Raw genomic sequence first — 144,179 nt, 5'->3', positions numbered from 1 at the left:
AGGAGTGAGTCACCACAATATATATTAAAAACCCTGAACTTTTATGATTCGCACCAATAAATGTACCTGGACTGCGTAGAGGAGTGGGTCACCACAATATCTTAAAAACCCTGAACTTTTATGATTCGCACCAATAATTGTACCTGGACTGCGTAGAGGAGTGGGTCACCACAATATCTTAAAAACCCTGAACTTTTATGATTCGCACCAATAATTGTACCTGGACTGCCTAGAGGAGTGGGTCACCACAATATATATTAAAAACCCTGAACTTTTATGATTCGCACCAATAAATGTACCTGGACTGCGTAGAGGAGTGGGTCACCACAATATCTTAAAAACCCAGAACTTTTATGAATCGCACCAATAAATGTACCTGGACTGCGTAGAGGAGTGGGTCACCACAATATATATTAAAAACCCTGAACTTTTATGATTCGCACCAATAAATGTACCTGGACTGCGTAGAGGAGTGGGTCACCACAATATCTTAAAAACCCTGAACTTTTATGATTCGCACCAATAATTGTACCTGGACTGCCTAGAGGAGTGAGTCACCACAATATATATTAAAAACCCTGAACTTTTATGATTCGCACCAATAAATGTACCTGGACTGCGTAGAGGAGTGGGTCACCACAATATCTTAAAAACCCAGAACTTTTATGAATCGCACCAATAAATGTACCTGGACTGCGTAGAGGAGTGGGTCACCACAATATCTTAAAAACCCTGAACTTTTATGAATCGCACCAATAAATGTACCTGGACTGCGTAGAGGAGTGGGCACTGGGCACCACAATAAAATATATAAAAAACCTTCAACAGATCTGCATTACACTACACATACGGCTGCTCCTCCATCCTCTCCATCATATACATGTTGGAGTTTTAGCGTGTGACAACCTCTTGTTTTTGATAATGTCAGTGCATTTTGAATATTTTTCAATTTGCCCCACACCACTGAATGTACTTTATCTATGATACGCATCTATCTATCTTGACTGCGTAGTGTGGTGGCCCCGGTACACAATTTGGTACCGAGGCCACAATATATTTAAAAAACCCTCCACGTGTCAGAATTCCACCAAACAAGTATCTGGACTGCATAGTGGGGTGGCCCCGGTACCCAATTTGATACCGGGGCCACAATACCTCCTCCAAACATGGTACAGACAATTCGTCATTGAGATCCCAGACAGACAGGGTCAAAGTGTTATTGTTTGACTTTGTAAACCCAAAAAACTGTCCCTGTTGCACATAGTCGTGCAATGAAGACTGACTTTTTCATTTAAAGGCACGATCTTTCAAGTGTAGTGTTTGTAAGTCTAAGTCATATTATACTTTTGGTAAAATTGGTTTATTTTGTTCCTCTTTATGGTAATTAGTAATAGAATTAAAGTATGAAATAGAATTAAAGTATGAAATAGAATTAAAGTATGAAATAGAATTAAAGTATGAAATAGAGTGGTATAGAGTTGTAGTGTGGTATAGATAGAGTGGTCCACACAATATAATAATAATAAAACCCTCCACGTGTCAGAATTCCACCAAACAAGTATCTGGACTGCATAGTGGGGTGGCCCCGGTACCCAATTTGATACCGGGGCCACAATACCTCCTCCAAACATGGTACAGACAATTCGTCATTGAGATCCCAGACAGACAGGGTCAAAGTGTTATTGTTTGACTTTGTAAACCCAAAAAACTGTCCCTGTTGCACATAGTCGTGCAATGAAGACTGACTTTTTCATTTAAAGGCACGATCTTTCAAGTGTAGTGTTTGTAAGTCTAAGTCATATTATACTTTTGGTAAAATTGGTTTATTTTGTTCCTCTTTATGGTAATTAGTAATAGAATTAAAGTATGAAATAGAATTAAAGTATGAAATAGAATTAAATTATGAAATAGAATTAAAGTATGAAATAGAGTGGTATAGAGTTGTAGTGTGGTATAGATAGAGTGGTCCACACAATATAATAATAATAAAACCCTCCACGTGTCAGAATTCCACCAAACAAGTATCTGGACTGCGTAGTGTGGTGGCCCCGGTACACAATTTGGTACCGAGGCCACAATATAATTAAAAAACCCTCCACGTGTCAGAATTCCACCAAAAAAGGGTATGGACTGCGTAGTGTGGTGGCCCCGGTACACAATTTGGTACCGAGGCCACAATATAATTAAAAAATTGGGCATCAACTGTCACCGTTGTTTAATATCTGATACACCTAAATATGGACTGCACAGTGGAGTGGCCCCGGTAGTAAATTTGGTGCCGGGGCCACAATACCTCCTCCAACTTCCAAGTGTAGTGTTTATAAAGACAGACAGCGTCAAAGTGTTATTAGTTGACTTTCTTAACCCTAAAATTGTCCCTGTTGCAAATATTCGTGCAATGGACAGTTACTTTTTTATTGAAAGACTCAAGCTTTCAAGTGTAGTGTTTATAAAATATAAACAACAATACAGTAGTTTTAGAGCACGTCAATACCTCTTGTTTTAAATTATGACACAGCATTTTACTTTTGGTTTAATTTCTTGTATTTTTTTAAATTTGGTTTTACTTTTTGAACATGGCAAACGACTGTTGATTGGTCATATAATGCAAAAAAAAAAGGTCCAAGATGGAATTGTCCTTGGGCCCTCACACCCACCCTTATGTTGTTTAAATAGGACATGCACACTTTAACAAACCAATCATTTCAGCAACAGGGCCTACCAAACAACTTTGGCTGAAATGATTGGTTTGTTTGGGCCCCCACACCAAAAAAGCTATTCATCTCTCCCTGTACAGACTAAACAGGCTCTACTGAGGCAAGATGTCGTCCTCATCCTCAACCTCTGATTCCTCTCCCCCTACAGTGTGTACTTCCTCCTCATCACACATTATCAATTCGTCCCCGCTGGACTCCACAACCACAGGTCCCTCTGTAGTATCTGGAGGGCAGTGCTGTACTTCATTGAGGAATTGATTATTCATTTTTATAAACATCATTTTTTCAACGTTGTGAGGAAGCAACCTCCTTCGCCGCTCACTGACCAGGTTCCCCGCTGCACTAAAAACTCTTTCCGAGTACACACTGGAGGGGGGACAACTCAGGTAAAATAGAGCCAGTTTGTACAGGGGCTTCCAAACTGCCTTTTTTTCCTGCCAGTAACAATATGGACTGTCTGACATGTCTACTTGGATGGTGTCAGCAAAGTAATCATCCACAATTTTTTCTATTGTGACAGCATCCAATGCAGCGAGAGTAGACATGTCTGCAATGGTTGGCAGGTCCTTCAGTCCGGACCAGATGTTATCAGCATCCCCGCCAGTGCCTCTTTTGGGAAAACTGAGCTTTTTCCTCGCAGCCATAGATGTGGAAGAAAATGAGGGTGGAGCTGTTGGCATGTCACGGTCCTCTTCAGAGGACAATCTCCTGACCAGCAGGTCTTTGCACCGCTGTAGACTTGTGTCCGCCGGAAACAGAGACACAACATACGCTTTAAACCGAGGATCGAGCACGGTGGCCAGAATGTATTCCTCTGACTTTAAAAGAGTGACCACCCTCGGATCCTGGCAAAGCGTACGAAGGGCTACATCCACAAGAGCTACATGCTTGGTGTAATCGCAATGGCTTACCAGCTCCTCCCTCACTTTCTCCAGCTGCTTCTGCAACAGCCTGATCAGGGGAATGACCTGACTCAAGCTGGCAGTGTCGGAACTGACTTCTCGTGTGGCAAGTTCAAATGGCTGCAGAACCTTGCACAACACGGAAATCAGTCTCCACTGCGCTTGACTGAGGCGCATCCCCACTCCTTTGCCTATGTCGTAGGTGGCTGTGTAGGCCTGAATGGCCTTTTGCTGCTCCTCCATCCTATGCAGCATATAGAGGGTGGAGTTCCAGCGCGTCACAACCTCTTGTTTGAGGTGATAGCAGGGCAGGTTCATGCTTTTTTGATGTGCCTCTAGTCTGCGGTAGGCACTGGCTGAATGCCGAAAGTGTCCAGCAATTTTGCGCGCCACCGCAAGCATCTCCTGCACACCCCTGTCACTCTTGAGGTAATGCTGCACCACCAAATTAATGGTGTGGGCAAAACATGGGACGTGCTGGAAATTGCCCATATTTAATGCCCGCACAATGTTACTGGCATTGTCTGACACCACAAATCCCCATGAGAGTCTAAGTGGGGTAAGCCACTGGGAGATAATTTCCCTCATTTTCTCTAATATGTTGTCAGCGTTGTGCCTCTTATTAAAGCCTGTAATGCACAATGTTGCCTGCCTTTGCATGAGCAGCCATTTTGTAGATGCTGCTACTGATGCAGCTGTTGCTGTTGCTGCGGAAGGGGATGCATCTACCCAGTGGGCTGTCACAGTCATATAGTCCTTCGTTTGCCCAGAACCACTTGTCCACATGTCCGTGGTTAAGTGGACAGTGGGTACAACCGCATTTTTAAGAGCACTGAGGACACTTGATCGTACTTCTCTGTACATTTTTGGTATCGCCTGCCTAGTGAAGTGGAATCTCGAGGGGATTTGGTACCGGGGACACAATACCTCCATCAACCCTCTAAATCCCACTCCACTGATGGCGGACACCGGGCGCACGTCTAACACCAACATTGCAGTTACATTGGTTGTCTGGATTTGGATAAAAATAACTCCAGACCGAAGAGGTGCATTTTTTGGTCTTCTGACCAGGTATGACGATGGGCTTTTTCATCCCATGGACATCAGCTGTTTCCCCCCCTGGTGCCTCATTTACAATAACCACATCACCATCCTCATCATCAAGTTCCTCCACAGCGCCAGCTACATCATCAATAGCCTCCTCCCGAGCCACCTCTTCCCGTACAGTGATGGGAAGGTCAGGCTTGACAACCACCAACATCCTTGGACTCGCCTTGTGGATTTGTGATAATTTCTCTTTAGAAGGCAGAGTTGTTTGCTGTTTTGTTGCTGACAGCATAACTCTCTTCAATTTTTTGTAGGGGGGGGGGAGGAGGAGGAGGGCTAAGATCCGTGGGTGAAGCTGAACCACTAGTCATGAACACGGGCCAGGGCCTAAGCCGTTCCTTGCCACTCCGTGTCGTAAATGGCATATTGGCAACTTTACGTTTCTCCTCAGATGATTTAAAGTTTCTCTTTTTGCTACTTTTTCTTAACTTGGGCTTTTTGGATTTTACATGCCCGGTACTACGAGATTGGGCATCGGGCTTGGAAGACGACGTTGATGGCATTTCATCGTCTATGTCATGACTAGTGGCAGCAGCTTCAGCATTAGGAGGAAGTGGGTCTTGATCTTTCCCTACTTTATCCTCCAAATTTTTGGTCTCCATTATATGTAGCACAAGATACTGCAGAATGTGTGAACTTGGTAATATTGCAGTACCAATGGACTTATACTGCTGGATTGGTTTTGCAAATTTGGTTATAATTATTATATATTTTTTTTTTTTTAAATTTTTTATTTTTTTTTACTTTTTTTTTATTTTTAAAAAACTTGGGAATAGTGGGGAAATAACTATGCCCTTAGAAGCACAGAGCACAGGACACAGCACCACTGGACTGAACAGGACACGGCACAGGACCCAGCAGCACTACGGAACTCAGCAGGACAGAGCACAGGACACAGCACCACTGGACTGATACTGCAGAATGTGTGAACTTGGTAATATTGCAGTACCAATGGACTTATACTGCTGGATTGGTTTTGCAAATTTGGTTATAATTATTATATATATTTTTTTTTTTTTTAATTTTTTATTTTTTTTTACTTTTTTTTTATTTTTTAAAAACTTGGGAATAATGGGGAAATAACTATGCCCTTAGAAGCACAGAGCACAGGACACAGCACCACTGGACTGAACAGGACACGGCACAGGACCCAGGGCCGCCGAGAGGGGGGGGGAGCGGGTACTATTTACCCGGGCCCGGGTATTCCAGGGGGCCCGGGGCTGCACTTTTTTTTTTTATTTATAATTATTTTTTATTTTTTTTTCTATACTTTTCTCTTCTTCAAAATTTTTTTTGGATGTTCCGGGGGGGGGGGGCCCAATCCAATCAGCCAATGCGGTGATGTCACGCGAGAGTGCCTAGCTGTGCTCTCGCGTGACTTTGTGGAACTACTTGTTTACAGCCTGTGACCACGCCGGTAGTCATAGGGCTGTCTTCAGTGCAGGCTGCAGGCAGCAGGGAACGTTGTTTGTAAGTACAATACGGTTAACAAACTTATTGTCCAGAGCTGTGGGGTCATCCTTCATACTATGTCCAATCCACATTCCACAGACAGCACCCTTTCACTGCCGGGACAAAGCAACACAAAGAGATAAGTGCTTGAGGGCTTTACCTGCACACACACAAAGAGAGTTGTATAAAGAGAAAGAGTGACACTTATAGAGAGTGAGAAGGCTGGCATCGATATCACCCTCAGGCTAACATCCTTAGATGTTTAAACAATGGCCCGACCGACCTCTCTATTTTTACTGTTACCCTTTGTGTTTATTTCTTTACACGGGTTGCTCTGTTTCTCTGACATTGATTTACTGTCCTTTAAGTGCCCACCCGGCTAATGAGATTCCAACCCCAACACGAGCAGAAGAAGTTCATATTGAATAAACAGTATTATATAGTCCCCTTATTGTCAGTGTCAATTTTCAGAAAGGAAAATTCATTAAACAGATAGAGTGGAGAGGGTCTAAATAACAGAAGCTTACAAACCTCTGCCCCTCTAGTTGTAATAGATCTGCAAGTCCTGGCATCCTGGGACTTGTAGTTCCACAACTGCTGGATCGCCACAGGTTACCTACTTCTAGTAAACTAAAACACTTTCATCATCAGCTGATATTTGTTCAAGGGACGTTAAGAGAAACCTGAAATCCTCTTTATCGCCACAATATTGCTATAAATTGTATATATTAGGACAGGGTGCCTCTTTTTGGCAGCATTGGACTTTTGCTTAATGCCACATGAAATAATGGGCAGTTGGTGTGTCTGTACTGTTAGATAACATATTGTTAACAAAATAACATGATATTATTAGTTGTGGTAGTAATTAGTGTGATGATTATTATTATTTTTGCAAAATATATAAGATGTAGAATAATATTTGCAAAGAGTCACTAGAGATCCCAGTCTCATCCAGTATCGTAAGAGATTTCGCACAAGAAAGGCAGTACACTGATTTAGCACATACTAAAGATTGGCCTGTATTGTAATTCTGTGTTTGTCGGCTGGAGATAGGATGTTTGGGGATCTAATACAACATTTTGCAATGTGGGGGGGTCTGGCGCTATATAAATAAATGATGATGATAAAATGGTTATATGCAGACTGTAGGAGGACATCCACATTATGTTTTCAAAATGCCCCCAATTCATATTCTGATACACAGAAGTGCCCCCAGTTCATATTATGCCACAGTAATGCCCCCAGCTCATTTTATGACACGCAAGTGCCACATTTCCTATTATGCCACAGTAATGTTCCCGGTTCATTTTATGTCACACATAATTGCCCCCATATACTCCGTGGTCTGTGTTATGTACTGTGTTCAGTTATTGCTCTGCTTTTCCATATTTCATGTACCAATACATTTTCCAAACAGACCGCAACATTGCAGTGACCGGACAAGAAACCAGCAGCAGACTGCGGAAGCTGTAATAACAGGTAGGATAGAGCATGCACAGACCTTTATACACACAAGATACAGCACGCAGATGAATAAGGCGCAACTGTGTCTTTGTATATGTATGTGCTTAAATATGCCAAAAATGCAAATTCTTTTGTCCGGGTAGAATTGACATCCACCACTACAAGGAAGAGCACAGCTCGGTGACCTCAGGGGGAAACGGTGAAGCCTGGAGCAACTTGATCTCAACCACAAACAAGGTAAGCTGTTTTCTTATAAACTATAAGGTATTTGCATTGCTTAGAGGTATACTTAGAGATCTAATCCAAACCCGTGACTGCTTCTTCCATTATCATGTGTATACTGCAATTAGTTAAGACGCCATTTAGCTTCCATGTAGCTACCAAGGTACGTCCAAGTCTTGATGTGGCAGACAGAAACTAAGCAGCAATTCCTCCTACATACCCCTAATATATATATTTATATATATTCATTTTAGGGGAAGCTTCGCCATGGATTTGTATCATCATAAATCTGGCGCCCAGAAACGTAAAGAAAAAAAAGCAAAAGACAAAAGGACCAGTGAAGGTCGGAGAACTCTTGAAAGTGTAGGATTTACTGTTTCCTCTCATTTGTCTGAGCATGAAGGTCAGAAGGAGGTGGCTGGATCTTCAACAATAACAAGTGGAATTGATGAAGTTAATGAAAATCTAACTGTTATTGTTCTTGATGATGATGATGATGATGATGATGTTAGTGGTTCAAGTAGTATGCTAACATGTGCTTCTGGCACAGACACTACACTGATTTCAGAACCACATACAAGTTCTGCACACTTAACTTCTGCACGTAAAGGTGATGTTACTGAGGTTTGTTCCACAGCTTACTCAGAGGGGGCATCTGATATCGAATTAGATAGCAACAGGCAGCTATTGAAATGTGATATAGGCCTTCTGCAACCAGGTTTCTCAGTGGCCCAAATAGAAGATGCCGTACGACAGGGACCAGAACCACACCCAACCTTTTTCCCACCTGATAAACATGGCAGCCAATTTCCTTTTTATATATTAAATTTTCACTTACCAAACAAAGAAAAATATCCTCGCGACTGGTTAGTTTGGAGTAAGAGTAAGCAAGCTTTGTTCTGCTTTCCCTGTTTTTTATTCAGCAAGCTCCCAGTAACACATCGTTCAGTTTTGACAACAGAAATCGGTTGGGGACCTTCGAAAGGTTATAAAAAACTGTACAATAAAATACCTGACCATGAAAATAGTAATAACCATCGTACATGTTATGTAGACTGGCGAGATTTGCAAACCAATCTTGAAAAAAACATGACAGTTGATAGTTTATTATGGCACAAAATCCAGAATGAAACCGAGGTTTGGAAAGCCTTATTGCGAAGATTTCTGGATGTAGTTCTGTTTCTTGCAGAACGTGGACTGGCTTTTAGAGGATCAAGCAACCTAATTGGACATCCAAGAAATGGCAATTTTCTAGGAATGTTAGAAGTTGTAAGCCACTACGACCCTTTGCTTGCAGAGCATTTGAAAAAAGTAAAACAGGCACAAATGGAGAAAAAAAGATTACAAGTACATTACTTGTCAGCAGAAATTCAAAATGAATTCATATCATGTTGTGCCGAATATGTGTTTAACTGCATTTTAAAGGAGAGAGAAAATGCAAAGTATTTTTCTATTATTGTAGATGCAACACCAGACTCAGCACACATGGAACAAACTACCTTCATTTTGCGTTATGTTCTTGTCGTAAACAATGAATATCAAGTTTTAGAACGATTTTTGGAATTTGTCAACTGCAATAAAAAAACAGGGGAAGCTATTGCAGATTTAATTCTGGAAACGCTTCAAAAACGTAATATTCCAATAAATGATTGTCGTGGACAAGGCTATGACAATGGTTCTAACATGAGTGGAGCATACAAAGGTGTCCAAGCTCGAATTTTACAAGTAAATTCTCTGGCTATTTTTTCTCCTTGTGCCTGTCACAGTTTAAATCTGTGTGGTGTCCATGCAGCAGAATGTTGTCCTGAGGTTGTGACATTTTTTGGCATTGTACAAAAGCTGTATAATATATTCAGTGGCAGTCCTCAGAGGTGGGAAATTTTGAAAGCAAACATCGGTGCTTCACTCCACTCCATGTCAAATACACGTTGGTCTGCAAGGGTAGAGAGTGTCAAACCCTTTGCTGAAAGACTTCCTGGGATCCAAAAGGCAATTGAGTCAGTGTTGGAACTTAACCTAACATCAGAAATTCGAACAGATCTTGATTCTGTAAGCATATATTTGGATTCTTTTGATTGTGTTTTGATGGCATCTATTTGGCTAAAAGTCCTTACAGCTATAAATTACAGAAGCACAGTTTTGCAAGCACGAAATACCACAATTGATAAAGAAGTTGAAAATCTTTCCAGTCTGGTAGATGAATTAAAAGCAATTAGAAATAATTGGCAAGCTCTCTTAAATGAATCCAGACTGGTTGCTGAAAATTTAAATATACCAACTGAGTTTAGATCTTTTCAGCAAAGACGTCAAAGAAAAAGGAGAAGATTTTTTGATGAATCATCAACTGAAGAATCTTTCTCTAATTCAACCCCAGAAGAGATGTTCAAGTGCAAAGTATTTCACATTCTTTTGGACAGCGTCATAGGCAATATGACAACAAGATTTGATGCAGCAAAAGCCATAAATTCTTTATTCAGTATTTTATGGCTCTTTCCTGAGGTAGAGGATGAAGAAGTTAGAGAAAAGGCAAACCAGCTTCCAAAAAGATACGAAGATGATGTTACCCAAACTATTTGTGATGAGCTAATACACCTTAAATCAATATACAAATCAAATTTAGGAGAAGAATCTCTTTCACCTATCAAACTCCTAAACAAATTGAAGCACCAGAAGCTTGAACGCCTGTTTCCGAATATTGTTGTTGCCTTAAGGTTGTTCTGCACCATACCCGTAACAGTGGCTCAAGCTGAACGCTCTTTCAGTTGTCTCTCAAGAATAAAAGATGTTTTAAGATCAACAATGACTCAGAATCGTTTAAATGATTTAGGTCTGCTATCAATAGAGGCTAGCTTGGCCAGAAATTGCGATTTCTCAAGTATTATCGATTTATTTTCAAGTCGTAAAGCTCGTAAAGCTCTACTGTAATGGATCCAGATATTATAATTCAGTGCTGGAAAAAGTCTGGCCACCTAGATATTAAGAATTAAAAGGGTCTTTTAGGTTTTTTGTTTCAATGAAACACTGATCATAATTTTGTATTGTGACTTATATGTTCCGAACCTACCTCCTAATATATTTTATTTTAATTTACCTGTCAGATGTAATGGCAGTTTTGAAAATGTATATTGTATGTTGGTTTACTTTCATAGTTCATCACGTCAATGTGTAACTGGGGATATGACACTTACACATGGTTGGAGATGTCTCTATGGCCGAGGTATTTACAGTTGCACTGATTTTACTATTTATTTTTTTGCACCTAAATTATTTTGATATTTATGTTTAAAGTTTTAACATGCCAAAGCTAAGTTTCTCTATCTTTCTGTAACAAAAATATATTGTATTTATTTTATACATGTCTGGTGTAAAGAACAAATAAAGTTGTTTTGTTTATATTTGTCTTTTTCATTATAACATCTGCATATCTTACACTGAAACATATATTTTTAGGTCACTGTCCTGAGTAACTCAGGACTGCTTGGACATATGTCATGCTCCGGCAATCGGGCTCTGCACCAATGGTGTACGCAGCAATGCAGGTTTTTTCGGTAGGAGGGTGGACTAGTGCTTTTAACCTGATAGACATGGGGCCGGCCTCAATTATGCATAGCCACGCCCCAATTGTGTGACCACTCCCACCATAGCCACGCCCCAAATTTTCCCGCCGCCGCGCAGCGGCGGCAAATTTTTTACTTCCCTGCTTTAAGGGGCCCCATAAAGTTTCTGTACCGGGGCCCTGAATTCCTCTTGGCAGCCCTGACAGGACCCAGCAGCACTACGGAACTCAGCAGGACAGAGCACAGGACACAGCACCACTGGACTGATACTGCAGAATGTGTAAACTTTGTAATATTGCAGTACCACTGGACTTTTACTGCTGAATGTGTGAACTTGGTAATATTGCAGTACCAATGGGCTTATACTGCAGGATTGGTTGTGCAAATTTTGTGGTAATTAAAAAAAATTAAAGTAGTTTTTGGTATTTTTTAAAAAAACTTTTTTTTATTTTTTTAAATACAGGGGAATATTGGGGAAATAACTATGCCCTTAGAAGCACATAGCACAGGACACAGCACCACTGGACTGAACAGGACACAGCACAGGACCCAGCAGCACCACTGACCTCAGAAGGACAGAGCACAGCACACAGCACCACTGGACTGATACTGCAGAACACAGCACAGCACAGCACAGCACAGAACTAAACAGCACAGAACTAAACAGCACAGAGGACCACCTAACACACCCTCCCTCTACCCTGATCAATGCCCGAGTGAAGATGGCGGCGACTAGCGGGGAATTTATAGGATCCGAGTATCGCGAGATCCGACAACGGGATTATGAGTCAGAGCCTCAGTTTCACTTTTGAATTTGGCGCCAATACCCGGATCTGTCTCGGATCCGACTCGGATCCGCAACGTTCGGGTGGGCTCGGATTTCATAAATCCGAGTGCGCTCATCCCTAGATAAAATAATATGTAATTATGTCTAATCTTCAAAAATATAAGAGCTATTTAAAGACTGGGAAACCACACATTCCCTCTGAATAGGATCATTACAAGAGTTTATAAATAAATAAGTAACACTCTGACCTTCTCCTTTAACTAAAATTGAAACCAATTAAAGATTGATATTGCATTCAGTAAATTAAATGATAGCTGCACACAAAAATAAAAATGTAGTTTTGCATGGTGTATCAAGAGGGAGAGTAAAACCGAGCGTCTACTTACCTGTCATCGTCTATTCATTGAATCAGCTAGGGTTCCAATTGCACCAATGCAATCTACTCGTCTCCTTAAGTGGCCTGATAGAAATTCTGATTCACCTTATTTGAGACTGAGAAGTTCATAGACAACGTGGCATCAATAACCACTAAGCTTATTTCAAACAGGTCGAATGGGAAGAGGAAAGTGGAAAGAGGTGAGGGACAATCCAGTGGTTCCATATACACTGAAGGAGTGGATGCACCAGATATAGAACAAGTTGTTTTCTTGGTGGACCCAGCTTTGCATTGTATATGGAAGGTATGGAGGACACTTTTGCCTTATAAATGATCTCTATGATAACAGATGTTGCACTTGTGTTCACAGAGCAATGAATGCCTATAACTGCACCACAGGTGACATGCTAATGCATTTTATTCACATGGGTGCCTCATGTAGCATTGGAAGCATTCGCATCCAAAACATACAAGTAAAAATGGCACATTTACGTGGTTATGTTGCGTTGCATTTGGATGTCAGGTTATGTCGACGCTTGTATTTCTACAAGCACCATCATACCCAAGTAGTTTATGGCTGCCAGGACAAGCTGTATTGCCACACATAAAAATAACAACTTTTTTTTTTTACTTTAAAAAATGATTACTGTAACACTTAGTGGCCACGGGTGTTGGGCTGAACCCCTGTGTTATCAGCAACAGGTTGTTTTTTCCTAAAGGGTGGGCCTGCATTTTTATTGCAGGCCCAATTCCCCTAGGGAATTTAGCCCCATGCTGAACAGGCTGGGACTGTGTGCCACGATTACAGGGTTAGCCTACACTACAGGCTTCCCCGTTCTAGTATGACCAGCCCAGCCTATCATAACATATTGCTGGTGGCAGCTTTTGTTGGTGGTTCCCACGCTATTGGGTTCCCAGCATTAGCAGTAACCAGCCCAGGTTATAGGAACTAGTGGCTGGTTCACTTTTAGGGATGGGATCGTTGTTGTTTTTTTTATGATTCATTGATTTATTTTATACTGCAAACGTCCATGCCGATCATCATAATCAGCATGAATCTTTGCTCCAGCGGTTGAGCACTCGCAAGAGATATGCCTGAGAGGCACACATGGGAATGTGTCCACCTTTAATTCTGTAGACACACCTTTACTGTACTCATCTGTCCCTTTTCTCCCCCTTCTCGCCTCTCTAAGCGCAAGTGTTGGATGTGGCAAAATATGTATACGGACATATGCATGCGCATATTTTGTATGTATGCACAGTACGGAAATTTTTTAGCCAAAAAAATTATTTATGTCCAACTCGACATAAGCCCACTTGTGTGAAAAACGTTTGTACCCAAGCCTATGTTAGTAACTTGATTTAAGGAATGATGTTTGCCTTATGCGCTATGGCATTAGTTTTTATAAGTGTAAATCACCTACTCATTCCATCTTGGCAAGTTTAAAAGTATAAACTTGCGCGCAAATTGAGTTATAAGAAAGAACAAGTAACTTTAGTGTAGTTCCAACCGTTCACATTCAAGTGTATCTCAGAATGCGTTTCGATTTAATTCTAGGTGTAATGTACAAGTACAGGTGGTTTAGGCACAAGGGGTCCGATTCATTAAGGTATGCAAATGCATACGCATCTGCGTTGCATACTTTGAATGACGCAAACACTTACGGGAGTGAAATGAGCACCTCAAACAGCAAAAACACACCCTCCTGTGGTCCTCTACACTTAAGGCACGGAAATAAGCAGTGCAAACGCTATAAAACACACCCACCTGCGGAGCTTTTAACATGGTACAAGCACAAGCGACGAATCTCAAGCGATTGATGGGAAGCTAAGCAATGTATACATCACGCCCGCTGTGGGAGGGACCAACAGTTTGTTTACACAGAACACAACACAAATGCCTGGGGCTTATTTTTACGAGATAGCTCTTTACTCATTAATTACTGGCAAATAACAATGATGTGGAACACTCTGAACGTTGTTATTCCTTTGCTATTAATTAGCGTAATACACACTTTTAACAAACACATTGCTCAAGATCTTTCTGTGTTTAGGATTTCAAGTCGCGGTATAGTACGCAAAATGCATGGACATGGCTACATTAAAAACACATGAATAACGAATATATCAAAATGTATGTGGTGTAAATACATCTTGCCTTTTCTGCAAAATCTATAGCATACTCTTCCATAAAGGATACACACAAGAGTGTATACAACCTCCATACAAAGTAAGGGTTTCTGTCTGGATTAGAACTCATAAATGACTGTATGTAAAGTGGGACAGCTACCCACTAGCCCAACCTGATATGTGATAAAATCCAGACAACACCAACAATACAGCATGCGTGCTACACAGGCAACTGACACTTAATACTAGAGTGGGGCAGGCTCGGTTCCCCGAGAACCGAACCCGCCCGAACTTTGCTCAGTACTCTCCTGCCCGCTTGGATTCCAAATCAAGGCCGAATGTCATTGTGACGTCGTCGGATCTCGGGGCTCGATTCTCGCGATATTTGAAAATTATAAATACCTTCCTCCACAGCAATCCATCGCCATTTGACAGAGGGAGAGAGCAGGGTATAGTCACAGGCTGATTAGAGCAGGGACAGAGAATACAATTCTGATTACAATTCTGATAACAATTGATAGAGAAGAGAGAAGGATAGAGGAGTCTTTTTTTTTCAATATTTGGCACTACAAGTGCTTTTGGGGTGTCCCCCATTCTTTTGCATTTATTTTTGTGGCTGTCAAAAGTCATATTTGTCAGCAGTATCTAAAAAATTTGTAGCACTACAAGTGCGTTTTGGCTCATAATGGATTCAAAGCAGTCCACATATGATGTGTTCCCAGTACGTCATCTGGGAAAGGCAATGTCAAACTACACAGTCTTTTGAAATCGGTCAAAAAAACACACACCCAAAAAAAATTACTGTGTTGATAAAAAAAAAATTTTGCCAACATTACTGTGCCGATAAAAAAAAAAATTTGCCAACATGCCATTCTACACACGCAGTGGCAAAAAGAGAATGAGGCCTTCGCCTTTCTCTATTAGTGGCAGATCAAAAAATGTTACTGAGCCTTTTTCTTGTACGGACACTAGTGACAAAGCAAAACCAAGTAATTTGGAGTCTAACAGTGGTGCACAAGTACTGTTACGCGTGAAAGCCGAGCTGCAAGAAAACAGTAAGGCATTAGAGGATAATGTATGCTCTGAATCAGAAATGACACCAATCCCTGGGGAGAGTCCATCCACCAGTGGTATGTCTAATCGTGAGCATTCTGTTAGTGACAGTGTACCCATAAAGAAGGTTCCTTTCAGCAGTTCTGCTGATGTGTGCCTTAACAGCCCGAGTGTAGTCGGTGATGCACCAACTGAGGATGCCACTTTTGAATTAGAAGAGGATGAGGGGGAGATTTGTGTAGGCGACGAGGGCACTAATGATGATGTTGATGATTATGAAGCAGACAGATTCCAAATTGCCTTTCTCAATTTCTATTTATATTCTAGACTCTATAACGGCTGAATAGTTTACTATTTTACTCCAAGTGGAGAGGGGGTCTGATGCAGACAGATACCAAACTACCTTGGTCCATTTATTTTTACTTTCTAATTCCACAGTCTATGCAGGCTGCTTTTTTCTATTCAACTACAAGTGGAGGGTGTAATATACACCCAAAGACGATGGCTGCATTGCCAATAGACAAAGATAAAGAGGAAAACAACCAGGTTGGTGTGGAGAATTAAGGAGGGCCTACCAGGGATTAAACTGTTTTATTCCTAATTTATTAGCTGTAGAATTACCTTACTTATCAAAGAAACAGGTGGAGCACTAAATTAGGTTATTTTATGCTCTAAAAACATTGATTTTTAATCAAAATTGCAAAACAAAACCAAAACCAAAACACGCAAGGGCGGTTTGGCAAAACCAAAACAAAAACACAGGGGTCATTGAGCATCTCTACTTAATACTACTCTTCATTATTCACAGAAATTACTCACAAAATACCCACATCTCACAGGTAGCTCACTGGTTAGCACTTTGGACTCACAACACAGCAGCCATGAGTTCAAATACCAAGCATACCCACAACTATTGTGTGGACTGGAATCATTATGCTAACAAGAAACGCAGGAACTTCACACAATGTTCGTATTTTTTTTTATTTGGATTTGTTATACTTGCTCAACGAAATTCTAAAAAAATGCCCTCATTTGTCTCCTGTATTGTAAGAAAATAATTTTTTGGGGTGAATTTTAGAAAAGCCTCAGGGCTCACACTTCACATGAACATTATTAAGTGCATGCTGACATTTATTACTACAAATGGACTAAGAGGGGGGGGAGATGTAGGGGACAGCCTTCTTGGAGTTAAATGCAACATTGCCTGCAAACTGACTTACATCTGGATCCACGGCGTACACGTTATGTGATGTACTCAGCTTTATCCAAACTGAACGCTCACCACACTCCAGTACCAAGGACCTTTGCATCACTTGCACTGCTGCCTTACACCACTGAGATCATGAGTTCAAATCACAAACATGGCCTCATCTGTGTACAGTTTCGATGTTCTCTTCAATGTGTGACTGACTTTGCTTTGACACTTGAAGCTAACCTTGGTCTATCACTACAATGGCACATGATTTGGGGAACTAGTAAATGAGCTATGGCATTTGAATATATCTTTGGGAATGATTCTTGCCCCCAGGGCACATTATTTATGTGTGTACTATTACTACGGATGGCCTACCTCTTGGAGAGGGGTGGATTGTTGGTGGAGAGCACATGGAATTAGCAAATGGAAACCTTTTTTTCTTCAGCTACTGCTTGTGCTTGGATGTCATTTCACCATCTTCTTGTCCTGCAAAATACTATAGCCAGCACCGGTTCAGCATAGTGGCTTATTATTTAGCACCTCTGACTCCCTGTGCTGGTGTCATGAGTTGGGTTCCTGACCATTGCCTTATGTGTATGGAGTTACTGTTCTTCCCATGTTAGTGTGGATTTCATTACAAAATACACTTTGTGTATCTTCATTAGCTGATAGCCACAATTAGTAGGGCTATAGAAATGTTGACATGATGATGGGTTTGAGTCAAAAGTTTGTCGCTTAAATGTTAGTGTTTTTGGAATCCATATCCATTCTTTATTGACCTTAGACCCACATGTTGTGCATTTGTAATAGATTAATAAAGACACACACACCAAGGTTGTTTTTTTGAAAAACTTATATAAATTGAGAAATATAAACATATATACAATAATGTGTAAAACTATTTACATGAAAAACAAAAAAAAAAAACTAGTCATATTATGTAGACCAGTAGTCCATTTTTGCCTCCAGCTCCTCAAAGCATTTTTCCTGCTCTATTTGCAGGTTTTTGATTTTGGCCCAATATCCTGTAATTTCGGCCCTGATCTGAGACAATGTGCTGAAATAAACAAGAAAAAAAACATTAAATACATGTAAACCTATTTAGACAAACAAACAGGAATTAGAGATGTGTACTGTTACATTAATGTAAAATGTTAGGCCTCTGCCTACAAAACCATTTGGACGGACATTACACGTTGATAAGGCTTTGGTGTCGCATTTTTAGAGATGTACTACATTCTGGTGTGCCCTGGGAGAGGGCCGTGGGCAGGGTGGTCTTAACAGCATTATAGTCCCAAGGAAAAAACACTACCTACACAATAACTCACAGCTAATAGTTGAAAATTAGTCTGAAAATTTAACTCATACTTATTGCAAACTCCCACAAATTCAGTGTTTGTCAAATTAAACGTCTGCTGCATAGCAGACATTAATCTATAAACGTTTGGTAAATCTAACATGTCTATTTATTTAGCAAAGCAAATATGTTCAAATCTAAATGTAAAAGCATTTGTTTAATCATACAGACAGAGGTGGTACAGTACTAAGTTAGTTCCAAAATTTAAAGAATAATCCAGTGTTCCATCCAAACGTTAACTCGCTTTATTGCAAGAGATTTTTTAGATAATTTCATGGCAAATCTATACCACTATATACTGAGAAGTTGACAAGTCAATCGGGACCGTCTGTACGTGTTGCCCCTGCCCTGTGTGACCATGTGTTAAGATGGCTGTGGCTGTTCTTTTCTTGTTTACACAAACTCACATTTGGATGTCCATTATCATTGCAACCTGTGTCATAAATGTCACCTTTAAATCAACATGTGTTCCAGTAGGGATTAGTCACAAATTTTATGCACATTGCAGTGGTATCAAAATCCAAAAACCCTGTCTTGTAAAGACTTACTATCTCCTAATGCCTCAACCGCTTGAGGCACTAGCAGCTGTCTTTCAGCCTCCTGGTCCTGGTGGACCTCTGTGTCTGGCTCCGGCTCCTCAGTAGACCACTCAGCCGCTCAGAGGTGGAGGGGGGGGGGGGGATTGGGCGGCAGGCTGGGAGTCCTCCTGCGCTTCATCCTGCCCTTCACCCTGGTCCTCCCCCTCCGTCTCTGGGGAGGCTTCAGCTTCGTTCTCCGCCTGGACTGCCACCTGCTGCAGCTGGTCCTCTTCCGCCTCCTCCTCCGCCTCCCAACGTGCCAGGACTGTTGGAAACAAGGCTATTGTTAACACACTCACCAGCTTAATAAACCAATAGTATTATGACAATCAGCTGATCATATGTTTAATAAACTTAGCATTGCCAACAGACACAAATATTAGCTACTACCAAAGCAAGGAGCTAAACATGATGAAGACAAAGCATTTCACATGACCTGTGACAAATGTTTGTTTTTGGTATAGGGATGTGGAATATCTCAGTGGCCTAATGGTTAGCACTTTGCTCTCACAGCTCTTCTGTGCTGAGTTTGCAGGTTTGCTCAATGCTTGCATGTGTTGAATACACTTGCAAAACATACTACTGGCCTGTTAATATTTAATATTTTAGAAATTGCCAGTAGTCTGTGTGTAAATGTTAGGGTATTTAAAAGTCTGCAAGCTACTATGGGGCAGGTAAAGATGTGAATGAGTTCTCTCTGTACAGCGCCACTTCATTAGTGGAGGTATATCAAATACTGTAGATAATGGCAATACTTTAGAAATCTTCCTTTGTTGGTACACCCTCACAGTGCAAATAGCCAGTTGCACCTTATAGGACCTTCCACATCTTTGAAAATGAGCTAACGTCTGTGGTTTTTCAAAGCTACCTTTCAAATGTGTTGCCAATAATAAAAACACTTCTGGTACTCAATTCTGCAAATGGGTTTTAAGCTTAGGTCAGCAAGTTACAGCACTGGGGTCAAGAGTTTGAATCAAAAACCTGCATTAATGTCCTTAAGTGTCTCAATAAATCATGTGGGAAAGTAAATGTTCAGTAGCCAAATGTAGGAGACAGGAGCCAAAGCAGGTTGGGTACATTGGAAGGGGAATGACTTTTCCAGTGTGGAGAAAGATTGATATGTAGTGTAGTGGTAGGTCATGTCCGGTGCTTTGGGTGAACATATTTGGATACATTTACCCCCCCAAAAAAACTTTGCACACATTTTCGACGATTAATAGAGAACTCACGTCTTACAATCTCCTGGCGTAGCTCCTGGAGCAGCTGTGGCTGACGCCGGCGGAGATCGCTCCTGCGCCACTGGATGATTGAGCAATTTTTGTTGATCCGCAGCCTGAGGTGTCTGCGGACCTTCTAGTACGCCCGCAGCTTGATCTCGTTAGAGACATATCTCCACGAGGGCACGTTATCCATGCCCTCGGTAAGCACTCTAAGTTCTCTGCGCGAGAGTATCGTGGTCCTCATTTTGCTTCTCACTCTTCCAAAATGAAGGACTCCGCGCTCTGATTGGTTCCCTGAGCACGTTTGTGCGCGCTCACGTCTCACGCAGATCTTTCAGACACCTGTGTGTGTAATGGTTGCCTCTTCCACCAAAAACATGGCGCCCATCGTGGATGAGACGAGTACTCTATGCTCTGCAGTGAGGAAACATTAATGTACACCTGGCTTCTCAATTAAATCAGTTATTTAATCCCATTTGTCCCATTTTCTTCTCTCCTGCAAATTTGAAATTTCACTGAGCAGGCTCTGGCATACTGTGGACATGACAGTTTTTTTAGGCCAGAAATTTGCCCAACATGTGTAAACATTGTTATTACCAAATGGGCCTACCTGGAAATGCATGTAATTGATGTGTTTTATTGAGCATACACATACATGACCATTAGGAAGTCTCATACTAACAAAAATAAATAACATACAGTGTATCTGACTAATTGTAAGCATCAAATCCAACCCCAGTGTGGAACTGAGCTCAGAGATGCTATGGGAATAAGTACAAACAGAATTAATTACTAGTGTTAGTGTGTGCTAGGTTAGTCCAGACACTCTAGGGGGACATGGGGATAGTAAGTAAATCTTACACCATATAGTGTCAGTTTTCCCCTGGTGTTAGCTTGGTTTTGATGCTGTCATCAGAAGGTGTTTGAAATGGAGTATACATATGTAGTAGGGTAATGGCTTTTCAAAGTCGAACAGTACAATTGCTTTGGGAGGGCTTTGCCTAACTGTCATTTTAAATATCTGTATTTGATTTGGTGCATGACATTTTTTTACTCTACATCAAGTTGTGTCATGGTTGTGCACAGTTACCATTACGCCTCTTGGTATTGCTTCCCTTTAACAAAAACTACAGTGGCAGTTGGTCACAGCATGGCCATACAGACATGGCATATTCTTAGCCTATTAGCTATGTAGCCACACCAAACTCTACTTATTGATTAGATTTATATCCAAATGCAACTTTGTGTCAACCACTATGTTTGGGGTGGGGGTTTGAATCGCACTACAGATTGTGTGCCAGTGTTCTGTACTTACTGCTTGCCAATCTGGAGTATGGTCACTCTGCTGGGTGAGGAGAATGTAATTGTGGCCTCAGAGTGCTATTATGTGTCACACTTTGAAAGTATTTGTATACACACACACACACACACACCTTTTTGTAAGCCCCTTTAGCAATGTGAGTGCTAGTGCAAATTATTTAACTAATTCTTATACCCCAATATGAACATTAGAGTTCACATCCATAATGCCAGTCAATGCCATCAACATTTAAGAAACACTTTGACAGAGGTGTTTTGCAGATCTCTATATGTGCACAGACCATGTTAAATATCACATTCTAAAATGCACCACAACCATAGAGACTATACTAAATACACAAATATCTGTAATATTAAAGGAAAAAAACACTACATATAGTGTAAATTCAGGGGAGGACCAGTATGTGGCTAAGGGGCCAAAAACCAAACATGCCTTCAATATATTGGACAAGTAGACATGTCCCTAAACATACCCCAAAGGACTATGTATGTATTCTTGGGTATGACAATACAAAGAACAGCAGTATAGTAGTCAGCAGATACTTGATTGGGACTGCTTGATGACACTAATGCATGGTCACATTTATTGTAAACAAACATGAATCTATAGTTTCAGCACAATACATAGCAAATAAGACAGTGGTCTGTGTGCCAAAGTTACTTGCATCAAGAGTAGACAATCTGGGCAAAGTCAAGAAACATAAGCAGCCTAGGAACATTGGAGAAATACTTCAACGTGTAGTGACACACGAACTGCTGAACTCCAAAAGGCACACCAGCTTGGCCTGTTGAATGTAAAACAAAACATTACTTCTGCAAGATTAGCTCACATACAACATTAAAGAATGTACTTAGTATATGCCTTGGAGCACATGAAGGTGAAGGTGTTCCAGGTTACATGAATGTAACCTGGAAAGCTTGATTTAGCTATGTGTTTTGAATCATTTGTGCTTTGAAAGTCAACCCACAAAATATAGTTACAAAATGTGCAAAATGCCTATTGTCCACAAGCCAGAGCACCAAATGAACCTCACAAATGTACTGTTTTTGTGACACTAAAATTTAAACCAGCAACAACAATTTACTCTTACATATTATTCAAAACACTAGAGACTTTCATTCCTCCACTGCATACCCCATGGGCACATCCTGGCAAACATTGGGGACAGCTGGTGTTCATTATTAATCTATATCATTTGTACACAAATTATTTCTTGGCAGACCTCAATAGAGAGTGATATTGGAAGGGAGATTTTGCAACAGGTGCCTATAGTACATGAGCAGTTATCTAGGTAGCAAGTGACCCAGAAGAGACCTGTGTCTAGATGGACAATGTAGTGAATAATGTGTAGGGTGTTAATCGGTGTCCAAAGCAGCAGAGAGTTATAATTGAATGAGTATCTCAAAAACATTGTACATCATAATTTGGGATAACACATTTACAGTAAGCAACTGAAAATAAAATATATAACAACTCCTTTCTAAGCATTGCTTAGAAGTGTTGCAAGGCAGCTCATGCAGGAAGCCATAATGCCTGTCTTCTATGTTTCAAATATCAGATAGAAAGCCAACAAACTTTGGCCAATTTAAAGTAACAAATTCTTCGCCTGTGTTCTTTGTACACACCTGTACTTTCAAGAATTCAAATCTACAATATATTATTGTAACTAACAAGTCCACAAATAACATCTAGGACCATAACTATATACTTACAAGCTGAAAAAAGGCTACACGTCCATGTCAGTTTCCTTCTGGATGCAATGGAGATTTGCAATCCACCTTGATTAATTATTCTTTTCAGGTGAGCCAGGCATGTCCCAGCTAAGGCCTGTTCGTACACAAAGGAAAGCTTTTAGTTTTGCAATAAACACAGCAATCTCTACCAAACAATCAACATTATTGTTCTAACTGATAAGCGCCATAACTCCAGACACAGGCCTTACAGCAGCATTTCTATTTTGCAGAAATCAAAGGTACACTTTTGATTCCCTCCCAAGTATCTGGTTCCAACATTTGTATTTGTTTCTTAAAAAGAAAAAGGAATTTACATTCATCCCAATACAATAGTTTGTGTGGACTGACAGATAGTACCCCAAGTGTGACAAACCATATTTGATTGTTTTTTTACCTTGCAAAAAAATGTTAAAGGTTAGGTGTCCAGGCTCCACATTTTTGTGAGGGCTGGTGATCTGTTGAATAAACATGCACCATGGAAATTTTGATATACCACATAAGAGTTTAAATAATAGGTATAAGATTGAAAAAAGCTACACAACACCACACCCCTAAAAAAAAGGTTACAATTCAATAGTCAAATAACTACACTGTTATTGTGTAACATCAAACATCTTGAAAACATTTAAAGTGCCTATAACACAGTAACTTTAAATAACACTCAATACAAATAAAATGCAATTAAGGAAACCACCAGCAGCAAAACACAGTACAACACAGTACTATCTATTGATTTCTAATAAACTTTTAGTGTGCATGAGGGTGTATTTTATAGGTAATTGTAATGAGCTAAGTATATGCAGGTGTATAGGCCAGGTATCAGATGATGAGATCTGATGCTGAGTCTATGCAACGGTGGTTATGAGTAACTCTCTTTTATTTTATACTGATTAAAACAAGCTTGTGTTTAGTTCTTATAGTAAAATTATCTGATATTCATTAGACTACACATTGCTTTATTGATTTGGAAATCACCAAACATGATCCTTTCTGTCTGTTACTAAGAAGGTGTGCTCAAGTGTTCAATTAATTCTGTTGAAGGACATTTTGGGTGCAAATGGTTCATGTGCAGTTTGGTGGGGGTGTTTGCATCTGAAGAATTACTTAGTGGCTAAAGAAACAAGCTGCCAATGAAAGGTAAAAAATTTGAACCCCGGGGGGCGTGGCCTGGCAGCCAAAATGGACGGTCACACTTCCTAACGTCTCCTGCCACAACAAGAAGGAAAGCGCTTAAATTTTGTCTCTGACAAAGCTAATCTGACCAAAAGCCGCTCATCCGGTCTTGGGACACCAAGGGCTTCTGCCCGACACCTTTATCGGGACACCACACTAGTCCCGCTGCCCGCACTTAACTAACCGCTGCTTTTGGCGCGAACCGCGCAACTCTCATTGACCCTGCAGCTCGCAATGGCAGTGCGGCTGTAACCGCCGACGGAACACACACACAGTGCCAGCAACGTTTCCCCTTTGATACACCAGCTGGGGCTGGAGCACAGTAGTGCCCGCTAAGTGCTCTTATCCCCCACTCACTGACCGAGGGCCCTCCGTGAACGGCATCACCACCCCCCCCTCTCCCGCTCTTACCCCCGCAGCTGAGATGCAACTGAGACCCTCACCAGCAGCCCTGTGCTAGCGCTGACACCAGGGGGACATTCAGGCAGCTCACTGACAGCAGCGCTTAAGACACGGTCATCACCAGCAACAACTCACCTGATTTGTCAGTCGGTGTCCGGCAGAACAGCCCGACGTTTCACTGCTGGCTCCCTTCAGTAGATCCCCGTCTTGACTGGGCTGGGACTCCCTCCTGCGTGAAATTCTGGCTGTTCCGTGCAGTGAACTGTGAGTCAACAACCTGATTGCACAGACTAGATCGAATACAAACTTCCAGTGTGGGAAACTACTGCCACCCTGTGGCCGTTCAAGCAAACTACACCGTCCTTATATCCTAATATATTTTCAACTGTATTATTAATAACAGTTACATGCTGGTGTGCTAAGTATTGCTGCTACATCTCAGCAGTCAGAAATCCGATGTAAACCCTCATCTGGTCTCGGAGCCTGAGGGGTCAACTGCTGCCCCATTGTGTCGTTTCTGTGCCACTACACCTCTAACATAAAATCAACCTCCCCCATTGGAGACTACAGTTTCTACGTGCACCCAAATATATTGACTGTCCTTGTGAGATCTAATCCTGACGGATGTGGTGACCAGTCGTATCCTCAGAGTGCCCTCTTGGAGTCAAACCCCATACGAGCAAAACGCTCTCTACCATTATTATTGCCCGTGACCGGTTGATTATTATTCGAAACCAGCCTTTCAAGTGCCTTGATTCGTCTGTTCATCATTACACCCACGGCTAGTATGTGAACTTTACTATGCTGCCCGATCCCGGGTAGGACCCCTCTCAACTGAACCGAGTTCGGTGTGCACCCTCCTTTCCCTCTCCCTCTCTTTACCTGACCTTGGCCTTGTTATCCCATCCAACGGCCAGATCGGCTCGCCTGAGGGCACCATGGCTTCCAAACCAAAGAAAGTGACAGCAGGAACCTCTGCAAATTTCTTTGGATCAAAAGCGAAGCCCCCCTCTCCACAAGCTGATCGCCAGGGGGCGTCGGGATCTTCATCGTCTGAAGTTGAACTTGACCCTCAGATTCAAGCGGTAATGACCAGTCTCTTGGAGGGGGTGAAAACTACTTTCTATCAGGAAATGACAAAAGTGGTCAGCGAGCTCAGAACAGAGTTGAACGCGCTGGGAAACAGGACAGACGCCCTAGAATCAAAAACTGACGACATTTGCCGATCCAACTCTGCAACTGATAAGGAACTCTCCCGCCTCCGTGACGAAGTTGAAATCTTGAAAGAGAAGCAAGAGGATTCTGAGAACCGATCTCGCCGTAATAATGTCCGCATCAGAAATGTGCCTGAGGAAATCGGTAACGCAGACCTTCAAGCCTTCCTCATGGCCCTCTTTCTTCACCTCCTCCCAGACATCTCTGAGACTGACTGTCTTTTGGATCGGGCTCACCGTGCCCTGAGAGCCAAACCCCCAAACAGCCAACCTCCTCGGGATATCATTGTCCGTCTACATTATTTCCGGACCAGAGATCGTATTCTTTCCGCTACCAGGGACCGACCAGTAATTACATTTCGGGACATGGACATCCAGCTATTCCAGGACTTGGCTCCTTCCACGATACAAAAGCGGAGGGATCTTCAGCCAGTCACTAGGATTCTTCGACAACACAACCTCCGCTACCGCTGGTGCTTCCCTTTCCAGCTTCAAGTATTTGCTGACAACTCCTCCCACTTTGTCAAATCGCTGGAACAGGGTCAGAGCCTCTTGGATAAGCTAAGCATTCTTCCCGAGCCGTCAGCCCCTCAGGCTACTCCCAGACCCAGCGCCCGGCGCTTCCTCAGCCTGATTGGTCCCGGTCTTCGAGACGACGTCCGCGGGATGCAGATCCTCCCTGATTTGTTTATTGTTGCACTAATGGTCCTATCTGTGTCTGTTTTTGTTTTCTTCCTGTTTTAACTCTCCCTTGTTTTTAGGGGGACTTTCATCGTCAGTTGGTAGCGGTTACTACCCTACACTCTCAAGTAGTATACATAATATGTTTTATTGCTTTTTGTTTTGGTGGTTGCTCTTTTTCTTGTTTCTACCAATAGTTCTATTGCTGGCCTCCAGACCCCTCACGCTTCTTCTCATTATGTAATATTATGGCTGTTTGTAATGTGGCCTTTTCCCTGCTGTTGGAAGGGGGAGCAGCTTGCCTTTCCCGTGTCCCTTCCTCCTCCCTCTCCCCTCTTTCCTACCTTCCCTTCCCTCCCCCCTCTACTTCCCTAACCCCCCCCCTTTTTTTTTTTTTTTCTTCCTTAAACTGTTATAAATATTTACTGTACAAGTTTTATTTACCTTGCACACCGTTCCATGGTTTGATTTTGAATTTTTCAATTAATGTACTCTATTTGTGGGTCTCCCGAGGCTCTGGCGGCTGTCGATGCCGTGCGAGCCTAAGGACCACCCCCCCGTGCACCCTTTGACATTGTTAATTTTACTGCGCTCTAGCTTATAATAATGTCTTTGAATCCGCTTAGGATTCCTTTTACTCAGTGTTTTCGCCCAATTGGGCTTCTTCTTTTTCTATCTCTTTTCTCTTCTTCTTGTGACTTTGATCCACTCTCTAATTGGCTCTTCAAACGTCTGTTCCATCCACAAACTAACAGGTTTTGTTCCCTATCTAACTGTTTAGACCTATTTCCAGACTTTGGCTCCTCGCGACTGCAATGGCTTTGAAGATTTTTTCCGTCAACGTGAATGGCCTCAACTCTCCTCATAAATGTACGATTCTCTTGGGTGCCTGTAGGAGAGAAAACGCAGACATTGTTCTTCTTCAGGAGACTCATCTCACAGGTGTCCATACTCGGCTCCAGGGTAAGCAATTTTCCCAGACCTTCTTTGCCTCTGCAGACTGCAAGAAACGGGGCGTTGCTGTTTTAATCCATAGTAAAGTCCTCTTTCTTCACTCCAAGACCCATGCTGACCCAGAAGGCCGCTTTCTTTTGGTGAGCGGCACTCTCCGGTCTACTCCCGTCACTCTGGTCTCAGTTTATGCCCCGAATCAGAGGCAAAAGCCTTTCTTTACAAAGCTCTTTAAGCAAATTGAGCGGTTGGCGCAGGGCCATGTTATCATGGGAGGTGACTTTAACGTTACTCTCGACCCGGCTCTCGATAGGTCTCCCCCCTCCTCTCCTCGGCGGGGTATTTCCTCCTCCTCTGAATCCGCCACCTTGTCCACACTCCTTATACACCATCATTTATATGACTCCTGGAGACTATGTAACTCAGACGCCAAGGATTATACTCACTTCTCAGCCCCACATCAACTATACACGCGCATAGATATGTTACACATCTCACACTCACTCACTCATCATGTGACGCGGGCAGACATTACCCCCCTCTCTTGGACAGACCATTCGGGTGTTTCCCTCGTACTAGATCTCCTCAAACCGCCCCCCCCCCAGCGCAGTAGATGGCGCCTAGACGACGCACTTTTACTTAATAGATCTATCTGCCTAGACATTAAGACCTCCATTACCAATTACTTTCAGGAAAATTCAACCCCTGATGTTGCCCCCGGTATTGTTTGGGAGGCTCACAAGGCTACCATCCGAGGCCAATTAATTAGTCAATCAGCTGCAGCTAGAAAGAAAGCAGCTGAGGAAATCTTATCCATGGAAAGTGGGTTAGCTTCACTCCTTACTCAGCATCAAACTCACCACGACCCGACCCTACTTCCCAAGATTGCGTCAATGAAGGGCCAACTAAATACCATCCTCTCCCGTAGAGCAGCTGTCACGATGCAGAAGCTCCAACAACGGTATTATGATAAGGCGGATAAAGCTGATTCCGTATTAGCTAGAAAGCTCCGGAAAAAAATAGCCTTGCAACATATTGATAAAATTCGACAGTCTCCTTCTGGAGATGTAACTTATGACCCAACAGGGATAGTTAGAGAATTCAGGGACTTCTATTCTTCCCTCTATAACCTCGATGCTCCCTCCCCTCGTCGGGACCCCCAGCCTCCCACCCTGTCCGATTACCTTTTATCGACACCCATCCCTAAAATTACTAACACACAACAATCTGTCTTGAATGAAGACATTACTCTATCGGAGGTATTGACAGCAGTTAAGTCCCTGAAATCCTCCTCAGCTCCCGGCCCGGACGGCCTCACCCCCCAGTACTATAAAAAGTTTGCCTCGGTCCTCGGTCCTCACCTGACAAAATTTTTCAATGAAGTGCTAGGGGGGGCTCCCTTCGACTCCGCCACCACCAGAGCTAATATAATTGTAATTCCCAAACCGGGAAAAGACCCCTCTCTTTGAGCTAGTTACAGGCCCATCTCGTTACTAAATGTTGACCTAAAATTATTTGCAAAAATCTTGGCCTCTAGGTTGAATCCACTCCTTCCAGCCCTCATCCATCCTGACCAGGTGGGCTTTATTCCAGGGCGCCAAGCCCCCGATAATACCAGAAGGATTATTGATCTAATCCACACGATAAACAATGATAATCTATCCTCTCTCTTCATGGCGCTCGACGCCGAAAAGGCGTTCGATCGCATCTCCTGGTCATTTATGGAGGGTGTGCTTCGAGCAGTGGGATTCACAGACAAATTCCTGACAGGTATTTTGGCCCTCTACCGATCTCCGTCAGCTACTGTTTCCGCTAATGGTCTGACCTCGATGCCCTTTTTGATCACGAACGGCACTCGTCAAGGATGCCCCCTCTCCCCACTGATATTTGCTCTAGTCATCGAGCCATTAGCCGCCAGAATTCGTAACAATCATGAGATATCTGGCATACAGGTGGGCCCCTCTACCCATAAGATTGCCCTATATGTAGACGATGTTCTGCTCACTATCACTAATCCCAAAACGTCGGTACCCCCCCTCCTAGAGGAACTAGATCTCTATGGCTATTTCTCGGGCTACAAGATCAATCCAGATAAGACGGAGGTTCTAGACTTTAATATATCAGCTACAGACAAGTTATTATTAGAACGCTCCTTCCCTTTTCACTGGGGTCGCCGCAAAATTAAATACTTGGGTGTTTCCATCACAAAGCACTATCGACATCTATTTCAAGCCAATTTTCCTCACCTACTCGATCAAATCAAAATAGACCTTACATTGTGGTCACAGCTCTATATCTCCTGGCTTGGACGCATTAATGCCGTCAAAATGAATATCCTCCCTAGGCTGCTCTACTTCTTTCAGACTCTCCCCATCCGCATACCGCCATATGTTTTTAAATTCCTACAATTCCATGTCTCCAGATTTGTCTGGTCGGGCAGACGACCCCGGGTCCGACTTAAGGTTCTTCAGAGGTCCCCGCGGGGGGGAGGTCTGGGGATTCCTGATTTTCAAAGATACTACCTCTCCGCTCAACTTGCTCAGTGTGTCCTATGGTCTGGTCGGACGGAAGCCAGAGTTTGGTCTAAAATTGAGGCAGAGGGTCTGGGACTGCTTTCCTTATCCTCTCTCCTATGGGTCCCGAGGCCTCGTCGCCCCAAACGTCTGTTATCTCACCCAATAGTCTCACACACATTATCTATCTGGGACTCATCATCCCAAAAATTTGCCTTATCTCCCCATCCCTCTCCGGTTGTTCCGCTATTCAACTCTCCGGAATTTCCTCCCGGACTACATCATAACTCATTCCAGCTATGGTATTCGCGGGGAGTCATCTACCTCAATCACTTATCCACCTCAGTAACTTTTCCTCAGTTTTCTGAAATTCAATCACAGATCCACATTCCCTCAAAGCACTTTTATCAGTTCTTGCAACTTCGCCATTTCCATAGTGTTGCTAAAGATCGCCTGCTAGCCCGACCTCTCTCCACCTTCGAAGCCCTCTGTCTACGCCAATCTTCAACCAAAGGTCTGATATCAATGCTTTACCACGAACTTGCTTCCCCTTCTTCTTCTCTTAGACCCCCCCATGAACTAGCCTGGGAACGGGACCTTGGAGAAGAGCTACTGGAAGAGGAATGGTCTGAAATTTACGAGAACGCCGCCTCTAGTTCCATCTGCGTAAGAATTAAAGAGAATGTTTATAAGATGCTTTATCGGTGGTACTATGTGCCCTCGCGTCTTTGCAAAATCCATCCTGATTCATCTGATCGGTGCTGGCGAGGGTGCTCCCATGAAGGCACATTTCTCCACATATGGTGGTCGTGCCCAAAATTGACAGGCTTCTGGATCCAGATAAGAGGCCTGATTAATTCAATTCTCCTGGTGGATATTCCCCTGGAGCCAAAAATTTTTCTTCTCCCTATGGGGGCTCCCTCGGCATCCCGACATGAGAACAAATTGATTAGACATATTGTTTCGGCAGCTACCTACCAAATAGCGGCAGACTGGCGTTCGCAATCCCCTCCTTCCATGCAGTCCATAATCAACAGAATTTGGCAGATTGAACGGATGGAATACATGACCAGTATTATCCGAAACTCCTCCGGAGCCTTCTCCAGGGTTTGGGACCCATGGTTATCCTTCTTCCAGGCCTGCCCACCCTTTATTTAACTCCGCTTTAAAACCTCATTCTTCTTCTTGGATCTTTTTCCAACTAACAATGGATCTAGTCACTCACTCCTTCCCTTCTCTCCTCTTCTCTTTCACTTCTCTCTCCTTTCCTCCTCTATGTATTCTCTCTCTTTCTTCCTCTTTCTATAAAACCTTAGGTCATCTGTCATTACTAAAATTGTTAGACTGGTTGACTTAGTATCCTCTTATGTTTCATGCTGATGGCTGATATGGTTTCCTCCTGTATACTTATGCTATCAGTATGCACTTTGTCATTTGTCCTATGCTGTTCTCATGACCTTGCAAAAATAAAACGTTTATAAAAAAAAAAAAAAAATTTGAACCCCGAATGATGCCTGTACGTGGCTTAACTTTGTCTATTTCCATGTTCCAGTGTATGTATTACACTCTGTCATTTATCTAAGAGTGCTTTAGTATATTTTGGTGTGTAATATGGCATGTGGAACAGTGTGGTCAGCTACAACAGAGAAAAGCAGTTGGTCCAAATTACTTGATTGCAAAGACATAGGATATCTCTACTGTCAAAAGTAAAAAAAACCTAAGTGTCCAAAAAATCCTTAGCGAAAAAGGAATAATTGGAAGTGCTAGCAATATTATTATACTTTTGGTTTGTATTAATATACTTGCCTACATTTCAATATGCAGACATTTTCACTCTACATGTACCAAATCTGTATGTGTTTGATATTTCTAAGTGTTGGCCTTTTTAACAAAGTTTTATGAAAAACAACTTATGATTGAAGTAGGTGGTCAGCTTTTAGTTCTATTACATTTCCTTGACATGTTGTTTTCATCACTTGTACATTGGCATAGCAGTTAGCTATTCTACCTTGCAAGCCTGAGATCAAGTCCTCACCAATGCTCTTGTCTCTGAGGGATCATTAATATCTTTGCCATATTTGTGTTGATATTAAAAGTGTTCCTGGGGTCATATTATGCTTTGGTTAAAGTCGCATAAATCATGCGTGTAATTCGCAAAAATGTAATTTATTATTTCGATTCATAGTGGTTTTTAATGCAAAAGCACCATCAACAACTGTCACATTAGCCATTTGACATTAACAGTAATTATAAGGGTGGTTGTTGTAATTCTAAATAGATTTAAAAACAATATTTATGGCAACGTTGATTGTTAGTGCTAGTAAAAATTTTTTTACCATGCACGCTGCACTCCATTCCGGCACCCGGAATGGATAGGGAGTGATAGTACAGAAGATATCTGCCTAGCATACCGAACTGCAGTGTAGACTCCTATAAAAGCCAGGCCTCTTTACTGAAGACCCAGTAAGTAGCAGAGGGCGCTATATGAAGATAGCTAATGCCACCATTCCGTATTCCATCAATTCCGATTTTAACACCAAGGGTCAAAATATCATTAAACATTTTACATTTGGCAGTAGCATTTATTTGAAAGGTGTCTGTAAGGAAAAGAGGCTTCTTTTACACAAACACAGTAATGGAACATTTAATACATATAATATATGTATGTATACAAATAAATGTAATTTAAAAAAAAAAAAAATCTAAAAAATGTCTGTATTAATATGTATGTTTCTCTTGCATACTTGGTTGTGGTTTTTATATGCAAAGTATGCTTCTAAAGGCGTTTAATAGTTGTTTTAGCTACCTGTTTTGGACTTAAACATGACCCTGGTTCCTTAACTTTTGTCAAGGATTTGAGACAGGAGTGACGTCAGTTTCCCTTAACTGCACAGAGGGAACGCCTACTGTTCTCAAGTTAAAAAGCATAACGCCTACTTTACTCAAGTGATCTCTCATCTCCGGCCAGTCCGCACCTACTCTCCTCCCATTTCCACCCCTTTCGACTCAAGTGGTGAAGCACCATCGCAACACCATCTCAAATTTATTTGCGATGGAGTTCGCGTTTAAGTTGCCTTTGAGTGCCATATCTGCTGTGTTTGAGCAGCATATGATGTGCTTTCCGCTGCTCAAGTCCTGTTTTCACGCATGCGCAGAGACGACTAGCAGATTATCCGCATACGTATGCGTTTGCGTACCTTGATGAATCGGGCCCAAGGTCTTCGCTGTTTCTGTCTTTCCCCTCTCCTATGCTGAGGTTAAATGATTTAAGTCTACAAATATCCAATTTTTTTGCCCTTTCAGCACTGTTTTCTTTTGGCTAGCTCCACTGGCGCTACTCTGCTGGCAGCTTGAGAGTCGATTGCCACTATGCCCTATCCCTTCCAGCGGCTGGATTTCTGGCAACTGTTCATAGGAGACAAGACATGGACCTGTTTTGCCTTTTTGTGGACAACAATTTCTCACATCTTGTAGATATGGTTCATGCATCTGAATTTCCCCCTACTTGTAAGGCATGCTGAAAACTGGTGTCTTTGCTGGGCTTTTTCCCATGTTGCAGCAGCAGTAGCATTAGTGTTGACCAGTGAGAGGCAACCTGTTACTTTTCAGGGACCATGTGGTGCCATCCTCTAAACTTTAAAAGGGGTGCACATTACCCTTAATTTCAGTAATAAATAAAAAATACGTTAAAAGTAAAAGTTCTCTTAATCAAAGAAAAGGACACCCATCTGTAATAACATATCTTCAAGCATTTTAAACAAGTGCTTTAAACATGCTACAACAATAAAACAGGAAAGCTCTCACAATAAAACTGGAAAGAGCTGTGTGCCTCAGGTGAAGGCTCGGAGGGCCAAATGCGGCCCTAGGACAGCTGTTGACAATCACTGGTCTAGACTTTGTTCTTGTTTTTTTCTTCAGCTATTTTGATTGGATGGTTGCTATTAAACAGTTTATCTGCTAGTTTCCTAAAATTTCTATTTCTCACTGTCTATTTTTTAGCTTCTTAAGTACTTTTAGGATTAACTACTTTATTGCCTTGACCAATAAGTGCCTGGGAGACCTTCTTGTTAAGTTTGTTGACTTTTCTGGGGAAAACATCAATTTGTGCAAAAACTATTTAAGCACAACCAAACTGTCCCTCTGAAAAATTGTGCTGGTCATCATTTTAAATATGGTTAATGAAGCTTGTCTGTTTGCACGCATGTCTGCCTTCTTCTGCCACAAGAACACCAACAAGTTCCAGTTCACCTATATTTTAGGTAGTGTTTTTTGGTTTAGGCTGAGATTTGATCAGGCATTTATGGCTTGAAATGGTTTCAGATATACCCAGAAGTCATGGAGTTGAACAACAACATTAAGGGTCCATGCGGTGGAATGTGACCCGTGTTCAGTCTGATTGTTAGAACTAATTGGGTTTATTAGGTTTGATTTTTAAAATTTGTTGGCCTTGTTTCATAGAATAGTTTTGGTATCGTTTGAGATTATGACAGATGCAATTAAATGCACTAAGCGATGTAATAAAACATCTAGGACATGGACCCATTGTGCTGATAGGGATTGACACAAGCTACATCACTACCTATCAGAATTTCTGTTTTCACCCACAAGGGAGCGATGGACTTTGTAGCGGGGCCCCTAGAGTTAGCCTTGGCAGAAGTTTACTGTAAAGAGTAAAGAAAACAGAAATTTTGTTAATACAGTCCAAAGTGAGCGCAGGCAGAACAGATTCAGAAATGTTAAACAAGCTGAGTTCAGAGTCACAAGCAAACAACCAGGTCTGGAATAATATGGGTCAGAATCAGAAGGCCAGATGGGCTAATACTGAAACACAAGAAATGCACGCACAACATGTTGCCTAGGCGTCAGAAAATAGTCTGAATGGGTTTAAACAGAGAGCACCTAAAATCAAGGCCACATGTCCAAACACATTCACCAGTCATTGGGATCACCTAAATTGGCACAAGTATATAAAATGCACCTATTTGGTCATAACTATATAAAATATATGTACTTGGCATATCTGTATTTTAGACTTGGTTGGGAATGTGGATAAGCAGGCACACAATGCCCAAGTCAACAAGAATCCAAGGATGTGTTCATTATAGAAGAGTATTAAATACTATAATTTTATAGTTTATAAATTCCAATGGAGGTGTGGCATTCCTGCACTGCATGTGCAGGGTAACAATGGTAGTATTCTTAGGGGTTATGGTGCACCTGAAAGACATAGGCATATATTTTTGAGCAGCCTCCCAAATGGGATTGAACAAGCAAATCCTTTATTAGGCAATGATCCGAGTTTACGTAGGCCTACAAGTCCTCTTTGTGTCACCCATAACCCTTATGCCTTCAGAGTTAATAAACTATGGGATTGGCTTTCACCCAAGCTGGTTGTCTTGTCTTACTTTTTTGCACTTTACAGGAAACAAAGCTTCAGGTTTGTCCTGTAGGCCAATGAAACTTCAGTCACAGGAATACTAAGTTTTTAAAAACATTAGTGTAATCAAAAAATGTTTTAATTGTGTTGCTGTGAAAAATAATGAAACAGCTGACATTTTTTAGCGCATTTGATTGATGGTAATAGAGTATATTTCTGTAGTATATTTCTCCATGCACACGGTCCCAAAACAAACATTATTTAAAAGTGTCATGCATCAAAGGCAATGGCTGGACCCTCCTGTCACAGCGGTGATAGTCATCTTGCCGAACACCATAATTCCGACAAGAGAGATGTAGACAGTACAATGGCGATAGCTGTTATAGCGACATGTAGTAATTGTAGACTTACAGAGAAATTGAAAGTAAACAGGAAGTTAATTTTCCTCAACGTAACTTTCCGACAGTGAGATTCCTGGTCTTAAGGAGGTCCGATACGACCACCACCTCCAAGATAAGGTACAACTGTTATTACAAAAGCTAAAATGAAAAGCGTAGGGGTCTGTCTTATAAACATTATTGCTTGTTAAGTTAATAGTGTTCATAAAAACAACCCCTACAGTTTTTATTTTAGCTTTTCTATAAACTTAAGTTAGGAGAATTAAACTTCCGGCTTTCAGTGAGGTCGCAAATCTTTACTTTCACTTTCTCTGTAAGTCTACATTTACTACATGTCGCTGTAACAGCTATCACCATTGTACTGTCTACATCTCTCTTGTCGGAATTATTGTCATCACTAATTCGTATCCCACCTTGTCACAGAATATCATATAATGATATGAAGTATCTTTTTCTACCACAACACAGACCAGTATAGAATGTTGGTATCTGTATTACAAAGGCACTTAAAGGTTAGAACTGTACACAGTAGCACTGAGATCAACAAATATCCAAGTACAGTGTATGTGCTCACTTCAGTCAATGAAAATATAGGACGGTACCGACAAATAGTCTTAACCTAAGTGAATTTAATTAAATTTAGTGGGTAACTCAAAGTGAAAGTGACAGTAGGGTATGATAAAGATGTGGATTCATTCCCAGATGCATCACATTTCATTGTAGAATGGAAATACAATAAGTAAATTCTTCTCTCCTTGAAATGACTCCACATGCAGTCTATGTCTGATTCTAGTGTCAGTACACATTCAAATGTCACGGAAATAAGCTACAGTAGCCCTTGTAGATCAAAAGAGAGTAGTTTGTTGTACCTGTCCTGAGCTGTGTAGTTATAATGCCGGTCCTTACTGCATGTCTCAGGGATTTGGTGTCCCTGCTGACCTTCACCTCTCCCCAGCCCAATATTAGAGTGCTCTCCCTTCACTTGTTTCACTAAACTACCCCCACTACAACTCCGCATAGTGTAATGTAACCCCTGCAGGAGATGATGGACTAATAATCCTACTATACCAAGCACGAGTCCCTGGGTGATCACCACCCCTCTAGCGCTTGCGACCACACCACACCTAGGGAGAAAACCAGACATGTCACCGGAAGGCAGGAGTACTCACGGAAGAATAACAAAATGTTCAACGGGACGGATGTGATAGATAGACACTTTTCTATACCCCTCTCATCGTTCTGACAAGTTGCTCTGGACCTGGGCATGAATACTTGGGACAAGGAAAAATCCCGCCTGAGTATTCTACTCACCACTACTCACCACTGTACTGGTGAAAGCTCTTGCCAAGAGCAAGACCGACACAGGAAGGTGATACTCACCAGGACTCAGTGTCTTTTCTTAGCACTCATCCATTCAGAGGGGGAACTATCAAGATGTGGGCTCCAGTGCCAGGAGGCAGGGAGGAGGGAACTGGGGCCCTTGACCCTCTGCATCTGCCATGCAGTGGGACCCATTATCTCCATGGGCCCAGGTGCAGGGCACCTGCCGCACCAATGGTAGTTTCACCACTACATCAACGCTCCGTTTATCAGCACCTATTAGAAGAGGGCGAGGAAGACAGTCCAACCAAAACTCTATCTTCCGGCTAGTATGTACGACCCACATCTATAGTAGCTATAACACAACAGTCAGTCCCTGATCCTTTCAACAGTCTATGTGACCAGATACTGCACAACTTACAACTCGCTAGTGTTGTGCACTACCCAAGACTACCTCACACAGTTCCAAAGCACCAATGCAGGATACGTGGATGAGAAAGGGTATACCAGGAGCCTACCTTTAATGGGGCCTGACTCCTCGTACCTGTAGGGGAAAATCCCAGGCTAAGCTTCTAGCATTGCTTTCCCTCTTCTAACAGGACAAAACTTACAAACAATTACAACTCTGTTATTTACATGGGAGACTATTCCTCCATCGATTAGGAAGAGTTCACCTTCCCACACTGCATGGAACACACAGCACAGAAGTGGAACCACTAACCTTGATTGCTGGAATGCAAATCTGTGCACCTCAAATTGAAGCCAACAGCCTTGACTGCTAGGACTCAAGCAAGGGATAGTACTGCACTGCCAACTGGTTGACCCTGTCATCTACTGTGCAGTGAAAAATTCAGGGCAAATTACAGAAGCCCCGGGATCCGATTAAACCTACCTACCACTGCAGAGTGACCAACACACAAATGGTCACTTTCTAAACTCCAGGGGAACAGACCAGTCCCGGTCCTGGATCGGTAGGACACATCTCATTTGCTGCTACCAAATACCTAAGTTCAACAAAACCACAGGCTAATCCTGATCTTACTTTGGGTCCACAGGATTTCAGCCTGTATCTGACTTGGTTGCACCAGCCTTCAGTTGACCAGCTGTGGCAGCAGGCTTCTGAGCCTGTCCAATAGTACCTCAGGCTTCTGAACCTGTATAATGGGGCCTTAGTAGTACCTCAGACCTACTAACCTGCTCAGTGGAGTTCAGTGGTACCTCAGGCCTACTCACCTTCTCAGTGATACCTCAAGCCTCTTCTTTTGGGGGACTCACTTCTCTCTTATGGGGGGACTCAGTGCTCTCCTACCAAACCCTACTTGCTGCTCGAGTTTTGTGCCAGGAATGCTTAGGAAAGAGAAAGGGCACAGGCCCAGATGAGGAGGTGCCCGCAGGGGCCTTACCTGGTTCTGGGCACCATCTTCCCCACTGCTTGCCACACTGCTGTCATTCTCAAGGCTCAGCCACAGTGTCTTCTCCTTTGCCGATGTCTTCAATGTTGACTGGCTGCTCATTCTCTTCTTTAGTAGGGACGCAGTTAGCACTTATAAGGGTTTACTGCTTTAGACGTCATCTTTGACTTCTCTCTTAATTTCTTCCAGGTTGGGATGTCCCACAACCTCCTCTCTGTTGCTGCTCTGCTGACAACTGAACAATTGGTGCAGGGCACCTTGGCTTCAATAGCCACCAGCATGCCAACGTCACACGGCATCATCGCAATTTCAAATGGCTGAGCAGTGATCCCTAATTGGCTCAATGTCCCGGTCATCAGACCACCAGCAGCGAATCCCCCTGGATTCACTGCCGAGGCCCCAGCACCAAGCGGAAGGGACTCACCAGGCTCCGGGCACCCAGGTGAGTCCCCCATATTAACAGTAACTTCCCCGTCAGTTGACGTGCATGCACTCTTCTAGAGTACATACTAGCCAAATTCAAGCTCTATATATATTTTTTTTTTATTCTGCTTGTTTTGTGAAGATATTTATTATTGTTCCTGGGGATTGTTAAATATGATTTTTTGTTAAGGCCTCATAAGGCCTTTGTTCAGCCATTTTATTGTAACTTGTATAGAAATATTATTTGCTAGAAGAGATTATTCATTTTTCTGTTAACTTGCAGTTTTGCAATATGTGAGCCTATGGCCTTGAAGTTGAACTAATAGGGAACACCTGAAGAATGTAACCAGTTATGAAAACAATAATGAGCTTCATATCCAGCTGGTAGTATGGGAACTGTATCCATGGTGTTGCACATAGCATATCTCCAACTCCCCTTGAGATAAGAGATAATAGGCTCATCTGTCCTTAGAAGGGGGAGAAAAGTAAACACCTCAAGAATACGTGAGAAAGTTAATCAGTAGCGCTTCTCATAAACTAGTGGTATAAACTATTGTATGCATATGACGTAGGATTCATTTATTCAGTAGCCTATAAAAACCTGTATCTTTGTATCAATAAACTAGAGAATATTCCTTGTATACAGAACTTGGTCTGTGTCAATTCTCTCCAGCTGATTGAAGCGCTTCCAGATATACTTGACACCACAGGCAGACTTGGGTCAGAATTTTAGATCTAACAACTTGGAGGTCGCCACAGAGATTCGCTGTCCAGCAGGCTACAAGACAGACAACGGAGGTTTCCCAGCACATTGAACCCCAACATCCGCGGTCAGTAGATTTCTACTCGTTGGTCTTCCTAGTCTGGGTCACCTCATGTCTGTCTGAGGCACCTGACACGCGAATTTGTGAGTCTCAAGTATCATCTGATTAATATAATACAGTATTAACCCAATTTGTTTACTGTAATTGTATTGTTGATTAGATTTTTGAAAGATGATTGAATTTTGAGTGCATGTGTTTGTACCTATGTATGATGTATAAAGCATAAAAGTCACATAAGACATTGATCAAAGAAGCATGTAATGGAATAGAGGGATTTAGAGAGTTATTGTTTTGAACATTGAGTGAACATTTTAGACACCATCCCCAGAGGTATATCAAAGAAGGGAGATTCTGTAATCTGCCCAAATTGTGTAAGAGAGATTTCCAAAAGACCTTCGTCCCAGATACTGTCAAAGAAGCTATTTAGCACGGACATCCAGTACAAGGAGTCCACAGAACGGGACGTCCAGTGCAAGGACAACCCACAGAAACTAGATAAGAGTCCCGATTTGGACTCAACAGAATACTGTCAATACGAGTAATATAGATAGTAAACAAATGACAGCAGCTCCCTCATAGATATGATGCACAAAGACTTAAGGAAATGGGGGAGTAGAAGGTCTGCAGGGAATTTTTCAAGAAAGCGGGGATAGCCAAAGATATGTGTGGATGGAGAAACAAAGGTGTTGCAAGTGGTAATGTGACAAGAACAAAGGGGTATTGAGATCAAACCCCAAGAGATTGTTTGAGGTGGCACAGGAAAGTTAAGAGATCTGAAAAGTCGAAATATATGTGGATATGCTAAATGCATCGGAAGCTGAATAATGAATCAAGTAGGTTGTATATTATAAATGTATGTAAAATTGAAAAAATGTGTCCGGAGTGCTGATTGATGATAACATGTTGAAGCTAACTTGTATTTAGTGTAATGCTGGGACTTGTAGTTCCACAGCAGTAGGCTGGAAGATGTCAGTTAAGTTTTCTTTCTCTGTATGTGAGTTTTGTCTCCGTCTTACTGCGTGTGAGAGAGATCCGTGATAATTCACATTGTTTGTTCTCTGTCTTAGTGCTCTATAAGGGAGATGTTTGATTTACTTTAAATCACAATGTTTGTCTGTCTTGTCCGTTTTTTACAAGAGACATGTTTCAAGGTTGAAAAAGTTGTACATTCATTGCTTAATGATAAGCTTTTAAAAAGATACAAAAGAAGTTTTAAAATGTTTGGTCCGATTGCACGGACAAGATTGTAAATAATGTACATTATCACTATAAGTACTAGTGTCAGAACAAAGCTGGCTGGGATCCAACAAGCCGTTTCTGTATTTGAACAAAATAATTTTGTTTCTGAAGTTCAGAAATATAGCTTTCTCTTTAATGAAGTTGAGAATTGTGGGAGTGAGCTTACATGCTGTTTTTATCTGTGTTAAAATGGCGCTGATGAATGTTCTCAGAAATCAGGAGGGTTTTGTTATGCCTTTAAAGAAATGTTACGAGATAAAATGTCGTCTGTGAGCGAGACTTAAGTGAATATATTTTTACTTTGAACACGAAAATCACAGAATCTAGAAATATGTGTGAATATTTGGTCACGGGAGAGAGATTTTGTTGAGAAAATGTTGAATGATTTACAGACACAATGTATTGTGTCTAACGAGAGTACTCTGATTTATGAGACAGTGCTGCTTTTAAAATGGTTGAATACTTGGAACCAAGATTCCAGATTGAATGTTTCTAAACCCGGAAATTTAATTAGTGTCATTTAAAAGGGCTGTACTAAGAGATGATAAGAAAGGAGTGGCTTTGAACACTCGCCCAGGTCTCGTCACTTTGACATTCTCTATTTGTGAAATTAGGGACTGCCCCTTTGAGGAAATCAAGGCATGGAACGCATAGCGTCACAGTTAAGCTTTTAGCAGCTGTTCACTGGTTACCTGATAACAGTATACACGCATGTTACAGTTACAGTAATTCCTAGTAAATAAATGTTAATCTCTATGCAAAAGTTTTTTTATTCACAGGTCTCCAGCTGCAAAGACCCATTAGGCAATCCAGATTGCATTGATTTAACTTCCAATGCACCATCTTTGCACCACAACAAACATAAGTATAAACTAATGAAGGATTTAAATAACGTAAACTCTTCTGAGTAATGATTACCCTGTTTTGGAAAGAGATATTAGAGTTTATGTGCTATTCGCATAGCAAATGCATGAACTAGGTGGTTTTTCTGTATGTGCAGAAAGCAAAAGGTTTTTATTTGTATCCTCATTACAGTTTTGAGTAAATCAGTGTTTGTAAAGACATTTACTGCCCTTATTTACTGTGCTATAATTGTCATATACTGTAAATAATTCTTTTTATTGTGGGTATGGTAATGCATTGATGGGAATTCTATATTTTTACAGAAATGAAAAAGATTTAAGACTTTAAGAGCAATTGTATGTGCTCCTGCATTAGCACTTCTGGATCATAGCAAGCCATTTATACTCTCCTCTGAGCAGAACCAAATGTTTAACCAATTTTAAGCTGAAATAACTTCAGCGCCAGCACTGGCTTTGCCAGATTATGACAAGCCTTTCACATTACTTTGTTATGAAGTCAGTGCACATGTACAAGGAGTACTGACACAAATACATGGTCGCAAGCTAAGGTCACTTGCATACTACTCTGCTTTAGTGCTTGAAAAGAGTATAGATATTGTGCTAGGACACCCAGTTACCTTAACGGTATCGTACGTTGTGACAGAAACCAAGCACAAGCAAAACATTTGTTACCGGCCAGATTTACTAAGTATGAAGATATACAGCACAAAGGACATTCCCTCCTATTGTGAAATGAGTGACATATAACACTTGCCGAGCGCACTGTGTATTTTCTTCCTCCCTTTCCTTTTTTATTAGAAGACAAAAAAAAAAAAAAAAAGGAAGCACAAGAGGCCCCAGAGCCTCTCATGTTCACAGATATATGTTAAGACCTTCAGACAAGGGGAATCTGAGTAAACTGTATTTTAAGTTTTCTAAAGGTCCAAGGGAGACCAGAGAGGGGAGTTCATTGATATTAGCAGGAGGAATATAGATTACACGTTATTTTCCTTTGCTGTGCGCTGTAGATGTGTACTAGACTAGAAAGGAAAGCCAAGTTTGGAAGAACCAGACTCAGGCCCATAGTAATGTATAGATCATTATACATAATTAGAAAATTCTAATATGAAAGTTTAACCCAACCAAATAAAGAAAAGAGCAACCCATGACTACAGGGGTTTACACCCAATGCAGGAATGTGTTTGTGAGTATTGTGGCCCAACACATTATTATATACACTAATAGAACTGATGATGTGGCTTATTAACAGGTTATTTAAGCTAAGTGTTTCTCTTCCAGAAGAATTAAAGTTACCACATCTGTCTTAACCGTTGTACTGTACACTCCATCTAATGAGTGTAAACTTTGTGGAACTCAGAAACCAAGAACCTTTTCCTTGGATTCCACATGCTCCTTACTGAAGCCTATCCTAATGAAGTAGCACTGCTTACTCCCAGTAACGTTACACTTAAGCAGTGCACAATGTTGAATCCTGCTGCCTTATTGCAGCAAGTTTCAAAAGATGGGAGAAGTACCTGTATATATTGGGGTTACCCTAGGGATTTGGGGGAATTCCATTCCAGCTTGAACAGAAAGAAAGGAAAAAAAAAATTCAAACAAAATTTTTCTGAACATGATTGCATAGAACTAATGAAACAAGAATCTCTGGTTTTATCTCACATTAAAGATAAACCATTACCAGATGCAGACATCACTCTTTTTGTAGATGGTTCACACTATCACATAGATCCTGTCCCGTATACAGGGTGTGCTGTAACCACACACACAGAAATAGTGATTCAACAGACTCTACCGAGTCACATGTCAGCACAAGAAGCTGAACTAAAGGCCCTGACACTTGCATGCATATATGAAAAAGGACAAAGAGTAAATATTTACACTGATTCAAGTTATGCATTTGTAATTGCGCATGATTATGGCCCTGTATGGAAAAGTAGGGACCTTATGGGTTCAGCAAGCAAACCAGTCAATATGATGAACATACCAGGGCACTGTTCACTGCATTCCAGCTGTCCTCCAAACAGTGATGAAGGTGAAGACACACACAGAGATACTACCCCCGAAGCTAAGTGAAATAGACCAGGCCGCACGAGAAGCCGCCATAGCCCCAGTACCCCAAGGGGAGTCTATTTACATGGTGACCCCCTGACCCCTGTTTGACCAGAGCACACTCCAACTTATGGAAAGACAAGCAACAGAAAATAAGAAAAAGACTTGGGCAATACATGGAGCACTAGAAGTGCAAGGAGTGGTGTAAAGGTCAGCGTTTGTGTCTGCCAAAAGTAGTTTATCCCATTATGGCCAATATAGCACACGAGAAAGTGCATCTGGGAAAAGATGCTATGGTTGTACTCACTAGCAGCTTATGGATAGTACCAGGGTTCGCCCAAGCAGCACAGTCGTTAGTGGCAGAATGCCTAGTCTGTGCACAAAGTAACCCGAGTAAGTCTGTCCTATGGAAAAGCACACCCCAGACATAATATCCCTATAAGAGGATACAGATAGACTTTATAACTTCCCAAATGCTCGGGCTTTGAGAATGTGCTTGTCTGTGTCAACTTCTTTAGTCACTGGCTGGAGACATGGCTGTATAGAAAAGCAAATGCTAAAGCATTAGCCAAGAAAATTGCGAATGAGGTAATCTGATGATATGGTGTACCAGAGGTCATTGTAAGTGACAGAGGGATACACTTTACGGGGCAAGGATTCCAGAAACTATCACACCCCCTACAGATCCCAAAGTTCAGGATGTATGGAGCGCCTTAATGGTACACTGAAATTGAAAATGCAGAAAATAATGGCTGAAACAGGTCTGCCATGGATCTCATGTTTACCTGCACTCAGTAAAAAATACTGCTAGGAAAGACACAGGTTTAACACCATATGAGATATTGTTTGGCACAGCAAACAGAACAGGCTGTTATTTTCCATAGCAACTACACCATGTATATAGTGATTTGTTGAATTATGTTGCCTTATTATAGAAACAACTAACTGAAATACATGGTCAAATATTCTCCTCCATTGCAAACCCTAATTTTGATACAGGTACCCATAAACTGCACCCTGGGGGGCTGGGTGGTCGTGAGAAAGCACATCAGGAGAAGTCTTGAACCCAGATACAAGGGTCCTTATCAAGTCCTGTTGACGACTCCCATGGCAGTGAAAGTACAGGAAAGAGACACCTGGATTCACGCATAACACTGCAAAGTCTTCAAATCAGGGGAGTCTTGTTCTGATAAATAGAAATGACCGTCTCATTGTATTGATATGTCTTGCCAGAATAATTGTGACTGAAGTAGGGATTAAGGCCTCCCTAACCCAGTATGAAACAGACAGTTAAGTGACATATTGCCTATGCCACTGTGAGAAACATATGGGAAGGAGTGCTCAACAATTTGCACTCATAGTAGAGTAAACTCTGAAAATGTCTTTGTGCAGATGCATAACCTCATTGGTAAAGTTGTCAGTAATGATTCATGTTGGATATTGGAAATATTGGCATTAGTAGCAAATGGTTTTGCAATCCTGTTGATCGTATAGGTGATAATGAAACTAAATATATGGCTGATTAAGAAGTTACTGACACTTGATTGTTGTCTCTCCAAAAAGGGAACCACTGAAAATCCCGAACCTCTGATGATCACAGAAATTACTTCTGAAACCTGACCAGACTATGAGTGTCATGAATTATTTGGACTAGCAAAGCCAAAGAACTGCAGAGTTTGCAACAAGAAACTACTAAAGATTGAACAAAGGACATGCAAGGCCTGCAGAACTACTATAGACTCATTAACTACCTACTAAGAAACCATCTTTTAAGAAACCATCTTCTAAGAAACCATCTTTTCTAGACATGGACATTTGCCAAAATGCATCTCCTCATAAATCAAGTTAGGACAGGGAGGATCACAGGCTTATTAGTGGGGGATGAGTTGACAGATTCCTAAGGGGACCAACTCTATGCATGTGGCCTCCTACATGTGTATAAGTACCTGCTTATTAAGAATGTGGTTCTATAGATAGGATTAGGTAGGTAGGAGGAGAAAGGGTCGAAAATTGAATAAAAGATGGGAAATGTTAAATATGATTTTTTGTTAAGGCCTCATAAGGCCTTTGTTCAGCCATTTTATTGTAACTTGTATAGAAATATTATTTGCTAGAAGAGATTATTCATTTTTCTGTTAACTTGCAGTTTTGCAATATGTGAGCCTATGGCCTTGAAGTTGAACTAATAGGGAACACCTGAAGAATGTAACCAGTTATGAAAACAATAATGAGCTTCATATCCAGCTGGTAGTATGGGAACTGTATCCATGGTGTTGCACATAGCATATCTCCAACTCCCCTTGAGATAAGAGATAATAGGCTCATCTGTCCTTAGAAGGGGGAGAAAAGTAAACACCTCAAGAATACGTGAGAAAGTTAATCAGTAGCGCTTCTCATAAACTAGTGGTATAAACTATTGTATGCATATGACGTAGGATTCATTTATTCAGTAGCCTATAAAAACCTGTATCTTTGTATCAATAAACTAGAGAATATTCCTTGTATACAGAACTTGGTCTGTGTCAATTCTCTCCAGCTGATTGAAGCGCTTCCAGATATACTTGACACCACAGGCAGACTTGGGTCAGAATTTTAGATCTAACAGGATCAATTGTTAAGGACTGTTTTAACAAATGCGTGGAAACATATTTTATAATGTTATATTGCTTTCATGCTAAAATTAACAAATTTAAACTCAGGTTCATCACACATTTTAAGTCAAATACCCCTTCTAACCATCCCTCTCAGACACATGAGCACATCTGTCTCTATCAGGCTGCCATGTTGATGTGACAGCCCCGTGTACTAACTGTAAAAAAAATTACATCAACAAGCATCAAAAACTTTCTTTGTCCTATTCCTTGTTCATATATGAAAAAAACAGGGAAAACTGGCTGACCTTTGTTTAACCCCACCTGTGTAAATATGATATAATAAAAGGGTGGGAAAACCGTCCGAGACTAGTTTAGTCCTACCTTTTGCATAAATAGTTATAGTATAAAAGATAGTAAAAACAAGTCTAACCCTGACTATTTATCAAAAAAGCACACAAAAAGTCTATATAAACCTATAACTATGAAGTAAAATCACCAACAGGCACTTCAAACCAAGTGCCTCCTGCCACCCAAACAACACTTTCCAGACAACCAGGCACTTCAAACCAAGTGCCACCTGCCACCCAAACAACATTTTCCAGACAACCAGGCACTTCAAGCCAAGAGCTAGGTAAATAAATACCAACCGCATTTTTCTTATCAGGAGGTTGAAATTTTGGTTAACAACATAGTGGAAATGCTTGTGAGGGTCAATAGAAACGTGACAGCAGCTGTTCGGCTGGCTACTTGGCAAAAAATAACACATAGGGGTAAAAATAGCAATCTGCAGTTATATAAAGCAGACGATTTTCTGGTATTATTTAAAACAGAAATTTTATTAACGTAAAGCCTGTTGGGTTTGATAAGTTGCTTGATAACTTCTTTTGGGGTAGAAAGACATCATGGACCAGAGGCAGTAAAGTGACATCAACTTGGATGACAGGAGAATGGGCAGCATAACATATCTCAGTAGGATGGATGGAATCAAAGATCTCAGGAGGATTGGCAGCATCAAAAATCCCAGGAGGATGGGCAGCATCACAGGTTTCAAGAGGATTGGCAGCATCAAAGACCTCAGATTACAGGATTTCATGGGGTGCAAATGGGTCATGAGGCTACAAAGCAAAAGCAGATTGATCAGAAGTCAAGACACTATAAAGATTTAGCAGAGCTGACACATGGACAATGTGGAGGTTTGGCAGAGCTCACACCTGAACACTGCCACCAGATTGGTGGCAGGAGATTCGCCAGCATTGAGTGTGGGAGAGACTGACTGTCAGGACTGACTACCTTTTTGGCTTTTTCTTGATGATATAAAGAATTCCTCTGCGTTGTGATAATGTAGTGTACAGATGTTTATGTTTTATTATGTACAATTAACACAGATGTTTCTGGTCAGAACATAAATATAAATACCAACTGGACATAAATCTCAATTATAAATATATAATATATAAAATTCTCAAAATCTGTGGCAGCGGGAAAGGTTCCCAATTATATTTAAGCAAAGTCCTTTATAAAACCAACGCAAGGGGGACAAGGACTATCACAGCCAGACTGGCACAGTTAAATGTTCCAGAAATGTTCAGCAAATCGCAAAGTGGCTAATAGCCTGAAAGGAGTCTATCAGATGCTTTAAGTTCTCTACTTCTGACATGGGAGTTGGTGCTCGCGGCAGCGAGCAGTTAATGAAGTCCAAACAGCCAACAATGTATAGTTGATGGTAGACTTACGTTTGTGAGGAGTGGATCACGGTCCAGTTCCTTACCTCCCCTCTCTAGATCAGGGGGCACTGTTGTGTGGAACTTGCACTCGGAGATCGCTCCGTCTTCTCCAATGGTGCACGCATGCGCAGAGTGGTGCCAGCATTCCAGCTGTTAGGTGTGTGTCCTCTCCTCTCGCTTGCTCTGTGCTGACGTGGCAGTTCAGCGTTCCAGCAGCGGGAGCTATAAATGATGTTCGAACACTAGATCAGTCTCAGAGCAATAGGTTTACCTCCTGGACGTCTGGCTCTCCTCATTCCTTTTTCCTGTAAGCTTCCAGTGAACTCCCAGTATATGAGGCAGCTGGTTCCTGACTCTGGTTTTGGATTCTCATTCTGGTACTCAGCCCTTCTTGGTATCTGGACTTGGATTGCTGACTACGTTTTTGTTTTCTCCCCTTGTACTGCTTACTGCCCCTGTGTGAACCAAACTCCGGCTTGCTGATCACATTTTTTGGATCTAACCACCCCTTGCTACATCTATCATGATAGTGGACCATTCGGGGGCTGCAAACTGCAAACCTTCAGCTGTGAAGTCTATACCACCTTGCTGTGGTTCTTGGTGAAGAAAGGAGGGTTTGTTACATTCCGTGCCCAGATTCGGCCTGTGCCAGCATTATCTGATAGTTTACTCCATCTTGCTGTATGGGTGTGACAGTTTGATGTTACTCAAAATCAGTCCTCCAATGCTTATAGAAATAACATCCTATATGTTACATAGCTTATAGTTTTCAATAGTTTAACTCCAAGGAACAAACCAAACAATCATGACAAGATTCTCAACTTGACACACTGAATTGTGGAAGTATTCTGTCAGAATTTGCATGCAGCCTTTTGCATTGCATGCTGGTTTGCATTGGCAGCTCTTGCCTCCAGGATTATAGGACTTTATATTTGTGTTCATTGTATATATTTTGGCAGTACCTCTGTTCACCAGAGGTGCTGCTATTGTGCCTTTTCCTTTATTATTGCTAGGGGTTAACCTGTGTCACTATTTATCTCCTGCACCTGGGTGTTCCCTATTTATACATGTTTCTCTGCCTCTTCTGTGCTGGTCATTGTTGTTTTGTTGCCTTTCAGTTTGGTTTGTCTCCTGGTTCTTCTGTGCTCTTGAACTTCACATCACTACTCCGGATCCCTCTTCATCTAACCATTCCTCCTGCATCTGCAGTATTACTTGCAGTTTCAGCATTATTTGGTTCATACTATTTATCTGCATTTGGATCAATAAACACCTATATTCTTTATCACATCCTGGGTTCCATAACTGTTACTTAGTTAAAACGTGACACATATATATTCCTGCAAACTAATTGTACATGTACAAATGTCCATGATGTCTACCCCCAGTTACTTTTAACAGAAGCTCAGCATAAGCACTTTTTCAAATCTTGATAACTACGACAAGAGTTTCAATTATTATCATAGCAGTTTTCACAAATGCCAAATGGACCATGTATATAGGATGGCATGAATGTTTACAGCAAGTTGTGCCTATATGAATAAATCAAGGAGAATAATGGTGACACTTACACACCAGTATATAACTCTTAATCAATTGCAAAGCTCATAGCAAAAACAGAGTAAATTGAATAAACTGGCAAAAAGAAAAGCATTTGCCAGGGATTAAGTTTAGAGCCAAAATAGGGAGTGAGGGGTTGTTACATATTGCTCAATAGTCTATTGACTATTCACTTAGCCGACTGTGCATGCACAGTCAGCTAAGGAAAAACTCAAAAGTTTTTCACTACTGCGATCACCAATCAACAAAGCTAATACTTCACTGTAGTCTTTGCCGGAACAGTCTCCTATTGAATGTGTTGTCCTGGCATGACTTTTATGATAATTCGCTACAAAAATTAATCTCTTATCGTAACAAAAAGAGGCAGTAAGAGTTTTTAGTTTACGTGGAATAAAATGCGAACATTAATAAATAGGCCCCTATATGTTTGGTGCAATCTTCAAGGAGCAGATTGCGCAGTAGTGCACTGTCTCCAGACTCAGAAATTTAAGTTGTGCAGTTATACAAAAGCTATAAAAAATATTGTTCACGGAGGAGGACAACGTTTTACATATGACATTCTTTTACACATATAGGGCGTGATTCATTAAGGAAATTAAAGCCATAAAAAGGAAGTAACTTTGCACCTTGGCAAAACCATGTTGCATTGGAGGGGGAGGCAAATTTAAAATGTGATGGCAGATTTATAGTTGGAGTAGGGCATGTCCTAGATCAACTTTAAATGTCAGTGTAAACAAAAGGCTATCAAGTGTTTGTATGCTATATGAAAAAACAACCAGTGTTTAACTTATGTGCAAAATAATAAACTAATTTTTCATAGTGAGCTCATTTGTATTTTAACTTTTTACAAATGTACATTGAAAATTATGTAGATGTGTTTTTTTTTTTTCTTTAGACTTTCACATCGTTTTGAAACATTCAAACTCCTTTGTCTCCATGACCTGTACCTCTTTCTTGTCCACTCTTGTCTTCATTATATGCTCCTCCCTGTAATCAGATGAGACTTCAGCTTATCTCCCTCCTCCTGTCATACCATCTTGTCCCCTGCAATACAGAGAGGAGAGAGTGGGAGAGAGGAGGGACAGTGGGCACCTGTAGAAGTGCTCAGCCTGATACTCACTCCCTGTCTGCTCCTTGTTCATCAAAGAAAACAAACCTCAGGAACATTGCTCCAGCTGTCACAGAGAATATTTTTTTCAAAGCGAATTCCCTCTCTTAAGGGCTCTACTGTCTCATCACTAAAACTTAAAGGTAAGAAATACTATAATTTTAAGCAAATAGGAGTTAATTCGGCTCAGATGTATACTGCCCCAACTGATCAACCCTTTTGATACAGAAATATTATTGTTTTACATTTGCTCTCGATTGTGTTCTGTTTACTTCTTATTTTAAGAACTGAACAGATGGATGTTAATTTTTTCTGTCTGTTTTACTGATCTTTTATGCATAGTTGCAGCTAAAATCTCTGCATATACAATATATTTTAAAATTAATCTAATCCCCAATTTCAAGCTAAGTGGCATAACAGTTCTAATTATTTAATATGTACATATTGCTGTGACACAATTGTAAAACCTGAATACTGGTTGCACACTATTTTGTGACAAAAGATACACAAATATATAAACCAATTCAAAGTATTTTACAACAGTGGTGTAAATATTTTAATGTGTGTCGTATTTTTGGATGTATAGATAGAGGAAGAGCATTGCTTTTTTATATATTTTTTTTAATTTTGCGTGACGTTGTCATGTTGAGATTAAAATAATCAAACTGAATGATTAAACTTGCTTATTTGGTCAGTGTTATATAAATGTTTATAAACACAATGTAACATGGATGTGTGTACAACGCTGTGTGTTTAGACCATATGTATAGTTCAATTTGGGGTTGCATGCAAATATTACTGGTAATTTAACCGTTTCACAGATTGAGACAGGGAAACAAAGGTCTTATTGTTTCGACATTTCTGACTCTTTCATTAATAAGCGGAAAAGTTTAGAAAACGTAACAATTGCAAGTTTAAACGGAACACCAATTTAAATCTAATTAAGTTGCCATGCGTACTTAGCAACTAATCTACAGTCTTGAAATTTGATATATTTAAGTAATACATTAGCTCCACTTTCTACAGTACTTTAAATACATGTATTAGGCAATGTTGACTAAAACCTATGTATCTTAATTAACTGTAAAGGGTAATTTATTATAAGGACCAGTGGTTGAAATGGAAATTTAGAAGTGAGGGTGTGGACAATTTAGAAGTGACAGTATCAAAATTTAGTAGTGGCAGTATCGAAATTTAGAAGCGGCAGTATGTAAAATGTAAGTAAATGGAATTTGATGGTTTTATAATCATAGCAGTAGGAGAAGAGGTGGTATGGCATACCAAAGTATACCAAACCACTTTGACCACTGATAAGAACATTAAAATATGTTTGATGATATTTTGGCTATCATATAGACATCATTAAGTGTTAAACAGACGAGTTGTCCTTTGCTTAAGCTAATGATATACATAATAGGATTATAATCACTTATAATACTCTCATTCCAAATAAAATATAGGCTAGCAAAAAACTTATCTTTAGCTCCAAAACATTCAAGGATGGAGATTGTACCTTCAGTAGATTTTCAAATGTTCAGAACCCTGGCGTAATATTGTTAAAAGGAAAACAAAGCAGGCCAATAGCTGTCACCTCTACCATTTTTGCACTTCTGTATTAAAACACCTGAAGATTAGGAGGCTCATGTAGAGTTGGGCATACATCTGTTTTTTTTATTAGATGGGCAATTTCATTCAGCGCATGCATACAAAAAGAGTATTCATATGTCCATATCAAAATTTTTGCGCATGTTACTCTAATATCTCCTTAAGTCATGCAGTAAACCTATAACAATATAGGAAGAGGATATGTTGATAAAACCTCTATAGCCTGGGCACAATCATATGTCAGCTATGTTTACATTTTTTCAGGAAAAAGACTATTACAGGCTAAAAAGCAATGACTTGAATAAGTTGTACTGATATTCTTTATATACCATGCAGGAGCTGGCTGGCAGACTTTAGCCTAGGGGGCAAGCACACAGCACTGGCCCATAAGTAGCCAATTCTTAAAGGGTGGTTTTCGGTACAATGCATATTTACCATTATAGAAACGAAGCTATTTTAGTGTTGCTTAACCCAATGGTACTTTATTATTATAAATGATAAATGTAAAATAATGAAAATGAATAATGCAACAAAAACAAACCTTGATTATTAAACGATTCACGCAAAATGTGCATTTGTACAATTAATAAATATAAAGAGGAAAAAAATACATTAGTAATTTAAAACAACTTTAATTTACGTTAAAAAACAATCTATATGAAACTTGAACCGATGATGATCTATGCTCGCACAAAATCAAATTATGCTATTTTTTTAACAATAAAAATGAAAGGATTATATAAACAAAAACTGATCATACACTTACTTGAATAAAAGTGATTGTAATTTCTCTCTCTATTTCTCTTCATTTTCTCTTTTTATTATTATTCGTCTTATTATTATTATTATAATTATTATTATTATTACTATTATTATTATTATTATCTTTTATTTATAAGGAGCCACAAGATGTCCGCACATATTACAAACAATAGAACATACAAGGATTAACAGTACAGAACAATAGACAAGTAACATTAAAACTCTAAAAGACCCAAGCATAGCTAGCACCAGTGTAGCTGGAGCAAAAGTAATAGGTAGTGAGACAGGAGGGAAGAGGGCTCTGCTCGTAAGAGCTTACAACCTAAACGGAGGGTAAACAGGTACTGGAAAGAGGAGCAGAGGCAGGGCACAAAGTGTCAATCTGACACCCTGGCCCATCAATAATGTGAAGAGCGCAGCCGCACAGGCACGTCACTCACACACAGTCATTTGTTGCTACAGGCTCTCGTAGTCTATGGGAGGAGCCATGTAGCACTGTCATCAGAGTGGTGCAAGTAGCCAATGCAGGCCATGCATTGGCTGCCATCACATATTGATTGATGTGACTACATTATCCATTGATAGAATATTGGTACTACAAGCTGTAGTACCAATAATCGATCATTGGATGATATGGCAGTATCACGTAGTAGGCGATGTGGCCGCCCATGCGCAGCTTGCATAGGCTTCCTGCACTGCGTTCACCATTGGACCACCAGTCAACCCAAATTGGACTTTGGATGTCCAGCCAGCCCGTCCCTGAGCCCTTGGTTTTTATGTAAAATAAAATATATCTATCAATCAGATTTTCACTTGATTTCCCCTGTGACATTGTATTATGTATTACTATAAAAATGAAAAAAGAAAGAAAAATAAATAACAATAGATACATCATGATTTAGACAACCAACGAGTGGCATATTTATGGATTAAGTCTACAACATGAGAAAGTAAAAACCTTAAAGTATATTATTATTTTAATAAAAGTAGACAGGTTTTTGTTTACATTCGCATGAGCAGCTGAGCAAATCAGATATCCTTCTGGCTTAAAAAGACTTTCTGTCTCCACTGAGCTTGTGCTTTCCCTCAGCTGTTTCTGACCTTCTTACAACTGACTAAGCTGACAATCACCTGATCGCTTTGTGCAGCTTTCCTCCCGGCTCAGCCTTCACTGCCAGTGTATATATCGTTTTTCTGGCTCACTGTATTACCATCTCCTCAGTCCAGTGAACAGCATTGTTCTGTGATCTGAAACATACAAAAATTCTGGGAAAATCTGCATCCTAGTCTGGAATGGAATTTTATAATTGGATGCATAGAAAGATAATTACCAACTATTTTCTTTTATTTATAATCAGTTACAGAAATAGAAGCTTGACTGAATTGTTCGCCTTTTCATATTGTTTCAGTCTTTCTCTTTATACAGACAGTTTTGATGCTGTTCCGCTATTTTGATTATTGCAGTTTATACAATATCTTTGCTTTTCCCATAAAGGGACACATACAGCGTGGGTAGGTTAATGGTTAACCTTCAGAGAGCACCACATATAGGACTAACCAGATCAGACATGTATGTCCAGATACATGGGAAATACACATGTTGCATATCTTCCTGGCATTAAGTTCACATGTGTCCTGTATGCCTACAATTATTACTATGTAGACATAAATGGCCTGATGCTGAGTTGTATGGAAACGCAAAATGCTCTTTTTTGTACTGTGCTTGTGCAGTAAAATGGAGTACATCTCAGTCTGTATGTAGACTAAGAAATATCTGGCTGTGGTGCTATGTGTAGAGAAAGGGAACAGGGGAGGGAAGTGGTGACTAGCATAGCCTGAGCACAATAAAGAAGTGTGTTAACGCACTTTGTTAATTATGTAGATGTTGAGGCAGGCACAGACATCTTTTGCATCTGCTTCCCCCTGGTGCAAGATCTGCGCTTCTGCTGATGAACATCATCAGCATGGTCCCTGCCCCAAATGTTAAAAAAAGAAAGAAAACAAAACAAATGTACGCCCCAATTAAGTCAAACAAGGCCTAGTGCTGCCTGCCTAGGCTGGTATCTGCAAACTCATGGGGAAGAAAAGCATGGGGTCCCTCTGAAAATACCATGCCAGCCAGGACTGGTGACACTTTAGCAAGAAAACCTGCAGTGTGGGGTCCCCTTGCCATAATGTCAATCAGCTCTAGGCTAGTCAGCTCAGGGCTGAATTCCCTAGAGTGGTGGATGTGGGTTAATAAATATGCCCTGGCCACCTTTAGTGGTTGGGCATGCTGGCACTTGCATTTTTATCAGCTCCATCACAATCATGGCTGCCAGGGCATGTTGGCACTAAAGGAACCCAGTGCCTTCTGGGACATGTAGTGCACCATGAGAAAATTGTAAAAACAAACACACTCACTCTAGAACCCAGCACTTCCCCCCGCAACCACACACACACAACCCTCACTGATCCCCTTTATTTTCTGACCTAGGTATTGGCATGAAAGCTGGCACTGCTGTCATCCTCTGCTTGCAATTTGTCTTGGTAAAATAAAAAGTCATCATAAGATGCCCACTACTAGCTCAGCCAAGAGCTCCACTGCAAATGAGCTCTTAGCGGCAGTGCAGTAATATTTATAACCAGGAAATTTCTCATGCTCTGACATGTTTTTAAAACATACAGTAAGATCCAATGTATAGCTCCTCCCCTCAACTACTCCTATTCATAAATCTCTGATCTAATCACAACACACACTCTGACATACACCTTTCCTTCCATCTGGTAACCACCTCTCCCTAAAACATATCTCTTCAATTTAGCTTTATCCCTTATTAATAATACCTGATACTACCCCCTCTGCATGTCATTAATCAGTAACAGTCCCATAACCACTCTGTGTCTCACTAGCTCTTTGTCACAGGCACTAGGAGTCTTTGCCCAGGAAATCACCAGATGATGGCTTACCAGAGTAATATAGATGGTAATAGGTACTCTGGTAGAAGGGTGACAACGGAACTGGAGGAACAGCAGATGGTGAGAGAATGCTCGAGGAAAGTCTATGACTAGCAGCACTGGTAGAGAGTATATAATTGAACACGAGTAACTGGATGGACAAGGAAAGGTGAGGGTAGTCAGTGGTCAGCGTATAGCAAGTTGTACCACTGCTATAGTGAGGAGGAATGTCCAGAGGTAGCGAGGAGGTAGTGGGAGTCTGCGGTCTGCGTATAGCAAGTTGTACCGCTGTCTAGGTAAAGGAATGGAATCCAGGTGAAGGTAGATAACAGGGAAGTCAGTGGTCTGCGTATAGCAAGTTGTACCACTGCTATGTGAGAGGATACTTGAAACTGGTGTCACAGGGAACTGGAAGCAGTGGTCTGCATATAGCAAGTTGTACCACTGCAATATATATGTGTGGAGGGCACGAGGAGATGAATGCTATGCAGAGTATACACGGGTACACAGAACTTGATCCCACGATGATATCACAATACAATGATAACAGAGCAGCACTGCTAAAGTATACAAAGTCACAATAACAATCCAGGCAAATAGGAGACAAAGTCAATGGTAGCAATAGTCTCAGTGGATAGAGGACTCCAGAGGAGAACACAACACAGTCCAGCTAGATATGCAATACACAGGCAAAGTCAATGAGAAGTATGCATACCGCGGTTCAGGAGAGCAGGCTGTCAGAGAGACGTGCAGGGATACCTGAACGGCTGAAGGCCGGCAGGAGGAGAGATCACTGGAAGGTGGAAGCGGTATTCAAGTTGGTGCAGCGCACGGCAGGAAAACCATCATGAACGAGGCAATACTCTGGAAGCAGTAGTAAATGGAACTGGAACTTGAAGAACACGGGAGAGTTAAGGCGGTCTGAACTCCAGTAGCAGAGATGGAAGCAGCGGAGCGCTGACCCGATGAACGAAGGAGAGTTGAGATGAGCTGGAACTCTGTAGAAGCAACGGAGGCAGCGGATAGGACTCAGCTGGCTGCAGACACGATGAACACCGGGGAGTTGAGGTGAGCAGGAACTCTGTAGAAGCAACGGAGGCAGCGGATAGGAATCAGCTGGTGCAGACACGATGAACACAGGAGAGTTGAAGTGAGTAGGAACTCTGTAGAAACAACGGAGGCAGCGGATAGGAATCAGCTGGTGTAGACACGATGAACACAGGAGAGTTGAAGTGAGTAGGAACTCTGTAGAAACAACGGAGGCAGCGGATAGGAATCAGCTGGTGCAGACACGATGAACACAGGAGAGTTGAAGTGAGTAGGAACTCTGTAGAAACAACGGAGGCAGCGGATAGGAATCAGCTGGTGTAGACACGATGAACACAGGAGAGTTGAAGTGAGTAGGAACTCTGTAGAAGCAACGGAGGCAGCGGATAGGACTCAGCTGGCTGCAGACACGATGAACACCGGGGAGTTGAGGTGAGCAGGAACTCTGTAGAAGCAACGGAGGCAGCGGATAGGAATCAGCTGGTGCAGACACGATGAACACAGGAGAGTTGAAGTGAGTAGGAACTCTGTAGAAACAACGGAGGCAGCGGATAGGAATCAGCTGGTGTAGACACGATGAACACAGGAGAGTTGAAGTGAGTAGGAACTCTGTAGAAACAACGAAGGCAGCGGATAGGAATCAGCTGGTGCAGACACGATGAACACAGGAGAGTTGAAGTGAGTAGGAACTCTGTAGAAACAACGAAGGCAGCGGATAGGAATCAGCTGGTGTAGACACGATGAACACAGGAGAGTTGAAGTGAGTCTGGAAACCACAATAGAAATAACAGGAATCAGCAGGAGCTGAATACACGAGGAAACACAGGAACACCTTCAGAGGCTCATGGGAATGAGACTCCAAGATCAGGCCACGAGGTATTGACCACAGGTGCTTTAAATAGGGAGTGTTGCCTGATCAGCCAATTAATGAAAAGTAACAGATACTGAAGGCTTGAAAGAGCTGCACATGCGCAGACCTTCAGGATGGCGGACGGCCACGGTTCCTAAACACACGAGAAGTAGCACTCACAGTCCGGTGAGTGACAGTACCCCCCCTTTTAAAGGTGGGCACAGAACACCTGGAACCGGGTTTGTCCGGAAACTTGGAGTAGAACTTCTTAAGAAGAGTTGGAGCGTTGAGATCTTCTGCTTTGATCCATGAACGCTCCTCAGGACCAAAGCCCTTCCAATGAACGAGGAAACGAAGAACTCCTCGCGAAATTTTTGCATCTAATATGTGAGTAATCTCAAAGTCCTCCTCTTGATGAATTTGACCTGGCCGAGGTGCTGAAGGAGGGACCGAGAAACGGTTGATGATAAGAGGTTTGAGCAAAGACACAAGGAAGGCATTGGAAATACGAAGGTTCTTAGGAAGTAGAAGTTTGAAACAAACTGAATTTATCACTTGAATGATCCTATACGGACCAATAAAACGAGGAGCGAACTTCATAGATGGGACCTTCAAACAAATATTTTTGGTTGATAACCAAACACAATCTCCGATTTTCAGTGGTGGAATAGCCCGTCTCTTTTTATCTGCAAAAGACTTATATCTGGCAGAAGTCTTCTTTAAACAGGTTTTGACCTGCGACCAAATATTTTTGAAGGTTTGGCAAATAGTCTCTACAGCAGGAACTTGGGTGGGAGGGAGAGCAGGAAATTCCGGAAAAGACGGAGGGTGACCGTAACCCACAACGAATGGAGTTTTAGAAGATGACTCATGATAACCATCTTCAACGTCCGAGGACGTCACGAACGCCCGATGAGGAGGAAGGCGTTCTGACAGAACCTTATCGCACAGATCCGTAGATGAAGGATCCTGTGGAGGAAGACCTGGTGGAATAGACGACTGTTGTATTTTAAGTGGAATAACTTGAGAGAGACAACGATGATGACATTCAGACCCCCAGGATGTGACTTGAGGAGTGTTCCAGTTGATCTGAGGGGAATGAAGTTGAAGCCATGGAAGGCCTAGTATAATAGGACTGGTAGTAACAGGAAGAATTAAAAATGAAATTTCTTCTAGGTGTAATACACCAATTTGAAGGGTTACTGGAGACGTACTCTGAGTGATGAGACCATTAATAATGCATGATCCATCGATAGCAGTCACAGTAATAGGTGTCTTCAAAGTGATCATTGGTAGGGACCATAGATTCACGAGGGATTTAGAAATAAAGTTTCCCGCAGCTCCAGAGTCAATAAGTGCTTGGGACTTAAAGGATTTGGTAGCAAAGGAAACTGTAACATCAAAAGCACAAACTTTTAATTTCGAGGAACAAGAAGAGGACTCCAGAAACCCTAACCTTATCTCTCCAGTATTGGTTAGAGCCCGGCATTTCCTGGGACATGAGTTCAGCATGTGAGTAGAGTCAGCGCAATAGATACAGAGTCTATTTATCACTCTTCGTTCTCTCTCCTCTGCAGTTAATTTGGAGCGACCTATCTTCATAGGTACTACTGGAGATGGAGCTTGATGAACTTGAGGTACCGAGCGAAGAGGTGCTTTGAAAGAAGTTACTCTTTCGGAATCATTCTCACGAAACCTCATGTCTACACGAAGGCAAAGGGAAATCAAATCATCCAAAGAGGAGGGTACTTCTTGTGAGGTCAGTGCGTTTTTAATTTTATCGGAAAGCCCCTGCCAGAAGGCGGCGATCAGTGCCTCAGCATTCCACTGAAGTTCAGAGGCTAGTATCCGAAATTGAATGACGCACTGAGCTACGGTGCGAGATCCTTGGCGTAGACGGAGGATGCTGGATGCAGCGGAAATAACCGGACATGGTTCATCAAATACACTTCGGAACGTGGAAATAAATTTGGCACTATCCTGTAATAATGGATCATTTCTTTCCCACAGAGGGGAAGCCCATGCGAGAGCTTGTCCGGAAAACAAGGAAATGAGATAGGCCACTCTGGAACGATGAGTAGAGAAATTTTGAGGTTGGAGCTCAAAATGGACGGAGCATTGGGTAAGAAAGCCCCTACAGGTTTTGGGGTCTCCATCATATTTTGAAGGAGTAGGCAGGTGTAGCGTGGAAGCAGTAGACACCTGGGATGGCAAATGGGAAGAAGAAGATGACACGGGAGGATCAACGGTGGTTGCTACATTTTGCACAGAAGTTACTTGGGCAACTAAAGTCTGATAACATTGCAGCAACTGTTGATGACGAACATCTTGTTGTTCCATACGGGTAACCAGATACCGCAGCATCTCATTAGCTGTTGGTTCCGATCCTGGGTTTGTCATGGCCTGATCTTACTGTCATGGGCACTAGGAGTCTTTGCCCAGAAAATCACCAGATGTTGGCTTACCAGAGTAATATAGATGGTAATAGGTACTCTGGTAGCAGGGTGACAACGGAACTGGAGGAACAGCAGATGGTGAGAGAATGCTCGAGGAAAGTCTATGACTAGCAGCACTGGTAGAGTGTATATAATTGAACACGAGGAACTGGATGGACAAGGAAACGTGAGGGTAGTCAGTGGTCAGCGTATAGCAAGTTGTACCACTGCTATAGTGAGGAGGAATGTCCAGAGGTAGCGAGGAGGTAGTGAGAGTCAGCGGTCTGCGTATAGCAAGTTGTACCGCTGTCTAGGTAAAGGGATGGAATGCAGGTGAAGGTAGATAACAGGGAAGTCAGTGGTCTGCGTATAGCAAGTTGTACCACTGCTATGTGAGAGGATACTTGAAACTGGTGTCACAGGGAACTGGAAGCAGTGGTCTGCATATAGCAAGTTGTACCACTGCAATATATATGTGAGGAGGGCACGAGGAGATGAATGCTATGCAGAGTATACACGGGTACACAGAACTTGATCCCACGATGATATCACAATACAATGATAACAGAGCAGCACTGCTAAAGTATACAAAGTCACAATAACAATCCAGGCAAATAGGAGACAAAGTCAATGGTAGCAATAGTCTCAGTGGATAGAGGACTCCGGAGGAGAACACAACACAGTCCAGCTAGATATGCAATACACAAGCAAAGTCAATGAGAAGTATGCATACCGCGGTTCAGGAGAGCAGGCTGTCAGAGAGACGTGCAGGGATACCTGAACGGCTGAAGGCCGGCAGGAGGAGAGATCACTGGAAGGTGGAAGCGGTAATCAAGTTGGTGCAGCGCACGGCAGGAAAACCATCATGAACGAGGCAATACTCTGGAAGCAGTAGTAAATGGAACTGGAACTTGAAGAACACGGGAGAGTTGAGGCGGTCTGAACTCCAGTAGCAGAGATGGAAGCAGTGGAGCGCTGACCCGATGAACACAGGAGAGTTGAGATGAGCTGGAACTCTGTAGAAGCAACAGAGGCAGCGGATAGGACTCAGCTGGCTGCAGACACGATGAACACCGGGGAGTTGAGGTGAGCAGGAACTCTGTAGAAGCAACGGAGGCAGCGGATAGGAATCAGCTGGTGCAGACACGATGAACACAGGAGAGTTGAAGTGAGTAGGAACTCTGTAGAAACAACTGAGGCAGCGGATAGGAATCAGCTGGTGCAGACACGATGAACACAGGAGAGTTGAAGTGAGTAGGAACTCTGTAGAAACAACGAAGGCAGCGGATAGGAATCAGCTGGTGTAGACACGATGAACACAGGAGAGTTGAAGTGAGTAGGAACTCTGTAGAAACAACGAAGGCAGCGGATAGGAATCAGCTGGTGTAGACACGATGAACACAGGAGAGTTGAAGTGAGTAGGAACTCTGTAGAAACAACGAAGGCAGCGGATAGGAATCAGCTGGTGTAGACACGATGAACACAGGAGAGTTGAAGTGAGTCTGGAAACCACAATAGAAATAACAGGAATCAGCAGGAGCTGAATACACGAGGAAACACAGGAACACCTTCAGAGGCTCATGGGAATGAGACTCCAAGATCAGGCCACGAGGTATTGACCACAGGTGCTTTAAATAGGGAGTGTTACCTGATCAGCCAATTAATGAAAAGTAACAGATACTGAAGGCTTGAAAGGGCTGCACATGCGCAGACCCTCAGGATGGCGGACGGCCACGGTTCCTAAACACACGAGAAGTAGCACTCACAGTCCGGTGAGTGACACTCTTATTGCCTCAGCATTGTCATCTCCCATGAAGATGTAAAGTATGTAAGAGCAGTCATTGGATTGAACTTACATTGCAGTGTGATAGATGCATGATATCTTTCTGTTCTTGGTTTTAGGTGTAAATGCACAGACGTTAAATTTTAAAACTGCTTATGTTTTATAGTTTGAATTAAAATCTACTAGAAAAGGTTTAATTAAAATAATCTTCAATTATCTTTATCTGTTGCAACAATTCAGCCCTATGCTGTTTGACTTAAAAACAATATTTTTGTATACATAGTTCCACTAACCCTATATATATCTTTTTCTCTAAAAAGTGATTTTTCTTAAGAGCTTCCTCTTATTAAAAATTTAAAATGTTGCTACAATTTCTTCTAAAATGGCTGGATTAGCCATATTGTGTATTTATCAGTTTTGAAAATAGCAACTTTTAGATAAAATAAAAGTATTCTAGTTTACTTTCTTTCTGTGTGTTTTAGTTATTATGTTTTTTCTTAACAAAAATGATCATATTCAAGAAGTGTACATTTATATGACTAAACTAAACTTTGTTTTTATGACTTCTATGAAATTCGCTAGAATAATAGTGCTCTACTTTCAATTAAAACACACATTGTCAATTTAGCATATTCAGAGCACAAGACTTGCTCCAAATGGGATGTTTGTGCTTCCTACCATGCTAATCAGGCTTTCCCACAGCCTTCAAACCTTTAGACATTCTCTAAATCCCATCTCTTTTTTAAAGCTTACCTTATCCCTGATGATACTATTCACAATAATATACCCTGACAACTGTCCCAATCTCCACTCTAAGCCACACTCTCTCCTGTTGCTTTAGCTGTGCCCTCTTCCACTTAGAATGTAAGCTCTCTAATGAGCAGGGTCCTCCGTACCCTTTGTTTTCATGTCTGTATGTATTTTGTCTGCCTTGTATGTCCTTGTTTTATGCATGTCCTGTTTTCCCTACTGTATGGCGTTGGGGATCACTGTGGCGTCTTACAACTCTACGATAATAATAATAATAATAATAATAATAATAATGGTTATATGTAAGGCTATATCATATTTAGGATACAAAATAATTTTGTTTGGAGGCAGAGAATCAGCATTGACTAAAACTGTATGTGTTACATGTGTTTAATATTTTATAACAGCAAATTAAGATGTCACATCCATAATGTCCAGGATATAGTCATCCTGTTGGTGGATGTCTTTGAAAACATTTAGAATATGAGTTGTATCTTTCACGTGCAAGTAAAATTTTTAACTAAAGGGTTGTAAAAAATAGTCAATGCATTCAGGCAAAGTGATTTTAATGTAAATATATAATTGGCCTATCTTCAGGTTTAAATGATTTTTACGAATTCTTGATAAATAATAAAAGATACAGACCAAGGCTAGAATAAAATATGTATATTTATATTCATATTCATTTAAAATCCATTCATCCTTTTCATTCTTTAAAAGTATATACAGTGTCCAGGAAATAATTTGGTGGGTTTAGTTTTAAATGTTATTTGTTAAAAGGTCATTTAGCATCTGATATGCCCCTTTACCATATTCTGCTTTAAAATGACTATGTCTACCCCTTTGTCCTTTTGTCAGTAACAATTTTTAGTGTGATGCCACAAAACATAATTTGAACTGTGGGCATGCATTTTTGTATTTTAATAAATGTTCTATATAGACTGTACAGACACAAATTATAGTTAGTATTTGGCCAAGTCATGTGGCCAAGGGTTTTTTTTGTTTTGAATTGTAATCCCAAAATATCTTTTGTAGGAACTTCTGTAAGTCCCAATAGCAGTTTTCTATCTGTGTTCATTTCTAAAATGCAGCTCTAGTTTGGGGGAAGAGCAGCTTGGAGCGATATCATAGCACAATGTGCATTGATTGTAACAGTCAGGGACAGGCTGGGCTGGGGGGCAGGGGGGCATCTGCCCTCTGGGCCGCTTCCATAGTGGGCTACTTTGGGCTGGGTCACTGGACCACCTGCATTTTTTTCCCATTAAAACAGACAGCTGAGTCAAGTCTTGCCCCCCGGGATGAAATTTGCCAGCCCTCCCCTGGTAACAGTAAAGTAGAATTCACACAGTCCATCGCAAAAATGCATCCAACAGTAGCATTTATCACTATCTGTCTCTCCCCTGTGACATTATATGACCAAGCTACATGGCCAAGCCTGGATGCATCAGCCAGTTTGAATCATGTACACTGCCAACATCTGCAGACAACATAGCACAAAATAAAGATTGAGAGGAGATGACGGATAGACTGTCCCAAGGCTACATAACAGTATATGCTGCCCAAAGCTTCCAAACTAAATTATATCATTACCTCAACTAAACTAAAGCTTTTAGGTATCATGTTATTTATTTATTTTTACAAATCATTGACTTGTCTACTGCCTTCTGGTGAAAATAAAGCACATACTAAAGTTGTCTGTATTATTTCTACTCATCTGCAGAATAATCCAGGCAACATGTTTAAATGGGCTCAATATAGTTTGGGCTTACGTGTCCCATTTCCTTATCTATTTATCAAAAAGGACCTTTGTAGGCAAGCATCCGACAGAGATGTTTGACATTAAGCAGAATTCCAAGGTAAAATATATACAAAAATACCCTAAAATAATGCAATGCATATGATTGAAACCTCACAAGCAATAAATATACTTAATACTTAATTTTGTGTGTGAGGGCAGGTTAAATGAACACTCACTGTTTCAAAATTCCCATTATATGCACAGAGGCTAATATATATTGCTGCACTTAAACCCTATTATTATATGTAAAAATGTAAAACAACTTTGCAGCCATTGTAAGACATTCACACTATGAACTGTTTTCTATGTCCGTCATTTTTTTCTGTGAAGCACAATTTTTTTCTCTTGTGGCAAAGAGTTAGCTTTTTATATTTCTCATATTTTTATGAGTTTTATATTCACATTATATTTATGAGCTTATTTGCTAATTGGAAACAACTTAAACTCTGCGAACACTTTTGCATATGTTAATGAGTCACTTTTATTTCTACACAGCTTTAGATGAAGTCATTGAGGGGGATTGACTATGCTGCTTGACTACTTTTCTATCTCAATTACACATTTAGCTTTGATAAAGTTTACAAAGAGCAGACAAAAAGCATCAGTGGGAAGGACGTTAGTAAGACAGATGTGGGATGGCATCTAAAGACTCTGCAAATATTGGAAAGGTCCAGCTCCAAAAAGATGTTGGAATTAAGCGGTGAGAATGCTACATAAGGATTTATAAGTGCTGAAGGCGGCTCCCTTGTGATAATTCTAAAAGCTCTCCATTTGAGACATTTACTTGACTTGGATTACAATTATCGTCATCAGGGTACATACCCTCTATTAACAATAGTGACTATTTTATGGGAACACAATTTGATGCTTCAGGGACTCTGCTAATTATACAACTTGGGCATTCTGGAATATCCATTTTGTTCCATATGATGTAACAAATATTGTTTTTACTGTTGTTATGCTAGTATAACATTTCTTACTTGGACCATTCCTTACAGCTGTCTATATATGTGTGTATGCTTTTTTTATGTGATAAATTTTGAATATGTCAAACAAAAACTAAAGATGTAATTTTATTTAAATTATAATCTTAAGACAATGTCCTGTATTACTAAACTCTACTTGCCTCCCTGCGCAAATGAAAACTTTGCACCCCTTAAGATCATGCTATTTTGGCGGGCATATCCATGCAGAATTCCATAGTATTGCAAAACATGAGAAATTACCATTTGCACTGATTTCTGTTAGGTCTTGAATGAGCCTAGTAATGTGAAACAATTGAAACAATTTATTTAATTGTTATGTTCCAGCAGCGATGCGAGGATTCATCATCAGTGCATGCTGCCGCAACGCGTTTTAGGTGCATTAGTAATATGGCATCAAATTGTTCCCTTGGTGATCAAGTAGTTTCATCACTGGGTGTAGCCATGTTGGAATCAGCTGTTTAATATGTTTAAGCATTGCATCTTAGACACAGATGAAAATCCTTCCTTTAGTCTGCCGCTATTGGATACCTGCTCTTTAAAAGGCTTCCTTTTCCTACTTCCTATGTTGGTTATAGTATATTTATGGTAGTGTGTACTTGTTTATATAGTTCTCTGGATATTTTGGGTTTTGACCTTAGCTTGGATTTTTTTGTTTTGCTCGTATTTTGCCTGCCATGACATGTGGACTGTATTTTGGACTTTGCTAGAACTTAGTCTGCCCTTACATTGATTTTGTATTTGACTTATGCTGTATACCATTCTTTCTGGTCTTTTGCTAGTCTCCTTAAGTCTGTACTCCCTAGAGCTGAAGACGTAGGGGTACCCAAGTATTGGTAAGCAACTCGCACACTATAAGAACGGTGACTGTAAGCAGGTTCTGCAGATCTTAGAGTTGTCATACCAGTATTGTAACATTAATAAAATCCAACACTGTTTAACTAATTTAATGAGTGAAACTTGTTGGATTTCAGTAAATACATTATCTGAGTTGTTTTGCAGTTTGAGAGGGCCTTACATACTATGCCTTCTATATTAGGTACATTACTAAACTGAAAACTCAAAACAACTACATTTTTTTATAGTAAGTGTGCAGTGTCTTCTTAAAAATGTAAATTTTCTTTTACATTTCTTGCAAATTTGAAGAAAAATAATCTGGAACTTTGATTACACAGAGATATAAAGAAAAAGTCAGCAAGTAATTTAAGTTTAAAGGTTTTACCTCACCAGAATATGAGATCATACCAAGGGGACTAAGATCAGTCCTTGACATTAATTAGTGGTGGGAAATACACCAACTCTTTGTGTGTACACATGGTATAATAGTTTATTTATAAATAGCATTGGAGTTTGGTGATGAAAGTGGTAAACATTGCTTAACAGTTATGAGTACATATGGACTTGAAGTTTGGGTGCATTTTAAAATTGGATTTGTAATGTGTTTTTATGCATGTCATACAATTCTCATTATTTCCATGCATTTTGATTCTTCTGAATTTCTCGCTATTTCATGTTTTTAAAGTCCGTCAAGTCAACAGGAATGAATCAGTGTTCAAATGCTGTAGCATAGGAAATACAGTTTTATGCCCTGAACTCATATATACTGCATGATGCATTTAAAATGCCATATTTTAAATGTATTGCAGAGTGAAAAACATATATACATACTGTGGCAAAGAGGCAGTTTCCCTATAAGGGAACTGTTAAAAATACAGCCAGTCTGCAGCAGCAGGCTGCAAACAGGGTTAAAGGTTCCCTAGGTTCCTCTTTGAGCTCACACACACAGGTGTACCACATGGGTGTGATTGGTTTGCTGTGATTTGTTTGTAGTGCTTGGGGTGGAGGATAAAGACACTGTCTGTATGTGTTGGTGGGACCACCGATGCCAGTAAGTGACCGGCTTGCAGACAGGGAAGTAGGTGGTGGTGATTTTTTGTGTACTGTTACTAGATATAATTGCTGAACCAGTGTTGGAACTGTTTACCATCCTGACAACTACTAATAAACAGTTAAATGGTTCAATGGTTCATCATACCTCTGTCGGATTCCTGTGAATGCTGTACTTTTTCACATGTGGATCATCGTGGGATCTGTAGGACAGCTAAGACACAGCCGTCCTCCCAGCCTCCAGACTCAAGGGTGGTGGAGTCTGTTAAAAACCACTATAATACATCAAAAAGTTGCAATGCTTTGTTTTAAATGTATTGCTGTGAAGAGACAAACCTGTGTACTGGGAACTGGTTAGCACCAGTTTTGGTTGCAAAAGAAAGCAGAAGTTAAACACTACTGGCCATTGTAGTGCCACACTTGTTAAAGGTTCAAACTGTGAATTGGGTGTGGTCCAAACAAAATTATATATATTTTTTCCAGTTTGATTGCTATTTACCAGTGAAGGTTTTAAAGCACAGCTGAAAAAAGGGGGTTTAAAAACAAACAAAAACAAATTTATTTTTCTTGCAGTTGTAGTACCACACCTTTTGGGTCACTCAGTTGTGAATTGGGTGTGGTCCAGAAACTTTTGCTGTTTACCTGAATGCTGAGAGTAGCTAGGTTTATTTCCCAACACAAACTCCTGTGGGAATGGAAGACATTTTTTAGAACCCTAGTGCATGTGGCAGCAGTGCAGGAGGAAAATACCCAACTTCTCCATGAGGAGATCGCTCAGGGGAGATGGGATAGAGAGGCTCCAGCTACCGCCACGCTACAGAAATTAACTTCTGATGATGAGGTGGAGGCATATCTAATAGCCTTTGAGCATGCCACCACCTGAGCCAAGTGGCCACCTGGGTCTTGGTCCGAATACCTGGCTCCCTTTCTTTCAGGAGAAGCACAGCGAACCTATATAGACCTAGATGAGGACCAGATTGGCGATTATCAGCGGCTGAAACCTACATCTTAGCAAGGGTTGGAGTCATCAGAGCAGGGGAGGTCCAACAATATCATGACTTGAGACTCTCCAAAGATTTATCGGTTCGAGCTCAGCTTGCTGAACTTGGTAGAACACTAAAGAAGTGGTTACAGCCAGAAAAGAGCACTGCGGGCAGAATGATCGAAATTCTGGCCATTGAACATTGTATCTGGGGTATGGACTGAGGGCTCCACAGGTGGGCACTGCAGGTGGATCCTCAGTCATATGAGGAATTGACTGCTGTAGTAGAGAGTTACAGCATATGCCCAAACCTCCGTTGCCCGCTCCAAAGCTTGTGCATCGGTCAAAATCTGGCATATGGAACAGTGGACCGGATATTAGTGAGGAGAGGTTGCTTGATGAAAAGGCAGCCAAAACTGCATTAAGTCCAATCTGCTTTGAGTGCAAATAGCCTGGACACTTGAGGGCTCAGTGCCCAACATTAGTAGAGCCTATGCATTGTTCAGTAGGACACACACAACCAAGCTATCCGAGCCACTGTACAATGAGTCAGGTTACCAGGAAGTCCTACTTGTTTCACAAGACTGTGTGTCACGGGCACTAGGAGTCTTTACCCAGGGATCACCAGATGGTAGGCTTACCAGAGCAATGTAGATGGTAATAGGGTACTCTGGTAGCTGGGTGATCACGGAACATGAAATGATGACCGATGAGATGCTCAGGAAAGTCTATGACTAGCAACACTGGTAATACTGAGGTAATGATACACAAGGAACTGTATGGACAAGGACACGTGAAGGTAGTCAGTGGTCTGCGATAGCAAGTTGTACCACTGCTATAGTGAGGAGGAATGTCCAACAGAAACAAGGAGGTGATGAGAGTCAGCGGTCTGCGGGTAGCAAGTTGTACCGCTGTCTGAGTGAAGGAATGGAATCCAAGTGGAGGTATCCAGGTAGTCAGTGGTCTGCGGTAGCAAGTTGTACCACTGCTATGTGAGAGGATAATGGAACAGGTGATACCGGAAACAGGGATCAGTGGTCTGACATCAGCAAGTTGTACCACTGCATATATATGTGAGGAGGTGCACGGGGGAAAACTGCAACACAGGATATACACAGGCACCTTATACACGATCCACAGTAATATGCACAATATAGGTATATATATATGTAAATGACTGATCAGGTCTGCAATCTAGAAAGTCTCTTGAAGTAGTCCAGCACAATGATAACACAGTCAATGATGGCAATAGACTCAGCGGATAGCAGACTCCAGAGAGAACCAAACACAGTCCAGCAAGATATGCAATACACAGCACAGTCAATGAGAAGCATGCATACCGTGGTTCAGCAGTAGCAGTCAGATGGGATTGCAGCGGTACCTGAGCGGCTGGAGGCCGACTGGATAGGAAGTCCCTGGATAGGAGAAGCAGCGGTCTAGCAGGTGCAGCGCACGGGTGAGTAGACCGACAGGGACACGAATCCACAGGAGTCAGCAACACGTGGAACTGGACTCATAGGAAACCCAGGAGAATGGAGATGATCCAGCAGAGGGTAGTAGAAGAGATACAAATCCAATGCTGACAGGAGGGTAGAGGCCAGTGGAACACGTGAAGGCGTGGAGAGTGGATCAGCAGGAGATGGACGATAGCGCTGACCACAGCGGCAGGACTCAGCGGCACACGGAGGTAACCAGTAGCAACCACAGGAACCAACAGCGATGGGAAACAGGAGTGCACCGCAGGACAGGAGCTGTAGATCACGAAGTGTAGCAGATGGTAATGAAAAGCGGCAGTCTCGAGGAAGACACAGCAAAGATGAGATGAGAGTGTAGTGCACGGAGGCAGCGGATAGTAATCAGCTGGCAGTCACGATGTTGAACACAGGCGAGTTGCAAGCAGGAGACGGTAGTGCACAGAGGCAGCGGATAGTAGTCAGCTGGCAGTCACGATGTTGAACACAGGCGAGTTGCAAGCAGGAGACTGTAGTGCACAGAGGCAGCGGATAGCAGTCAGCTGGCAGTCACGATGTTGAACACAGGCGAGTTGCAAGCAGGAGACTGTAGTGCACAGAGGCAGCGGATAGTAGTCAGCTGGCAGTCACGATGTTGAACACAGGCGAGTTGCAAGCAGGAGACTGTAGTGCACGGAGGCAGCGGATAGAAATCAGCAAACAGACTTGATGAGAAGCAGGTGAGTGAGGTAAAAGCTGGAGTGCACGGAGGCAGCGGATAGCAATGAGTAAACAGTCACATAGATATGAAATAACGTTGAAGTGGTGTAGAAGACTGTAGTGCACGGAGGCAGCGGATAGGAATCAGCAAACAGTCATGATGACACAGTTGATGGTAGAAGTGGTATGGAACCACAGTAGTAGAAGTGGTTTGGAAACCACAGGAATCAGCAGCACTGAATACACAAGTAATACAGGAACACCTTCAGAGACTCATGAGGAATGAGACTCCAAGATCAGGCAACGTGGTAGTGACCACAGGTGCTTAATATAGGGAGGTTGCCTGATCTGCCAATTAAGTTAAAGGGGTATACACTGAAGTATAGAAAAGGGCTGCGCATGCGCAGACCCTCAGGATGGTGGACGGCCACGGTTCCTAAATGTCCGGGAAGAGGCACTCACGGTCCGGTGAGTGACAGTACCCCCCCTTTTAAAGGTGGGCACAGAACGCCTGGAACCGGGCTTGTCCGGATTTTTGGAGTAAAACTTCTTCAAAAGGGCAGGAGCATTAAGATCTTCAGCTTTGATCCAAGAGCGCTCCTCAGGACCAAAGCCCTTCCAATGAACGAGGAAGTGGAGGACTCCTCGCGAAATTTTTGCATCTAGTACCTCGGTAATCTCAAAATCCTCCTCCTGATGGACTTGAACTGGCTGCGGAGCTGAGGGAGGAGTTGAAAAACGGTTGATAATAAGAGGTTTGAGCAAAGATACATGGAAGGCATTAGAAATCCGAAGACTCTTAGGAAGAAGGAGTTTCACACATACTGGATTGATAACTTGAATGATCCTATATGGACCAATAAAACGAGGGGCGAATTTCATGGATGGAACCTTCAAACGAATATTTTTTGTGGATAACCAGACACGATCTCCAATTTTTAGTGGTGGAATAGCCCGCCTCTTCTTATCAGCGAAAGATTTATATTTGACAGATGTCTTCTTTAAACAGGTTCTAACCTGAGACCAGATATTTTTAAAGGTCTGACAAACAGTCTCCACCGCAGGAACTTGGGTGGGCGGGAGGGCAGGAAATTCCGGAAAAGACGGATGGTGACCGTAAACCACAAAGAATGGAGTTTTAGATGATGACTCATGGTACATGTTGTTATGGGCGAACTCAGCCCAAGGGAGTAACTCTACCCAGTTGTCTTGATTGGCTGATGAAAATATCCTTATAAAAGTCTCAAGATCTTGATTGACACGTTCGGTTTGTCCATTGGATTGTGGATGGTAAGAAGATGAGAGTGCTAATCGTATGCCCAAGGTTTTACAAAGGGCTCGCCAGAATCTGGACACGAATTGTACTCCTCTATCAGACACAATCTCAGATGGACATCCATGGATACGGAAGATCTCTTTAATGAAATGTTCAGCCAGGATAGACGAGGAAGGCAAACCAGACAGAGGGATGAAATGAGCCATCTTCGAAAATCTGTCCACTACCACCCAAATAGTGTTATGGTTCTTACTAGGTGGTAAGTCAGTAACGAAATCCATACTAATATGGGTCCATGGTTTGGACGGAATGGGTAGTGGTCGCAGCAACCCTGCTGGGGTTCTGCGGGAGGATTTGAATTGCGAACATAATTCACAGGAAGCAATGAACTCTTTGACGTCTCTCCTCATTGAAGGCCACCAGTAACTTCGAGAGAGGATCTCAAAAGTCTTGTGTTCACCGGCGTGTCCAGAAAAACGAGAGGCATGGAACCACGAAAGGATTTTCCTCCTTAGAGTAGAAGGCACGAGGGTCTTCCCAAATGGTAGCGTTTTGGTGGATGAAGCAGCCAGTGAGATACATTTGGGGTCTAGAATGGTATGGTTGGAAACCTCTTCTATATCAGAGGACGTAGCAAAGGCTCTAGATAAGGCATCAGCTTTTTTGTTCTTGGCAGCTGGTTTGAAGGTAATTATTAATTCAAAACGGGAAAAGAAAAGAGACCATCTTGCTTGACGAGGGTTCAAGCATTGGGCAGACTGGAGATATGACAAGTTCTTATGATCCGTGAAGATCGTCACCGGATGGCGAGCTCCCTCCAACAAGTATCTCCATTCCTCTAATGCGGCTTTGATAGCCAGTAATTCCTTGTCTCCGATGGTATAATTCTTCTCTGCGGGTAGGAGACCCCGAGAATAGAAGGCACAAGGGTGGAATTTTTGCTGTTCCGAGCGTTGGGAGAGAATAGCTCCTAAGCCCACATTAGAGGCATCTACTTCTAGGAAAAAAGGGAGTGTCACATCAGGCTGACGAAGGATTGGAGCCGAAGAGAAGGACTCTTTTAATGTTTGAAAGGCTTGAATAGCCTCAGTAGACCATTGCTTAGGATTAGCCCCTTTACGAGTCAGGGCCACAATAGGAGATGCAATGGAAGAAAAATCTTGAATGAAGCGTCTATAGTAATTGGCAAAACCTAAAAAACGCTGGATGGCACGAAGAGTATTTGGCTGGGGCCAATGTAGTACAGCATTTACTTTGTCAGGATCCATCTTCAGACCAACTCCGGAAACAATATACCCCAAGAATGGAATCTGGGGTAATTCGAATGAACATTTTTCTAATTTACAGAACAATGAATTTTTCCGTAGCCTGGAGAGGACTTCTGCCACATGTTGGTGGTGAGAAGGCAGGTCCTGTGAAAAAATCAATATGTCGTCCAGGTAGACGACGACACATACATATAATAAGTCCCGAAAAATCTCATTAATGAAGCCCTGAAAAACAGCGGGGGCATTACATAGCCCGAAAGGCATTACCAGATATTCGTAATGCCCGTCTCTGGTGTTAAACGCCGTCTTCCATTCGTCACCGGAACGGATTCTGATTAAATTGTAAGCACCACGAAGATCCAACTTAGTAAAAATACGGGCTCCCTTGATGCGGTCAAATAGCTCAGTGATCAACGGAATGGGATACCGGTTCTTGATAGTAATGGCATTGAGTCCACGAAAATCTATACAAGGGCGTAATGATCCATCCTTCTTTTTGACAAAGAAGAACCCAGCTCCAGCGGGCGAGGTGGAAGGTCGAATGAACCCACGCTGGAGGTTCTCCCGTATATATTCAGATGTAGCTTGAGTTTCAGGTAACGAGAGTGGATAGACCCGGCCTCTGGGAGGAGTCTTGCCAGGAAGAAGATCAATCGGACAATCCCAAGAACGATGAGGAGGAAGACGTTCAGACTGAGCTTTATCAAAAACATCGGTAAATGAAGCATATTGAGGAGGGAGTCCCGGTGAAATAGCTGAAATGGAAGCTTGCTGTACCTTGAGAGGAATGACTTGGGAAAGGCAATGATGGTGACATTCAGGCCCCCAAGACGTGACTTGAGGGGTGCGCCAGTCAATCTGGGGAGAGTGACACTGAAGCCATGGAAGGCCTAGGACAATCGGACTTGTCGTAACAGGAAGAATTAAAAACGATATCTCTTCATGATGCAGAGCACCAATCTGAAGGGTTACTGGAGACGTACTCTGGGTGATGAGACCGTTGATGAGACGTGATCCATCGATAGCCGTCACAGTAATGGGAGTTTTTAAGGTAATCATTGGTAGAGACCATTGATTAACTAACGATTTGGAAATAAAATTTCCTGCTGCTCCGGAATCAATCAATGCCTGTGACTCAAAGGTCTTGGTAGCAAAGGAAATAGTCACATCAAAAGCGCAGACTTTAGATTTCATAGACGATGGAGAGGACTCCAGGGACCCTAACTTCACCTCTCCAGAACTAGTTAGGGCCTGGCATTTCCCGATCTCTTAGGGCAGGAGCTGAGGACATGAGTGGAATCAGCACAATAGATACAGAGTCTATTCTTGACTCTTCGTTTCCTCTCCTCAGAAGATAACTTGGAACGTCCAATCTCCATGGGAATCACAGCGGGTGACACTGGACGAAATTGAGGGTTAGAGCGAAAAGGTGCTTTAGCAGAAGTCGTTTTCTCAGCCTCTCTTTCACGAAATCTCATATCAACACGATGGCATAGAGAGATCAAATCTTCAAGTGACGAAGGAAGCTCTTGGGTAGTCAGTGCATCTTTAATTTTATCGGAAAGCCCCTGCCAGAAGGCGGCAACTAGGGCTTCAGTGTTCCACTGAAGTTCAGAGGCTAAGATCCTAAATTGAATGACGTACTGGCCTACAGTATGAGATCCTTGTCGCAGACGGAGGATGCTGGAAGCAGCGGAGGTCACACGACCTGGTTCATCGAACACACTTCGGAATGTAGAAATGAATTTGGCACTATCTTGTAATATTGGATCGTTCCTCTCCCACAGAGGGGAGGCCCAAGCCAGGGCTTGTCCTGAAAACAAAGAGATAAGATAGGCCACTCTGGAACGATGGGTAGAAACATTTTGAGGTTGGAGCTCAAAATGGACTGAACATTGGTTAAGGAAACCCCTACAAGTTTTGGGGTCTCCATCGTACTTTGACGGAGTAGGCAGGTGAAGCGTGGAAGCTATAGACACCTGGGATGGCAATGGGGAAACGGAGGAAAGCACAGGAGCTTCAGTAGTAGCTGTCACAGTCTGTCCAGATGTTCCTTGGGAGGTTAATGACTGATAACACTGAAGTAACAGCTGTTGGCGGGCATCCTGTTGCTCCACACGGCTAACCAGATGTTGCAGCATCTCTTTGGCGGTAGGTTCCACATCTGGGTCTGTCATGGCCTGATCTTACTGTCACGGGCACTAGGAGTCTTTACCCAGGGATCACCAGATGGTAGGCTTACCAGAGCAATGTAGATGGTAATAGGGTACTCTGGTAGCTGGGTGATCACGGAACATGAAATGATGACCGATGAGATGCTCAGGAAAGTCTATGACTAGCAACACTGGTAATACTGAGGTAATGATACACAAGGAACTGTATGGACAAGGACACGTGAAGGTAGTCAGTGGTCTGCGATAGCAAGTTGTACCACTGCTATAGTGAGGAGGAATGTCCAACAGAAACAAGGAGGTGATGAGAGTCAGCGGTCTGTGGGTAGCAAGTTGTACCGCTGTCTGAGTGAAGGAATGGAATCCAAGTGGAGGTATCCAGGTAGTCAGTGGTCTGCGGTAGCAAGTTGTACCACTGCTATGTGAGAGGATAATGGAACAGGTGATACCGGAAACAGGGATCAGTGGTCTGACATCAGCAAGTTGTACCACTGCATATATATGTGAGGAGGTGCACGGGGGAAAACTGCAACACAGGATATACACAGGCACCTTATACACGATCCACAGTAATATGCACAATATAGGTATATATATATGTAAATGACTGATCAGGTCTGCAATCTAGAAAGTCTCTTGAAGTAGTCCAGCACAATGATAACACAGTCAATGATGGCAATAGACTCAGCGGATAGCAGACTCCAGAGAGAACCAAACACAGTCCAGCAAGATATGCAATACACAGCACAGTCAATGAGAAGCATGCATACCGTGGTTCAGCAGTAGCAGTCAGATGGGATTGCAGCGGTACCTGAGCGGCTGGAGGCCGACTGGATAGGAAGTCCCTGGATAGGAGAAGCAGCGGTCTAGCAGGTGCAGCGCACGGGTGAGTAGACCGACAGGGACACGAATCCACAGGAGTCAGCAACACGTGGAACTGGACTCATAGGAAACCCAGGAGAATGGAGATGATCCAGCAGAGGGTAGTAGAAGAGATACAAATCCAATGCTGACAGGAGGGTAGAGGCCAGTGGAACACGTGAAGGCGTGGAGAGTGGATCAGCAGGAGATGGACGATAGCGCTGACCACAGCGGCGGGACTCAGCGGCACACGGAGGTAACCAGTAGCAACCACAGGAACCAACAGCGATGGGAAACAGGAGTGCACCGCAGGACAGGAGCTGTAGATCACGAAGTGTAGCAGATGGTAATGAAAAGCGGCAGTCTCGAGGAAGACACAGCAAAGATGAGATGAGAGTGTAGTGCACGGAGGCAGCGGATAGTAATCAGCTGGCAGTCACGATGTTGAACACAGGCGAGTTGCAAGCAGGAGACGGTAGTGCACAGAGGCAGCGGATAGTAGTCAGCTGGCAGTCACGATGTTGAACACAGGCGAGTTGCAAGCAGGAGACTGTAGTGCACAGAGGCAGCGGATAGCAGTCAGCTGGCAGTCACGATGTTGAACACAGGCGAGTTGCAAGCAGGAGACTGTAGTGCACAGAGGCAGCGGATAGTAGTCAGCTGGCAGTCACGATGTTGAACACAGGCGAGTTGCAAGCAGGAGACTGTAGTGCACGGAGGCAGCGGATAGAAATCAGCAAACAGACTTGATGAGAAGCAGGTGAGTGAGGTAAAAGCTGGAGTGCACGGAGGCAGCGGATAGCAATGAGTAAACAGTCACATAGATATGAAATAACGTTGAAGTGGTGTAGAAGACTGTAGTGCACGGAGGCAGCGGATAGGAATCAGCAAACAGTCATGATGACACAGTTGATGGTAGAAGTGGTATGGAACCACAGTAGTAGAAGTGGTTTGGAAACCACAGGAATCAGCAGCACTGAATACACAAGTAATACAGGAACACCTTCAGAGACTCATGAGGAATGAGACTCCAAGATCAGGCAACGTGGTAGTGACCACAGGTGCTTAATATAGGGAGGTTGCCTGATCTGCCAATTAAGTTAAAGGGGTATACACTGAAGTATAGAAAAGGGCTGCGCATGCGCAGACCCTCAGGATGGTGGACGGCCACGGTTCCTAAATGTCCGGGAAGAGGCACTCACGGTCCGGTGAGTGACACTGTGTATGTGAATCATCATTTGGTGCTGGCTCTGGTAGATTTGGGTAGTGAACTGTCCTTGGTTTCCAGCTCCATATTACCAGAGAAAATGATGCATAATCTGCCCAAAGTGAAGGTACTCTGTGTCCATAGGACTGCAGAGGAATATGACAGGACTCTTTTGCCTATTACTGTGAATGGACAGACACTAATAGTGGTAGCGACCGTTGCCCCTAAGCTGCCATACCCTTTAATCCTGGGCAGAGACTTTACGCTGTTCAAGCAGATCCTCCAGGAGCGAATCCAGCCGGACACATCGGCAATTGAAGCACTGGCCGAAAGTCCAGCCTTGATGGAGGAGCTTGAGGAAACAGGAAATGGAAAGCCCCAGGATCTACTACGAAACCTGAAACAGACAATTCCGGAAAATGCACCTCCTAAGAGGTGGGAGCATAGACAAAAGAGAGCTGCACAAGTACCAATGCAGAACCAGACCCTGGAATCATTCGTTGGTGAGACCTCGGGTGAAGTGTCTACACCTCCCAGTGAGGACTCAGACTGGGCAGGATTGTCTAACTTGTTTCCACTAAGAGACTTTGGCCGAGACCAACTTAGAATGTTGCCTTAGCTATTGTCTATAAGAATGTGGTTGAGATTAATGGGGTAGAGAAGGCTAACAAGCCTGCAGAAGGTATTGCCTATTATATGGTAAAGAATGATATGTTGTATAGAGTTGCTAATGTACAGGGTAGAACTGTAGAGCAATTGTTAGTGCCGCAAATCCATACATCACTTGTTCTCAAAGCTGCACATACACATCTGTGTGGGGGGCACTTTGGGAAGATAAAACACGGGAGCAGATATTGCTCAGGTTCTATTAGCCCGGAGTGTACGAGGTAATAAAAAAATTTTGCCCAGTATGTCAGAGAACATGTCAAAGCCAGACTACCGGGCCCCGCTTGTTTTCATCCCTGTGGTGCAGACCCCGTTTGAGCGTATTGGTATGGATCTGGTAGTCCCATTAGAGAAATCGACCCGTGGCCATCAGTATGTATTGGTCATAGTGGACATACCACCAGGTATCCCGAGGCTATACCTTTGCACAATGTAAAGTCCAGTACAATAGCAAAAGAACTCCTTCTGTATTGTACCAGTTTGGGTATCCCCAAAGAAATCTTGACTGATCAGGGTACTCCCTTTATGTCCCGTTTAATGAAAGAGCAATTCAGGTTATTAAAAGTGGAAACATTACACACATCAGTATATCCACCCGCAGACTGAAGGGTTAGTGGAACATTTTAATAGGACACTCAAACATATGATGAGGAAGGCAGTGGCACAGGAAAAACGGGACTGGGATGTATTATTACCCTATTTAATGTTTGCAGTGAGGGCGGTGCCTCAAGCATCTACCGGGTTCAGCCCCTTCAAATTGTTGTATGGCAGGCAGCCAAGGGACATTCTGGATGTTCTTAAGGAGGGCTGGGAGCAACAGAGTCCAAAAGAACCCAATGTAATCCAGTTTGTGTCCCAGTTGTATGACAGGTTGGGGAGGATCACCCCTTTTGGTGCAACAACATATGCATGAGGCACAGGCATTAATTGGTGGTATAATTAATTTCAAGATTCTTAATGTTAAAAAATACCCTCTACTGTGAGTTTGATTTGTGACATTCACAAATGATAGTACAACACCTTCTTCATCATCAGCATTTTATATAGCACCATTAATTCTGCAGCACTGTACTCATATCAGTCCCTGCCCCATTGGAGCTTAAAGTCTAAATTTACTATCATACACACACACACACACAGACTGAGAGAGACTAAGGTCAATTTAGTAGCAGCCAATTAACCTACTAGTATGTTTTTGGATAATGGGAGGAAACTGGATCATGCAGAGGAAACCCACAGAGAACATACAAACTTCACAAAGATAAGGCTGCCTACCTTTAAAAATAACTTTAATAATCTTACCAAATGTGCTAGTATAATGTTTTTGTATGGGTCATTTGTTTTGTTGTTTAACTTAATGATCCTGTTTGTCACCACTGTTTGCTTTCCATTATTAATACCAGAATTATCCTTACTAAATACATTTTCTTTACAATGTATTCACACAATTTGTTTTTGTACGATTCTTTATTTTTCTTTTCTTTTTGTAAAGAAACCATCTGTGTAATTTGCTACCACTGATTGTACCTTTGGGAAAAAGAACAACAAAAAAAGTAGTTTTATAGAGCACATATTCATCCCTCTCTTCCCAAAGTTCTACGATTTCATCAGATGCAGAACATTTGGTGGTATAACATTGATAAAATTGTTTCAGATTATAAAGAAAATCATTCATAATCCAGTGTTTAATGTAAGCCTTTTTTGCTCTGTAATTTTAACGTTGTATTATATAAGTAGATTGTATTATTCAATAGTGATTTGAGGATTATTTTTTTAATATGCGTGTAAAGAAAAGTATTTTTACAAGATCTAATGTTAGTACAAAGCTGTTATTTCCAATGATTTATTTCTATGCCAGCAAATAATAAAGCTCTATGTGTCCTCTTTAAGGAGTCTGATCTCACAAATCAAAAAACAAAGCAAATTTTATTAAATACCTCTGTGTGGATTTTGCCCTACAGGGGTTCTCTGTAAGTATCCACCTATTTTTGGACAACCCACAAAGTTACGGTGCCTCCCTCAACTGTAGCTTTTCTGTAGGACCAACCTCAGAATATGTAATGTTACATGTACTGAGTTGTCAGTCCAGCTTGGGATGTGCAGTGTTTGTGCACATCACTGGTTTGGTCACAATTTCTGTCTCATCAGCTGCTGCATACACACTTAGAGTGTATTTGAAGTACCCACCCAGCTGACAGGCCCAGATTTACATTCTTTGCCAACATAGGCCATTTTATTTTGCCTTCCTATACCTCTGCTTTCCAACTGCCTTGGCTGTCAATGGTTTCAACCTACACTGCAACTAATTGGTATAAAATAAATATTCGGCCCTGCACCTCTTCCTCCCTAGGCTGAAGCCTCTGTGACCCTTTCCCAAATTGAAGTTTGCCAGCTACTCTGGCAACTATCTGCTCTGTATGCTGTCAGCACTGTTGGACTATAACCTCTATACATATTATTGTGAAGTCCCAGGAGAAAAGACCCAGATGTCGGAATTAGTGGCACTATATAAATAAAAAGATGATGATGTCTCAAAGTGAATAATCCATTTTAAAATGGCTTGGCAGCTAAGCCTCATGAGAGCACAATGGATACATACATTTTATGATAATGGTAGAATTAAAAGGATGTACTAAACAAATTTATGATTTTGCAAATAAGTTGCTTTTTATTTACAGTTGGAGTATCATGAAGGACATAAAATATGGGTAATCACTATAAGCTTGGCTAGATACATTTTGCAATGCTAGATGGAAATGCTATGTCTTCTTCCCTATCACACATGATGTAATTACACAGACATTGTTTTTCTGCATCCAGTGACTACTGGTGAAATTGTAACTAGATTGGCGCTGTGCAGGCACTTGCCATCCCCTAGTCATGTTATGAATTGCACATCCATTCATAACTCCTCTCCATGAAGCAGAGTTTTAAAGAAACATCAGTAGTAAGCACCACGTATTTACTCTAGGCACCATCTTTTTAATTATTATTATTATTATTGTTAATTTGTAAGGTACCACAATTCTGCACAGCACTGGACAGTGGGAAAAACAAGGGTAAGCTATAATAAAGAGATTTTCAGAGAATGTTTAAAGATTAGAAGGCTCTGGTAGAGTCTGATCAGGCATGGTTGGGAATTCCATAAGTGGTTAGCAGTATTCGAGAAGTCTTGGAGACAGGAATAAGAGGTGGATACAGTGTCGGACTGGGGCGTGAAGGGCCCACCGGGGGAATGCAATGATAGGGGCCCATGAAATAGTGTGTGCACCGACACAAAACCAGAAGGGGTGTGGTCAGCCACCAAAGGAGTGGAAGGTAAGTAAAAATAACTGCCGCAGTCACCTTACCTACCTGTTTAATTTCTCCTTCTGGCACAGTGTCAGGAGGCAAGGATCATCACTCTGGTGACTGGGGCAGTGATTCTTATTTCCTTACAAAGCATGGGACACATGGCGAGTTGGAGGTAGGCGGTGGCAAACGCAAGATTTCTACAGAGGGTTTCCATTCCATGCTACCAGAGCCGACATGACCTACCATTATTGGCTATCACTTTAGCCAGTTCGAGGCTGCTTTCCAATTCCTTCCTATCCACTTCAAATACACAGGCAATGCTGCATGCACTATTGTTAGGTGCACGCAGCTCATCTTTCACAAGCAAAGTAGTGTGAAGCAGGACATACCTCCAAACTGTCCTTGCGGTGGGGACAAAGTCCTTACTGACCAGGACAATCGTCCAAAAGCGGGACTGCCCAAAATCAGGACATATGGCAGACTGTCCTGCTCTCTCCTACCTGTTCTTGCAGCTTTCACTTCCTGGTGCTGGTGTCTTAAGCTCAGTTGCTGCTTGTCTGGATTCTGGAATGTTGGGGCCCTGTTTGGAAAAAGGGATAGGTACATGAAATATGGAAAGCTGAGCAATGAGTAAACCCACTAGGCCTCCCTCCCCGAACTAGCCCCTACGTTAAATGAAAAGCAGCCAAGTTTAATAAATAGGCCTCAGCCCCAACATTAAATTAATAGCATTCCCATTTAATAAATAGACCTATTTCTCTGCAACCTGCCTGACATTAAATAATAAGTATTCACATTTAATAAATAAAGCTACCCCCCAAGTAGCCTTGAATTTAAATAATTTAGTACACATTTAATAAATAGCCCTCTTTTTCCTTAAAACCAGGACAACATTCAATTATTAGCCCCCAAACTATCGCAGCATTAAATTAGTAGGTACTATCATTACCCCATTTAAATTAAGTAGCTCCCACCAAAAATGAATATCCCATACTGTCTAAGGACTGGCCCTCACACTATATTAATAGGCAAAGCAGCCCCTGTCATAGCACATAAAGAGCCCTCCTTCCCACCACACTTACCTTTTTCACTACCCACCCCCACGTTGGTTCTCTCAACCTATACACAGCCTGGGCGTATAATACAGTTCATCTACTGAGATATATAGCAAGGATTTAGAACAAGGCAAATGATACTTAGCACTCCATATGTACATCACATACACACAGCAACTACATCTAACACACTGAAGAAGAAATATGGTACCGAGCTCAGCTGATATTAAAAATAGGAATATCACGCAGGGTCACAATGTTTCAGGGAGATTTATTTTTCACAATAATAGACTTTATTAAAGGTTTTTCAGAAAGCAAAAGAAAGAGACGGGGACACGTATCCCGAAAGGGGTGGGTGGGGTACAGAATTTTCAGTGAGATTTAAAAAAAATGAGCCTGTTTCTTTAAGTTACTATGTTAGTGGCTCAAATACTACAGAGCGAATGACTAAAAGTCAAACCCTCAAATGAACTTTGATTTGCACTATTATAAGCACAAAATAAGCTATTTCACAATGTTATGAATTAAAAACAACACTATATTATATACAGTATATATAACACTTTTAGACATGCACTAATTCACATGTGTCTATCCTAATACAAACATTGTATAGAAGTAGTGTCCTTGAAAATTGATAAATCACTCAAAAAATGGACACACATTTGACGGCGCACTGCAGAATGTAGGCCCCGGCGATTGTCAATCCCAAAATATTTGCAATTACAGCCTTTTTGAGGGCAGCTAAAATATTTTTTCTGCTGTACTTCACAAAATGTAGCTTTATATAGGTAACATCATACTATATCCAAAGAGAGCTAATGCAGTTCAGTAAGTCCGCTGTAATCTCTAACCTGCTTCTATTGAACTATAACTTTGAACAGTATATGCTTACAGAGCCCATCAGCACAGCCTCCGATTGCCTGTCTGCAGCATTTATCATTAATTTGTGTCAGCTTAATTCATCAGAATTAGTAGAACACAATAGGGTATGTTGCACTACAAAACAATCCTAGTTTTTTTTCCATCTAAAAAAGCACATATGTAATGGCACCCACTTGTCTCACTGCCCCTATACTACCAACAGTAACTTACAATCCAAGTCCCTTCCTCCCAGGACTCTCTAACCTGTGAGTAAGTTCACTTACCTGTCAGCGTCTTCTCTTCTCTCTTCCCCTGCTCCTGTCAGCTGACACACATGTGACCTACTGATTCACACTGCCGCGCCGTCGCGGTTATTATGCATTGTGCAGGAGCAGTGCATAGTCTGCGTCCTGCCCTCCTAGGGTGGGTGAGGGACTCTCAGGCAGTGGGGCCCACCAGTGATTTTACCGGTACCCCGGTGGGCCAGTCCGACGCTGGGTGGATACCAGGGATGAGGAGAGGCGCAGTTCAGAGATAGATCTAAGAGGGCACAAGGGAGAGTATTTTGAGATGAGATTTGAGATATATGAATGGGTGCTGTTAGTGAGGGTTTTGTAGGTAAGGTTGAGTAATTTGAATTAGATTCTAGAGTACACAGGGCACCAGCGTGGCAGATGTGGGAATGTTGAGAGTGGAAGATCAGTCTTGCTGTGGCATTTAAAATGGATTGAGGGGGGGACAGATGGGTGAGGTGAATCCAAGATAAGAGGAGGTAGCAGAGAAACAGAGAGAGGAAAGAGAGCATATGAAAGGCAGACTGAAGAAGACAGCAAGAAAGTAACAGAAGGAAGGAAGAAAGAATAATGAGAGAGAGACATTTAATCTGCTTTTGCCACCCATGCCAGTCATTGAAGCTTGGTCTACATTTACTAGCCTACTTAAAAAGAGCACTGTAGAGAGTCTGTGATTAAGAACTTAATTTGCTGAGAATGTTGTTGTTGAAAACATTGCTAGTGAAAAAAACACCTGCTCTTGTGTTTTAAACCTGTATTGGAGGACTTTTAAGAAGAATACAATGCAAAACTGTGAATTGCAGCATGACAAAGAGCAATACTTCTTACCACATCCAAGTTTTCTCAATAAAGCACAAGTTTTGTCTAGGATCAGTTTGTAAGTTCCATCACTTGATCACTTGTAAGAACCCAAATCCTTTCTTTCTCTACTGCTAACTACGCCTGATATTTATATATTAAAAAAGCTGGACCGATAGATACATTCAAGGCTGGCATTAGGTTTCAGTTATACAGTTATGGCCAAAAGTTTTGAGAATGACACAAATATTGTTTTTCACAAAGTCTGCTGCCTCAGTTTTTATGATGGCAATTTGCATATGCTCCAGAATGTCACGAAGAGTGATCAGATCGGTGGTATTAGTTTAACCAACGGTATTTACACCGACAACGAGCTGGGCGGCACTTCATGATGACGTCACTTTAAACAGAGACATAGAGGAATGTGCATTTAAAGTGGCAATGTGAGGACCTCACAACTATACACTTTAATGTAACACACACTAAAGTGTATAGTTGTGGGGTCCTCACATTGCATTTGGAAAAACGCTTGTCCGGAGAAGGAAAGGTGAGTGCTACCATCAGTCCTGTGTCATGCCAACAGTAAAGCATCCTGAGACCATTCATGTGTAACCCCACACAGCTTCTCAGCCAAGGGAGTGGGCTCACTCACAATTTTGTCTAAGAACACAGCCATGAATAAAGAATGGTACCAAAACATCCTCTAAGAGCAACTTCTTCCAACCATCCAAGAACCGTTTGGTGATGAACAATGCCTTTTCCAGCATGATGGAGCACCTTGCCATAAGTGATAACTATGTGGCTCGGGGATCAAAACATCAAAATTTTGGGTCCATAGCCAGGAAACGCGCCAGACCTTAATACCATTGAGAACTTGTGGTCAATCCCGAAGACGCTGGTTGACAGACAAAAGCCCATAAATTCTGACAAACTCCAAGCATTGATTCGGCAAGAATAAGCGGCCATTAGTCAGTATGTGGCCCAGAAGTTGATTGATATCATGCCAGGGCGAATTGCAGAGGTCTTCAAAAAAAACGGTCAACACTGTAAATGTTGACTCTTTGCATAAACGTAATGTAATTGTCAATAAAAGCCTTTGACACTTATGAAATGCTTGCAATTTTACTTCAGTATACCATAGCAACATCTGACAAAAAGGTGTAAAAACACTAAAGCAGCACACTTTATGGAAACCAATATTTGTGTCATTCTCCAAACTTTTGGCCATGACTATAGAATCCATCTCCTGGTCAATTATTTTTTGTAAGTAAATATTGTCACTGTCGATGAGGACTACAGTAGCAACATGTTTGTTCTCGATCCCATCATGACGCTCCTTGCCTGTTAGGGCAAGGCGTTTCCTATGGCTTTTGTAATGTAAAGAAAAAACACCTCCTTAACAGACTATGGTTCAACTTCTAGTTGCAAGGGGTCTGCAATTTCCCTAAAAAAAACTTATACCAATGTAGAAAGCGGGAAGCAAAAGTAAGTTCTGAACCACAAATGAAAGCAATGCGGATAGATATAAAAAATTTTTTTAATAATAAATGCATAAAAACATCATATGTAATTCTCTTAAAAAACAAATAACATTAATAAAGCATAATAAGAACCATGTTTAATCCAAAGTGAGGCTGGAACCAATAGAAGACGGCATGTATATCCTCCAATAGCTGAATCAACAATGGACCTAAAGAAGCATAAAGGGCATGTAGAAATGGAATCCGTATAGTAAACAGAGTCCCCAATGCAAACACAGAGAGAGCTGCCACAATATGAGAGTTGCCATGATGTCATATATCAAGCTAAATGTGCCGATTAGCTTACCAGGCACCTGGGGAGATCAATCCAGCTTCTCGCACAGCTCCGTGTGCATCGGTCAAATTATACCTTCACAAACTTGTCGGCAATGCTGTGGCTCCTCCTCTGGTTCACAGAGGGATTTTTAATAGCTTTTCCCTCACTCTTTGTATATGGAACAGCAGCTCTAGTATATAGGAAGTTCACATGAAACGATACCTCCTAATAGTATAGTAAGAGATTGTATTAGCCCAACTCTTACATGATTTTTTTAGTTCCAGTTCCTGCACATCTTAGCTTCCAGCAGTTGGATTTCAGGCATCAAAAACAGGTATGAAAGGTCAGGCTAACTTGTTTCATCGCCTTGAGACAATTTCATCAGACATCCTATAGCTTGTCTGCTGCGATCAGTCTTCAGCCTTCGCTGTCTTACTTAGGCTCTCCTCCGTCGAAAGTTGTGCTCGGCTTGCTGCCTTGCTCACCAATAATTGACAGTGGTTCTGTGCATGTGCAGAAATTTCTATTTAATTTCATTCATTCTGAAAATTTTCTGCTGAGATCAGCAAGAAGTGCCTACAGGTACTATCAAAGGGACCCTCTGTCATGTAGGCATTGCTAGCTAATTGTGTTAATATCCAATCTCTGTATCTGATATTTTTTTCTATGTTATTGAACTTTCTTTTGGATTTCTTGTCCCAGCTATTGTTTAACCACTTGTCCGTGCTTACTGACTTGCTATACCACATACCAACCTGGCTACGGATAATTGAACTTGCCACCGTTTAACCCTTTGGAATTTTGCTTACTAACTTGTGCTATACAGTGTACCGATCTGGCTCTGGACAATTGGACTCACTACAGCTTAACTCCTTGGAAGTCTGTTGACTGACCTTTTGGTATATTATGTACCAATTTGGCTTTGGAGATTTGTACTGTTAACCCCTTCGAGCTTCACCTTCTTCATATCACCACCTTGTATGCCAACCCTGCCTGGAATGCGGACTGTGTCTCTATAATTGTGAAAGATCAGTCCTGTTTTTCTTCACATCTGTACTAGAATCTACTCTCCTGGATAATGGCCTCAGCAACTTGTCGAACCCCTTCCCAGTCAGCTTACACAAATTACATCAAGCCTTGCAATATCTTCAGGGACAACTTAAAACTATGCAGACCCAAATTGATGAGATACAAGTGACTTAATCCCTACCTCCACCTTTCAAACTGCTCCCATCCTGGCCCATCCTGACCCTGCCAGAGCATCTATTCTCGTGGTGGTTTCAATTCTAACACAGAGACAAGGAATTAAAAATTTACTCCATCCTTGTGCTTTTTTCTCTAAAAATGTAGCTTCTGCTGAACAAAATTATTCTATAAGAGACAAAGAATTACTTGTCATTTTCTTGGACCTAAAAGAATGCTGTCATCTTCTAGAAGGCACTGACGTTTCGTATCACTATTTATACTGACCACAGGAATACCTTCAAACTGCAAAGAGGCTCAGTTCCTAACAAGCCTGCTGGTCACTATTTTTCACGCAACTTAATTTTGTAGTAACCTATAACTTGATTTCTCATAATGGTAAAGCTGATGCCCTGTCCAGGATCTTCAAAAAACCTTGGAAATATTTACAAGAGGTCTTAGCTACAATCTTTTCTACAGGTAGCTGTTATTTCTCCTCATTTTCTAAAAAATAAAATTACCAAGGCAACCATGAAATGATAAACTTTTGGCTCCACCCCCACTCGCCAGGGAGCAGATAATACAAGACAAGCAGTTAATTTAATTAAAGCAGCTAACCAGGCTCAGACCCCTGCTCTGGTGGTATCTCTTGATGCCGAAAAGGCTTTTATAAGAACTACCTTTAGAGCGATGGGTTTTAAGGGTCAATTTTTATGTGGGCTAGCTTCCTTATATTACAATCCCTTCGCCGCTGTATGGGCTACTGGCGCCGCATCGCCTTCATTTCAAATTACGAACGGCACTCGACAAGGCTGCCCACTCTCCCCTTTGCTGTTTGCTCTAACGATGGAGCCACTGGCATCTCGGGTTCGTAGTAACCCGACGATCACTGGGGATCCAGGCAGGCAGGACTGACTACAAGATTTCTATCTATGCAAACGATATCCTACTAACAATTACCCACCCCCTCACTTCCCTCCCCTTTTTACAGAGTGAACTCGGTGAATACGGTGCAATATCTAACTTCAGATCAATATGGACAAATCCGAAATCCTCCCTCTTAACTTACCTTCCTGCCTCCTGGACTTCCTGAAACATCATTCAAACTTCAGATGGAAACTAGACAAGCTCAAGTACCTGGGAATCTACTTGACAGGTCAATATAGTCAACTATATGCTGCTAACTTTCCCCGACTATTGAACTCACTTAAGCGAGACCTTGAGAAATGGGATAGGTTATACATCTCTTTGCTGGGCCACATAACAATGGTAAAAATTACTGATTCTTTATTTATTTCAGATGCTCTCTTTTTGAGTACCGTCGCTCGCACTTAAGACCCTTCAGAAATAAATTGGCCGTTTTGTCTGGACAGGCAAACGACCTTGAGTACAAGCCCATACACTTCATCACCAAACCTCGGAGGGAGGGCTGGGTCTTTCAAATATCTCTAAATTTTACATTGCTACACATCTGACCCAACTAGTCCTATTTCACTTCCCATCCGACACTAGATTATAGGTCGACATAGAAGCTAATCTCATGCAGTTGCTTTCACCCTACACCCTCCTATGGATATCGATCAAGCATCGTCCACCACTCTCCCTGCTCCCACCCACTACTCGCTACTCGCTTCAGATATCGGACTATAGTACCCAAGCATTCCACTTGATAGTAAATCCTGAAATTATGCTCCCACTGTGGAATAACCCAGTTTTCACCCCTGAACAACAGCAGTCTTTCTTCCAACACTGGTTCTGTGTTGGGGTCTGGTTCCTGACAGACATAGCACCTATGCAAATTTTCCCCGAATTTGCTGACCTCCAGCGGCGATATGATATTGCCCATAGGCGCTTCTATCAGTATCTCCAGCTAAGACATTTATATCATTCAATCCCAGCATTTAGAACCATTTACCAACTCATGCCATTATAATTGTCATGGGCACTAGGAGTTCTGACCAGGATTCACCAGTTGACTATGCTTACCAGAGGGGCGGAGTTTGCACAGCGGTCCTCTGGCAGCAGGGTGAATAGTGGAACGTATATAACAGCAGATGGAGAGAGGATGCCAATGGAATTGATGATAGTCAGTGACTTGCAGCTATACTGGTAGATGAGTCAGCGACTTGCAGCTATACTGGTAGATAAGTCAGCGACTTGCAGCTATAGTGGAAGGCAGGTTTCAACCACGGAGAGCCGGGTGGACGTGAGCAGGTGAAGGAAGGTAATGGGAGAGTCAGTGGTCTGCGCTCAGCAAGTTGTACCACTGCTGTGAAGGGAAGACTTGTCCAGGTGCAGGTAGGTAGCGGGAAGTCAGTGGTCTGCATTCAGCAAGTTGTACCACTGCTGTGATGAGAAGACTTGTCCAGGTGCAGGTAGGTAGCGGGAAGTCAGTGGTCTGCGTTCAGCAAGTTGTACCACTGCTGTGATGAGAAGACTTGTCCAGGTGCAGGTAGGTAGAGGAGGCGTCAGTGGTCTGCGGACAGCAAGTTGTACCACTGCGAGGAGGTGAGGACTTGTCCAGGTGAGGATAAGTGGAGGAATGAATAGAGTCAATAATTGTATGAATACAATGAGAGCACAGAGGAACTTGCTCCAAACAGATATGCAGCATTATAGCTAATAGTCTATAGCGGGTATGGATACCGCTGCTGAGTAGGAAAGCTTGTCCTAAGCGGATATGCAAGGTAACAGTTGAAAGTCAATTGCAAGTAAGCATACCGCTGATGAGTAGAGAAGCTTGTCCACGAGGATATGCAGGCACAGCAGGAGCGCTGAACGGCTGAAGCGGGTATGGGAACCGCAGGTGAGCAGAGCAGGTAATCCAACAGACAGCTGAGGACATGAGCAGGATACAAGAGTCAGTAGCGGGTATGAGAAGCGCTGATGAGCGGAGCAGGTAATCCAGCAGACAGCTGAGGACACGAACAGGATACAGAAGTCAGTAGCGGGTATGAGATCCACCGATGAGTAGAGCAGGTAATCAGCAGGAAGCTGAAGACACGAGCAGGACACAGGAGTAAGTAGCGGGTATGGGAACCACCGATGAGTAGAGCAGATAATCAGCAGGAAGCTGAAGACATGAGCAGGACACAGGAGTCAGTAGTGGGTATGGGAACCACCGATGAGTAGAGCAGGTAATCAGCAGGGAACTGTAAACACGAGCAGGACACAGGAGACACCTTCAGAGACTCACAGGGAATGAGACTCAATATCAGGCAACGATGTAATGAGCACAGGTGCCTTGAATAGGGAGAGGTGCCTGATCCACCAATTAGATTAAAAGCAAAGGTCATAATAGTTCTTGGAGGCTGCGCTTGCGCAGTCCATTAAGATGGCGGACGGCCACGGCAGGGGCACTCCCGGTCCGGTGAGGGACAATAATCTTTTTGTAAGAGTAAATCTACTGGCTTAATCTCTACATGTTATAGTCTTCTGGCATATCATCAGCCTGTCAATGATCGCTACAATCTAAAGTGGGAGGAGACCTTTGTGTGGTGCTGGAAATGGATGAGTGGTCCAAGATCGCCATGAGCTCTATCTGTGTACGTACCAAAGAGAATACAAATAAACTATTATATAGGTGGTATTTGGTCCCCATCCATCTAAAAGCCATGTACCCCGATTCTTCCAGTTTTTGCTAGAGAGCCTGTGGACATGAGGGCTTGTTCTTTCATATTTGATGGTCATGGCCCAAGATGGTCAAATTCTGGCAAAAGGTTCACAATCTAAGTCACCTCGCTACAAATTCCCCCTGTCCTTCTTATTCACTCCTGCACAGACCTGTACCCGACATTGACAAACACACAACAGCACTTGTGAGCCATACACTTAACACTGCCAAATGTGTGGTAGCAGCAAGCTGGAAACAACTTAAACCCCCCTGCATTGCCTGAAGTGATTAATAGAATTTGGCAGACTTACCATTGTGGGCATATCACAAGCATAATTAATGATCGACCCAACAAATTTCTAAATATCTGGCAACCCTGGGTTGCCTCTTGTGGAGTAGACCAACCAAGAACCTCTTAAAGCAGAAACTGATACTATGGATTTAGCACCAAATCACATACTAAATATCTGACATTCACCAAGATGCCAGGTCGGGCTTCCTTCCTATTCCCCCTTGTCCCTTGCTAACCCCCCCTCTCCCTTCCTTACCTCCTATTCCTGCCCTTCTCCCTTCTTTTCTTTCGCAGTCTCCCTCCCTTACCCCTCCCCCTCATCCCCCTCTTGTGTTTCACTTTTCCTCCATCCTCAACTCTGTTGTTTTGCATCATAATAAAGTTCTTAAAAAATTCTAATACTAACTGTTTGATTTGTAACCTAACCTGTCTGCTGTTAAAACTTGAAAAAACTTCTAATAAAATATGTTTAAAAAAAAGAAGAAGGGGGGCGTGGCTTGTAAGCCGACATGGCCGGACGTTTGTGAGAGAGCTCCAGCGATTACACATAGGAAAGGCCAGGTTCGAGCGGACGGAGAGTGCAGAAAAGCACAGAAAACATCCCCGCAGCGCCTCAGGGTTCTGTGAACCCAAGTGTAAAACGCTAAAACGAACTGCCCGAATACCGGAGGCCAGCTCTTCCCCGGAGCATGCTTGGGCGCCATTGCGGTGCCCGCATAGGAGCTTCAATCAGCAGAAGCAGAAGTGTTCATTACTGCCAGGGCAGCGACCCTGATATCACAAGTCCTGACCCACAGAATCACAGATACACGGAAAGTATCCAGATTTTGGACTGCCTGAATCCGCTACCGACGGCTGCAGAAAACAGCTATCTACACTTGGGGCCAGACAAAAGAAAAAAGTTTTGGCGCGAAAACACCAGTCGTTGAATCAAGGTGAGAAATATCAGCTCCTAAATCTGAGATATTAAACAATATAAAGAAGAAGTTAAGAGAGAAATATAACAAGAAAGGAAAAAAAAAAAAAAGACAAAAGTTTATTTGCAATAAATAAAAATATAGAGGATAGAAATACAACTCTAAACAATTAAGCTAATTCTCAACCCGCCTAATGAAAAAAAAAAAAAAAAAACCTATTCGAGTCGAAAGATACTGCTTACTCCCTCGGATGCTGAGGATTTGAGTTCACTCTGAATACAGAGAAAAATTACAAAAATAATCTCCAGTCTTATCCCCTCTATACAGGGCCGGCGCTACCATTAGGCAGCCTTAGGCAGCTGCCTAGGGCGCCGGCCTCTGGGGGGCGGCACTGTGGCCGAGGAGACTGATTATTAAAAAAACAATTATTAATAAGTTCATTTTAAGCGGGCGGCGCGATCGCCGCCGGGCGGATCGTCCGCCCGCAATATAGTAGTCCTGTAGACCTAAGCGGTGCTGCACTGTAAGCAGCACCGCATTTTCAAATGTGCCTGGCGCCTGGCAGCGTCGTGACGTCACGACGCTGCCAGTGTAGAGAGCCGACAGGAGTCTGACAGAAGTAAAGAGAGAGGAAAGAAGCAAGAAACAAGAGGCGGAGAAGAGAATGGAAGAAAGTGAAGGTGAGTACAGAAAAGGGGGAGAGGTAGTGAAAGTATGGAACAGAGAAACGGAGGGGAGGGTGACAGAAGTATGCTGCAGAGAAACGGAGGGGAGGGTGACAGAAGTATGCTGCAGAGAACCGAGGGGGGAGGAGGAGTGGATGCTACAGTAAAAAGGGGAAGAGGGAGAATGAATGCTACATAAAATGTGTGTGGTGGAGAATGCATGCTACATAAAATGTGTGTGTGGGGGGATAATGGAAGCTACAGAATATGTGGGGGGGGGGAGAATGGATGCTACAGTAAATGTGTGTGTGGGGGAGAATGGATGCTACAGTAAATGTGTGTGTGGGGGAGAATGGATGCTACAGAAAGTGTGGGGGGGGAGAATGGATGCTACAGAATATGTGGGGGGGGGGAGAATGGATGCTTCAGTAAATGTGTGTGTGGGGGAGAATGGATGCTACAGAAAGTGTGGGGTGGGGGGAGAATGGATGCTACAGAATATGTGGGGGGGGGAGAATGGATGCTACAGAATATGTGGGGGGGGAGAATGGATGCTACAGTAAATGTGTGTGTGGGGGAGAGAATGGATGCTACAGAATATGTGGGGGGGGGGAATGGATGCTACAGTAAATGTGTGTGTGTGGGGGAGAGAATGGATGCTACAGAAAGTGTGGGGGGGGGGAGAATGGAAGTTACAGTAAATGTGTGTGTGGGGGGAGAATGGATGCTACAGTAAATGTGTGTGTGGGGGGAGAATGGATGCTACAGAAAGTGTGGGGGGGGAGAATGGATGGTACAGAAAATGTGTGTGTGTGTGGGAGAATGGATGCTACAGAATATGTGGAGGGGAGAATGGAAGCTACAGAATATGTGGGGGGGGGGAGAATGGATGCTACAGAAAGTGTGGGGGGGGAGAATGGAAGCTACAGTAAATGTGTGTGTGGGGGGAGAATGGATGCTACAGAATATGTGGGGGGGGGGAGAATGGATGCTACAGTAAATGTGTGTGTGGGGGAGAATGGATGCTACAGAAAGTGTGGGGGGGGGGAGAATGGAAGCTACAGTAAATGTGTGTGTGGGGGGAGAATGGATGCTACAGAATATGTGGGGGGGGGAGAATGGATGCTACAGTAAATGTGTGTGTGGGGGAGAGAATGGATGCTACAGAAAGTGTGGGGGGGGGAGAATGGAAGCTACAGTAAATGTGTGTGTGGGGGGAGAATGGATGCTACAGTAAATGTGTGTGTGGGGGGAGAATGGATGCTACAGAAAGTGTGGGATTACACTTAGAAATGTCCTTAAGTTAGAGACTATGGAGTCTATGTACTAAAATAGTGCCGTGACAAATTGCAGCTATGCAAGGGCATAGGTGACATATGTGAGAATAGCTAGTGGGCAGATGGGCATGTGTGAGTGAAGTTGGTGGACAGCGGGTACATGTCAGTCTGTAACAGGTGAGTGATGTCATGTTTTCTTTTTTTTTGTTTGTTTGGTTCTGAAATCTAACATTTAGAGCCTCCACTCTAGATATCCTGTGTTTGCTCCTGGGCAGCAGTGAAGCCTGGACAGCATTCTGCGCCAGACATCAGTGCTGCGTCAGACATCTGAACTGCATCCTAGCCAGCCAAGAGGAGGTAAGAGTTATTTTTATTTCAAAAATTCTAAGTGTGTTAGGGGCTGTGAAATAAAAAAATATTTTTTTATTTGGGGGGGGGGGGGGGGGGGGCGACGAGCTTAAACTTTGCCTAGGGCGCCGGGCAACCTTGCACCGGCCCTGCCTCTATATTCCCTAAAAGACACAGACAACTACTAGGTTGGAAAAAGATTGATCTGTATTGTTTGGCTGACTTCTGCTCGCTAAAGTGGCAACTACTCCCCCCCCTTTTTTCTTTTGTTTTCCTTAAAACCATATTTTTTCTTGTTCTCTTCGATATAGATTTTAAATTGTTATAAGCATAAAGTTATATATACTGTCGATGTATAATTTAAGCAAATTCAGTTACTGGACTAAAATTTTGATTGTATATGAATGCATCTAAATAAGTAATTGGTATTGTATACTTTGTGTTTGTTACTGTAACTGTCATGTCTTTTTCTGACTTCTGAGAAAAACTAATAAAAAGATTTAAAAAAAAAAAAAAAGAAATTACAAACTGTTCATAAATTCAGAATACTGTAACATGAATTACAAGAACACTCCAATGGGTACCTGACTCAATTTATTCAAATCTTTGTACCAACCTCTGTTTTATGCCTAGAAGTCTTAAAAATATGTCATAACTCTAAATTGGCAGATCATACTGGAATGCGTAATACTCTCTAGATTCTTTTGGTGGCCCCAACTCTCTAAAGATGTCAGGCTTAATATGACTGCCTGTACAACATGCACTAGACATAAGAACCCCCATGCACCACCTACTGGGTTGCTTCAACCGATACCCATACCCACGGGCCCATGGAAGGACATCTTAATGAACTTCTCAGTTACCTCCATTACAAGGTTTCACTGCCAACTTCATTGTGGTTGATTGCTTTACCAAAGTGGCACAATTATTTCTTAAACACATTTTCAAATTACATGGTTGCCCTGATTCTAATACAATTTACTCTTTTGGAGGGCCTTCTGCAATTCCTTCTGCAATTCATTACACATTTCTTTAGATCTGTCCTCAGGCTACCATACACAGACCAATGGTCAAACAGAAAGAGTTAGCTAATTTCTGAAACAATAGCTACAAATTTTATCCAGCCTCCAACAGAATGACGGGGCTCAGCTTTTGCCCATGGCCAAGTTTTCTTACAATAACACAATTCAATTCTCAACTCAAATAAGTTCTTAAGGAGCTCCAACAGGGAAACCCCATCCCTGTGCATTCTTCTCCCATAGCTCCAAGCTGCTGAAAGGAGATTGAGAACTCCTCGCCATCAAATTAGCTCTCTTTCCCATTACTATTTACACTGACCACAAGAATTTTTGTTATTTACAATCCAATCGGCATTTAAATCTCAGGCAAGCGACATGGTTATTGTTTTTCTCACAATTTGAATTTCTGGTCAACTACTGATGATGCATCAAAACATGGGAAAGCAGATGCATTATCCCAGTCTTTTGATCCAACTAAAACCAGTGCAAAGACTTAATTTCAGTCTATACCATTTGTGCCCAGTACAAAATGCCATGTGAAAGTCTTATCGGACCTCTCCTTCCGCTACACATACCAGACAAATCTTGGACCAATTTTCCTATGGAATTTATAATAGATCTTCCCCCATCCAAAGATTGTAATAATACTTATGTAGGGGTGGATGGCTTCTCCATAGCTGCTTATTTCACTCTTCTCAAAACCCTCCCTTCTGTACCTATATTGGCTTTTTGCACCATCAAGGAGATCTTCTGTCTGCCCCTTTGAAATTGTTTACAACTGAGGAGTAGCCAAATTCTGGAGGGCATTTTATAAGAATGTTGAGATTAAATTTAATTTATCCACAGACTACCACCAACAATCTAAAAGGTAAACAGAGATCATTAGTCAAGCACTAGAATAGTTTCTAAGGATGTACATTTCTGCTTACCAAGATAACTGGTCTGATTTATTATTCTGGGCAGAATTTCCTCATAACAGTGTCATGAATCCACTTCCATATTGCATTTCTTTATCTTATATGGTTATCACCTTCATCTCCCTACTTTATCAGCCGATTAACTTACTGGTATGTTTTTTGGAGTGTGGCAGGAAAACCCTGAGGAAACCCACACAAACATGGGAAGAACATACAAACTCCACACAGATAAGGCCATGGTCAGGAATCTAACTCATGACCCCAGTGCTGTGAGGCAGAAGTGCTAACCATTAAGCCATCATGCTGCCCTGTGATGATCTAGACTAAAAGGCCACTGCCAGTAAGAGACTCCCAAGTTGGTTCCTGGGATAAGGTTTGCCTCTCAACCTGGAATCCTCCAGGTTATTAATATGAAGTTTGCATCCTATTGCATTAGACCATTCAAGATTCTGGAAGAAGGTTATCTGTGAACTTTAGGCTAGGGCTTCTTTCTTCCCTACGCTTTCCAAATGTATTACAATTACTTCTTGATTGGAAGGGGTATGGACCAAAATAATAAACTGGGTCAAGGCTTTTGATATCCATATCCCCACCTTCTTAAAAATTTTCACTAAATTATGCCAACCAATCTATTTTTTTAGGTGTTCAGTGCCCAAATTGAAAAGGGGCAGTGCTGTCACTAACACAAACCAGCACTGCAACAGCGTCGCTCCATGCTACACTGTACAGGAGCAGGCGCATATCTCTTTAATTTTCTTATCCCCTTGCCATAGTTGTCATCAGGTAGGAAATTCAAATAGGACACTGTATTTAAAGAGAACTTCTCAGTGCCAGAGAATAAAGCCCCACCTTTGGGTCCAGCATTCTGTTTTCCAGCTGTGCTTTCCTTTAATACAGACCTTGACTTGTTTGATCACTCTCCTAATTCCAAATTTTGCTTTATGCTTTCTTTACCATATAGCCTTCTCTACCAGCCCATCACAATAAGAGGTAGATCTGAGGGCTGCAACCTATGGACTCCCTGCAGCTAAGCTCAAACTTCCTTAAAGGGGTCCCTACTGAATATCACGGGTACAAGTTTAGATTCCGTGCCTCTATTCTGCTGGCCCTAATCTTGCTTGACACTAGGATTCGACCACTTCCTGTGTGACAGCGTGACTGTGGTACAGAAATTAAAAACTCTACTGGGGCAAGAACAGACGTGCGTGAATAAATTTTAGTAAGTAAAATACTGGGGAAATTGTTGCCACTATATTGGTGAAAGAGGTAAGCAAGTTATGCTCCCAGACATCACTATTCGCACATCAACTTTTTTGTACTCAATTTTCATCTGCTACTTGTCTACTATGTATCCATTCTTAAGTCCCCTGCAGGTGTTCTTAAAAATGCTCCTATTTTTTCAACCTTTGATTTTTATTTTTATGGGGAATAAAGTTTGTGGGATATGGAAAGTAAGAAAGAAAAGAGACATAAGTACTGCAAACAAAGTGACATTGTGCGTCAAACAAGAAAACATTTACCAAGGTTATAGAATTGGCAAGCAGCATATAAAAGGTATACACAAATAACGAATTCCGTATAACATTACAGATACACACACTTGTCCTCAACCAGCAGCCAATTACAAGTGGTTTCCCACAATGACTGTTTGTAATTGGCTTGAAGTGAAGGAGAGTCCTGGGGATTCCCTGTTTGAACATTTAATGGCAGTCAGTGTTAGTGAGCTGGTGGGGCAAAAGATTTTATTTTGTATTTACTAAAGTGATAAAAAAAAGGATTATAGTAAGTCACTTATGTAACTAAGGTTTAAGAATTTATATTCCTCTGGTATAAGGGGCAGTTGTCTTAGGAACCTGTGTCCTTTAAACTAGGACCACTGAGGTTGTAAAGTTACCCTAAATGGGTCCCACTCTTGCACATTCATTTTAGTTGACCCATTCATTTCAATTGTGTAGTGCACATGCTGGAAACACTGTTGAAATGAATGTGTACATTGAAATGAGTGTGATAAGATCTGAGAGTTTTAAAACAGTACGACTGAAATCACTTATTTTTAATTAAGAAAAAAAAATCAATGTAATTGTAAGAAAATATCTATCGTACCCATTAGAGAGTTGGGACAATGAATTCCTTCTTTTTGCAATTTCTAGAGATGTTGAACAATTTTAAAAAGGTGGCAAAATTGAACTTTAGTAATTTTCTCTTTATTATTTTTTTCTTTAACAAATGGATATTTGATTTGCTTGTGACTTGTGATCTATAATTTGTCCTTCATTAATGACTGCTGCTCAGATCCTTAATTTGAAATTTGACAAGATCAGCTTGTTCGTGCCTCAAGTGACCCCTACACAGACTTTGAGCTTCAGGTTCTGTTTAAGGCTTCAAATCAGCTCCTGACTGCAATACAGATTATGTGCACTTAAGCCAGTGGCTCAAATAGATGAATAGTCACTAAAAATGTCTTCATCTTTAGAAAGTAAAGCTTTATGTTGCCTTTTAATCCCTCTAATGCTCAGAAGGTAATATAACCCACTGCATGTGTTTCCCTATTCTATCAGATAATTGTGTACATTTCAATGTGCAAGATACAAATGAACAGCTTTACAGAAACTAGCTTTCCCTACATAAAGACCTATCAAGCATTATTTTCTATGGAGGTTATATTAGCTCACATACCCACTGGCATTTTACATGTTTTTTCAATGTCTTCACTGTGCTATAGATCTATGTGGTATAATGTTCCACTCTTATTTTAAGTATTAATCATGTTTATAGATTGTTTATTGTTTTGATTTAAAAGACAATTAAACCCCAAAATTAAACCATGAGCCATGGAGGTAGACAAAATTGTTCAGTATTAACTAGAGATGCTCAGGCTCGGTTCCTCAGAAACCGAACACACCCGAACTTAGGGGATCCGAGCATCGAGCCGAGTCGGCTCGGTACTTTCGCGCTTTTTCGGATTCCAAAACGAGGCAAAAAGTCATTGTGACGTTGTCGGATCTCGGATCTTGGAAGTTTTGGAATCTATAAATACCGCCCTCCACGGCGATCTAGCGCCATTTGAGAGAGGGACACAGAAGGGGTAGCATAGAGTGTAGAGCAGTTGGGCAAGCAAAGTTAGAGAATTGAAAGAGGAGGGTGGTAGCAGTGTTAAAGAAAGTAATCAGTGACATTCAGGAGAGCTCCATAGCTCCAGTGTTAAATCTCATTGCAGTAATAATAGTGCTTACAGGGTTGATGTAATTCTGCAGTCCAATTCTACTGTATTATAGGTTATAGGTTATATAGGTAACACAAAAAGGAGAGCTGCGTTGGTAATTCTCATTGCATAAAAATAAAAAAAGCTAGTGCTGTCAGAGTTAGTGTAATTCTGCAGTAAAATTCTACAGTGTTATATAGGTAAAACAAAAAGGAGAGCTGCGTTGCTAATTGTCATTGCTGAAATACAAATAATAGTCCTTGCATTCTTTTCTTCTGAATTTGCACCAAAAAGTGTAGGGTGTTATATACACCCAAAGACAAGAGCTCCATTGCTAATTGTCATTGCTGAAATACAAATACTAGTCCTTGCAGGCTTTTCTTCTAAATTTGCAAAAAAAAAGTGTACGGTGTTATCAAAGTGGATTCACAGCAGTAAACAGAAGAGCAGGAGCACCAAGCAGCCGCTGCCACCAGTCATGATGATAGTAATCCCTGTACGTCATCTGGTAAAGCCTATGTAAAAGTACATAGTGTATTTAAGTCAGGCAAACAAAAATGTAAAAAAACACCTTTTACCTTGGTCAAGAAAAAAAGAGCTGTAATCCAGGCAAAGTTATCTACAGAAAAAACTGCCAACCTGCCATTCTACACACGCCGTGGCAAAGAAAGAATGAGGCCTTCGCCTTTCTCCATCAATTGTATGTAATCTGCACTTTACATGAAAGGTACCTAACTAGATTATAATTTTATGGGAATTGGGGCTGATTCGAAGCACACTGATGAACTGGCTTTTTGCTGGGAATTACAATGGCTCTTTTTAGTTCATTGTCTGGCACAGTGGATTGGTGTGTGTCTGATAAAAGCACGCATCCCGGGGAGGTCAGCGCTCGTTGCCATGTATTAGCTGTAGAATTACCTCACTTATCCAAGAAACAGGTGGAGCGATCAAATGAACCATAACTGGTTTCATGATCCACGGACAATTACATTTAGCCCCACTTTTCTTTTCTGCCACTGCTGTGTGCCAATGTGTCCTAGATGTGGTAGGAACTGCCGTGTGTTTGAGTCATTGCTCTGACGCTTACCATCCAGCCAGATAGCTGCAGTATTTGTTTTAAAGTGTATAAAAATAATATTGTGACCTGTGAGGTGGTCAAAATTGACTGAAAATGACTTGAAATTAGTGTTATTGAGGTTAATAATAATGTAGGATCAAAAAAGGAGCAAAATTATGTGATTTTAGCATATTTTAGCAATTTTTCTAAAAAACTACAGATCCAAAAACCAAAACCAAAACACACGAGGGTGGTTTTGCAAAAACCAAAACCACTTCACGGGGGTCAGTGAGCATCTCTAGTATTAACCCGACATTCAACTGCAGTTGTTTCTGCTACAAACAACTGAACTGTGTTCTGATGTAATCTAATACAGGTCAAAACAGTGAGTCTGCAGGCATTTCAGTTACAGAAACCTCACTGGTCTTACCCCTGTGTATGAATCAACCAATCAACACAGTGTATTTGCACAAGTCTGCAAAGCTGTCACTCAGCCTCTGAAGATTGTTAGAGAAGTACCTTCCTCCTAACTTAATAACCTGCAGCAGAGAAGTGAAAATGGCATAGTGGACATATTTATTTAATTATAAACACTCCAGTTATTTAAATTATATTATTTATCTCATTAATACAGAGCCTTTAATACATTTTCTCTTATTTTTCACCAAATGAAATAGGTTATATCTTAAATCACAAGACACACATCGAAGGTGCAACAAATTTGTTGCTTTGAGAAAATAAATTGTTAAGAGCCCAAGACTTAGGATCAGTCTTACAATAAAAGATAGCGAAAAATAGTATGCATTAATTCTATATCACTGCTTTGAATCCTTCTGGTGAAGACATAGTTCGCCTTTGATATTACATTGGCTAAATACTATATTTCTAATAAGTAATACTCAGTTTCCTATAAGTATTTATGTATTTATAAAACATATTATATAGCTAGGGCTCCCGTGTATTCTTGCTTTCCAGGACAGTGTCTGTTTTAGCACTCAATACTAGATACTTCTTTTCCTCAAAGTTCGATTCCAAGTTCAGCCAGATTTTCGGTAATGAGGTCCTATAACTGTACCCAAAACATGTGGGGTGGTGACAAGTGTAGATCTAGAAGACTTTGTCAAACATGTGTCCTGGTGTTGTCTTTCAAATTTATTTTACACCTGTAAATCTCCATACAAAGTAGAGGATGACTAGTGAAAAAATAAATAATCAGTAAAGAGAAACAATTTTTTAAGAGTTTGTCAAATACTCACAGTGTGGGCAGCCATTTTGTTGGCTGAACAACCGTTCTTTAGAATATAAATGTATACTAGACATCACAAGTGAAATTGAGACACAAGGTGTGCACACAAAAAAACTCTGTACATATGACCAAACTACAGCACAATGCAGAGCAGCACTCAGCACTCACTCAATAGAACATACCTTACATAGGGATAACTGGTCAATAGGTGTCACCTACAACAGGCCTCAAATAGTATAGAAAGGAAGACACAGTGATTGCGCAGACAATCGTGCAAGATAATAATCATCTCACAGCAGAGTATAATGTTGTCTTGTGTGTGTATTTATATTTTTATTGCATTGGACAAAGTGCACCTAAACATTAGAGATGGGCGGGTCTGGTTCCCCCGAGAACCGAACCAACCCGAACATTGGGTATCCGAGTGTCGAGCCGAGTAGGCTCGGTACTCTCCCGCCCGCTCAGAATCCAAATCGAGGCCGAACGTCATTGTGACGTCGTCGGATCTCGGGGCTCGATTCTCGCGATACTTGAAGATGATAAATACCCGCCTCCACAGCAATCCATCGCCTTTTGACAGAGGGAGAGAGCAGGGTGTAGAAATATATTGTGCATAATATTTCTGGCTGTCAAAATTACTATCTGTCAGCAGTATCTACCAAATCATTTTTAGCACTCCCAAGTGCTTTTGGGGTGTCCCCCATAATTGTGCATAAATATTTCTGGCTGTCAAAATTACTATCTGTCAGCAGTATCTACCAAATAATTTTTAACACTAGCCAGTGCTTTTGGGGTGTCCCCCATAATTGTGCATAAATATTTCTGGCTGTCAAAATTACTATCAAATTACTATCAAAATTACTATCTGTCAGCAGTATCTACCAAATACTTTTTAGCACTCCCCAGTGCTTTTGGGGTGTCCCCCATAATTGTGCATAAATATTTCTGGCTGTCAAAATTACTATCTGTCAGCAGTATCTTACCAAATAATTTTTAGCACTCCACAGTGCTTTGGGCTCAGAATGAATTCAAAGCAGTCCACATGATCAGAATGAGCAACCAGGTTCTGTCACCAGTCCTGATGTTAGTGTTCCCAATACGTCATCTGGGCAAGGCGATGTCAAACTACACAGTGTTTCTAAATCAGTCCAAAAAAAAAAATATACTGTGTTGAAGCGAAAAAGAAGTGTTACTGAGCAAAAGTTAAGTGCCGATAAAAAAAAATTGCCAACATGCCATTCTACACACGCAGTGGCAAAGAGAGAATGAGGCCTTCACCTTTGGCTATTAGTGGCAGATCCCAAAAAGTTACCGAGCCTACAATTGGTGCACAACTACTGTTACACGTCAAAGCCGAGCTGCAAGATAAAAGTAAGGCATTAGAGGATAATGTTTGCTCTGATTCACAAATGACATCAATCCCTGTGGAGAGTCCATCCAACAGTGGTATGTCTAATCGTGAGCATTCTGTTAGTGTACCCATAAAGAAGGGCCCTTTCAGCAGTTCTGCTGATGTGTACCTGAACAGCCCGAATGTAGCCGGTGATACACAAATTGAGGATGCCACTTTGCAAATAGAAGAGGATGAGGGGGAGATTTGTGGAGGTGACGAGGGCGCTAATGAGGATGTTGATGATTATGATGCAGACAGATACCAAATTGCCTTTCTCAATTTCTATTTATATTCTAGATTATATAACGGCTGATTAGTTCTCTATTTTACTCCTAGTGGAGAGGGGATCTGATGTAGACAGATACCAAACTGCCTTTGTCCATTTCTTTGTATGTTCGAATTTCTAGTTCTACAGTCTAGGCAGGCTGGTTTTTTTTCTATTTTACTACAAGTGGATGGGGGGGGGGTCTGATGCAGACAGATACAAAACTGCCTTTGTCCATTTCTTTGTATATTTGAATTTCTAGTTGCACAGTCTGTGTAGGCTGCAATTTTTATATTCGACTACAAGTGGAGGGGGGGGGGCATAGAAAGCCACCAAACTACCGTGGTCCATTTAATTTTACTTTATAGTTCCACAGTCTGTGCAGGCTGCTTTTTTTATATTTAACTACAAGTGGAGGGTGGGGGGGGGGAGCATAGATAGCCACCTAACTACCATGGTCCATTTCATTTTACTCTCTAGTTCCACAGTCTGTGCAGGCTGCTTTTTTTAATATTCAACTACAAGTGTAGGGTGTACACAATGGCTACATTGGCAATAATCAAAGATGGAGGAGGTAGACAACCAGGTTTGTCTGTATAATTTGCAGACAAGTGTTCGAATTAAGGACGGCCTACCAGGGATTAAACAGTTTTTTTCATAATTTAGTAGCTTTAGAATTACCTCACTTATCTAAGAAACTGGTGGAGCACTAAATTAGGTTATTTCAGACCAAAAAAATTGTATTTTTTCCAAAATAGCAAAACAAAACCAAACAAAACCAAAACCAAAACACGTAAGAGTGGGATAATGTGCCCTGACACACTGCAAAAATTGGTCAGGAAGGCGTATAGTTCATTTCTCATTATGTGCAGAGCAATTTTACACAAAATACAGCAGGTATGGGATTTACATTCCTTATTGAATCAGGCCCATTATCTTTAGTCTTTACCATGGGCACAGATTAAAACCTTACTATATTTTTCTTTCATGTTTTCTTTTTAACTTTGGAGAATACATTTTCTCTTACATTTCAAAATTAATTTGTCACAATTTTGCACCCCCAAAAACTAGCGCTCCGCCCCAAAAGCCTTGTGCACTAGGCTGCCTATAGGATAATCAGGCCCTGCATATAATGGAAACGTAATGACAAAATAAAATAGTAAACCTATGTCCAAACCCCAATTATCAACAATGATGGATGATGTATTTAGGTTTATAGCTTTATTACTGCCATGCTTTTATTTTTCCATTTTCACACCCACAGATGCTGCACAAAGGAGGTTAAGCAATGTAGAAAAAATGAATGTGGCCCAGGCAAAATATAACTTTTATTATGTTTAAAAAAAGAAGTTTAATAATGTTTGTTCCAGAAAAGAAAGTAGTAATTGTTGTTTTAGTCTGCTCTTCTACTAAACATAGATTAACTGAATTTATTTTTATTAACAATTAAATAATGTGCTTAGTTTGAGACAATAGAGCAGTAAGGTGGTAATAGTGAAGGTCAAAATGTGCCCGTCATAAACCTAGTACATATATATTGGTGCAGAGCTGGACGCATCTTAGCATGAGCCCCTATATATTTAATCAACTATACTGACTTACTTGTAATTAGAGATGTGCGCGGACCGCCGTGTTTTTGTTTTGGATATGGTTTTGGTTCTAAAACGTTTTTGTGTTTTGGTTTTGTAACTGGTTTTGAAAAAAGATTGTGAAAGGTTTTGGTTTTGGATCTGGATTTAATTAAAAATTGTGAAAAATAGAGAGGCATGGCCTGGCAGCAGTTTTTAACAGCTCCCACTACTGACCTCCTATCTCGTCCCAATCTTTGGTCCACAGACTTTAACTCCAGTCGGCATCAGAACCATGAGTCCCCCAAACCTCTGTGGCTCCCCTCTGTTCCGACTCCTGGGCAAATTGCAGCAAGATGTCCGTGACGCGTCTCGAGGTCTTGTCACCTCTCGCTGGGCACGCCGTGTACCCCTCTATGGAACCACCAAGGGCATGCTCCTCCCGGCTACTCACCACTACATCCCAGGATGGGACCACACAATCAGCCGCGAGTGTTACCGGATGGCTGCCGGTTCATTGAGTTATACGAAGATGGGCTCAGCCTCCCCTGCCGCAGGGTAGTTCTCCCGAGCGCCATCTTGCCCCAGCTCTGATCCACTTTGAGCCCAGCAAACATTTATTGAACTGAGGTCACCATTCATTGCACCTGGGACCACTATCACACTAGCAAGTAAGCGTGTGGAAGAGGCTCCCTGAACTCTGTGGAAATCCATCTTGTTATCCCAAATGGAATTGCACTTAACAATAGTAAGGCACAGGGGCTGAATCATCATACGCACTGTCCCCCCTGGTCCCTTCCACTACCACACACTAGTCAGTGTCACCTCTGATTGAGGACTGGGGACTGGTACCGATAACGTAGACACTACCAGCAACTAATCACTTTGATTGCTGCTCTTTACTTAGCTGCAATGACAAGTTTTTTCATCTAACTGGGCAGTGTTACCCTGTTTATTGTCCCCCATTACAGCATCAGCTCTCCACACAGAGAGCTATATTCATTGGCTGGTACACTAATGCCACCCAGTGGACATATATTGAACTACAGGGCTCACCAGTGTATATGCCTCATATTGATTCTGATTATCCTGAGTTTTGCATTTCCTGTAGAATGGACTAATTTCAGGTGTAATTGCAGAATGGACTTATAAATAACTCCTGGCCCTGAGGGCAACATGTAAACACCCATTTTCACTTACCCCTTTACTGAATGGTCCCCACGAGATTTGAGTGATATGCTCACTGGTACAGCACTGTGAACTGCTCAACCTACAGCAACCTACCTTACAACCTTGTCCACACAATGAACAAATCAGCTGGCAGGAGGCACCAATATGCGACTGGGAAGATCACCCAGCACTTTTCATGTAAAGCAAAGCTTCTACACCGCCGCCCTCTCCCTCAGCAGTGAAACGTGCTTCTCAGGCAATTACAGTGCTTAGGGACTAAACGGAAGCCCTGTCTCAGGACCCTAGGGTCATTAATGAAATGTTTAAATCCTATAATGAAAAATTGTACAATTTACGTAAAATGCATGCCTTCCCAGACCCTGACGCTTCCGTGATCCATGCATAAAATGTGTAATTTAGATAAATGCTCCTCACCCACATTGTCATCCCTATAAGTGTCCTTCCTCAATTGCGACATAACCAAGGAAAAGATCACACTAGCTCTTAAATCACAGAAAAGCTCTAAAGCCACTGGTCCTGATGGATATATGCTGTCCTGTTATAAGACATTTTCTAAAGAATTAATGCCCCAACTGACACTTGTGTACAACACCATATTGCAAGGTGGAAAGTTCCATGATGAAACCACATAGTGATCATCCCCAAAACAAAGATCTGACCTGCTGTGCTAACTAACATCCTATATTGCTACTTTTTGCCAAGGTGTTAACGAATTGCTTAAACGCGTACATGACAACCCTAATCTTCCCAGACCAGGTAGGTTTGTTTCCACCAGGCAATCCCTGGACAACACGAGGCATACTATAGACATCATTACATACGTTAACAAATTTATATTACCCTTGGTTATCTTGATGTTGGACGCAGAGAAAGCATTTGATAGGTTTTTGTGGCCCTTCATGTTTAGTAATCTCAGGCAATAAGGTCTAGGAGGAGCTTTCCTCACCACGTGTCAGGTGCTGTATCACTGCCCCTCTTCCTTTGGTGCTCACCAACGGGACTACCTCTTACGCCTTCGCCTTGAGCAATGGCACGCAAGAAGGATGCCCCTTGTCTTCCCTATTATACGTCCAGTGCATAGAACCCCTAGCCCTTCAGGTTCCTGTCTTGTCAATGCCATGCTTGAATCCAAGTTCCCCTTCCAGTGGTGTCTGGAAGTCCTTCTGATGCCTGGGGGTTCACATCTCCAAGGACTATAAAAACCTATTTCAAGATAATTATACTCCCCTCCTCAACGCTGTTAAACGAGACCTACATATCATGGTTTGGTAGGATCAGAGTAATCAAGATGAAAGTTCTACCACGGATCTTATACCTGTTTCAAACGTTGCCCATTCCGGTACTGGGTCCGTTCTTGGCTACTCTGCAGACTACCCCTGGATTCTCCTCCCCCTTGTGGTCTGGAAGGTGGTCGCGTCGATCGCGCCACCTCCGGGTCACTCCTGTACTTCTTTTGTCGTTCCTCTGCTCCTTCTCCTCTCTCCCCTGAAACCTTGTCCCTTTACCCACCCAGTTCTGCCTACTCCCTGCTCTTATCCTCTCCCCTCTTTTTTCTTTTTTTCCTTTTTCCCATCCTTTCCCCTCCCCCTTTATACAGAAAACCTCGACAACATATATCCATATAGAATCGTATTTCTGAAACCTTTTACAGTGCCTTTCTAAATAGCAGCGGCCACCATGCAGTGCTTCATTCCCTCTCATGACCATTCTTCCTATGCTGCCCTGGTAATTTTCTACTTATGACTGGGCTTTGTTATGTATATGTCTGTTCTTGTATTCAGGTTTACCATTGTATAGGATATTTATTGTCTTTTATCGGTCATTTTACATTTCACTACATGTTTTTGTTGAAAAAAAAAGAGACATAAAAAGCGAAATTGTGAAAAATGTCATTCTGAGCCTTTTTGATCTCCAATAATACTATTTATAGCTTTAGCATTCATTACCAGTCTAATTTCTAAAGATCGCTTCCCAACTGTCCAAACTTTCACCACTTTTGACAAAAGTATGCAGCAATCTAGCTGATTAAAATTAGTGACAGAGCAGTGGCACAAATACATGGCACAGATATAATTTTCCACCAAATATCTCCACTGCAGTGCAGTAGGAGGATTCAAAATGAGTCCTATAAACATATGAAATAAGATTTAATCTCTGCCAATAATGTTGACATGTAAATTAAAATCTCATTTTGCTCTGGTGCACACAGCTTTGGATAACAGTGATCATCTTCCTCAATGGTTACAAATGACAATGTTATCATCACCATCATCATCATCCTCATTAAAGATGTCCACATCAATTACATTTTCATTTGAAAAAGAAGATACAGCAAGTAGGTAACCGTTAGGCAGCATGTTGGACACATTGGAGAGAGACAATAGCAACACATTGGAGTTTTTCAGCAGCAATACATTGGAGAAGGTCAAGAGCAATACATTTGAAAATTTGGAACGTAATAGGGCATCTGTCAAGAGCCATTTCTGCACTTCTCCTAGGTGTCAGGGATGGACGTCTGTCTGTTCTCACTGATGGCGCCCCACTGCCTAGCAATGGGAAGCTCTTCCCGGTTCTGGGTAGCTACACTGCGCACATATGCGCAGAGCATCGCATTCTGTTGCATAGCGACTCTCTTTACCTGCTTTGCGTTTGGTTGCATTTTGACCGCCGAAAACCGCAGCACCAATAAAGGAGTACTTCCCTCTATTTAAATCTCCTTCTGGCTATATCTGCCACCAGAGTATTGGTTCACCAGCTCCAGCTGGAATTGTTCTTGTTCCAGCATTGTGTTTTGGCTCTGACCTTTGGCTTGATTCCCGGACTACTTTCTCATGTTATCCCTGGTACTGTTCTTGTCTGTTTGGTTTTAAACTCTGGCTTCCCTCTGACCATTCTCTACATTATCCTTGGGTACTTCACTCCTGTTTGGCTTCTGACCCGGACCGTTCGACTATTCCTGTTTCACACAACCGCACTGGTGACTAACTTGAAGAACTACGACCTGCGCACCTTACACAAACAAGTCCATACCTCCTTGCGGGGGTCCCTGGTAAATATCGGGGGTGCGTTAGACTCCACGCCTCCTTGTTTAGTTGTGACCCACCATGACAGCATCTATCCTAGACTGATGCTACGGAAACAACCAGAGGTTATTGGATGGACAGTTAGACATTGATAAAACTGAATAGAAAAAGCTGGCACGCACCTTCATCTATTTACTATGCACTTTTCGTTGGGCAAAGTATTTATTGGGAGCCAGGAGCAGAGCTTTCTAATGCCTTGTTTTACTATAAGTGGTTTGTTATGGTAGCAGTAAGGTAGATCTGGCTGAATAGAAATTAGTATGGGCTGTAATGCTGCCCTTTTGAATCAAACAAGGAGACTCATATATGTTTGCCAGTTACCGTTTAAATCTACATCCAGTTAGCATGTCTACATACTAATGTCCAGTTTGAGATTGAATGTCAATCTCGATTTATCCTTTTTGCTAAGCTCAAGTGTAGTATCTGACCTAGTTTGATTGTTTCGAGATGCCATGAATTGCCAGGCCTCCTTGGTCTGATGCCGGAAGGCCTGTGGTATTTGTAGCCCAAGGTGCCTGTGCCTCCAGGAGACATGGCCCAGAGGGGACCTGAAAATGCACTGGTAGTGTGTTGTGTAGTGTAGTATGTGGTTTATGTAGGGTGGTGGGCAGCGTATGGGGTGTGTAAGGATAAGAAATTAACTTAATTAGATAAATTAAACAATTTACGTAGGGTGGGGTGCAGTGTATGGGATATGCAAGGATAAGAAATTAATTTAATTAAAGAACAACTTGTAGTTGCCTGCCAGCACACCAGGTGAACACTCAATGAGATAGGTAAAGGAAGGAATGTTATCTTACAATTCTTATCACACTGCTCCACAATATATTTATAATTTAGAAAATTTGTTCTCATATTATAACAAACAACTTTTTTATTTTATTAGGGTTGTTGTGCTGCTCTGAGTCAGCTGCGTTGACCCTGAACCGCAAACACACTTTTTTAATTAGTGATGTCACTAGGTGAGCTTTTACAAATTGACAAGTATTGAAAAATAGAAAAGATTAGAATATAGAATAGAGTTTTTTGATGGGATATGCTGCTGATCCTCACATGCACCTTTTTTGTTAGTATAGATGTTACTGAATGACCTTATCAAAAATGACAAGTATTGAAAAAGTAGAAAAGATTAGAATATATAGCATTTTGGGGGGGTGCTGCTGCTGCTGAAGCTCACACCCCAACACCCAGTTTTTTTTCAAAATAATTTCAGTTGTCACTGCCCCACATAGGATTACTTTCATTAGAAAGACTTAACATTGTAAAAGAAATAAATCAGTTTGTTTCTTGTATTCTGCTGATAATAGTCATACAGCAAAAGCATACTTTTTCTTCTCCACCAAATATACTACTCACTAACTCAGTCTATATATTAGTGCTGCATACTTGCCAAGTTCTCCTTGTTGGCTTCAGGGAGATCCCTGGGGACGTGGGCGTGCGGCGACGGGGCTTGACAAATCGCATCATTTTGGCCCCACCCCCTAAATGACTGTCACAATTTCGGCCAATTACAACAGGTGGGGCTAAGATTACGCAATATTTGCGTCATTAAGCCCCGCCCTGCTACTTATCTATTGCAAGGGCGGGGCTTAATGACGAGAGTCCTCCCAGAATGCGGGAGTCTCCCGGATATTCCAGGAAAGTAGACAACTATGCGTTAAAGAAAAGCAGCTAATGATTCTCTAGAGACTGAAGTGTCATTTACATTTCTGTCTCCACTACTGAAGTCATGTTGTCTTACCTGTCAGTCTTTGATTAAATCTTGGTCTACATGAAAATGGCCACCTCCATAGGCATCAATACATGGACATAGGACACAATTTCTGAACTGTGTCATCCTGTCACAGATGGCGAAGCCAACCACGTCTTGTACTGGCTCAGCATCAGGGAGAATGCCAGACTCTTCAGGGAATGAGGGAGATCATCCCTATTTCAGGGAGTCTCCCTGACATTTAGGGAGAGTTGGCAAGTATGTAGTACTGTTATATATTCAATAATAAGAAACAGTAGCTACTAGTCTGTCTAAACTCTCTGAAAGATTGAAATTACAAACAATTGATCAGCAAACTATTCCAGCTGACTTATCTCTACAGAACTGCTTTAAAATAATCACACAATTTTATAGCTTTCCATGTTCCTCTTTCACCCCTTATGCTATTTTAAGAGCAGAGCACTGCAGCTAACATCCTCCTTACACACTGCCTGTTCTAGAATCGCACAGGAGAAAACAAGGGAGGGCTGTGTATGTATATATATATATATATATATATATATATTTATTGATTGAAATCTATCGCAAGTTTTTCATCGCGATTTCATGATGGAAATGATGTTTGCCTCGCTTTGAGTTCCTAAATTGGCGAGCGAAACCAAGTCATGACTCGGAAACCCAAATTTCGGATTTCTCTTCATCTGAACCACTCATCTCTACTTTTAATAAATTACATTTCTGTTATTAAATGGTAGTGTTTACTTATAATGATTAGGACAGTGGTTCCCAAACTGCACGCCGCGGCTCCCTGGGGTGCCGTTGTGATCTCACATGGATGCCGTGGCATGGGTCAGTGTTAAGCAAGGTGGGCGACTAATTGTTAATAGTTTTGGCTTGGGGGCACCTTGAAATATTTTGGAGACCCTCGAACTGAGAAAGTTTGGGATACACTGGATTAGGGTCCTATTTATGAATGGGGGATAACCCACATCTCTGGAGAAAACACCCATTTTCGTCAGATAAAGGACTACTCCCAGTTTATGAAGCTGTTAACACCTGCTATTGCCTGTTTCCTCCTGACGAAAGCTTCCTCATGCAAAGCATGGGGAAGCCTATTTAATATGGATCGCTATGGTACATGCGTACCGCAATCCTAGGGCCGGATTAAGGGAATGGAGGCCCCTGGGCTAAGGGGGCATCCATTAACCCGTAAGGGCCCCCCTGTGATTGAAGCTGATTGCGGCCCCCCCCCCCGTGATCGGAGCTGCCCGCGCCCCCCCCCCCCCGGCACTTACCTCCTTCTCCGGCGCGCTGTGCTCTCTTTACTGAGGAGATCTCGTGAGAGGGAGACTCACGAGATCTCCTCAGTAAGGAGACTACAGCGCGCCGGAGAAGGACTGCAGGGAAAGTGCTCAGCAGCACTGATTGCGCCGGGGGCGCCCCCGCCCCCGACCGATCAATACTGCTGCTGAGCACTTTCAAGGGCCCCCTGGATGCCATAGGCCCCTGGGCTGTAGCCCAGTTAGCCCTATGGTTAATCCGGCCCTGCGCAATCCTCATATCGCTGGTTGGTGACAGCAGAAATAACCTATGGAAAAAAATTATTTATTTAAATAAAGCATTTTTTTCTAACAAAATTAAAATGCCATTATTATTACATTTATTTCTATTCGTAAACATTGTTTCTATTTTTTAAAGCTGGGTCACACATGGATAGATAGATCCAGGACTGGCTGGCAAAGCGGAAAGAATTCTCTTACTGTTACCAGCAAGTATTCATAGGGCAACAGTACAAGTGGAATTAGGTGCTAAGGACCGATTAGTAACCAATGTTCATTTGGACTGTAGCTCTCAGTCACAGGATCTGCAACCAATTTATCAAACAAACAAAAAGAAATAAGAAAACATAGAGCACTGTTCAGAGATAATTACTTTTATTAAAATTAAAAAAATAATATATTGATTAATAAAACAATAAATCCGCTCTGTAGACTAATAGGAGTTTTTAGCTGTTATATGACAATTCTAGAAACCACCGTAACATAGATATAGCTGTCCAAAAACAGCCAATATTGTACATATGTGATCATCTCTCAAGTACAGCTCAAGTTCATAACAAATCAAACTGTAAAAATATAAGTATTAAAGTAATTCTATCGTCTTCAAATAAGCATTGCCCAAGCGATTGTATTGTGTTTCCAAGGCACAAAGTATTTTATTTTAGCAAATGTAAAGTTTAACAGTTCAATACATAATTATATTACAGTACAGTACAGCCAATACCAAAAGATAAATACATACCGCTGCATTCGCATGCGCTCGCTGCGCTCCCACGGGTACCAGTAGACAGTATATCTCTCTAGAATACTGTGGTCAGAGTAGACTGAGGCTAGTGCCAGTTTGAGCTGATTATATACACTCAGTGTTACAGTGAAAACAATGAAGATGGTGTGGCTTGCTTCTATTGGTCCAGGTATTAGGAAGGTCCAGTGTGCTGCAGGTCATAGGCTAGTTCAAACTAAAGAATCCAAAGGTGGGGGTCATCTATCCAGGGGATGTGCTCCGATATTCCCGCCAAGACTCCTATTTCAACTAGTCCATTAGCATTTTATAGTCGGTATCATGTTAAAGGTTTATTCTCTAACATCAATAACTAGAGTATGCAATGTGCGATCTCTTCACCGAATGAACCGGACAGCTGCTGAGGAATAGGGAATTAATATGATACCAGACATGACACCTTTCTTTTAACCTGAACCTTAAATAACACTGAAGTGTACATATAATCATAATATATAAACTAATAATAAACTAAATACTATCTGCTCATAAATCACTGTGGATTGGAATCAATCTAGATATGAAATATATAAATAACTAAATGTTAGAGTGCGTGTGCGTGTGTGCGCATTTTACCATGCGATCGCGCCATGCACTGTGTTACGTGGCATACTGATCGCAATCGCACGGCAAAACAATATTAACCAATATACTTTCGTTCATACAATTATACGACAGTTCCACCCTTTGATAGTATAATAAACTATCACCTTAAAGATGTTATATGCAGGATCTCAGTACCACGTTTCATTGCTCTGTAATGTAAGCCTCCCTTTGGTGTATGACCACGCTGTTTGTAGCTCTAAACAAGTTATCATAAGAGAGAGTCTTAATCCTCAAAACGATTTCTTCTTTTACTATAGACCGTATACTTCTGGAGCTTGGAGATAACCTTTTGTATGCCGTTCACGGGTACAATAAAACATGTAATACATTAATTGGAAGGGTACAGAGTACAATAGAACATGTATCAGTTATACAGAATACTCTACTACAGTTCTTCAAGTTTAACAGGTTCATCCGTTTAACGCATGTCTTTAAGCTCAGAATACATTTAAACACTTCATGTTCATCAATAGCATCATCCTATGTCTATTAATAATGTCATATACAATCTCCTTCAGCTTGCATTAGTATATACACTTTAATAATGTCATCAGTTCTTTTCATCAACACTTGTGGGCGGGCTATTGTCTGCTCCTTCTTCCCAGTCCCCCAATACTCAGGTTTCTTTGTACGTGAAACAGTGGTCGGCTTGCCAAATATTGGGAGACTCCAGACTAAGGAACAGTAAGTTTTTAGGCTCAGGTTATTTGACAGACACGTACCAAGTGTAAGCTACTAGCACCAAGAGTAGCAGAGACACTGGTACCCATTTCACCCACTGCAGAGGAGCCAACACTCAGAGAAGGGTCCAAGGGCACTCATGAATCTGTTCTGGAAGGCCTCAAATGCAGTTAGTGGCACCTGAGCCAAAGCTAAGACAGTTGTCCAGCATGAAGTTGTAGTTTTCCTGTTCAGTGTTTCTCTCGTTTCATTCTCTTCTCAGGATGGTCAATTCTTTTGATTATTGACAGGTGACAGAGGCTGGTTCAGGTAATGATATTGAGGAGTTGGGGATGAAGGAGAAGTTAGTAGCACAGGTGTCGTACTTTTCCCCTAGTGACCTCCCACCCATAATTCGGATACCTCAGGAATATTTAGTGGAAAGAGAACTAGTCCTACTTGATATAATCACTGAGGCACGTGAGAGCACGCCCAGGACTTTGTTTGGTCTAAAACCTTACCCACCCAAAAATGATAATCATTCTCAAGGATGCCTGCTCAAGTCCGGATATTACTGGACTGGCATCACTGGATGTACCTCTCTTCAACTCTGGGGTCACCGTACTTACGGACGTAATACTACTCAGACAATAGCCCCTCACACTTTCTCCAAGCTCCAAGGTTTCCAAATTTTCCTTTACCCCTGAATTGAATAGAGTAATTGGCTGGACCGATTGTGCTACTAACTTCTCCTTCATCCCCAACTCCTCAATATCATTACCTGAACCAGCCTCTGTCACCTGTCAATAATCAAAAGAATTGACCGTCCTGAGAAGAGAATGAAATGAGCTATCAGCCACTTCAATCAAGTTCCAACTCTCATTCTATTCAATTCGTTCTAACTAGTACCGTTACTTTATGTTCACACTGGTTTGTGGCTAATCAAAAGTATATGATTTGTTACCACTACTCATACATTATACATTTATTATCAATAACATGAATACCCCTATCACCTATTATAACTCTAGGGCTATCACATTGAATAACAAAAGCTTTGAGTATGACACAGTAATACATTAGACACATTTCAATACACCTTTACCCAGACATATTTCATTGGAACACCAGTGTATACTTGAGGATCCTGCAAGGTGGTAATTGGATGACGTGGATTTGTTTCACCTGGAGAAATTCTTCAGGTAACCCAATTCTTCATATATTAACTAATATGTGTATGTGTGCGTGTGCATGTGTGTGTGTGTGTGTGTGTGTGTGTGTGTGTGTTTGTTTATATTTCGAAACAATACAATGAAAAAAACAAAACAAAACATAAATTTCTCAGCTGTCACATAAAACCCTGCTGTCTATTTGACAGCTATGTTTGCCCTGGTGTGACAGCCATGTATGGTCGTGTGTGTAAGTGTGGACTTTACTAGCAGCTACTTCAGTTGGTAACTGTGTCACTGTATAAAGTCCTCTATGTAGTGTCCTACTCATGTGCTGGTATTGCTATAAAATATTTTTTTCAGTCAACTCAACGTCGCCCCCTAGACTAGAAAAATGCTGAAGACCAATGTATATCAATCGATTTTCCCTCTGCCAACTCACATGCCATTTTCAGTACCCCATATTCAGCTACTTGACTAAGTGAGAAGGGTACAGGGGTCTATCTCTATAACACTTTCTTCAAAATATAACAGTATCCAGTACATGTCTGTCTAACAGTGAAAAAATATAAAACACGAAAATTCTAAATTTTCTAGGGTTTCACATTATTTCGTATCTTATGGTAAAGATCCTACTCCAATGTTTTACACAGAGATGCATATCTGTATGCCTAACCTCTAGCGATCTCTCCACCCTTTGTGCATAAATATAAAGGCACACTTTGTACAGGAGGCAAAAAGCAGATATGCAATCTGAAAAAAAACATGAATCATATTTCCACAACAAAAAAACTTTCTGCTTAACAATAGCAGCTTCTATACACATAACACCAAACCCCTAACTGTTTCTATAACTCATGTCAGTTTAGTGCGTATATCCCTGAGTTCGTCTTATGTCAAACATGTCTTAGCCCCATTACTGAAACCGTGTGTTAGCAGTTGCGGCGGGCGCGGGCACCGCCGCGACTCTCACCTCCTTCCTGCAGGAGTCGCTATGACGACCGGGATGTCATTTCCTGGATCTACCGGGCCGTTGCTAAGGCAACGGTCGGACGCCAACAGCAGTAGCGCCGCGTCCCGGCGGCTGGGGACAGCCGGGCGCGTGCGCAGGGATAAGAAAGCCTGTGGGCTAATTAAGTAATTTTAGTATTCTGAACCCCGGTCCATGTGATCTCAGTGCCAGGCTCTGATAGGCTGGTACTGGTATTTAAGGCAGTGAGGTCTGCAGCCTCACTGCCGGTTAAAGTTCTGTATCCAGTCTGCTAGCCTGCTCTCTGCCCTGTTCCTGTCTATTAGACGTGCTGTTGTTTACCCGTGTATGACTCTTGGCTTGGAATTGGACTTTGCTTGTGAACCTGGTGACCCTGACCTCTGGCTTGAATACCGACCTCCCTGCCTGCTCGTGACCCCTTACATCAGCTTGTTTATTGGTACCGTTGTCTGCTGCCGGCCCCTGACCTCTGCTTGGATTCCACTCCGCTTGCCTGGGTTCTCCCCGGCCGGTACACACTTCACGACCCTCTGTCAGTCTGCAGCCCAGTCTGTCCCCACCATCAGGGGCTCCAGTGAACACCTGACTGGCAGAGTAGACTCCGGGTTGTGTTGTGCCGGCTGGAGGGGTTCCTAACACCGTGACTACGTCTTTTTTGTATCTCTATACAAGAGAAGAGAGAGAGATACTAGCATAGATGTAAAGAATGAGAAAATAGAAGAGTAACGAATAACAGAAATACAAATATTTGAATACAAGGGTTTAAAAACAAATAGACATGCAGAAAGGGAGATTTTACAGCAAACATGACAGCTGGATTGGACACTCTGGGGAAATAGCTGTATTCATTCCACTAATCCCCTTAGCTATTCGCTAAACTATGTTCCCTCCCAATACTTGACTAGGGGGTCTTACATCGACCGTGCAATCCAGTGTCGTCTGTCATTTGTTCATTAAGAACTCGGTATCACCATAACTATATACCTTTGCAACGGACTTCCTGACTTATGATAGAGAAATGAAAAATTAACTCTTAGTGACTCATACTTATCTGAAATACATAAAATGATATTTTGGAGCAAAGTATTTGGATAATGATTCTCAGCCAAACAAATTATCATGAGTCACTGCAGCCTAAAACAAAGAGTGTTCCAATGATCCATTGTTAATTTGTCTTCCAAGAGTAATTTTTCTATTTCTCTATTATTATTATTATTATTATTATTATTATTATTAAATTTTTATTTATAGGGCACCACAAAGTATCCGTAGCACTGTACAAGGACAAACAATGGCACAGTACAAGGTGAAACAGCACAGTACAAGTAACAGTAAGCACTATAACTCTGGGGGCTCAGGCACAGCATGAAAGAGAGGGAGGGAGGGGAAAAGTGAGTACAGGCAGGTAACTATGGCCAAAGAGAGTGGGCACGGATGACAGGTTGAGAGTCACTGAGGGGAGCGGAGAGAAGCGAGAGGAGACAGAGGGCAGAGGGACTGAGAGGAGGTGAGCTGAGTAGCTGGAGAGCGCAGTTAAAAGTGATGGAAACAGAAGGTAGGAGAGCCCTGCTCAAAGGAGCGAACAATCTAAAGGAGGGGAAGACAGACAGACACATGGATGAGACGAAGAGACGGGAGGAAGGGGGAGAAGGGAAGAAGGGATGAGAAAGAGAGGTAGCCGACCGGTGGGAGTTTAGGCATGAGACTGGAAGGCTTTAAGGAAAAGGTGGGTTTTTAATGTTCGTTTGAAAGAGGACAGATTAGGGGAAGTTCTGATGGAGCGGGGGAGCTTGTTCCAATGGAGGGGAGCGGCGCGGGAGAAGTCTTGGATACGTGCGTGAGAGGAGGTAATCAGAGGGGAAGAGAGGCGACGATCGTTGGACGATCGCAGTGAGCGGGAGGGAGTGTGAATAGAGATAAGGCTAGAGATGTAGGGAGCAGTGGAGTTGGCGAGGGCCTTGTAAGTCAGAGTGAGGAGCTTGAAAGGGATTCTGTAGGGGAAGGGGAGCCAGTGAAGGGCTTGGTAGAGTGGGGATACAGAGGTGGAACGGCGAGAGAGGAAAATAAGCCTAGCAGCGGCGTTAAGTACAGATCTAAGGGGAGCGAGATGAGAGAGGGGGAGGCCGATATGGAGAAGGTTGCATTAGTCCAAGCGGGAGATAATCAGAGAGTGGACGAGAGATTTGGTGGCATCCTGGGAGAGGAAGGGCCGAATGCGGGCAATGTTGCGAAGCTGGAAACGGCAGGATTTGGCGAGAGAGTGAATGTGAGGGGCAAAGGAGAGAGAGGAGTCGAGAATGACACCTAGGCAGCGGAGTTGGGGAACAGGGGAGATAGATGAGTTGTCAACAGTGATGGAGAGGTCAGAGGGGAAGGAGGTACGAGAGGGAGGAAAGACAATGAGTTCAGTTTTAGTAAGATTGAGTTTAAGAAATCTAGAGGACATCCAGGAGGGGATGGCAGAGAGGCATGCGGATACCCTGGAAAGAAGGGAGAGAGAGAGATCAGGAGAGGAAAGGTAGAGTTGAGTGTCATCAGCATAAAGGTGGTACTTGAGGCCGAAGGAGCTGATGAGTGCACCCAGAGAAGAGGTGTATAGTGAGAATAGTAAGGGTCCAAGGACAGAGCCCTGAGGGACCCCGACTGGAAGGGAGGAAGAAGGGGAGAGAGAGCACTAAGTCTATATTCCTTTCATCTACTCTTATCTGTGAAAAGAAAAACAAGATAGTTATCTTAAGACAGCAAACAAAACAAACATTTTCATTCATTACCATTGACCAACTATCAGGAATGCAAAAATGACAACATATAACAAACAAGCAAAATTTACAAAGTATTACTTTTAAACAAACTTCTTTCTAAATCTGCACACTGATACTCACCATTGATTATAATTTGCCTTGCCTGGTCCTAATTTCCTAGCGTTTGCTCTAAGATTTTCTTTGCAATCTTTCCTCAACTTTCCCTTTTTAAGGCAGTTAAAAAACTTCAAAGATTTCTGTTTCTTTCGTCCCTTATAGTGGTTTTTATAATTCTGAGGTTGTGAATGTAATTTTCCTAAAGCCTGGATACCCACCATCATTAGCCTATCACTCTGCGCTTTTTCCTTTTTACATATATTTTTATCATGTTCTACAGCATGCTCTCTAATTTCATTTACCGTGAGACCTCTCCAATTAGGAAAATAGGTTTGTATCCAGGGCCTTAGATCCTCCCAGAGGCCGTCCATTAGTACTGCAACAGCTACCTCCCTATGATGTGGATTTTCACTTATATCTGGTATCCCTGTGTACTTAATCATGGCCGCTAGAGCCCTAGAAAAATAGTCAGTTGTAATCTCACTACTTTTTTGTTTGATAGTGAATATTATTCCCCATTCCACTGTCACTGGGAAATATATAGCCAACTGTGTGATTATGCGTCCAATATTATACTGATTGTCATCCTCGGTTAAGGATTTATCCTTCTCCAACCTACAATCCCTAATGAACTTTTGTATATCAGTATCGAGAGGAAGACAGGCTCTAAACACCACTCGCCAATCTTTATTAGTAGACTCATGTGCATTACCTAAATGTCTAATAAATTTCTGACACTTGGCCAAATCCTTTCTAGGATCAGGGAAATCAGACATAATTGTAAACAGTTCTGTCCTAGTCCATGGAAAATGCATTGCTACATGTTTTATGGGAACTACACCATCTCTGTCCGCTTTCACATTGGAAACTGCTGTTGTGTGGACAGGATGCAGACTTACCAAGTCGCTACATTCTGAACTAGTTGTTGGAATTGCTGTTGCAGTATAATGAATGTCCCCCTTTCTATTAATTTCTATATTATTCTCATCGATTTCAGCCGCTGCCCCTGCTGGTGGAACCGTTCCCTTTCCTTGTCTGTTTACTGTTTCTTGTATGTTACTGGCATGGGCAAGGGCTAACATAACGATGGGTACATTTTCTTCTTCTAAAACATTACTCTCATCATAACTTAAGACACCATACAAAATACTCATTACATTTTTAACATTTTTGGTATTGGCTGTACCTACCACTTTAACTGCATTTGGTGGCGAGTGCGCGCATGCGCTCAGTTCGCCACGCTTTGCAACGCTCACTTCCGCTGAGCATGCGCTCCCTTGCCACGTGTACCCTTATGGTTGCCACAATTTTTAAATAGTGATCATGCTCAATTCTTGTTTTTGTTGATTTAATCATCTGTACGTTATCTCGTTAACATTATTTAACACCTCTAAGTCAAAACTACCTATGTTTGGGAAAGGTTTCACACACTCCCGTTTCATCTTGACCCATTTGTCGCAGTTTGCCGTTGCATACGCATCATATTTATTATGCATAACATACTTTGCCGAACCAATCGGCCATTCATTAGGCAGCACACAATTGGCCATGTCTTCTTGGCCCTGGATGATTTCAACAGGTATGTCCCCTCAACACCCGCTACTGAGTACCACAAAACAATAACACGCGATTGTCAGCGTGCTCACTGGAGAAACAACCTAACACAACTGGGATCAGACAAGTACCAACTTCGCAATACCCTGCTTTTCCTAGTTTGAGTACTTTACCACTGTTAGCAACCGATATCAATCAAGAATATCAGTGGTTGCAGCGTATTTCCTCCCACATCTCCCAAGTCACAATCATGGCTGCACAAAATCAACCATGCGGTCTGATCGCACCGCTTACAGATACTAACTATCAGTAAACTTTGCGATTACTATTCGGAATGCCGCGAAAACCTGTTATTTTTGCTTCGAGTATACTTGCCATGTATACTCTGTGGTGTCTCTTTATCACCTGCTCTTTGTTAGAACAAAACACTACTTCGCACAAAAGTTTCTTTATATCCTGTTCACACCGAGAACAGAACCTTTTGTCACTCACCAGACTGTGAGTGCTTCTTCCCGTGTATTTAGGAACCGTGGCTGTCCACCATCCTGAGGGTCTGCGCATGTGCAGCCCTTTCAAACCTTCAGTTCATGTTCCTTTTAGTTAATTGGCTGATCAGGCAACACTCCCTATTTAAAGCACCTGAGTTCCATACCACGTTGCCTGATCTTGGAGTCTCATTCCCATGAGCCTCTGAAGGTGTTCCTGTGTTTTCTCGTGTGTTCAGCTCTGCTGATTCCTGTGGTTTCCAGACCACTTCAACTCTCCTGTGTTTCATCGTGACTGTATTAGCTGATTCCTATCCGCTGCCTCCGTGCACTACAGTTATCAACTTACTTCAACTCTCCTGTGTTTCATGGTGACTGTATTAGCTGATTCCTATCCGCTGCCTCCGTGCACTACAGTTATCAACTCACTTCAACTCTCCTGTGTTTCATCGTGACTGTATTAGCTGATTCCTATCCGCTGCCTCCGTGCACTACAGTTATCAACTCACTTCAACTCTCCTGTGTTTCATCGTGACTGTATTAGCTGATTCCTATCTGCTGCCTCCGTGCACTACAGTTATCAACTCACTTCAACTCTCCTGTGTTTCATCGTGACTGTATTAGTTGATTCCTATCCGCTGCCTCCGTGCACTACAGCTATCAGCTCACTTCAACTCTCCTGTGTTTCATTGAGACTGCACCAGCTGATTCCTATCCGCTGTCCCCGTGCTCAACAGTTCCAGCTCATCTCAACTCTCCCGTGTTTCATCGAGACTGCACCTGCTGATTCCTATCCGCTGCCTCCGTGTACCTGCAGTGGCCTGCTTGCCGCTACCCTTCAGTTCTATTTGTGTCTGCAGCCAGCTGATCCGCTCTCCGTGCTTCTACAGTGTTCCTGCCTGTGTCAACTCGCCTGTCTGCATCGGATCAACGCCTAGCTGCTTTCACCTCGTCTAGACCATCTCTACACTTCAGTGTTCTCCAGGTGTCCAGTCCTATATACTACTGCTTCCTGAGTATTTGTTCCCATCTCCGCTGGTCTACCTACCTGTGCGCTGCACCTACTTGATTACCGCTTCTGCCCTCCTGGGACTTCGGATCCTGCCGGCCTCCAGCCGTTCAGGTACCTCTGCACTCCTGTCTGACAGCCTGCTCCTAAACCACGGTATGCATACTTCTCATTGACTGTGCTGGTGTATTGCATATCTTGCTGGACTGAGTTGTTCTCCCCTGGAGTTTACTATCCGCTGAGACTATTGCCATCATTTGACTGTGTTACCTTTTGCCCGGATAGTTCCTGTGACTTTGTATTATTGTGCAGTGCTGTTCAGTCATTACTATATTGTGCATATCATCGTGGGATCAAGTTCAGTGTGCCGTGTATACTCTGTATTGCATTTCTCTCCCCGTGCTCCTCACTTATATATTCAGTGGTACAACTTGCTAGTGGCAGACCACTGATCCCTGTTTCCCGAGTCACCTGTTTCTAGTATCCTTTCACATAGCAGTGGTACAACTTGCTAACGCAGACCACTGACTTCCCGGATACCTCCACCTGGATTCCATTCCTTCACATAGACAGCGGTACAACTTGCTAAACGCAGACCGCTGACTCTCATCACCTCCTCGTTGCTGCTGGACATTCCTCCTCACTATAGCAGTGGTACAACTTGCTACCGCAGACCACTGACTACCCTCACGTTTCCTTTGTCCATTCAGTTCCTCGTGTACTACTACCTGTATATTACCAATGCTGCTAGTCATAGACTTTCCACGAGCATTCTCTACCATCTGCTGTCTCCTGTTCCGTGATCACCCCGCTACCAGAGTACCATATTACCATCTATACTACTCTGGTAAGTTTATCACCTGGTGATCCCTGGGTAAAGACTCCTAGTGCCCGTGACACCTTTGTTGTCAGGTCCTCTTTTTACCATGGCCCGTCAGACACACCTGAACCAAAGCGCTATCAATTTTCAACAGTTCCACGCTGCTCTCCCAATACTCAATCACAGCCCTACCATGCGGTCGAATCGCACCGCTCAAAGATACTAGTTATCAATACACATCGTGATTAGTATTGGGCGCACGTGCAAAAACCTATATTCCGTTACCAGTATACTTTTGTCTTTATGTACTTATATTTACATACACACACACATCCTTTTGTTTTCTGTACAGAAAATAGATTTCCCAAACAATGGTAATTTTTTTTTTTTTTAGAGGCTTTAACAATTGATTATACTATGCATGTATAACAACTATCAAAACGATTGTTTAACCACGTAGCAATATTACCAAAAGTACACATACACAATGCAGGAAGTACACATACCCTAGGCAATGCAGTACACTTTAAAACGTAAAACGACAATAAAAAGAAAACATTTCTCTTTCTTGTCCCTAGATTCCAGTTAGCGTTCCTTCATATTACGCAACTGTGGACATTCGGTTTCGCAACACAGAGTGAACAACAGGTTTTGAACACATTGCGTTCTTTCCCGTATGTGACGCGTCCATCCACCCTTTGTTGAGGAACCGAAATCCGTTTGCGTTGCGTACCTTTCGATAACGTAGCCTCACCTTCAAGCCCCCAAATTATTAAAGTAATTCTATTGTCTTCAAATAAGCATTGCCCAAGCGATTGTATTGTGTTTCCAAGGCACATGGTGTGGCTTGCTTCTATTGGTCCAGGTATAAGGAAGGTCCAGTGTGCTGCAGGTCATAGGCTAGTTCAAACTAAAGAATCCAAAGGTGGGGGTCATCTCTCCAGGGGATGTGCTCCGATCTTCCTGCCAAGACTCCTATTTCAACTAGTCCATTAGCATTTTATAGTCGGTATCATGTTAAAGGTTTATTCCCTAACATCAATAACTAGAGTATGCAATGTGCGATCTCTTCACCAAATGAACCGGACAGCTGCTGATGAATAGGGAATTAATATGATACCAGACATGACACCTTTCTTTTAACCTGTACCTTAAATAACACTGAAGTGTACATATAATCATAATATATAAACTAATAATAAACTAAATACTAGCTGCTCATAAATCACTGTGAATTGGAATCAATATAGATATGAAATATATAAATAACTAAATGTTAGAGTGCGTGTGCATTTTACCGTGCGATCGCGCCATGCTCTGTGTTACGTGGCATACTGATCGCAATCACACGGCAAAACAATATTAACCAATATACTTTCGTTCATCCAATTATACGACTTCGACAATAAGTCACCAAACGGATTGAATTTATGGATGTAAATACTCTTCTTTATTGATCTGTTGAAGGAATGATAGCTGTGTAAGGACAACCCTCCAGAATATGGGAACAAATCACAGCACAACAATAGCAATATCGCACCACTTCCACATGGAAAGTACTTATCCTTCTTTAGCAGCAGCTATGGCATCTGGTGAGATAGTAAAGGATTTAATCCCAGGAAGCAATCCGATAATCAATGGTGTCTTGTTCCGGTCATATCAGATAGGAGCGCCAAACCCCGGGAATTCAATACTCCAAAAGCCAAATCAAACGCATCATCAGATGCATTTCATCAGAGGCAGGACAGTTTCCCCAGGGAGCTGAGTATCACTCGGCTGGCCCTGCAGCATTTTATTGGTAAGTTGCGGAGATATAAGCATTTTCTATCGCTGCGATAATTGGCAATAGAAAATTATTATTATTATTATTATTATTATTATTATCTTTTATTTGTAAGGTGCCACAAAGGGTCCGCAGCGCTGTACATAGAGCTTGGCGTAACAGTACAGGGTGACAATACATGGCATACAAAACATGGCATACAAGGTAATACAAAACAAAGTGCAGTAAGCAAAGTGTAATAAATATAGATAAAGAGCAATATGTATAAACAAATACCAATTTAGCAGAGAGAAATACATAGGGCAAAGAGGTAAAAGTGAATTCCAATGTACAGATAGGAAGAGATGGAGAGAGGTGGGGGACTGAATAAAGGGATGAGCCTGTACCCTGTGTCCAGTAGAGTGGGCAACACTTATAAGATCAAGGCAGAGATGGAGAAGAGGAGGCACGGGAAAAGAGGAAAGATGGGCGCAGGAGTCAAGTGACAAGATGGAGAAAAGGGACGGAGGGCTAAGGGCAAAGGAAAACAAGAGGAGAAGGACACGAAGAAGAAGGGCCCTGCTCAAGGAAGCTTACAATCTAAAGGTGAGGGGGAGACTGACAGGAGACACAGTGGCTAGAGAGGGCGAGAGACTAGAACACTGAGGAAGAGGAACAGGGAGTAAGAAAGAGGGGAGAGGTATAGAAAGGTAATATAGCGTGAGAGAGATGGAGTATGAGTGGAGATAAGGTTGGAGAGATATGCAGCAGTGGAATTAGAGAGGGCTTTAAAAGTGAGGGTGAGGAGTTTGAAGAGGATTCTAAAGTGGAGGGGGAGCCAGTGAACAGCTTCACAGAGAGGGGAAGAACATGAAGACCGGCGGGAGAGCTAGATAAGCCGGGGGCAGCATTAAGTTTGGACTGAAGAGGAGCGAAACCAGTGCGGGTGTTTCCAGTAATGAGGAGGTTGCAGTAATCCAGGCGGGAGATGATCAGAGAGAGGATTAGCGGTTTGGTGACCTCGGAGGAGAGGAAGGGTCTGTTCTGAGCTATCTAAAATCTTAGTTATCATCACCACTCTATAGTAAGTAGGGTCCTAAATGTGGAGCCCCCATCTCATTTTCTACCTTAGGGTCCTTTCTTTCTAACCATTATCTCCTTTCTGGAACTTAGATTGTGTCTGTTGTGCAGTAAACACACGCATAAAAGCACATTACAAGCTTATTCTGTATTATGGCATACTAGAGGTGTTTCACTAAGTGTGATTAGCTCTGTGCATGCTTTGCTCGTGGCATTGTCCAATATGTCAGATGACATATTACAGGGTAAGCTAATGTATTCAAGAGCAGAGATGAGCACACTGGGCAGAGATGAGCACACTGGTAAATAAGGTTGCACCTGGGCTCCACATAAACATGGATTTTTATTGTGTCATTACAGGGCTTACATATAGAGAATATATTCCAGTATTGTTTGTTCAAGTGTGGGAGGGAGCAAGCTATCATTTACCCCAAATCATCACACTTCCTAGGTGCATCATTTGCAGTATAATGTCAGTATAATGTCAAATTGATTTTTTTATATTTGAATGCTCTCTTCAGTTTTGATTTTTGCAAACTTGTTTAACACGTCAATTTATTCTCTTTCAAAAATATTTCAAAAACGTGGTTTCATTGCATATTTTTACTACCTGGCTCCATTTTTATGATGTGATAGTCTCCATCAAAATAATGTCTTATGGTTTAATCTAAGTTTGTTTTAAAAGTATACAATAGAAAGTATCTGATTCTGAACTTATATACGTTTAATAATTGTGTTTTTTTCCTGCAGGTGCTGAATATCATGGCAAGCAGCAGCCATAACCATTCTGCTCCTTCCTGCCAAGAAGCATTACATTTAATTTGCCATGAAAAGACTAACTCTGGCTGCCATTTCCTGACAAAAAACTCTTCCACTTTACCCTGCAGTGGTCCTGGAAGTCCACAAAGAAAACCAGAAATACATAAAAGCCTTAATAGCATTCTCTGTGTGCCCAAGTGTAATGAGAACAGCATTCAGCATTCACATAGCTCGGAGTGGTCTCCTTCCCAGGATGCAGTTCCTGATCTGTGTAGAGTGAAATCAGACTGCAATCATCTTTCTGTAGAATACGCAGAAGAGAAAATCCAGCATAGGAATCACTATCGATCTGCTGATTCCTCCCTAGCCAGAGCAGCACAACAGGAAGTGCCAAGGAACTTTGTCAGGTGCAATGTATCTGAAAATATTTCATTTGTGGGTCACTGTGAGACATCACTGTGTAAAGCTGAAATTTTGGACAAATTGGACACACCTGTGACAGTCCAGAAGAGTTATTCAGATTACTTCTGTGGTAGTAGGGATTTCGTCACTGGAAACAAAAAAAACAGTGCCATTTATTCAAGTCTCTCTTCCTCCAGTACTATATCTATGTCTGGCAGTGACGGGGCTTGTAGTCTGAGTAATGTTACACAGGACTCTGTAATAGTTCATTCTCCATCAAATGTTCAAAACAACTTAACTGATGTCATATCTTCAGTAAGAGAGCTGAGTATTCCTTTGTGTCATTTGGACAGCAGTACAATTCAGCACAACATCACAGTTTATGCAGTGCCAGGAGCATATCAACATGGAGTATTGGGACCAAGAAATTCTGGGAATGGTTTCCCAAATAATGGACACTTGTATAACCAGTCCCATTATAGAATACCAGGTGTTATATCTTGCGATAATGTCTCAGACACTAAGCTTTTGCCACCAGCAATGATTATACACAATAGCTGTTCCCAGCTTTGTTGCAAGGGCCATGAACCTATGAAGAAAGTGGATGACACCATTGCTGCATATTGTCATTCATTACCCATACCATCTGTCCATTCATCATCTGGACAGATGCACTCAATTGGTGAGCCAGTTTCAGGGCACACTCCACCACAGTTCTGCTCCCAGTTGCCACCAACTGATAAATTTCTCTTTCCAAAATTAGTGTCATCTATTAGTGAAACTGGACTGGATGTGAAGAAGCTTTTAAAGTGTGGCCGACTTGCCTTTCCACAGCCTCATGTCTCAACTGGACAACTGCATTTGCAAAAAAATACTTCAGTACAGGGTAACACTGGTCTACTACTTAAAACCATAGAAACTTCACCAGATAACTTGGAAATTCCAGATTCAGGTGCAAAGATGAAAGACAGTTGGACAATGACATCTATGAACTATTTATCCAAGGAACAGAAAATCCCACTCGATTCCAAGGATGCAGGAGTGCAGACTATAATTATCATGGAAAACAAAGCAGTCTCTACCTCTCCTTGTCCTCAGACCACAGATCACTCTCACTTGTTTCCTGAGGTTGGATTAGCTCTTACCCTCCAATCTCCCCAGTCACCAGTACACGACGTAAGGTGGGATAATGAAGGAATGACATGGGAGGTATATGGTGCTGCGGTTGATCCTGAGGTTCTTGGCTTAGCCATTCAGAAGCATTTAGAGATCCAGATAGAACAGCACGTGCAGCCTTCTGAACTTTCAGGTGAAACGGAGCAGACAACTAAAGAAAAGAGGAGGTCAATCAGAACTGTCATGCAATCTCTGCGACAATCTAACTGTTGTGTGCACACTGACTCCACATCTGAGTGACCCTGAAGAATATAAAGCAATGGCACCACTTTTAAAGCCTGCACTATGTTTTCAGAGCCACACAAACCACCACTTTCTGTTACTTGAAATAGGTCAGCTGATGCCAAAAATGCTAATGTAAAATGTTATGTATAAATTAGCACTTTCTGGCGTCCATGTTAATCCTATCAAAACAATGCTTTTTTCATATAATGCCACTTATTTAAAACGTAACATAACAAACTTTGTCTATAATTTCACTCATTCATCTTTCAAACTATTTGTAGTGCTGGCAGATATACCAGGGATGCTTTATATAGAAACACAATGGTGGTAAATATACTTTGGTCATCAGATGTGCAGAACACATAAATCCGTCAACATTACTAAGTTTTATAAGTGAAGTTGTGTAATAAAGATAACCACAATAAAGAACATGTACTTCAAACTAACATATAAGGGCAGTCTTCAAAGTTGTTAGATCTAATCTGATTTGTGTGTGCTTCTCAGCTGTCACAACTTAAAGTTGCAAAACATGTTTAACATTTAAATGTAGCAAGAGGTTACTGTTTGCCCATCTGAGTGCATAATGTGATTGTAACACATATGTGAATTCAGAAAATGTTGTATTTTGTGACTAAAAGTTAGTATGAATTCAAGGGAAACCGGAGTTTCATGTTCTGTTCCAAGCTAACTGTGACTTAATGAGAAGGGTTAGCAAGGCAGCCAGTACTTCAACACAGGGCCACCTTAACAACAGTATGGGCCCCCGGGCACAGCAGTGCACCGGGGCCCCTATATCTAAATATATAAGTAAAAAAAAAAGGATTATATATACTTACCTTTCAATCTTGATTCGTTGAATCCTCTTCTGTACTTCGGCGCTGTGCTCCTCCATGCTGTGCTCGCAGTGAATGTCGGTGAATGTCGGGCGTGATGACGTCATCACGCCCGACATTCACTGCGAACGCATCACGGAAGAGAGGACCAGGGAGTGAGCTGGATCGTCACCTGAACGTTCAGGTGACTGCAAAAGGTAAGTTTTTGGGTTTTTTTCTTTCTTTACAGGATTTTTTTTACAGCAGAACTGCCATGGCCCCCTTTCCCCCTGGGCCCCCGGGCACCTGCCCATCGTGCCCAATGGGAAAGACGGCCCTGCTTCAACATATATTGCATGGGAGCTGCAGGTATTCCATTTGCAGACACAGTAACAGCATGTCAGAATGTAAGCACTCTGTAGGCTTCAGGGTAAAAAGCAATCAGTTCAGGTGCAAATAAAGAGACGCTTTATTTTGTACCTCCAGAGTGGGGTAAAGGGGTTAGACAGAATAGGCAACTGCCATGGGTGTAAGGAGGCTTTGGGAGAAGATCCATCTCTGAAAACACCACTCCAGTATATGTTGCAAATTCCCAGTTTCCACAATCTCAAATATCTGAATGCTGGCTCACAGATAGTAGCCACAAAACCTTAGCATGTAGACACCATATGAAGACTTGGCACTTCATTGGGTTGGGTTCTAAGACACCTTGACCTGCTACAGAATTTCTCTACCTATTAAATTGCAGCAAGTTGGATATATAAATTTAGATAGATGCATATTACACGTTTAAACATACATACCTGTCAATATTTCACCTGTATGACATTGAAATAAATAGGGAAATCAGAAGAGCAGAGCAATGTGTCCTGAGTGAAATTGACCATGTTAGCAGTAAGCTAAGTCACTCTTAGCTTTAAGAAGATTAACATTGAATGCGGGCACAGAGGGATGCTTAAACCTTTAAAGTGACTAGGGAAGGTATTTGAAAATGGTTTGAGTTAAGTAAAGACCTTTTACAGAACCCATGCACATTTATGCTTGATGTCTTTTCAAACATAACTTATAATAGAATCATGTTTATATTGTATAAGACCCATTATAGGATGTGATATTGTTATACCTTAATAGATTAATTTAATCAAAATAGTGTTTATATGAATACAAAAGTACAGCATTTAGCCTTATATAATACAAACATGATATTGTTACTACTTAGGATATTATATTAATTTACTTAAAATTGTTTATGTACTTTTTTTCATAAAAAATGTTTTTTCATTAAATCTAAAATAAAATGCTCATATTTAAGGCATTTTGCTCTGCAGTGTTGCCTTCTTTTTATTATGAAATAAACATCCTTGGAATATAATGTTTGTCTGTATGTGCAAGGATGGAATATTTATTACATTACTAGCCATGCACCTTCTTTGCTACAGGCATACAGACATAAGTGACTGTGATTTTCTGATATATAGTCACAAGATCAGGGAAACAAATGTTGTCTGCTTCTCGCAGCTTAATAAATTAACTTGTGCTTTTGTTTCCATAGCAGTCTATAATTTCCTAGTCTCTGTCATATAAGTTTTTTTTACTAAATCCATATGAATATTGCCCAAATTAACTATTTATTTTCACTACAAAGCCACATTTAAACCACAAACAAACTCTCATAAATGCCCTCATTCTATATTTTACATGGATTAGGAAGAAACACATTTAAATGTATTGTTGTTATAATAGCCCAGTGCTTTCTCTGATTGGCCACTGATCAGTAATTAGAAATCCCTGGAGACAGTCTTTCAAGAACTGAACTTTGAAACATTCTTGAAAAAACAATTCTCCCCATCATATACTCATTTTCTCCATCCCTCTTTCGGTGAAGTGAAGGACTAGAGTGTCCAGGAAATGGATCTCCTGGCAGAATTTAAAAAGAGCCAAGCAGGGCCGGATTAACCCGAGGTCTAACTGGGCTATAACCCAGGGGCCTCGGGCATCCAGGGGGCCCTTCAAAGTCCTCAGCAGCATCATTGATCGGGGCGGGGGCGCCCCCCAGCCCGATCAATGCTGCTGAGCACTGTCACTGTAGTCCTCCGTCCCCGGCGCTCAGTAATCTGCTTACTGAGGAGATCTCGCGAGTGAACTCTCGCGAGATCTCCTCAGTAAGGAGCTTACAGCGCGCCGGGGACGGAGGACTACAGTGACAGGTAAGCGCTTAGGGGGGGGCCCTCATGGGGTACGGGGGGCGGCGGCGGCGGGTGGCTCACATTGGGGGCCTCACGGGGAATGGAGGCGCCCTTAGCCCAGGGGCCTCCATTCCCTTAATCCGGCCCTGGAGCCAAGGGAAAAACCCGATGTATCTTTATGGAATCAAGATATTGTTACAAAGATTAGTTGGTGTGTTCAGTTTGTTTCTTAGACTGTGGTTAAAAAATAATGAAGATAACTGTAAGCTTATACTCAGTGACAACCAAAAGCTTCTTCAGAACTTTGAAGTAAATGAAACTCCTTTATCAAAAAGCACTTTATCTGGGTTGCCATGCAAGCAAGAAGAATTGTGTTTTGAACATAAGTGGCATAAAAAATTCAAATAGTTAAAAAAAATAAGAAAAAAAAAAATTAAAATAGTTAAGGTCTTCCGTAAACAATTAAGGCCACCAAAAGAAACTAAACATTAGTTACTGAGACTTATGGATCCTAGGATGACCGGCTGTTTTAAAATCATAAACCAATGGAATGAAACGTCAATGTTCATAGAAGTTTGCAAGCCCTAAAATTATCTGCACTTACTCATTTTTGGGGATAAGTCAAGTGTTCCACCAAAACTAAGGCTACTCCAGCAGGAGACATTGAAGTTATATAGATATCCTTTGGCTGCATTTTTCTTTAAAAATTAATTGAGAAATTATTTTCTCTGGTTTAGAGAGAAAATAAATATGTCTGAAAGACATTGCAGTTCCTGGCACACATTCAATGAGACAATTGTAAGGTCGATGGGAAGGTAGCTGAGCAGCGTTCTTCTTATCACACACATCTCAAGACTCATAATACTGAGGAGACAGTCTATCAATTTCTGCAATTGTGAGACCCTGGGACATCAGAGGTTGTCTCGGATTGACATTTAAGGTGACAATATTCTGGGGGGAATTGAAGTCAATGCTCTTGTTTTCCAATCAGTGGAGGGATTGTGAGACATAAGCCATGGAATTCCAAGGATAACAGGGAACTGTGGGAAAAGGTTACATGAAAAAAGGTGATTTTGCAATGATTAGGCTCCAAAGCACTGGTCCCTGAAATTTAATACTTATATGTATACATACATCATGTTACGGTGCCATATACTTTGACTTTTCACTGCTACTTTGTTCAAAGTTTAAGTCATTTGGAGTATATTTTTCTCTATACAATCCAAACAGCTGAATCCATATGATATATAGTACAAAGGCAGTGAGTAAGAAGGTGCTGAAATAGGAAACAAATCTCAAATGGATAAGCCTGCTTGTTATGCTAGTTGTGTTGTTTCTGGTCACCCCTTTATGTGAGTCCACTATTCTGTAGCTCAGTTTTACACAGGCTTTGATACATTGCATTTCACAAGAGTGCTGGACTCTTGTACACAAAATATTTATACTATTATATATTATGCTTATATTCCAATACATTTTGTAAAGTGTATCACACAATAATATAAAAAGATGAGGACAGCAGATATACAACATGAATAACAAAGCGCAAACAAGAGACAGGTACAAGTAGTGCAAAAATAAAATCAAAATAACTAAAAACACCCATTGTTTAGAGACAGACACATACTATGCATAATGAAAAACACTAGAACTGTAAACATGCAGCAGCAATGTCCAGTAGCCACATGGAAATGCGCCTTGGTACTCCCCACTAACTCTTAAATAAGGTTGAAACCCCTACCTACTGCAGAAGCTTTAAGCACCACCACAAGATAGGCGTATATGTGTCTGGTCCAGGTCTACCTCAGTCACATTTATGAGAACACACCCGTACACCTCTACTTTGCCTAGGCTTGCCTGTCCCTAACCTCTGCCTTTCCTCCTCTCTCTAAGTGCAAAATTTGCTTGATAAAGCACAATTGAAAGGGCATATGCTCTATGATATTACTGATCTAAAACCTCTAATTTGATCTACATTATTTGTATATATGTATTCGGACGCTTGACCACTACACCAACAGGGACTGTAATGACATTGCATTCAAATACATATACTTTAATATGGAGCTGGTCCACCTTTTGCAGCAATAACAGCTTCCACTCTTCTTGGAAAGCTTTTCACAAGATGTTGGAGTGTTTCTGTGGAAATTTGTGCCCATTCATTCTGTAGAACATTTAGGAGGTCAGGCGCTGATGTTGGACGAGATCGCCTGGCTCGCAATTTTTGTTCCAGCTCATCCCAAAGCTATTTGATGGTGTTGAGGTCAGGGCACTGTGCGGGCCAGTCAAGTTCTTACACACCAAACTCATCAAACCATGTCTTTGTAGTCCTTGCTTTGTACATTGGGGCACAGTAATGTTGGAATAGAAAGGGGCCTTCTCCAAACTGTTGCCACAAAATTGGAAATATAACATTGTCCAAAATAACTTGAAATGCTGGAGCATTAACATTGCTCTTCACTGGAAATAAGGGGCCTAGCTCAAACCCTGAAAAACAGCCCCATACCATTATCCATCCTCCACTAAACTTCACATTTGGCATAATGCAGTCAGGTAGGCAATGTTCTCCTGGCATCCGCCAAACCCAGACTCGCCCATCTGACTGCTAAACAGAGAAGTGTGATTCATCACTCCACAGAACATGTTTGCACTGCTCCACAGTCCAGTGCCGGTGTGCTTTACACCACTCCATCCAACGCTTGGCATTGGTCTTGGTAATGTGAGGCTTCCATGCAGCTGCTCGGCCATGGGAACCCATTCCATTAAGCTCCCATCGCACAGTTTTTGTGCTTACATTAATGCCAGTGGAAGTTTGGAACTCTTCAGCTATGGAATCAGCAGAGCGTTGGTGACTTTTATGCACCATGCACCTTAGCAGTCATTTACCCTGCTCTGTGATTTTATGTGGTCTTCCGATTCATGGCTGAGTTGCTGTTGCTCCTAAATGCTTTCACTTTCTAATAATATCACTTACATTTGACCATGGAATATTCAGAAGGAATGAAATTTCACGAACCCTCTTATTGCAAAGGTGGCATCCTATAACAGTACCAGGCTTGAAGTCACTGAGCTCTTTAAAATTACCTATTTTGTATCACAAATGTTTGCAAATGGAGACTATATGGATAGGTGCTTGATCTTATACACCTCTGGCAATGGGTCTAATTGAAACACTTCAATTTAATAATTAACATGTGTGGCCAAATACTTTTGTCCATATAGTGTATCGCTGCTTTCTTTGATGTTTTCCTTGTGCCTGTACCTCCAATTTGATAGTACTCTACTTTCTGGCAGAATACAAATCCAGCATTTATTGACATATTGTTTAATGTTCTGTTTTTATCCATTCTTCACTATTGCTGCAAGTCACCTTCTTTTTAATTGTGAGTAATAAATCTGTGTTATTTATCGATAACTATTAAAATACTACAATGCTGATCAGAATCTTCAAGCACAGTTTAATACATCTTGGTAAATAGACCACAAATTTTGGCAGACTTTCAATAAACATTTCAAAAGCACTGAAACTGATTCATTTTTTTATTGATCATGGAACCTGTGCTAAAACTGGTATGTGCTTTTCAAATGATGTTTTTTTGTAGTTGTTTAAGACCTTTTGTCACCTCGAGGAATGTGAGGACACATGATAAGAATCCTTCCTAAGTCAAATTCTGTAGATGACTCTGCTCTTTTTTGTAGCATTCAGCATGTTTATTTTCCAGAACTGTGTGTGATAATAACATGCATTGTCTCCTAGTTGTGACACACACATCACCTCACATTACTCACACACCACTTCCAGCTAAGCAAGTTTTGTTTGTACAAATAAAAAGTCCTTTTTTTAGTCACAACATATTCTTTTGTGCTTTCTGTCTCAGAGAAGAGAAACATAGTAATAATAAGCAGCCCATGTTGGTGTCTGCAGTTTTATGAAAGGAAAACATATATTATTAAATGGCTCATGTGACAACAGGTTGAATGTAAATTATAGCAAACAATATAATACATAATCTGCTAAAAACACTATATTTTGCCTTTCCCTAAGGTAAACAAAGAAAAAGAGAGCAAACAACCTATTTTATTTCAACATTTAATTAATGACATTTCCATTCACTTGATGAAAATGGTAGAGCATGCCAGTGACAAATTAAACTATTGTGGGCCCTGGGATATGCACAGGTGCCCTCTCTTATTTGTTTATGACTAATTACCATTGATTGTTTAATATCCACTTGGGATCAATTACTATTGTACTCAGCATGCCTCATTCATTAAGTATAATTGTAATAAATAGCATCTTCTAGAACAGAACATCTGTTCAAGTTTAAGCTCACTTTTCCTCTTGTTAAGGTCATACTGGGAACCAACTTTAAGTCTAAGTCTATCTACTGTTCTGGGCCCCCGGCTCTAGCACAAAATGCCAAAATGATAATGAGCCACTGCAGCAGGGGAGGGCTGGCAAATTTTAGCCCGAGGGGGGCAAGACTCGACTCAGCAGCCTATTAGGAATATTTCAAAGGAATAAAAATGCAGATGGCCTAGTGATCAAGGCCAAGGTTAGCCCTCTATGGGACCAGTCCGGGAGGCAGATGCCCCCCTGACCCCCAGCCCAGCCTGGCCCTGCACTTGAGGATACTCTTGCTTTATTTACTAATCTCAGTGACAACTGAAGCACGGGTTTTATGATAAAACAAAACCAATGGATAGTGTCACTCAATCAGTAAAGCCACAGGGGCTATGACAGGCTATGTCCTGGACATTGGTACTTTGTTTTAGAATGTTTTAGAATTTTGATAGATCACGAGTATTAACAGATCACGAAACCTGACATTCAAACTGGAATTAGATTTATAGGATAAATCTTTATAATAGATATAAGATTTCCTTCCATTAAGGGTAGTTTGGAAAACAGAAGCTGTTGGAGTCTAAAATATATAGCATGTTAGGCATACACAGGATTATGAGTTGATATTATAGTGAAAACAATATGAAGCTTATGGCAGTTCACCATATATAATGATGGTCTGAATACAAGCACATTGGATATTGCAGCAATCAAAAGAAGTTAGGTGAAAACATACTGTAGGTTCTGTGACAATGCAAGACTATTACAGTATTTGTGGTAATGCAGGTATATAACACAGTCTTTATGATGAATGTACCTCAGAGTGAGCAATGATAATTACCATATTCCGTGCCTGAGAATATTGTGTAGAGCTATATAAATAGCTTGCAGCTGTAAAAAGCCAGATATCAGGAACTAGCAGACTATAAGCTTCAAAGCCAGGTGTTAAGAACCAGAAGACAATAAATTTAAAACACAGGTATCAGAAAACAGGAGACAATAAATTGCAAAGACATGTATCAGGGACCAGGAGACTGCTCAATGCAGAATATGGAACTGCTTGATGCAAGGTCAGGACACTTATAGAGGAAGCTATCATGTAACACTATCAATGGCAATGACAGCAAGACAGGTGAGAAGTGGGGGAACTACCATTGGTGCCACAGGTGCAGTACACCAGTGCCCATGAAGATAATGAGGCCTGCTGCACAGGGAGTTAGTGAGCTGTGGGCCTCAGTTCCCTCCTCCCCTGTTCCCTGCCCCAGGGTCCACAGCTTGCTAGCTTCGCCTCTGCAAGTGACAGTTTATAAAGTGCAGCCTTACAATCAGAACTCAGAGGGAGTCACTCCTGGACTGCATAGCCAATCTGAGTAACAAGCAGATCGCAATGCAAATGAAAACCTAACATAGCAAAGAACAGACGACTGGACATTTTTAAAGACTGTGATGAAACAGGGTCTAACTGGACTGGAATAGATTCATTCTATCTTGGAGGATCCTTGTGTATGTAATACTAGCACAAAGGTCTCTGGGCCCGGCATTGCAGTGCCACCACAGGAAACCTTACCAGGACATGGTCTGTGTAGGCTAGTATTCTGAGCTGGGCAACATAAAAACTGTCTAACAAAACGGTAGCAGTAATACTGCAGAAGGCTACGTCTCTGAAGACTACTGAGATTGGTACACTACCATTTACCCTGTACCTTGTGAATGTCTTATGGTGTTGTGCTGTCATAACAAAGCCTTATTTTGGATATATTCTCGCCTGCCTGAGTGAGATAAATCCCATGAAGGGCAAGGAGTGGGATCACTCGGCCCAGTGTCGCAAGAACCAGGAAGGCTGCCAGGGACGCGAGCGGTTGCAATCCAAGAGTCTTGAAGAGATAGCACAGAATCGGCTATAAAGCACCCAGAGAAAGCCGAACAGAGAAGTACAAGAAACGTGAACCATGTACAGCTACAGCTCCCTAAAACTGGCTGAACTCCAGGGAATATGCCGTGCAAGGGAAATTGCGACTACCCAGGACGACTCCAGGAAACAGCTTGTGGAAAAACTACACCAATGAGATCTGTCCCTACTCGATGATGAGGTCAGAATGAAAATACAGATGATCACAGCAGTGGAAGCTGACAAATTTTGGACTTATGTAGCACAGATCCTGGAGGACCAGGAGCATCCCTGTATATTAGTGCTAAGTGACGGAGGGTTCATGTTTGCAACACCCTCCGAATTGGCACTACACCTGGAGGAAGTGTTCTATCCAGCAGATTCCTATCAAATTGAAACAAGTGATGGAGGACTCAAGGATGAGGAGTTATTTTTATTGAACTTGTTAAGGCAAAGAATAGAAGGCTGTTTGACCCCAAGTGGAGAACTGACCCGGGCAGATGGTTTAAACTACCAGGCGGTACAATTGCTCAAGAAGCAGATACTTGAGGATACCAAACAGGTGATGCGAGCCTGGTGCCCAAACAACTCGGAGATACCTTGGCCAGAAGAACAGCCGGAGGTTCGCAGAAGAAATGCGGACACATTCAGCTTTGCTGGGAGCTGTGACAGTTACTGGATCGGTGGACCCAAAGGGAGGAGGTTGAGACAGTGGAAACTGTACTGTGGGTAATAAGGACAGAATTCACAGATGCAGCTGCAGCCATTTGACCTGGAAGGAGGTGTGCAGATTTCCCAAGTTGAAAAGCAAGCAGGAGACCAATCCAAGGCCCTGAGCTTGCACTCTGGGAAATGGCAGACAATAGTGCCATAAACGTGGGCACCTGGGGCACATCAGGGTATGGTGCCTTAAACAGGAAGGCCAGTTGGGTTTCCCTGCATCCTGGCATCCGGGAGGTATGTCACTCCGATGTGCCAGAAGCGAGGGTGGTAGAGGAGGGCAGCAAGGCTGTGGTTGGTAGGGGGGACGAGCCTAAGGCTTGCTACACAAGCACCTACAGCCAATATGCTTTGATGGCCATAAAACAAAAGACCTATGGGATTTTGAAAGAGCAATCACCCTTGTCAAACCGGAGTTATTGGAAGTGAGTAAGATCCTTCCTAACCGTTATAGGATAGTATTGTGCCCCAATGAAAGCAGGACTGACATTCCTAATGCCCTCGTCCATATTTGTTGTGGCCAGTTACACAAAACTCTGGAAGGAGGACTTGTGGAGGTGTAGGTCATTGAGGTAATGGTGGGTGATGACATAGCACAGTGTCGTATATATAGAGAACTTACAGTTATTTATAAGGGTTAATCCATCACATAATTATGGGGAATAAGGGATAAACCATAAATGTAGTGTAAATATGCTATATCAAATGAATTATTTGATAAATTGAGCTATTAAAGTGTAAAATGTGAAGACAGAAAGTCTGATTTGATGGCTTTGCAGTGGCTTTCAGTGTGAGAAGATAGGAGTGTCACCTGTGGCAGCTTCAAAGAGCCCCTGCTGTGAGATATAGCCTGGCCCGGGATAGAGTTTGACACCTGAATAGACTTTTAGGGACTGCTCAGAATGGTGTCTGGATCACAGAGCCCATCTGCTAACTTGGCCATACCTTATGAAGAGAAATAGAATTCAGTTTTAAAATATGCCACTTAAAATCAATAAAAGTAGTGATCAGCCACATATTCCTGCCTAACATGATGAAGGGTAACTCATATGTCAAATTCAGAATTCTGCCCCACAGAGAAGTTAAGGAAATGACTATAAGCTCTACGCTTAAACTATATCTGGGCGTGCTTGATATAAAAAGATGGACCAGTTCATAGGGGATTTATTAATGATAACATTGGATCTGTGTGACGCTCCACAGAAAAGTTAGGTCACATAGTAGAATTGGTTAGTAAATCAGGCAACATGCAAATGGTGATTGAAAAATGTGGCACAAGCCACAACACCCTGGGGGTAGGAAGAGGTGTGGAAGTGTCTTTAAAAGGATGGGACCAGGTACATCAAATAGTGAGACTTTGGGAAAGCAATTCACATTGATAAGCTGTCCATCTTCCAAGCCAAATTCCCTTGGCCAGAATATACCACTTCGATGTAAGTTATACTCTGAATCTAATCATTTTTATTTTAAACTGTTTTGCTTATGTATGTTTTGTCAATCTATTAATTGTTTATTAATTATTTTGAATATCTGAATGCACTGTACTTTTATATATTAAATCTGTAATTTAATATGTTACATCCTTGATACTCTAACGAATCCATTAGCCTGTTAAGAAGAAATAGCTCACTCAACCAAGTTAACCCTTTGAATACCAGAGTGTGATTTGTTGATAGATTTGATTAACAAGCTTAGTGGGTGCATTTACATTTTGTGTAAGAGTCTGGATGTTTGAAGAGTTAACCCTTAGTTTGCTGATGTGGGTCTTACTAATCTGTGAGCAGCTAGAAGCCTTGTGGGACAGTGTGGGACAGTATATTGGGGTCCTATTGCCCATATTCAATAGGTGGTGGCAAACCTGAAGTGTGTGAGGTGTGAGCGCTGTTTGGGGGCCATTCAGTAGGTCTATAACCTGTGTGATAGGCAGAGAAAGAGACTGCAGGCTGGAATCGTGTGTGGCCTCAAACACTCAAAGTCACGGCAGCTGGGAGCATGTTCATGACACCCAGGAACATGGAGCTACTTTGTTGGGAAAAACAATTTTTCTGGTGCTGAAATTATTATATACCAGCACTATATATTTCTGAATTTGCACTAAAAGTGCTTGGGGTGTCAGATATTCCCCACTTTGAAAAAAACAATTTTTCTGGTGCTAAAATTATTATATACCAGCACTATATATTTCTTAATTTGCACTACAAGTGCTTTGGGTCTCATTAAAATGGATTCACAGCAGTCCACATATGAGCAGGATCAGCAAGCAGCCGCTGGCACCACTCCTGATGGTAGTCTTCCCTGTACGTCATCTGGTAAAGCCTATATAAAAGTACATAGTCTTTTTAAGTCAGGGAAAAAAACACAACAAAAAAACCCTTTTACGCGTTGAAGAGAAAAAGAGGTGTAATTGGTGAAAAGTTAACTGACGAGAAAAAAAAATTGCCAACATGCCATTCTACACACACAGTGCCTTTCTCTATTAGTGCGAGATCTAAAAATGTTACAGAGCCTTTTCTTGTAAGGTCACTCGTGACCAAGCAAGACCAAGTAATTTGGAGTCCAAAAGTGGTGCACAACTACTGTTACTTGTGAAAGCCGAGCTGCAAGAAAGCAGTAAGGCATTAGAGGAAAATGTATGCTCAGAATCAGAAATGACACCAATCCCTGAGGAGAGTCCATCCACGAGTGGTATGTGTAATCGTGACCATTCTGATAGTGTACCCATAAAGAAGGGCCCTTTCAGCATTTTTGCTGATGTGTGCCTAAACAGCCCGAGTGTAGCCGGTGATACACCAAGTGAGGATGCCACTTTGGAATTAGAAGAGGATGAGGGGGAGATTTGTGTAGTCGACGAGGGCGCTGATGAGGATGCGGTTGATTGTGTAAGTCCTGCACCAGTGGCAGCAGTGTGGCACCAGTGGCAACAGTTCTGGCACGTGAGGTTCTGGCACCAAATAGCACTTTCCAAACAAAAGCAGGGATGACGCAGGTGGCAGACCACAACAGTTTGACATCTGGGCTGGTTTGAAAGATTTTACCCAAAAATTTGTGACCTTGCCCATAACTCCAACCAATCCTACTTTTAACATGCAAAGGATGGTGGAGGGCCTAGCAGGGATTAAACTGTATTTTTCCTAATTTGCACTAATAAGGTTTGGGTGTAATATACACCCAAAGACTAGTGCTCAATTGCTAAGAGTCATTGATGAATAGGAAGACAAGCAGGCTTGTCTGTAGAATTTGCAGGCAAATTCTACAGCGATATATAGGTAACACCCAAAGAGAAGAGTTCCATTGCTAATTGTAATTGCTGAAATAGAAATTATAGGCCTGCCTGGCTTGGTCTAAATCTGCACTTACATTTTATTGTACCATAGCTCACTGAGAAACAGGAGAGGTGGCAGGGTTCAGTGCTAAAATTCCTCAAACAATACTAATTCATCCCACCATCATAGAAGACTGTGTACTATGATGTAATTGTCAATAATGGCCTTCCGAAAGGAATTAGTACTTCATTTTAGGGCAGAGCTGTCACGATTTTTGACCAATTCTTTTACAGCAGAGCAAATATCAAAATGTTGTCCTGACTCATCTGCATCACCATTGGGTGTCTTGGGAAAGATACTTTTTTTCTGACAAGCAGTTGCCAGAGAAACTGAAGGAGTAGACGTCATTACAAGATGTTGATAGCTCTTGGATCCTGGCGAAGCGAATTAAGTACTTCATCTACAATTAAAATATAGTTAGCACATTTACTTTGTTTTATTTCTACCGTTAAATTTCTGTAGCTCCTTCTCAAAATGTATAATTAAGGCAATCACTTGACTCAAGCTAACCGTGTCTGCACTCTCTTCACAGGTGACTACTTCGTTGGACTCAAGTACATTCCCCTCAAATGTCTTCTTGCAGCTGCTGCATTCTCTTACATGCTGTTTCAGAATCCCGAAAATGACCCAAATTTTTCGGGACACAAACAGCATCTCCTGCATGTCATTGTCATTTTTTAAAAGTTCTGTAACACCAAGTTCATTGTGTGAGCAAAACAGGAAATGTGATGGAATTTCCCCCCCCCCTCCCCCGCTGTAATGCTTGAACAATATTGGTGTCGTTATCAGAAATGACATATCCTCAGGAGAGTCCAAGCAGGATTAACCATGTTGCAATGACATCCCTTACTTTTTGTAACAGATTGTCAGCTGTATGCTTCTTATTGAAGCCGCTGATACACAGAGTAGCCTGCTTCTGAAAAATGTTACGTACTTGGGTAGATGCTGCGGCTGGTGAAGGCGAATCACCAATTTGCCCAGTTCCGCTTGTACACATATCTGTGGTTAAGTGTACAGTGGGTAGAATGGCATTTTGTATCCCAATAATTAAATATTTATGAACCTTCTGGTAGAGGTGAGGAATAGCTTTTCTACTAAAATGGTGTCGAGATGGAATTTGGTAACGGGGACAGAAGACCTCAAGTAACTGTCTAAAACCAGCTGCATTAATAGTGGACATTGGAGGCAGATCTAATACTAGCATAGTCCCCATGGCGTCTGTGATCCGCTTTGCGACTGGGTGACAGCTTTCATACTTGCTTCCTCTTGCAAACGATTGTTTAACAGTCAATTGTTGCTTCTGGGGATATTGATGATGAAGGTGTTGGGGGTGTAGATTGCAGGTGCTTGGATCTAGATGAGAGAAGGGAGGTAGATGATGCTGGTCTGCTTGTTGTTATTTTTTAACATAAGTTTCTGATTTTCCCAACAGTTTTCCATGAACTCACTTCAAATGCCGTAACATGGATGAGGATCCTAGATGGTCAAGGTCCCCACCAGTACTGAGAGTGGCTTTAAAAACGCTAT

At 41.9% G+C, this 144,179-nt stretch overlaps 1 protein-coding gene and 2 long non-coding RNA genes across 3 annotated transcripts; all 3 read left to right on the top strand.

Moving 5' to 3' along the window:
- The first annotated feature begins 6,154 nt into the window (after positions 1–6,154).
- LOC142160319 (uncharacterized) lies at positions 6,155–10,412 on the top strand. The gene is made up of 4 exons (XR_012693152.1): positions 6,155–6,196; positions 7,596–7,657; positions 7,786–7,879; positions 8,119–10,412. It is a non-coding gene; the product is annotated as an uncharacterized LOC142160319 (long non-coding RNA).
- A 28,794-nt stretch (positions 10,413–39,206) lies between these two features.
- Positions 39,207–43,743, top strand: LOC142161416 (uncharacterized). Its single transcript, XR_012693393.1, has 2 exons — positions 39,207–42,509; positions 43,226–43,743. It is a non-coding gene; the product is annotated as an uncharacterized LOC142161416 (long non-coding RNA).
- A 7,207-nt stretch (positions 43,744–50,950) lies between these two features.
- On the top strand, positions 50,951–131,404 carry GPRIN2 (G protein regulated inducer of neurite outgrowth 2). Its single transcript, XM_075217003.1, has 2 exons — positions 50,951–51,139; positions 127,567–131,404. Exon 2 carries the CDS (start codon positions 127,579–127,581, stop codon positions 129,391–129,393), a length of 1,815 nt encoding a protein of 604 aa, XP_075073104.1. The 5' UTR covers positions 50,951–51,139; positions 127,567–127,578; the 3' UTR covers positions 129,394–131,404.
- The last annotated feature ends 12,775 nt before the right edge of the window (positions 131,405–144,179 follow it).

Source organism: Mixophyes fleayi, chromosome 6 (assembly GCF_038048845.1).
Source record: "Mixophyes fleayi isolate aMixFle1 chromosome 6, aMixFle1.hap1, whole genome shotgun sequence".
Taxonomy (NCBI): domain Eukaryota; kingdom Metazoa; phylum Chordata; class Amphibia; order Anura; family Limnodynastidae; genus Mixophyes; species Mixophyes fleayi.
This window is presented reverse-complemented; position numbering and strand designations above follow the sequence as displayed.

Coding starts and splice junctions, on each gene's coding strand:
- GPRIN2 (XM_075217003.1), top strand. CDS start 127,579: ATGGCAAGCAGCAGCCATAACCATTCTGCTCCTTCCTGCCAAGAAGCA.